The following is a 131,548-nucleotide window of genomic DNA, read 5'->3' as shown; positions in this document are numbered from 1 at the left end:
GAAATTGTGCGCTCTATATATTGCTTTTATTGGTTTTCTACAAATATTTAATGGATTTCAAGTGGACGCTCTGTTGTTGTCGTGGCACTTCATAATTTTTGTATCCCAAAAGGGTTGCCCATGCCCCTTTTTCCGCCTCAGTCTCAGTCACTGTCCCAGTCCCAGGCCCATCTGAGAGTGGTTTTCGACTGTGAGTCATGTGAGCAACTGTGCTACCGCTTCGACTACTTAACTATGATATATGCGGATCAATAGCAGCTGCCGAATTTCGACTGTATCATTTGCAAATCTCTGCAATGTGAACAAAACGTATCTGGAGGGAATTAAAACTACTTTTTAATTATAATTATAAATTATATTTGAGGGTAATTTAAATAAAAAATACGTTGAGATTTAATAACATTGTCTGCATTTTGTTAATATAATAATTAATAATACAAATACGCAGAATACCATTAATAGGATATGTTTTTAAATACAGCTCTTCAAAGATTTGGTAATAATGATTGCACTTCATAAAATTAATAAATAATAATAAAAATGGGCAATTTATAGAATTTCTATTTTTTTAATGAAATAAATTATATTATTTTATGGCCAGAATAAAATTTTACTCTTGCTCAGAAGACAACACATAGTGTTTTAAAATAATTTTTAAAATATGTGTAATCTTATTAAGTTATCTATGTAAGCTATACAAGGGTGGATTATTTATGAATACTATTCGATTTATGCTGTTTTGATCAAAAAATGGTATTATACAACTACTATAGATACTATTTTCTAACTCTGTTAAGTATCGTAGACTTATAAAAGTCACATTTTGAAACATTTTTCTTATACATGATAAACTCAACAATTATAGAGTCATTTACAAAAAAAGGTTTCCTAGTTCAACTCTTCTATTTGTTTATATCGAAGTGATCCTTAATTTGCACAGGAAACAGCGCACGCTGCGAGCACTTCCTAGATGAGTGATTTATAACTGATTAGATGTAGACAATGTGCCGCAAGAGTTTGGCTCTGTGGCACAGGTAGAAAGCAGTAGAGAGGCCATTGGAATTGCTGGCATACCAAAGGCATGACGCATGACGCAACTGACAGCCAAAGGATCGCAAGCAAGCGACAAACAACAGCAACAACAACAACAACAACAAATAAACAAACAAGCGATCTACAGTCAAATGCGCTCATAATGAAATGGGTGCAGCGACTGCGACTGCGACGACGACAACGACTGAGACGCTGACGCCAGAGGCTTATTGCGGTTGACTCGCCAGCAATGTCGAGGCACTGTGGGCGATCATTAGGGCTGCTTTTGGACTGAGTCCAGTCAGCGCTGTTGTCGCGCCGCATTGATTGTGGCCATTAAATACGCAATTGATTTTGGGCTTCTGGTATTGCGTGTCTCGGTCTTCGTCTCTGACTGGCTGCAAACTGCAAACGGACAACGGCGAGTTCGTCTCCGATGTCTTCGATTTCAACACACACACACACAGGTAAAACTGCTGGCGTGGCCCAGCAGCAGTGTTCTTATCAGCTGCAACGCGAATTCCTGACGTGCGGACAACCTTAAGCGTTCCTTAAGCACATTAGTGTAGTCAGCGGTGGTCGCAGCAGCAACTGCGACTGCGACGTCGCGTCGCTTGGACACTTTGCCTTATGATTTATTGGTTCACCTTCAAGGTTTCAGCTTATCGACAGCGTTCTCCACGGCGCTAGGCCTAAGCAGCTTAAAACCCCATCCAACCAACCATGCAAGAACAGCAGCAACTCCCAGCTGCCAGCTCAAAAGTTTTTCCCTACCACACAAAAGTTATTAAGCGCCTCACAGGCGAAACAAAAGGAGGGAGGAATGTCGAAAAAAAGAGCAACCTGATGATAAAGAAAGAACCAGAGAGTAAGAGCGAATGTTTTTATACCCGTTACCCATAGGGTAGAGGGGTATTATAACTTTGTGCCGACAGGAAATGTGTGTAACAGGTAGAAGGAGGCATCTCCGACCCTATAAAGTATATATATTCTTGATCAGCGTCAACAGCCGAGATGATCTAGCCATGTCCGTCTGTGTGTCTGTCCGTCTGTCCGTCCGTCCGTATGAAACTCTGGATCTCAGAGACTATAAGAGATTGAGCTATAATTTTTTTTAGACAGCATTTGTTATGTTTGCACGCAGATCAAGTTTGTTTATTGTATATATATATTTATAATTTTGAGAAAAATACCGCAAATATATTTCTGTTATTCAAAATGGGTAGGGGGTATCTCACAGTCGAGTACACTCGACTGTAGCTTTCTGACTTGTTTTTTATTAATTTCGTAAAACTAAAAGGCAAAAAATTCAGTGCATTTTAGTCCTTATAGAAACTCGTAAAACAAAGTCATAATTGAAGATTTTAATTCACTAAACATAAAAAAAAATATATTTATATAATTTAATAGAGAGAGAAAAACAGGATTTTTTTTTATGTTTATTGCAAAATTTTAAAATTATTAATATATTGATTTTAGTTTTATTTGAGTTTTTATGAGAAAAGAAATAACAGATTTCACTTTGGGCTATTTATATTTATGCGAGCTCTTATTGACTTGTTGATAATACTATAAAGATTCTCAAATTAATTTTACATACATATAATTCAATATATTATTTTATAATTATATAATTTAACTAACTAAATTTATTTGCTTCAAAAATATAGAAAATGAAGTGAAAACATTCTTAACAGGTTGATTATTAAAAATATAAATATTGTGGTTATAGTAATTATTTCAAATATGCTATGCTCTACACAATTTTCTTAAATATTTTTAAATTACTTCGTTTTTTGTTTATTTGTAATTAAGTGTTATCACATTTTGTACAATTTAATGAAGCAATTCCTTAGTATGAATCGTAGAATTATATTTAAGATTGTTTTTCCAGCTCTCTTCATTCAACACTTTAATGGGTCTTTAAGTTAGACGCAGAAAAACTCAAAGAATAATATAAGTGAATAAGAATACGAAACTGAATGCGAATGCGGCGGCTGCGGCCTTTGCCAAAAGCGTGCATAAATTGTCTGTGGTAACAGCAGCAGCAGCAGTAGCAACAACAACATTAGTGACTTGTAAGCGCATATGAATAAATTATTGGCACACATACACGCACAGAGAGAAAGAGAAAAACACACGCACAACACATGGAAAAAGAGTGCGTGGAAAAAGCAAAGCGCCAGTCAGGCAGTCAGGCAGTCAGAGAGGAGTCAAAGCCACAGTTGGCAATGCGTTGGCGAGTTTTGCCTTTGAAGTCACACAACAGGAGCAGAGCAGCAGTCACAGAAGTGTAGAAGAAGAGGAGGCGAAGGGGTGGGAGGGAGTGAGAGTCATAGTCAAAGCTGGGACAACCCTCAACCAGAGCACGGGACACGGACATGGACACGGCATTATTTGTCGTGTGTGATGCCATATGGTGGCTATTTTGGTGATTAAGCAGATGATACTTGCTACTAGTGCAACACACACACACACACATAGAACACACACGCCACTTTAGAGGCAGTCAAAGGGCAGCAAGCCAAGTTAGCTGCTCATCCCCATACCAATTTATTTTGCCATCGAACAGCAACAGCAACAGCAGCAGCAGCAGACAGTGGAAAAAGTTCGTCGTCATTTCGACGACTGCAACTAGGATCATAAATTTTGTAACCCCTGGCATGAGAATTACAAAGTGTAGCTCGACTATAGTCAGAACTATGCTATCCTACTACGATTACGAGCATTTCAACTAGTTTGGCCACTTTCCTGCCCTTCAAGTGGAGTTTTTCGTGTAGTTCGTGCCACAAAAAGCAGCTGATGGTCAGAACGTCTAAGGCTAAGCATGTGAAAGCCTCTGAGTTAAGACACTTTAATGGCAGTTTTGCAGAGCTGCATTGTGTTGCTAACTGAGTGGAAATGATATAGTATTTGAATCGGTATTTGAATGTTATAACCGTAAATTAGACTACAGCAAGTGTTCGGGAAGCTTAGCAGTTAGTTGAGTCATCTGTTAGGCTGTGTTTTAATTTGTAAGAGGTATTTAAGGGAAAGTTAGAGAAGAGTTGTTCTACTCTATTCTGAATTTGATAGTTATTTTTCTGATGAGAATAGAAACCATTCCACAAATTTTACAATGAATATTACTAGTACTTCTTCCACAAATATTTAATTTTAAAATACCTTGAATATTACTTATTTCTTTAATAAAAAGAGGTAAAATTTCAAGTTTAAACATTTAAAGAATAATTATTAGTCAATTTCCCCCTCTTCTACTTAAATAACATAATGTACAATTTTTGAGAGAAAAGTATTTGCCAACACTTTGTATTTTCCAAGATAGCAAATGCGCAAACTGAAATACAACTTCTGAGAATTTTCTTCATTTAAGAATTAATAAAATAAAATTTTTTTTTGATTTTCAATATACCAAAAATGAGCTCATACTTAAAAGCTATTTAAAAATATTTGCTATTAATAATACCTTTATAATATTACTATAGTATTCATAGAAGTTTATAATCAATTACTTGTCCACTTCCCTTATACAGTCCATTCAAATGGATTAGTTCTGAGCTGCGAGACAAAAGGAATAAAAGTAGTTGAGGGGCCGAAAAAACAGTTGAAATCACTTAGTCCAGCAATTATCATTGTTGTGCCAATCATGGCAAAGTCAAAATGTAATGCGCAATCATAATAGAGTCATAATCCACCACCAATTCAATTCCATTCAATTCAGTTCCCGGCTCTTAGTTTCGCAATCAAAAAATGACTCCCCAAAGTCATGATGGTTTCAACTTTTTTTTCCCAAGCAATAAACCTGTGAACTCCCTTGCAATCAGGCACGGGAATAGCAACATCATCAAACGCTGTTGATGTTGCAAGTGCACCGCATGTGTGCCATGTCCTGTGTGTCTTGTGTCCTGTATCCTGTGTCACTGCTGTGCCGACAAGCCGTTAATGAGCAAATTTCGCCATGCCACCGCATGCCGCACACGCCGCACAGACGGAAAATATTAGCCACAAAACACGCCCCGCATAAAAAATGATAAGCATTTTGCGTAGAGGGTTGATGGTGGAGCAGGTGGGAGGGCAGGGGTTGTAAGTGTTGCACGCGCCGGACACGACAGCGTGACAAAAAAAGCATAGAAGAAGAAAGAAATATGGACAAAAAACAATTTCCCAGGAAGCGTACACGAAAGTGTTGAGCATTAAAGTCAAAGGATCAACGCCTGTGAATTAACCAATGAAAATAGCAGAGGACAACAACAGCAAGAAGAACGATTGCATGCGACACAAAAAAGGAGCAGCGCGTAACGGCAGTTGGGGGCACACGTGCAGCCATAATGAAAACAGGAACGAAGCGACTCTGAAGGATGAAGTGCCATAGTATCCTCCTTCCTCCCCAGGGGAAACTTCGATGGGAAGTCGAAGTCAGTCGTCGGCTGGCCACGTGGACGAGGTCACGTGACCAAAACGAAAAACAATAGACCCAAAATGTCTTGAACGTTGGGCAATCAGGAAACGGCAGCCGAAGGATGAGTGAAGAACCCCTACCCCTCCACCTCTTCCTCCCCCTCTCTCTCTTCCCACATAATGTGCAGCTTCCTTAGCGCACAAATTGTTAGTATAAACAACAATTGTGCGCACACGTGGCGGCCATTGCAAAGTTAAGCGGGGCGGGACGGCGCGGTGCGGTGCGGGGTGGGGTGGGGAATGGCAGGACAAGTGCAAGGCGTTGCCAAGGACGACCCACAATGTGAGGATGTGTGTGGTAACACAGTCGAGTGGCCGCTTGCAACAACAATTTATTAGAGCAGTCGATTTGTAGATTTAGATCGATGTCCTCGAGATGCCCGAAAATTGCCGAGTTCCTGCCGCGGCACGCGCCATTCAATTGACGCCCCGCCGCCAAAAGTGATTAACGCGTTTAGGCGTTTGGCATCGCGACGCAAATGCAAATCGAATTGTGCGTGTCTTGGCGCTCTTGGCCAAAACATCTTTTGAGCGCATTTTGGCTGCCGCAGGCACAACACACACGTTTCTCTTCCTCTCTCTCACTCTCTCTCTGCAGTGAACTAGCTGTTGGCTAAGCAGCTTAGGCAACATTTAACGCGTCTTGGGCAAATACAAAGCCGCAGAGCTCAGCTCAGTTCAGCTCGCTGTTGGCAGTAGGCGTGAAAAGCGCAGCGATGGCCACAAAGGCGGCACTTTTCCTTTGGACCCAACTATGCATGAGAATGTGTACGTACGTACCTGTGTGTATGTTTATGTGTGTGTATTTGTATGGATGTATGTATGTGGTTATCCGACTATCTCACAAGCCGCCTATCCGATTAGCCTAATGCCCCTTGAGTCCCTCTTGGCATCAGCCGCAGCAGCAGCAGCAGCAGCAAAGATGTTTGCCGCGATCATCCTCAATGATGATGCTGCATTATGTCATTTGCTTTTTCTACACCTTTTTTTATGGGTCTGTTTATCGCTCGTCCAGATCGAAAGCCGTCGCTTGCAGCTGCCCTGAAGATACGTTTTCAAGATTGTCCACTTTTCGTCTCTCTTTCGCTATGACTCAATTGTAGTCTGAGTCCCGTCTCTCTCTCTCTCTCTGTGTGATCTATCACGGTTTATGGCTAATAACAATGCAATAAGTCGAAAGGTAGCGTCATAAATTAAACTCTTCAATTTCGGTTTCCAATTTCAATCTAATGAAAATAATATTATGTCAGCTAGCGAATTCAGGTTCGTAAGTTGCTTAATTTTATTTAAATATTCAATTCAAAGACATCTTGATTAAAGTCCTTTTGAAATTCGATTCTTTATTATTGTTCTCTTGAATTGTTTTATTTTTATTTTTTAGTTTAATGCAGAATTCTTTAATTTTGTCTCTTAATATATATTTCGCATTAAAAGTGAGATTAAATACTGGATGTATTACTTGATTTCATTTCATTGTTAACTCTATTGTATTTTCAACAAGTTTGTCGAATGAAACTTTTATAACAATTAATGTTGTTTTTACATTTGGTATTAAATCGCTTGAATAATTTCCTTTTGTTATATTTCATAGTAGCAAAACCTTTTAAACTCGTTCTAAAAATAATAAAATGTTTACTTAAATAGATAATTTGTAATTTTCTTTACAAAGTATTCTCTAAGTCTTAATGAATTTAGTAATTCATTAAAATTGATTACAAAAAACAAGTGTTAAATATTTTAATCATAATATTTTCCACATTTTGTACTCCACTATATTTTTAATGTAATAGTATATCAAACATTAGTTTTGGTATATTTGCGTATTTTAGAATTTTATATATGTATTTTATTAACCGTACTGTTTTTCTTTTATTGAAAATATACAGTGGTTATTTTACACAATTAACTGTATTATTTTCACATGTTTATTATAATTATTTTTTATTACATATTAAATTAAACTTGAATGGTACTTCTTTAATTTTTCTTTACTTACTTCATATTTATTTGTGTATATGATTCTAAACTTTCTGTATAATTACCTTTAAATCGCCACATTCAATTTCTATTGAAGATTTCCAAATTGATTTCAACAAACTGGGCGATGGCAACTGTTATCGCTGTTTCTATCGACAAATGTGGTCGGTGACTGTTCATCTTTGAGTGTGGTGCCCACATCAGAGTTATGCTCAGGTTTTTGATGGATCGAAACCAGAGGCGGGGATGGAATTTGTTAAACGCCACATTATGTCAATTTGCCGTTGCCTTTAGCCGTCGCTCACCTTTGAAGACCTTTGATCTTCATCAGAGATCGAACTCAAGCGTCTTCTAATAACTGAGCAGAGAAGAGGAGACGAGAGGAGAGGAGAGAGAAAATAAGAAAAGAAATATAAAAATAATATTGAAATATGAATGCAAACAAATATCTTGTTTCTGCTATGTTGTTGTTGTTGTTGTGTATTTTGCGGCACGATTCAAACGCGTATATTTGAAAGGGTTTCTGCTGGTGTGAGTCGATTGAGCGAGTGTGTGTGTGTGTGTGTGTGTGAGTGTGCAGTTGTAAATTGTGGCTATAGATTGACTACCAAGTAAACATGTCGCCACTTGACTGACAGCTGCCTGCCTCCGCCATCGCCGTCGCCTTCCTCCAAATCCAGATGCGGCTTTTTGATGCGCACCAAAACGCGCCGTCAGCTAATCAATGCAATTAGCCAGACCGTCGAATGTTCGATGCTGTTGCTGCTCTGACCCCCAAAATAATAAAAGACAGGAGTAGAGAGAGAGGGGGTGAGAGGTGGAGCAAAATGTGGAACCTTTTAAAATGCCAAGCATTTTACAGGTCTGTCCTCCCCTCCTCGACGTTTGATTACCTCTCAGAGAGGTCGGCAAAACTTTTACTTACGCGTGTGCTGCATTTCCTTTTTGGGGGCCCCGCGGCAAGCGGCTTGTTGCATGCCCCATGTTCAATTATTGTTTATTTTGGTTAGCGTTGGCGGCAAGCAAATGGACTGCCATATATAAAAATGCACTCAGCTGCAGCCTAGACAATAAATATGAATTTGAAAGTGTGGCCTGCGTTGCCCCGTCTACTGTGTGTGCTGGGCCTGTTGCATCCGCATCCATTAGCTGCCACCACCAGCATCTAAATATAGTGCAACAAGGTCCATGATAAATGCAGCAGCACCACAGCGAAAGGGACAAAGAAACACGCAGAGCAGGACGGAGAGAACTAGTGAACGTTTGACTATTACGTTTTCAGATTTTCTTATGGATTTTTCGTTTGTCGTTTTTTGGCATTTCTCATAACACATCGTCGCTGTCAGTTGCAGTAATTGTGCCACATGTTCTGAAATGTTCGCAGTTCGTTTGTCGCTCAACCCACAGTACTTAGTCTACAGATTTACACAACAACACAAAAAAAAATCGAAAAAAAAGAAAAAAATGAATATAAAGCTGCCAGTCACAATTGCCACGATCTCTGATCCGTTCGATCCGCATCGATATTTAGCTCGATTCCGATCTTAAGTCTGGTGGCGGCGTCTGCGATCGAGCCAATTTTGTTGTTGTTGTGAGAGTGAGTTAATGCTGCATCATGATCCGTTTTGCTGGCGTTACTCCGTGACTGACAACTCGAACCACATGACGTTGTAGTTATTTCTTCATCTCCCTTCGTCTCTTCACTTTATATATTTCGACTGCTTTTAAGATTCGAGATTGAGATATTTCCATAATGCGGACTTGACACTGACATTGACGAACGTATGCGACTGCATTTCCTGCCTTTTGCTGGTGAACAGGTGACTTCTCTCTCTGCCCCTTGGTTGCCTTCACCTCCCGCTCTTAACTGTTTAACCCCCCCCGTCCGCTCTTGGTGCTCTTGGCGGCTTCACTCAGGTGTTGTTGACCGATGCGGGCGTCGCGAATTCATCAAGTTGACTTTGTCAGCTTGTCAAATGGCCGAGCAATTAAAACCGCACAAAACCGTCGTCATTAAAGATTTGTTTGTGTGTTTTTGTTTTTGTTGTTGTTGCTGTTGTTGTTTTTCGGTTTGGTTTTTTACGAGTCTCGGCGAATATTTAACAATTTTATTGTACACTCGCATGCGCATTCTCCATCAAAGGCAATAAAAGCAAATATCACAACAACAACAATTGAAGTAGCCATAAAATTTTCGTGTATAATGTTAATGTTTTCATCAGGCCGAATCACCTGGGCTCAGTTGCTGTTGCTGTCGCTGTTGCTGTTGCTGTTTACTGTCTCTGGGTCTCAAGTCTGGTTTCGGTTTCATGTTTTATTTTCGTTAATTTTTTTTTTTCTTTATTTTGGCGAAAGGTGTTTCTAAAGCAGTTCCTCTATTTGTAGTACAAATGTTAGTTTTTGTATTTTTAGTTTTTGTTTTATATAACGAAATACGTGCCATAGATTTGATTTATGCTAATCGAAACGCATAAACGTGAACGTGGAGCTGGAACATATGCAAAACGTTCGCTTGATTGCGAACACAACAACACTCTCATAAACGATTACACAAAGGGACTGTGACTCGGAGACGTATCGAGTCTCCGACTCGGCGACAACTTGCGGTTTTAAGTGGGGGGAATTTTGGGAAGAGAGGGAGGGAGTTGGGTTTTTGGTTTCCAGCCATGTCAAACGGAAATCTCACACAAATGCAAACTGCAACGCCAAACCTAATGGATTTCCGTTAGCCAAGACGGAAAAGCATTGGCACTTGAGCCGAGTTGAGCCGAGAAAACCCCAACCCAAAACTCAAGTCGCAACTCGCAACCTCAGCTTTCGTCTTTGCCGCAGTGAAGCTCAGTCAAGCTCAACGCAACCCGCATGAAATTGTGCACAGCCTGAAATGATATTTGTAGGCCTCTGGCCACTTGTATCACACTTCTGCTCTCCTCCTTCCCCTCCTTCTCCTCGTGCTCCGTTGCGACGCCTCTCAAGCAAACGCGAGGCTTTTTGTACCACTTGTAAGCGGTTTGTTTCATTTGCTGTGGATAAAAACCACCGCAGGGCAATGCGGGACTGATACCTTGTGGCCAGCTCATTGTTGTGCCAACTGATGGCCAAATGACTGACTGATGGCCAAAACACAGACACAGACACAGACTGAGACTGTGTTTGGTGCGCTGCGGTTCCGTTGTTGTTCACCTTCACGTTCCTTGGACCAGACCGATACCAGCTTGTTTGAGATTTTCTCTCTCTCTAAATATTTTTGCGGAGAAACTTTGTCTTGGCACCTTGGCTGATGAGTTGTTTTACCTGTGGAGCCTGGCAAACAGTTGGCAGCTGTTTCTAGTCAAGTATGGAGCTTAGTCTTTTATAATCGTAATTACACATTGGCACTATATGTTTATGTAGCATTGAGATAAATGCGAGTTGATAAATCAATCACTTTAAAAAGAATTATATTTTTGTTGCAGGTAAATATACGCCTCAAAATGTGAAATGTGGAGTAAATGTTCCGGTAAGTCCTATGAAATTTAATATATTTAATGGGAAAAATAATGAAAAAAGAGTTAAACAAGTAAGCCTTAAAAATAAATCAAATTCCATTTTGTTTTCAATTCAAATAAATGTTTGTCATGTTTAAATTCTCTTTTCATTCGAAAGTCAAAAAGTATTTTATAAAGTAGACTTCTTCTTTAATCAGTCTATTCTCTTTGAAGCTTAACTCTTTTTATGTTGACAAAATTTAAACATTTAAATTCATGCAAAGTGTTAATTATTATTTAATTGGCAATCGACAATGAACGCAGTATTTTGGCTGAATTCCGTCAGCTTTTGGCACTTTGAACACTTACGCCTTTTTTGGTCCTCATTAGCATAACAAACGGCAGGACATTTTATCAGCTACTTGTTGTTATTGTTGTTGTTTTACACTTTGTTGTTCTTGATGTTATTGATGTTGTTGTTGTTGTTGAATTACAAATGATATTTGCACAAAGGCGCAGAAATATTGCATAAATTCACTTTTATTACAGCACGCCATACAAAATGTGCTGTAGAGACACACTATAAGCACACACAATCACACACACACAGAGAGAACAGCATATTTGTATTTTACGCGGAGTAGTAACGGTATTTATTGCGCGTCGACGCCATTTTGTTTGAACCTTTTGCAATATTTATGCGTTGAAATCAACACGCAACACTCGGCGAATGCGAACGAAAGCCCCAACAACAACAGTAACAACAACAACAACGGCAATTGCTGCACAGTTGTAAGCTCCCCACAGCCCCCTCTGCACCCCCTCTTCAACCCCTTCTCGGTGAGCAAAGAGTCCAACCTATCGAGCGGGCGAAACCAACAACAGCGAGGCAACCAACAACAGCCAACATGTTGGTTATCGTTATCCTTTCGCCTTGACTGGCGACAACGAAATGTGTGCGTTCGTTGAATACTTCTGTTCTCCCGCTCTCCAGCCTTTGCCACAGTCCCTACGCTGGCCGACGCTGTAATTACAATGCAGTTTAGGGTGCTGAAAGCTTTTGTGAAAATGTGCTTTATGAAATTATGATTATAGCTCAACAGCTGCATACAGAATGGGTTGGCAGCCAGGACGAAAGCAAAGCGCGAGGATGAGGATGAGAGCGAGTGCGAGTGCGAGGACCTTCCACTGCTGGTTGGTTCGTTGGTTCGTTGGTTCGGCGGTTGGTTGGTTACTGGGGACTGGCATTTAAATGTGTGGTAGCTTGTGCAAATAATGAAAATGAAACAACACTTTGGCGCATTAAAAGCATTAAAAACAGTTTGCCATATAAATGTGTCCTGTGTGTCGCTCATTCCTTTATGTTCTTGTCTCTCTTCCCCCATATTCACTTCTCTTTCTAACTGTTCGTCTGTGCGTATACATAATGTGCCCTCAGCGAGCGCGCTCACAACACGCATACGCCACGTAGGCCGCCCTCTTGTGCTGTCTGTTGTAGCTGGGTCAAAAACTATAATTTACTCTTTCTAAGCAGTTCGTTTTTTGTCTTCCAAGCTTATAAGTACAACTGTAATCAACTAAATATGTGTAAACTTTTTATGTATAATTTAAAGAGAATTAAACATGGTTTTCATTTGTCTTCATTATTTATATTTATAGTTAATGTTCAACATTTTTGTCTTATTGTATTTATCATCTTGAGTATTCAAGTGATGGTCAACTTAATTCATATCCCAAAATATATATGATAAAATCCCAAATATTACTGATTTATCGTAGTTTATTGAATTTTTCATTTCACTTCATTTAGAATACAAAATGACAAGCTTTCTAGAATGACATTAACATCTAAAAGTCTTGACTTTTCTGAGATATCAATTTTAAAGCCATCTCATAGATATTTATAGTAGAGTCCATTTACCAAATAAAGCTTAGCTTGAATCCTCAATTTTGCAGAGTAGCAAAAATAATCGTTAGTTTCAGCATAGTTTTAGTTATTAAGCTGGTAACTTCTGCTTTAGGTTTATATGCCCCATTGTTGGTTTTGACCTCGCACTAAGCGACGCACCATATCTGTGCTCTTCCCTTGCCTCCTCTCCAACCTTTTCCCCGCCTGTTCCTCATTTGGGCAGCCGGCTTGGCAAATTGCATTTTCAACACTTTTGTTTATGCAAAAATATTTATGCATGAGTCTCTTAACAGCCAGCGAGTGTGTGTTAGTGTTTGTGTTTTGGGGGCTAAAGCCATGCCCATATTTTCAGCAGAGCATCTGCCGTTGTTTGTGTCTCATAGGAGGAGGGCGTGGCGAGGGGCGTGTGGAACAGCACTTAACTCGTTGGCAAGAGGGAGAGAGAGAGAGGGAGAGGCAGAAAGGGAAGAAGGCATGTTTCTGTATGCTGTGCTGCATAATGCAATGCAAACATGATTAATGCAAATGTTTTGCGTGGTGGGCGTGGCAACTAAGCGGAGGAGCTGGGGAGCTGAGGAGCTGAGGAGAATAGCTGTAGTGCGGCGTGGATTGGTTTGCTAGGTGTTGCTTGCCTTACATTTACATTTTGGCTTACGACGTGGCAAGGATGCAGCCGCACTTAGTCGCTATCTAAGCAACAACAACAACAACAGCAGCAACAACAACTTGCAAAAATTTCCTTTTGGTCGCCACACACATATTTCATGGGCTTTACGAGGGTTTCGCCTATAACTTGGCGAATTTATGACAAATTGCGCGACACATTCGCGATAAGAAAGTGAAACTAGTGCATTTTCGTTTGCAGCTCTCGCATTCATTCATTCATGCATTCATTCACTCATTTATTCAGGCACTCATTCGCATCGTTTTAGTTTCAATTTTTGCTGGCCTATCGCCACTGCATCAAATTTATGAAATTTGTAGCTTCAGCCATGCGCATAGCTCAAATGATTTTACGAGTTCTCCCCGCACACCCATCGTATGATACATATACCATATATATGTAGCTATATTCACACATACTCATGTGTGCTTGCTTGGACACAATGGCATAAAGCGTCCTTTTGGCTTCGGGGCTCCCAAAGCTCAGACATTCGAATCCGTCTGCTTCTTTTCTTAAGCTCAGCCTCATGCCAAAGTCCTTCATCGACGCCCACACATTGAAATGGCATCGCATTCATGGCACAACACAAAAGTGTAAAATGTTTACGCTTCGCTTGGATTTCCTTTTGCGCCTTTAACTCCATTCCTCCATGGCTCCTTTTGACTTCCATTCGACTTCCTTTGGGCTCCTTCAGCTCAGCCATTCGTGCGGAATGAGACGTTTTATGCTCTTTAAGAACGCAAGAGAGAACTATGTAAAAACCAAACTTATGTAATGTGTCCACTTTTCAAAAAGGTTATCTTCTTATATACTTATTATTAGCATTGGCAGTCGATAGAACAACATGAATTTTATATAAAACTTTTGTGAAAATTATCATTATCAAAAGTATAAATTAGTCTCTATTAGTCTCAACTACCTATAAGCATTCGCATTTGAATATTAACATTATATGTTATATTATTTCAACTATTTTTTATTCTTAAGAACTATATATCTTAGATATACATTATTTATACTTCGCTCAATTATGTTTCCTGTCAGGGAAATCTTTAATACCTCAAGTGTACTCAAATGCCATTTCTAAAATCTTTATCTTCTTAAACACTTATTATTAGCATTGACATTCCAAATATTATCATAAGTTTTATATACAATTTTTAAGGATAGTAACATTATTAAAGCTCTCGATTTACGCGTCCATTAGTATGAGAATTCAGTGGAAAATTCACTATTATATTCTCAACTACTTTTTATTTATTTTTCTTTTATTTTCCTCGATCACTTTTATCAAATATTATTAATATTTTCAATTTAAAAGTTTCCTCTATTTAGACTTCGCTTAATTATGTTTCGCCTTATATATCAAATCTATAGTTCTTCTTTCTTTATTCCTGGTTGAAGCAATTTTTCTCACAGTATTCCATAATATTTCAACTCTTATCAAATATAAGTTTCTTTTATGTTATTCTTCACTTAATTATGTTTCCGCTTATATCTGCAGTATTCCAAACAGCAATCTTCGTTTTTTATTCACTCTCTTATTTCCACACTGATCCATAATATTTAAAGTATTTGCAAACACTAATAATATTCGCTATTTTATGGCTGCGTTCTTTATTTTGCGCTTAACTATTTTTCCTTTCAGTTGCTATAAACTAGATTTGTAACTATTCTTTGTGTTTGTGCAACTCTTTTTGTGTTGCAGTATCTGCTAGATGTCTGTTAAATTCTTTTTGCAGTTGAAGCTGCCATTTTCTGACTGTCTTGCTCTCAAACTCTGAGCTTCTCATTTGTCTGGCTATTGACTTTGTTGCCATTGGCGTGTCTGGCGATGCTTTGGTCTTCTCTTTGTCCAGTCCACGTTTATGTCATGTCATGTACCAGTAGCAATGTGGAATTCTCTTGCTGTTGCTGAAGGTGTCTTTATATGGTGTGTGGCTCTGGGCAATCGAAATTAGAGAAACGGGTAAATGTCGGATTTGTTGCGTGTCTGAAGCGCATCGCTTTTGAGCTCATTCTGCTTTCAGCTTTGATTTTCCAGCCGAGTTTCCCACAGATCCGCATGCAGACCCCAAAATATCTTGGTTTTGATTTCCGCTGATTAAACGGAACTTGCAGACAAAATGCTCATTTCCTTATCGAGCGCAGCTGCGCTTTTTACTTGCAGTTACATTTCAATTTAATTTTTCATTTCACATTTGGTTTTTCAAAATGCCACTTACAAGTGAAAATATTTCTTAAGTGGATGTGGAACACTGTGGAGTACAAAATACAAAATATAAAGTATAAAGTATTCCCCTGCCCTTGGGTTCAAGTGTTTAATTTATGGCGTAAAATATGGAAATCGTCGCAAAACACAAATGCCGACAATGAGGCAACATTTTTCATTTACTGCGCTGTCTTGAACTTGGCCGTATGAAGCAGAAAGAGGGAGATATACATAGAGAGAGAGAGAGAAGAGGGAGTGAGAGCGAGATTAGGTTGAGTAAACTTAAAGATGCTCAAACGATCCGCAGACTGATCTGCCGCACACGCGGATTTTTATTGATTCTCATGTTGAAACAACAAACTCACGTTGAGGAGTGGGAACTATAGTTGTTGTATTTTGTAGTTCTCTCTCTTGCTCGTCAATGTTCTGTTAATGGAAGGGCGCAACGTGACAAGGGGGCGTATTTGATGGGTAATATGGGCAGTCCCATACAGTTGACTGGCGAAGGGAAGGGAGGAAGGGGGGAAGCTGCCACACGACGCTAATGGAATAATGGCTCGACGACGAGTCACAGAATACAACGCGATGTCTTCCAGACAGCGCCTTGCAACTTGCTCTTCATCATCGTCTACAACAACTTTGAATGCTCCTCTCTCTCTCTCTCTCTCTCTCTGTTACACTCTATATTGCCATCTCTGTTGTCATCATCATCTTTGCTCTCGGCTCACCTTGGCACCGAGCGATCAGCCGCCTAATTTATGCCCCGGCTGCGCCCCGTCTCCTTTGAAGTTTCAATTATGCGCCTCATATGTCATTTTGTGCAAGCTGATGACGCTGCTGCTGCTGCTGCTGACGTCGCAATGTCGCTGCTATTCAAGTGGGAGACGACGACCAAGTTGCAACAGCAACAGCAGCAGCAACTACAACAGCAGCCGCGCGGCAGACGCTAAAAGCCGCGACATGTTAATTGTGCCGCTTGGCCCATAAACACGCCAACTTGATGGCGAGCGCCAGGCTCGAAAAACGGACAACCAGTTGCCAGTTGCCAGTTGCTAGTTGCCATTGAAAGGAGATGCAAGACGATGAGAAGAGAGAGACAGCAGAGGAGGACAGACTTGGCTGCACTTGGCATTTGAAATTGAAATGGATAATGGAACTCAAAAGAGAACTATGTATAAAGGGTGAGCGACATTGGCTGCAACTCAACAGCGGGAGAATGAGATTAGTTCAAATATTATTTGTCATTACAAAGTCGTCAAAGAAACTGAATATAACTAAAATGTTGAAATTGCAATTTCAAAAATTGGAATTTGTCAGATTATTGTAGTATCTGCTTATACTTAAAGTACAACTTCTTCTTAAAGCTTATAAAATGAATTAAATTGTATCAGGAACTTTGCAAAATTCTTTTGATACCAATGTTAAATTTACTTCAAGAGACAAATGTTCAAGTTATTAATTTCAACAATGCTTAAAATTGTAAACTTGAATGTAGATTTATTAAAATTGAGTGTAAGTCTGCTTTATTAAAATAGAGTCAGCAATACACACAAATTAATTTTGAGATATATGTATGTGGATTTGGAATTTACCAAATTATTTGAGCTATGAGCTTTTCCATTTGAAATTTGTATTCCTGATTTTCTAAAAATTGATTGAAATTAAAATCTTATATTTGGGTTAATATAAAGGAAGTCATCAATAGATACATTTAAATTAAAACAGAAACTTACGCTTTTCCATTGATGCCAATTTTGAATTTACTTCAAATATGAATTACTATATTTTTTTGCTTTACATTAAAAAGAAAGACTTTTTCTGAATAGATTTTTAATTTCTTATTTAAATTGACTGCATTTTGAGATATATGTACACTTTTTAAATGTTATTATTATTTTTATTAGTGCAATATAATCCTTAGAGTTTCTCATGTATCTTCATTTGAAATACGCAATCCATCAGCAACTGAATTCTTATCCAGTTCCATCTGCAGATTATTTTATTGTCCAGCACAAATCCAGAAGAAGTTCAACTCGAAATAATTACAATTTGGTAATGAACATAAAGTGTTTTTGTGCCATAACATACGCTCTCTCTCAGGGCTCAAGTGGTTGGCCAGTTGAACCATTGTCCAGTTATCCAACTGCTGGCCAACTAAAGCCATTTAAGCCCTGGTCTGCTCTGGACGTGTGTCAGGCATTTTTGACTTTGGACACAGAGCAGCGTAAAGCACCAAAGGTGTGAAAATTAAACAGGCGGCAGCGGCGGGCGTTCAAGGATTACAAATTATGACACGCCACGATGCCATAAAGCAAATGAGATGAGCTGCACTTGCAGCAAAGCGGTGGAGGTTGCAAGTTGGTGGAGAGGGTGGCGGGGCAGTTGACCACCTTCAACTGGTCAAGTGTCAAAAGGGGATTTGCATGCAGTGTTGACGGCTCAGCTCGGTAAATTCCTCTGATGCTCGGTGGGCGACCGTCAGCCGTGTCAACTGCGTCACGCTGTGATCACCACGTTGACAGTTTGCTTGGACATTTCAAATGCACCGCAAAATACGCGAGCAGCAGCGGCAAATCGCTTAAGCTCAAAGTATAACTGATTAAAATGGCCTTAGCTTTGATGCCTCAACCAACAGAGGCTTACAACTTGATGTGCCCCATCCCCATTCACTTTATAAATATTACATGCACCTAAAGGTTGAAGTATATGAAGGCATATTCTTTACTTATGTTCTACAACTTCTATATACCACGAAAGAATGTCTTCATTATTTGAAATCCATAAACGAAAAGTAGTTAATTACATTTGTTTATCTTTAGAAACTTACTAGTAGATGAATGTTCTTAATCTTATATTAATTCATAGAATTAACTTATTATCTTTAGCTGTCTAAAGATTGTAAATAGGTATAGAATATAAAAAAAAATCCTTATATTAATAACATATTTATTATTTCACCGACTTCATCTTCCGAAAATTCGGTATCTCCTCCGTTTACTCAAATGGTTGGCTTATGGGATAAATATCAAAAGCTTTATATTTAGTCAATCTTCTATAACCTTGCAAACAGGGTATCTCTTAGTAGTAAATTTTTCCGCTAGATCATTGCAAACAAGTTGCTTTTTATTTTCTTGCCAAATGGATTTGTATGCAGCATTATTTATGCATTTGCAGCTGCAACTTCGTCAATTTTTGGCTGCCCTGAATTTTGTATGTTGCATGACCCAAACACGCTTTATGCATTTTTAATGTACTTGCCTCACGTTAATGTTGCAAAATCACTTGCAATCATTATGCCATATGCAAAATAGTTGAAAACAGAGAGAGAGAGAGAGAAAGACCAAACAAAAAAAAGACGCAACAAAAACACGACAGATAATAATAATAAATGAATGCCACACAAAGCCCAAAAGAAGTCGCAACAAACAAATGTGCAACCAAAAAAATGTGCACATTTGCACATTCTGGAGAGAATGTACGACAGAGAGAGACTGAGATAGAGAGAGACAACATTTGAACAAGAACGTAAAAAGAGAATGCAACTTGCATTGGATAGCGGCAGCTTTAAATAAACAAAGATGAGGGGCAACAACAACAAAGTACGAGCGCATTTCTCTCTCCAATGCCATTTTCACAGTTTTTTCCTACGAGCTCACTCCCACCACACACTCACACACACACTTAGAGTTACACACACACACTTCAGTTGGCCGCAAAAATGCAAATAGCCAACGGACCGTGCTCGCATTTTACGCCCCCTCCCTGCCTCGCCCATCGACGCAGCTGCCACGCCCACACCAACAGAAACAATCCACAGCGACGGCCAATAACAATGCAAAATGCAAATATGCAATAAAAGCAAATGGCAACAGCATAAAACAAACATGACAAAAAAAAAACACACACACGAGGAAAGAAAACAACACAAGAAATAAAAGTCGCAGGCTCAACTCGATGGTAAAATACTTTGTAGTGCGTCGGGCATTAAAATAAAAGTATCTGATAATTACTTTCATTATGTGATATGAACCAGAAAAACATGGGCAAGCTATAAAAAGTTTTAATATAATATTAAAATGAGTTAATAGAATTCATTATATAACATACATATATGTATTTAACAAATAAAAAAAAGAACAAGAAAAATTGGTAGGAGCACTTTTCATAATAGATAAAGGTATTATATTTATATAGGATATAGGTAGTCAATTTTTATCTTTTATTATTATTATTATTATTATTATTATTATTATTATTATTATTATTATTATTATTATTATTATTATTATTATTATTATTATTATTATTATTATTATTATTATTATTATTATTATTATTATTATTATTATTATTATTATTATTATTATTATTATTATTATTATTATTATTATTATTATTATCCCTTAAAACTAAGTTCCCTCTTTTTCCATTTGGTTAGTGGGTACAAAAAGAACTGTGAAAATGCGAATTCAAATTTCAAATGTGTTCGCTCTGCGCATCGAGCACAAAACAACAATGTGAAAAACAACAATAACAAGAGCAACAACAATAACAACAATGCGGCATCAACAATGCGGCAACATTGTAAAAGCCAAGTTTAATCAAAATATGGCTGGAACTACGTTGACGTTGAATGGAGATGCGAAGGCGTGGTCTTTGCCCGAGCAGAGATTTTTTAATTTTTTATAAACACGCAAATTTGATGCAATTTGTCAGGACATGTAGAGAGAATGACGGCGGATTGTCTGTCAGAAACTACGGTCAGAATTCCATTGACTATGATTATTCAACTGTTTTTCGGTCAGCATATTTGATATGCGTTCACAGTTCCAATCAGATCTAATCGTGCCGCACACACACATTCAACATAACATATCTATCTATCTATCTATGCTATGTAGTAAATGGCAAACTCGACGAGTCGAGTGTCCCCTAAAATTAAATCAAAATCAAAAACGTGCTGACACCGAACATGATAACTAATTGACAGAGTTGTCTGTTGTTTGAGCAGCTGTGCTGCAACTGTTGCCACTCAATCTCTCAATATCATTATTATTATTGATGGCCAGCACACCGCTTGCGATTGCTGCATATATAGTACACATAAAGTATACGACTAGTTGTACTGATAAGCTTCATTATTAGCTGGCATGCAGAAGCTGAAAGCAGTCAACTAGCTTGCCATCTGTTCCACAAAAATATTGAACCAATTTTGCAAGTTTCCAATTGAGACACGTGTTGGTGCAGCAAACTAATATGGATATATTTCTCTTTAGTTCTTGACTGAGTTTTTTATGGGTCATCCGTTCCTATGTGGAAATGTACAACAAGAATTTTGAGATTTTTACCAAAAAATAGTTTTAATGGAAAATGTAGAGCACTGAACCATTTTTATTCGCTGTGAAATTGTATCAAAGCTTCTTATTATATTTTTTTTTTAAATTATACTCAAATTATTTACACTAGTTTGTTGTCAATAATTGGAGAGTTTATGGAACTTTGGGAATGTTTAAGAGATTTATAATTATTCAATATAAATGGTATTAGATTGTAAAAAACATTAAATTATTGTTTAAGGAACTACTAAATGAGTTTGCAAAGTTTCAAATTATTGCTACACTTATATTGTGTATTCTGTTCACAAAGATACATACATTCAGCACATTATAAAACACCTCACTAAGTGTCTTAGTTGAGCAAACTCGACTATAGCTTTCTTACTTGTTTTTACATTGGCCAGGGTATTTTTAGTTCAGTGTATTCCACAGACAACATCTAGGGTATTCGAAATTGAAATGAAATTGCAAAAAAAAAAAATAAAATAAATATGCTGGGAAAAAACAAAAATTTTATGCAAATGCAAATAATGGTCTGACAGCAAAGAGCGGGACAAAAGAAACCAGAGGGGGTGTGGGTGTGGGCGTGTGTTGTGCGTTGCGGTGTGGAGTGGGCGGGGGCGTGGCAGTAGAACGCCTGCAACGTTTTCGATGATTAAATGCAAACACGCAAATATGACTGACTCGTCTGACTGTCTATATCTCTTCATCTCCGCAATCGTGTGTGCAAGTGTGTGTGTGTATGAGTGTGAGTGTGGCTGAGTATGTATGTATGTATGTATGTGAGTGTGTGTTTGCATTTGTCGACTGCCAACTGTCTTCGAAATATGTAAAAAATAAAAGTTGGCATTAATAATTTATGCAATATGTGTACACCGACACACACACACCCACACACACACACCCACACACACACACTCCACACAACACCACAACACACAACCACATACACACACACAGAAGGCAGCAAAATATTTGCAGAGATACGAAAGTTGTGCCATAGTCGAATATGAAAATTGAATGCCTTGAAACGTGGATATAAGTAAGTAGATGATTTGAATACGAATACTCACACATATGCAAGGAAGAGAACAAGGACGAGAACGAGAGCGAGAAGCGAAGACGAAGACGAGTATTCGTACGGGTACTCAAATAAATGCAAACGATTCTTATGGCTTTTGGTCGTTTCTGCAATTGTGAACAAAAAAGCTGTCAACGCTCTTTTTGCCCGCCAGCAACAAATAATAATAATAAAAACATACCAAAAAAAAAAATAAATAACGAAAAACATAAATGAAAATGTTGAATGGAAATTCTTTTTGGTACTCTGAATATTTCATGATGCATTTTGTTGGCCAGTGAATCGAAGTGAATAACAAATGCGACAGCAGACTTCAGTATCTTATCTAAAAGTGGCTGGAGAGAGGAGGGAATGGAATGGAAGGGAAGTGAAGGGTTCTGCGGCGCAAAAACATATGCTATGATTTAGTAGTTTAGTATCTCGTTGGCAACGCGATTAATTAACCACTTACATGCCTTTAATTCAACTGCAATATTCATCGAGTGCATGACGCGGCGATAAATAGTTTTCGTTACAACAATTTTGTGGCTGACACAAACCAAAATTTCCAAATGCTCTTATCAGTGTCCTTATCGCGTCAGCAATTTGTTTTGAGAGATAAAGTTCTGCAGAAAGAAAGTCAAGCGACCACATGGCATTGATTTATGTATATGCTTAGAAAAACCCCAATCGAGCCCCCAGCTCAACAAAAACCAGACAAAATAGACGTAAGCCAAGCCAACTGAATAAAGCATCGTCTGGGTCAGGCAGCCGTTTTGTTAGTTTATTAGTTTGTTCTTTGGCATCGGCAAACTTTGTGTTAAACTATTTGTTGATTTGATTTTCCATACCCTTGTAATGTAGAACATTTTGAAGTGTACAATAATTATTTCTTTGTATCGTTCCAATTTTAGTATATGTTCTGCCGAAGCTAGAACAGAATATTTATTTAAAGTTGCTAAAGTATAGGAAATGAGAAGAAATTTTTCAACCTTTGTTGAGCTAAATATTAACTACAATTTTTATTTATCTATTCGCATACTTTCTACATCAATTATTTTAATAATATCACTGGGTATTTCTGTGTCCATCATACACCATTTGCTCTAGTACATTTTCATTATTTATGCATATTTAATATCTTTCAAATGAACAAATAAACGCTTTAGTGGCCGCATTCTCCGCTCTCCTCGTCTCCGCGTCACTTCTCTTCTGCATTACGCTTGAGCTTACAATTCTGACTAGTTATTATTAAAACAAAGAGCGTGCCCAAATTTATAGCCATATTATTTGTTATTTATTTAAGCTATAAATATGCATATGAAATAAAGAAATAGCATCAGGTTTTTATTTTATGACTAAAATACACTACGCGAATTGGGCATAATTCAATGCAAATGAGGTCACAAATGAATGAACAGTTCATGGTTAATTTAATAAGATACTTTGTGTATAAAGTATACAATTAAATATATTTAAATAAAAGTAGTTCACTTCGTTATGAAGTAAATGTTTAAGAACTTAAGGGGAAAGGGGGAGTCGACGTTGAAATTACAATAATTTACTATATATTATTTAATGAATTTGCTCAAGAAAAGATCAGAATGTTTTTATAATTTTTTTTTTTTTATTTATTGAAGTACAAGTTCAATTATTCTGTTTATTTGGGATATTTGGCATAGAAATATTATTAACAAATTTTTATTTTTCTCTAATTTGGTTTTTAAAATAATAATTTTAATATTCAGATAAATTTAAAATAATGTTAGTAAATTCCTATTTTTATTTAGTTTTCCTATCGAAACCATTAAATAGAATATTCTGTCCTATTCAAAAGAAAGAATTGAAATTTATAATAAATAGCAATTTTCTATTCTTTTTTCAATAAAATACTAATTTTCTCGCAACGTTTATAGGCAGTGTATTGAAATATTCGTATAGTTGTGTTTATATGCATTTTATCAGTTGGCTTTACTGCCGCTTCGGGCTTCGACTGTGGCTACGGCTGCTGCCACTGGTTTTTCACTGTTGTGTTATTTATGTGGCCATAAATTTGCAGCTGAAAGCAAAGCCCCGCGAATGGATTCGGGCACAAATAGTTGCACACACACACACACAGACAGACAGAGTCAGTCCATGGGTCGCGTGGTGCCAACCATGGTAAGCCTTGACGCTTCGTTGCCTCTCTCTCTCTCTCTCTGCCTTTCAGTTCTTCCTTCTCTCTCTTTCACTCTCGCTCTGTCTCTTGCGATTCACGTGCAAATGAGCAGCCGCATTTGGGTAAAGCCGTTTAAAGGACTTGGACATGGGCAGGGACATGAACAGCAGCTTAGCCAACTGCGGTTCGCTGATTTTCAATGGGCTCAACGCAAGGCAGGATCATTTTTAGTTTCTGTGGCAGTTTCAGTCCGTCATGTGTGTGTTAGTTACATAATTTAACGTTTGTTGCAAACATTTCCGCTGAATTTGAGCCGCACACGCAACCCCTAAGCATAGAGATGGAGCCAAAGGATACGAGTATTTCTTTATAATCAGCTGGGTGTCATCGTAAGGTCATCAGCAAAGCAGCGTTGCCCATACACGCAATCATTGTTCGGCTTTTACAGAACGCCAGAAAGTCACTTGCTTGGCAATTCAAGTGGGAATCGGAGTCGCAGTCACAGTCGCAGTCGCAGTCCATGCTTTGATGGCTGAATGCGTGTAGTGTGTTGGTTGTTGGTTGGGCCACCCCCAGGACTTTAGTGTCCAGCTGCTTATCAGAGGCCGTGCATCGCGCATAATGTGCGCCGTGCACGTCAACGGAATGGACCTCCGCCCTCGTCGCTTGTAAACAAATTAGAAGCGTATCCTGGCCGGAAGTCCAGCACAACCGACAGACGGACAGTTTTGTTGGCAGCAAAACTGAACAACAACGACCTCAAATAGACCCAGTCTCTGGGCCATCTTGTATATTTTGGGCCAAGCGCAGCGCAGCAAACAAAACTGAAAAAGCAAAATCGTAAAAAAATAAATGTATACACAGAGCTAAATGAACCGTCAACTTTCACTTTTGAATGTCCTTGCTGCGAGCGTATTCACTTTGTCAGCAAAGCGTTAGAGAAACATTTGCTAGAAATATTAATTTAAGAACTGTGAATTGGCAGTAATATTTTATGCTCTATAAATATGAAAAATCTCTCTTACAATTAATTATTTTTGATTTCATTTTCATTTAATTGCTAGAAATATAATTTTGAGGAACCCTTAGTAATATTTTATAATATACAAATATGAAAAAACTCTTAACAGTTCTAAATTTGATTTTCGCTTTATTTCAGAATGTTTTCCCATAAAAATACCACAGTTTGCGAATTATACCAAAAAGGAAAAAGTATAAATGGTAAGTCTGCTATATTCTCTTGCTTTACCTTTTGCTTTGGTCAACATTTCATTATTTCTGTACGTTCTTTTCCTTGGACATGCGGAAAAGGCGCGAAATTCGAAAATTGTTTGCTTAACTGTTGTTGTTTGTTCGTCGGACACACCTTGAAATCAGTTTGTTGTGCTCCTCTTTAAGTTGCAATTAACTTTGTGGCTTAAAGCTGAACATAAGGAAGGAATTGACTTGAAACTCGGACTGACCAAACCCAAACCCAAACCCTAGCCCAAGCCCAAGCGAACCCCAGTCGTAAAGCTGAAACCTTATGCGTCCATTGCACGCAATGTTCGTCCGGCACTTTTTCATTTTAATTGGCATTCGCCTACGTTTAACTAATCTACACAAAACGCAGCTCCCAGAGGGGTTGTTCTAATTGTTGTTGCTGTTGCTATTGCTGTTGATGATGTTGGTGTTGGTGTTGCTGTTGTCTATTGTTGTATTGTCATAATTTTGATTGAGGAGCCAACGCAGCCCAAATTGGTATTTTGTGATATATTGACTTACTCGCTGAACTGTCGTCTGCTTAGTCACTCTCTCTCTCTATTTTTCTATATATATATTTGTTATTGTTGTTGTTGTTGCTGTTATTGTGCCTAACAATTAGAGGCAAAGCCAGCGACCGCATCTACTATACATAGCAATTATGGTTTTATGGATCCAAAGCTCGAAAGGGTTGTTTGACGCACTGTCATTTGCCTACACTCCCGCTCTACTATAATTTGTATACGTATATTAAGCACTCACATACTCTTTCCCACTCCACCGCTCCCCGATCGAGACTCATTCCCTTGATGGGACCAACAAAAGACCCGTCAAGCACTTGGCTTCTGCTAACACCAATTTGTTCATTGATTTTGCGCTACAAATTAAAAATAATGTGTATCAACAAAAAAGTAATAGATAAATACTCGACACCGACTAGCTAAATTCTCTATATAATCAATAGTAATGAAATTGTGAAGAAATAAGTAGTAAAAGCTTTTCATTTAGCTAAACTATATATGAAATAATTTTAAAAGAATTTCTTATAAATCAGTTTATTTAAAATAATTATGAACTGCTATTTTTACTATACGAAAATATTGTAAAATATATGTTCATCGATAGATATAGAATTAATATCAACTTTTGCAATAGTATTAAAATAAAAAGTAAAACCTTTATATCAATTAAAATATAAATAATCTGTTTTGTTTTACAATTGAAAAATAATTTTGTAATAATAAGTTCCACGAAATACAATTTTTATATGCTTTTATCGCACCACAAAATAATTTCAAAATAATTTACGACCATTTTTCCACGAATTTATTACAATATCTGCACTCCTATTACTCATTATTTAGCTTTCGATAGAATCGAGTTGATTAATTTGTTTGGCCTTGTCGCAAGTCTCTTGGCATAGGAATTATGCCCGACCGTCATCGATTGATGGCATTGCTGTTGATGTTTGATTGTGCAACTGTTCAGCCGCTGTCGCATTTCATTTCAGGTTGAGTGACTTCAATCTGTCGCCAGAGAGTAGAGGTCCGTTTCTTGAGGCTTTTTACTTGTATTATCGCGAGTATATTACTTCGTATTATTCGCAGCCGCCTTTCAATTTCGCTTAGAATTTCGCAGAACCCCCTCTGCAGGGGTTGTGCATATGGCAGCATTAAAAAACCCACACGTACAATGTCCAAAGAAATTAGATGTCGTCTCGGTCGTTGTTGTTCTCGACTTTTCCTTTTCCCTCGGTCGTTGTTGTTCTCGACTTTTCCCTTTTTTGCACTTGCAGCATTCGTTGCTCTCCTCTCCTCTCCTCTCCTCTCCTCGCCTCTCCTCTCGTCGTGTGACATGATTCAGACTAGGTGCAACGACGTGGACAATGAGACAATGGACAGCTCAACGCACACGCCCACCGCCCACGCCAGAGAGAGCAGAAAGTCCAAAAGACAAAAGACGCGACTCGTCACAACTCGTCACCCGTGAGGACTGTCGTCGTCGTCGTCTGATGAGTTTTATTTGTGTTCTCTGTGTTTTTTTTGTTCGCCTGACATCCTTGGGTAGTACACTCACATCCTAGCAACCCCGGACACGCCCACAAATTGCTAAGGCACATTATTATTGTCGTTTTTAATTTGTGTGCCCCAAAAGAAATTGCAAACATTGCTTGGCCATTGTTTGCAACACTTCAAACGTAAAATACAGACCGGCTGGCTGGCACAGGTTGAAATACGAAAATATTACATGATTGTTTATCTACAAGTAAACTGAACGTGCGAGTTGGTTTTTGCTTTTGTAGAGAAGTAGAGAGAAAATTTTGTAACTAACCAGATGTTAAGCAATTACCTATCTTGAGTGGAGTAGAAACTAAATAGAGATTGAAATCGATGTAAGTTTAATATTTTGACATTAAATGTAGACAATCATCAAAATGAAATTCCTTTTTTTTAATAACAAAAATTCAATGAGAATTTTCTAAAAATTATAAAAGAGACACTTCCTGAGTTGTTGTAGATTTTTTTATACTATTCTGTATTCAATAAAAATCTACAATAATAATTTGCAATAGTTAACCTTTTTAATTAGTCTCGTAATCGTTTTCGGATAAGTATGAAACTATTCTTAGAGCAATGATATAAAATCTTAAATAATTTTAATAATTTTTTCTTCACTGGCATCATAACCTTATATAGATTTATGAAGCAGCAAACACAAGTTTAATTCTTATTTTGGGCTATAAACTTTGAAATATAATTAAGTTTGAAAGCTATAAGAAACAATTACCTTATCCAAACCAAAAATATCATATATCACATAGACAGTTTACTAGTTTTGCATACATATTTCAATTTGGATTCTTGCCACTGAATCCAATGCAAATGAAAGCTACATTTCATTTCAGACCTGCAGCTTCTGTTTGTTTCAGCGATTTGACATCTTTCCCAATGAATAATGCACAAATTTGATTAATTTTCTCTCATAATTCTTTATTTTGTATGTTATTAATAGAAATTGATTGGACAGAAGTCTTTAAAAAAAATAAAGAACTACATTAGCTTGCCTTACATAAATTATTAGCTGGTACAAAAAGGAAAATACGATATGAGAAAATACTTCATTACGTGAAATAAGTTAAGCCAAAAATGATAAAGCAAAAGTTTAGAGTATTTTGCGTGATTAAATAGAGATACTTGAATGAATGTGTTAATACTTTGCCACAACAAAACAAATATACATTATGATGATAATTGTGATAAAACTATGCGAGTTGATTTGTTGTTGTTGAATGTGATTTGTGAGCGTGTTGAGATTTGTTGTTTGATATATATGAGGCGTTAATTCTAGCATAAGAAATATATATACTATGACCGAATATATAAGTATCTGGGTTGGTTGTTGATTATAAATTATTTGTAAAAATATTATAAATCATTTTTCATTCAGCATTCCTAAGCAAATTTCACTTGCGAATGTTTCGAGTTTTGTTTGTTTTTTGATTTTCTTTGAAAATAATATCACTTTTGTGTAGGGAGAGCGAGATAGAGTCACACACTGGGAGAAATCAGGCCTTGTTCTGTGGCTGTTGCTGTTGATTATTGCCATTATTGTTCTTATTGCCATTATTCTTGTTGTTGCTGCTGCTGTTGCCACTGTTGTTGTTGTGCATCATTTGAATTAAACGATTGCGTTTCGCAGCATCCGATTTGCTGTATTCATCAAGGAACTGAAAGAGATCAGACAGATTGTGTTTTGAGTAGCTTAAAAGTACTTCAATGTGTACTCACCCCTAGATCAAAGTCGCGTGATATGACCTGCCTGGCTGGGGCATTGTTGTAGCATATGGTGACCAGAAATGGATAAATCACTGGGTGGAATTCGGTTGGAAGCTTGGCCAGACTCTTAAAGATCACCGCAAACTGTTCCGATATGAGCAGATCCTGATGCCGACGATTGTTGATGCTAAAGAATGCGATCGATGCTATCAAATCGATCAACATTGTCGATCGCTCGCCACTCTTTGCATCGTTGGTTTGACCAACGCTATAATTCAATAATATGGTCATCACATCCAACAGTTTGAGCGACAACGGACCCTCAACGGATAGCACCTCCTGTGGGACAAATATGGTAGATATATAGAGAAAGGGTATAGCGTCATTTAATTGGCAACACTTGAAGCGTAGAGAAAACCGAAACAACTAAACAAAACACAGAAACAAACAAAAACAAAAAAAAATAGAGAGAAAATTGTGGAATCACTGTGCAAATGTTTTAATTAAGTCAAAGCAAATATCAAAGAGTGGCACTTGTTTAGAGCAGGAAGTGAAGTGCTCAATTGTTTGTTGTGCGTGTGTACATGGAATGTGTGTGTGTGTGTGGGGTATACATTTATTTGCATAGCGGAACGGCGCAGGACGAACTGCGACGGACAATGAGCTCTCGCTTCTAATTTGTTTGCATTGGCAGCCGTGCGGCAACCGACGAAGGCCAAAACAGAAAAAAACAGAAAGCCCAAAATAAATAAAAGAGTTACAAAGACTGCACGATACCCTAGAAAATAATGATGGGAAGTTAATAAAAATTATTATAAAAGAAAAACAAAATGTATAGACTTTAGTTCGCTTAACAGCGGCAGCTGGGATCTAAGAAATGGAAAGAAATCTAAATTAATCGATGCTATTTGTTGTACATATAGTATAAATTAAATACATTCTCAATCAAAAATGTTCTTGATCGAAATATCTCAAAAATAAATATGCAGGTCGAATGAATGAAGCATCAGCTATGTAATTTTCTATGCTATTTTTTTGGTTTTGGTATCGATATATGATTTTTAAGTGAAAATAGTGATAAAAGAAGTGGTCGCTAAGCGAGATTTGGCAGAATAGAGGAAACTCTCAAATGTCAACATTTCCATAACTGTAAAATCATGAAAATATGAAATTATTATAAAATGAACATGCTGCCAAACGAAACAGCCGTTAAGCGAGATATAACAGTACATACTAAACGTATACTTTAAATAGTACTAACAAATTTCTTAAATTAAAAAAAAAAAAAACAATAAAATATGAATTTAGATTTTTGCTAACATATGCATCAGTATAAAGAAACATAATTTGATAGTGTCGATTATATTACTACTGACAATTATGCTACACAACCATCATTGCTAACACAGACTTTAACTTTATGGTAATCTTACGCACTTTTAAGTTTGACTACAAAGTAATTAAGTTACCCTTTTTTTATTTCGACACGAGTACGAGTTGCATTGCATCTAAAGCTACCCTCGTTGCAGTGCCATAGCAGTTGTAAATCTAAATCCACACGAAAAAATAAAAACAGAAAACGACAAAAAAAAAACCAAAACTGAAACTGGCAACTTGTACGAGCATTGAGTAAATATTTAGCCAAACAATTGACGTGCCTGGCTGGTTGGCAGGCAGGCAGGCAGGCAGGCAGCGGGAGGCGGCATTAGACAGGAGCCAAAAGCAGGAGCAGGAGCAGCAGCAGTAGGCAGAGGCAGGATATGAGAGAGGATTTGTGCATGGCTCAGAGAACAAGCGATGCGATGCGATGCTCGCGATGCCGCGGCATCCTTCAAAAAACAATCAGTCTGCCAACAGAACGCGCTCCGCTGTGCATTTGAGTGTGTGTGCGTGAATGTATGTGTGTGTGTGTTTGGGTGTGCTGCCGAATGATGTGCCTTGTGCTTGGGTTAAACTTGAAAATTTCATTTTACAAAGTCAATATTTGCGAGGCAGCAGCAGCAACAGCAACCAGCATCATCACCACCACTTGAAAATTGAGTTGCTCACTGCGGTGGGTGTGCGTGTGTGTGTGTGTGTGCGTGTGTATCTTTCACTGATTAAAACCAAATCAAATTATTTGCCAGCCATAGTTATACATATTTTTTCGACAGCAGCAGCTGAGGCGTTTTGCTTTGGGCTGGCTTTATCTATTTTTGTGGTAATTTAAAACAAATAAACTGTTTGGCTGGCTGGCAAGTTTTTGCTTAACTTTCGGTCTAATCCATGAAATGGCTCTGTGCCTCGGCAAAGTTTGCGCAACAAATTAGTTTGTCAAGTGCGTTGCGGGGCATGCCAAGAGTAAAAGAGAAGCGAAGGGAGGCGAAAGAGAATGAATTGTGAGTTGAGACAGGGACGAAGCGAAGTTGCGTAGACGACTTGAAGCTGGGGCACAAATATTGACACAACGCAGCAGGAAATGAAATGTAGACAAGGCAATCAGTTAGGCAATCATACAACCAACCAAGCAGTCAGTCTCTCACTCACTCAGTCAGTCAGTCAGTCAATCAAACCATCATTCACTACTTTGCTATGCCGTTTCATCTTGCAACCTGCGCACTGCATATTTCAAATGCCACAGAGGAAGCCAGGGGAATGCGCGTGTGTTCTTGCGACATGCCCCCAAAACTAAAGTGTCAAAATATTTGCGCAACACTCTCCACACCCCCACCCCACCCTTTCGCCACTCTCCTTCCTAAACCACATTGGCAACTGCTCAAGCGATCCGCCAAGTTAACCAAATGTCAGCAACGCCGCCATTGCGGTTCAATGGCGCTGATGTTGTTTGTCATTTGGCGTTGCCTGTTTTGTGCAAATGTCACCCCCACAAATCACCACGCCCCCGCCCCCAGTCCTCTCAACTAGCTTTCACCTGATGACATCTGACAGGCAGTCAGAATATTTGCCAATATGCAAATTTAGCCATCACTTCACTCTCCACACTTCAACTCTGTATTCGATGCCAAATCCGCAAAACGGCGACAACTTTTCGCCTAAACATTTCAAACTGAATTCGAACTTTTTCCTATATAGTCTATATAGTCGAAAGTCGGGTTGGTGGTGGTTGGCTTTTTCTTTCAATTTTCTCATGCGATTTCACGTGCGACAAACTTCACAAGTGCAGAGCAAAGAAAACGCAACAAAAACAACAGAAGAACGCAACAAATAAAACGACAAAAACGAGCGACCTAATGAAATTTTCAACGGCTGACTTTGTGATTTGTTTAAGCGTTTGCCCACTTCACGTGACAGGGGAGTAAAGTTAGCAAGAAAGTAGAAGTGGACGGGGCAGGAGGTAGAATAGCTTAGCTTGACAACTCACCTGAAAAGTGTTCACATCCACCGAAGCCAGCGACACGTAAAGATTAAAAGTCGATGCCGCCAATGCGGTCGTGCGCGACGGAATGCATTCACCTGCAATGAAAGATGAAAGATGAAAGAACAAGATGAGTTAGAAGCTGAGGAAAATGCAGCACGGTAAAGTAGTAGACGAGGTGGCAGCAACCGCTAAACGGATATTGAAGCTGGTATTGAGTATGCACTGTGCACTATGTGCCACAAAAAAGAAAATAGGCGAGTTTACTCGACTACAAAAGCACCCTGTAACTAATAATAAACTGGGCAAATTAATTCTTAATGCAAGAAATTTCAATTATTTTATTGCTTCCGATAATAGAGAGTCAAAACTAACAACTTTTTGAATACATTTTTATTTTTTATTTAAGTATATAAAATATATATATATATATATGTTATATATAAAAGAGAGATATTAGAGATATCGTCTAGGTCTTTAGTTTATAACAAATATATGCACTCTTAAGCATAAGTTCAGAAATAATGTGGTTTGAAAAGGTTGAAACTTCGACAAAATTCTCCACAACATCTCTGACAAAATATACCTAAAGAGATTTCTTTTACCTCAGTCTAATTTGAAATTACGTTCTGATGAGAAATAAATTCTATCTACGTCGAGTTTCTAGTTATGCATTATTTCTAAAATTCCCCTTTCTATTGAGACAAATTCCTCCTCTATCACAAAATGTTTGCCACTACCAGACACTTTCTTTTTTAAATGTTAGCAATACAGGGTATGCATTCAATACTGATAAACAAAGAGTAGCATAAAGTTTACAACAGCAAGAGTAAAAAAAAAGAGCTCAAAGATTAATTTCCGCCCGGGAGTAAAACGCACGTAGCCTGCGCAGAGAAACTGCAATTAGCACCTCGAGAAAAGTCAAAGCAGATGTCCGGCTACTGTTTGGTCGGCAACGATACTGATTTCAAATTGTGATTCGGTTTAGTATCACATTCAATGGATGTAAATGTTAACTTACCAATGGGCACCACACAGCCAGCGAGCATTGAGACGGTGCCAAAGAGCTCTGTCGATTTGGCAGTACTCAGCAAACGTGTGGGATCAGCAGGACCTGTAGGCAAACGAACGAACGAACGAACAAACGAAAAAAAAGAGAGGAAGCATCAATTAGAAGTCCTGTTTACCCAAAGCAAAGGTGCGACTTTTTTTTTATGTATGTGTTTTAGCCGCCTTGTGACTTTGTGACTCACCTGGCGGACAGGCATCAATGAAGCGAGTGAGGAAACCCAACGTGGTCAGCAGACTCAACATGACGCTTTGGTTCTGCTCAATGGACTCGCGCACTTTCGTGCAACGACGCGATAGCATGCCAATCAATCCTGTGATCACCGCATAGCTGCAAAGAGTGAGAAAAGGATGTTAATTAGCAGGATATAAATTATAGGGAGTTATTTTCCAATTCTTAAAGGAAAAGTAGAAAACTACATATGGATAAAGTATTTAAATAGACTTCCAAAAATTGTCCAAGCTGGGATGCAAAATGGGATTGAATGTAGAAACTAGTTTTGTTAAAATACAATTTTATATATTAGACTTTCATAGAAGATATTTCACTTTATACACATAAAGTTTTAGTATTAGATTATAGAGATAAAATAATATTTCTTGTTTATCCAAAAATTATTCTTCAATTTGGTTGCGCTTAAAAATTACACAAATAATAATAGTAGATAATCAATGAATGGCAATCAGAAATTATGAAAAAAGAAACACATTTTTTCTCTAAAATTTGTGAATTTGAATTTGAATTGTGGCACACTTATCGACGAGAAGTGGAAACAATTGCAGAGGGATTTTCAATGCTAATACTAATATTGGTGTTCGTATTCGTAGATCTTTCATATGGTAATCAGAGTCACGCGTTTGGCATTAAACGTGCTCAAAATGCAAAAAGCGATTAGCTGGCATTCGCATAAAATGTTGCTAAATGTTTGTAAGCAAATACCGCACAGAACGACATTGAAAACAGTGAAGAACTGACGTCTGTCTGTGACATGGCATGCATTGAAGAGCTCACACAAAAAAGAGGGATGGATGGAGAGGATAATTCTCACATTATTTTTGCTTTTGATGCTGCTGTTGTTGTTGGTGTTGTTGTGCAAATATTTCACTCGCATGTTGTGCTTACGTTCAATTAGAGCTTTGTTGATTACAAACACTAAAAATATCAAAATCAAACACAGAAACGAGACGACGAATCGAAAGGAGCATTAACACTGAGAGAGTCTGAGTCTAGAGTCTGGTCGAGTGGCTTTTGCAATTCGTGATTTATCATAATAAATGGGTAACACAGAATAAACAAATCATCATCAATTACAACAAACCGAGACACAATTGTGTAAAGAGAGCAATCGTTGATTTGCAATCGCCACTCACTCACTCATCATATCAAATGAATGGCATACAAATTTATACTATTTAAGTGCAGAATTCATCAAGCAATCGACCCAGAGTATCCTGCTGTGGCGTACGCGTCGTATGAGTGATTGATACGCCATGACAATGTTCGAAAAACGAACGAAAATAATAATGAAGCCAAAAACGTTGCCAAAGCAAACAAATATGGCCGACAACAACAACAACAACAACAAAGAGAGCTATAAGTTCAGCAAAGGATATATAGCATTTGACCCCTTTTGACACAGACTTTGGGGCCGCTCTACTTCAAGTTGCTGCAACGTGAGAGTGTGGAGTGTGTGTGCGCATGTGGAGCTCAAATAAAAGCGTCCATTACTCAAACTCACACACACAAACTGTGCGTCGTCCACTTGGACATCGTAGAGGCAAACAAAAGGCGCCCGCTGCCCCCTCTGCTTGTTGCCTGCTATGTGCTTTGGATGCGACTTCCAAAACTCGAATCTGAAGCTGCGATTGCGTTGCGTTGCGTTGCGATTGGGCTCAACTTCGGGGAGGAAGGGGAATGAACTCCTCTAGCGTTGTCAACTGTAAACATACTTGAGCTTCCTGTTTTGCTATTTGTGCTTGCAACGCTGGCCGCACACTTAACCAGACACACACACACACACACACAGACACTCTAGCTTACACTCGCACACACTCGAGAGCATCGTCACCCACATGATGTTTGCTTTGGGGTCCACCCGCCTCCGTCCGCCGCTTGGTCAGTCAACGTTCCATCCGAAAAAGTACTCGGCAAACTCATCAGCACCACAAAAATATCCTTAATAATTTTCTTAAACCAACAAGCACAAAGCTGTGTGAAGGATGCTTTTACCCAGTCAACAGCAGCTTTCCCTCCTATTCCTGTTCCACTCCTCCGTTTACAGCCCTTGGCCTGTCATCGTTTGTCATGTGTCCTCGCCATCGTCCTCGTGGTCGGCGTGGACATCGCTTGTGCAAAGTATTTAGTTCGCATCGCCGGGGCGCATCAATCCAAACACAAAATGGCCAACGACGACGTCGACGACGACGAGTATCGGATGTGGCTGAGGTTTCCTTTAACCCCTGCCGTCGCCCTCCATCTCTAACACATCCTTGCTCTATTCCCTTTTGCCTTGGCCACATATTCCGTACATTGCCCGGCTCCCATACCGGCCAGCCACACATAATCGTCACTGCCCGTAAAATAAACAGCAACAGCAACACTAGTGGCAGCAACAGCAACAGCAGCGGCGACATCAACGATGGCGTCAAAATAAAAATAAAATACGAGTGCAAAACTTAACCAGCAACAGAACGAATATTACATACACTAGCAGTGATAATCATAAAAAAAATAAATAATCAAAGCATGAAGTATCAGTTTTTAAATGAAATAATTAAGGGAAGTATTAGTTTTTTAAGAAGTTATTAAAGAATGAACTACAAAAATCAAAGCACTAGTATTTTGATGGAACTTTATGAGTGATTTATTCAACATTAATAAATACTTATTAATCAAAATATAGTTTATATCAAAGGACATTCCACAAGTTCTCGAAGTTCTAATTCATTTAGAATTGCAGTTACATATTCTTACTTTTAATTACCTATTTTCATTTTTAACACATAATTTTATTTATAAAATATATTCTAATCTTTCATGATCTTTGATATAGATTTATAGAAGAGACACTTCCCATTCAAATCTTTATATCCAATAAAAGTAATTTTGCATTCCAACCAAAGTATTTCCACATTAGAATTACTTTCTTCAACTAAAAGCGAATGGAATCATAATGGCAGCTAGAGTATATAATAAAATACCCAGACCCAGGGCACAGGACATGAGCATTTCGGCCGGGTGTGAAAAGGCATTTGGTGTGCAAAGCTTGAAATAAAATAAAAATAGTGCCGCAAAAGGACGACGTGCAACAGCAACAACAGCAACAACAAAAACAACAACAACAGCAGTGGCAGCTACTGCTGTAACAACAACAACGAAATTAACAACCTTGTTAGTTGTGAAAACACGTTCGCTAAATACGCGACAGTCGACGGGCGTTGCCAACAACCCCGCCAGGACCATCAAGGATCTCAAGTGTTGTGCCAGCACGCGTGTGTGTGTGTGTGAATGTGTGTTGCAGACAGGCGCAAATATTTTAACAAGTGTCAAATGCACACGCTACTTAACTAAGTTGTTGCTCTCTATTTTATTTCACTCCATTTTTTTACAGTATTTATTTTTTTATATTTCAGCTGGATTTCTTCACAACGCTAACAAAAAAAAAATGAGAAGAAAACTCAATTGATTAATAAACAAAACAGCGACACTTGCAATGATTTCACCACCCCGTCTCAATCGAGAGAGAGAGAGAGAGACAACCCCCCGTTGACCATGTAATTTGGCCATTTGTGTGCATTGATTTCGGCACTTAAGGCGCATAATCATCATCAACGGAAGCTGCAGCATCATCTACAAGCGTCGTGGCAGCAACAACGACATCAGCGGATTTGTGTTCAACAACAAGCAACACGGATCGCTGCACAACACACAATGAAAAGCGACAGCAGCAGCGGGGCTGAAGCAGGCGCAGGATGTGTTGTCAGTTGTAGGCCAGTTGCATGCCCCGCAGGTCCAATGGCATGCAACCAATGATGCCGCTGCCGCTGCCGATGTCGAGCCGGCTTCAGAGCGCATAAGCAGGATTAAAATCAAAACAGATTTGCGTTGACAATGACAACGGGCAGCAGCAGCAACACAAAAGCAGTGCGAACGATGAAGAGAATGCGAGAGAAGGAGGCAAAAAGGACATGTTAATGTGCGAGGTTAAACAGGCAGCAAGCAGCAGGCAGCTTGCAGCTTGTAGCATGCAACAAAGGCGTCCAGTGGCAGGCCGAAACAAGTTGTTGATATGTGAAACGAAACACCTTGCCATCCACTGAAAGGATACAGACGTACACACACAAGGACTCGTCGGAAAATGTCATTTCAAGTTGATTACGAACAAACTTACACTGCAATATGGTGAGGAGGAGAATGAGCTTAAATCGTTTTCAAATGAGATGAGGACTCTGTTTGCGAGATTTCCGGCCTTTAGCCCCGGGGCCGCTTAACAAGAACCCGGTGCAAGTGGAAGCCTTGCAACATATGTCACGACATCTAAGCAAAACGATGAAGCAGACGATGAAGGAATGGGCAAAAATCCAATTGACAATTGAAACAGAAAATAATTTTGTAGATACTATACTTAAATCATGAAAATATTGTCAATTTTACAAACATACAATTGCCAATGCTTAAAGATAAGTTACTCAAATTGTATTTGTATGAAATGATCCTTACAACTATCTGCAAGAAAAACGCAAGAGAATCCACACAATTTATAGATTATATTATAATAACACGAATTTCCAAGCAAAAATCCAATTATGAAAGCCACACCTCTATAGTCCTTAAGTATTACCAAATAACTTTAATTTTTGTAATAAAAGCAAAAATCACAAAAAGCCATTCAAAGAGTTACAAAACATTGTGAAATAAAGTTCGAATAAAAAAGTGAATTCTCCTTGAGTTATCCTGCCCCAACCAATAGTGTTAGTACTTGCGGTCATGCCAATAAGTTTCCGTTGAATATGCACCAGGATATGGCCGAGATATATTCTTTTTTCGAATAAGGATATTAGTTTTCTTTAGTCATAACTCGCCTAGGTCCTTATGGATATCGATATGAAATGCATTGTTGTAATCATGGCAACCAGGACTATCGATTGGCGCTCAAAAATTTCCAGTATCATCGCAAAAATAAATCCGAAATTTTTTCAAGGGGGTAGGTATAGAAAAAATGTCAAAATTTCATAAAATCCGCTTTATCTCGGCCATTTGAAGGACGATCGGGATGTCCTTTGGCAGAAGGGCAGGTCTTGTCAATACAAACCGTTTGACATTTTCAAAAGGACGAATATCCTTCAAGGAACCGAGTTACAAGGACTTTTTCGTATACAAAAAATAGCTTATATCTCGGTTATATCCTGTCCGATCCTTGCGAGTCCTGTGTCAAATGAAAGGTATTTTTAAGGCCTATCACCCTGCCAAAGGACATTCCAATCGTCCTTGTAGTAGTCGAGTTATCCTGCAAATTGCAATTTTGGCCAGTTTTCTTCGGCCTCCGAACGAAAAAATTACAAGTGCTGGATTCTTAGATGACACCATGATTTTTTAATGCCGATCGATAGAGTTGGTCCTTGTGACCCTAGCAATACGTGTCCTTTGCACATTCGGTACAATATGGCTGAGATAAGGCATATTTTCGAAAGAGGTCATTCGTTTGTATGACATTACTCCGCCAAATCGGCAAGGATATCGCAAGGACGATATCTATTAGCTAGCTTGCAATGTATTATATTATTACCAACAAGTTTCAAGATAACATATATTTATCAACCAAATATTTGAGGCTACTATTTTATTTTTTAAATGTATTGATATCCTTAAAAAGAGCATCAATATATCACAATACTACATTTATATTATATCTAAACTACTTTTTATTTAATTGAATATTTCATTCATAGCCTTAAAAAATCATTCGATCGGCAAAGTCAACAAGGGCTCAGTGCAAAGGTGGCAGCTGTAAGCTGTAAGCTGCAAAGCAACCCAAATGCCACAAAACTAGAATAGGAAATCAAAATAGAAATAGATTCAGAGCGTGGATGCTTCTGATGCGGTGCGCCTAAAACAACATGCAACAAAATTGTAACAAAAGCAAAAAAGGTGTTAAATGAAAACTAAACCAGGCAACGACAGGCAGCACAAGGAGCAGGAAGGGAGGGAGGGAAGGGTATACGTGGTGGAGTTTATTAAAATGCAATTGTGAAATTGTTGTTGCTGGTTGTCAACACTTGATTAAGAGCAGCCGCACCGAAGCGAGTCGCAGCGACAGTTGACAATCGGCACAGTGGCAAGCGGCAAGAGGCATGCGGCATGTGGCACATTGCCGTGAGGGTTGACAGAAGCAGAGGCAGAGGCAGTCACGTCGGCGCAATGACAGCAGACCCTCTCCTGGTTTAAGGGGAATCTGTAGCTGGCGTTGTCGCGTTCCGCTTGGGTGTCATGTCAAAACAATGCAACTTGAGCCGCATTTTTAGGGTTACGGATGCCCCGAGGAGAGTCGAGTCGAGTCGAGTTGAGTCGAATCTAGTCGGCAGACGGCAGTCGAGTCAGTCTCTCGCTGCTCTGATTGCCCACAAGTGGCTGCAGTCGCTGTGGCAGCAAACAACCCTCTGGGCAAATGCAATTTGAATAAGGCCCATGAAAATATCGTAATTGAAAGTGAAAGGCAAAACCCAATGCCAATGATGATGATGATGATGTGGCTGTACATGATGATTATGATTATGATGATGATGTTGCCTCGCTCGCTGGCTGGCTGTCTGCACACCTGGTGACTCTGGGCACAAATGGTAGCCGAGTCCTGACTGCCAAATGCTGTTTACATGGCAGTAAGCAAAACTTTTGCCCATGTTTATGCATTAGACGTGTCAAATATTTTTTGTTACTGCAGTCGCCTGGTATTTTTGTCTGCCCTTTAGGGCCATTAAGTTTCCATACCCCACAAATGGGGCAGCAGCCACCGCAGCAACGAAAACGACGCTCAGCTACTGCAAAATTTTCAATTACCACATGAAAGTCGACAAAAAAGGGTCAGTTGAGCTAGAAGAGAATTTAAATATTAAATTTGAACAAGAGAAAGAAAGGATATTAACGAGAGATGCAGAAGAAAAGATAAAAATAAAAATAATATTTTAAGAAATAGTTTGAGAAAAGAAAAATTCGCTAAATTACGTATTATTAATATATTTATATGAAACTTTTGAAAGTGATCAACCAATTTCCCACATTAATCTCCCAACGTAAACAGGGTATTACATAGCCGCAATGTTAGCAGCTTTAACTGATTGTTTCTCTGCCAACTCGACCCACTTTTAATGGGTAAACGGCAACGGCAACGGCAATCCAGAATGTTAGCATGTGCAGTTAAGTAACGGTAACATCAAGTATAAACATTATCAGAGCCCCGCGTCATCACAACTCGGAACACAACCCAGCGTCGTCGTTATCATTAACAGCGCGACAACAACGACAACGCGCAACATCATCATTTTATCATCATAATTATTGGGTTTATTAGTGCGTGTAACGAGAGTGAGACAGTGATATAAAATACCAGAGGGAGTCAGGAATAAGGTCACGTATTCGGTAAATCCGTTGGACAGAACCAAAAGCCATCCACACACTCGGACAGAAAAAAAAAAAAGAGAAATGACACCCACAATAAATTTAAGCACAGAGTCACAATGCGACTAAGACAATTCGTCATGTCATAAGGCTCAGTCGAGTTAAGATCTCAATTCTAGCTAATGGAGTTGCCAACGCACAACTGCAAAAACAACAACAACAACAACAACAACGACAAGCAGAAGAATAAACGCCTTCTTATGAATTTCAATTGGCCCACAAAATGTCCTCGGCACGAAAAAGGGGAACTAAGTGAATCTGTGGTCCTCACTGCAATTGGCAACGGGTGTTTGAATTCATTGATACCAAGGAAAATATATAAAGAGAGGGTGTATAGCACATAGCACTTGTGATGAAATAAAGGAGACATACGCTAAAGCTGCTATGAAATAGTAGAAGAAAGAAAAATATAGAGATTGGACAATAAATAATACAAAAATATTGTAAGCAACTAAATAATGTGAGAAACTAAATATTTGTTTAAATGCCCCACACTTTTACCTCTATTGACTTCAATTTTAGTATATTAAAAATACCGTTATCGCAAAGGAGACATACGCTAAAGCTTCTATGAAATAGTAGAAGAAAGAAGTATATAGATTGGACAATAAATTATACAAAAATATTGTAAGCAACTAAATAAAGTGAGAAACTAAATATTTGTTTAAATGCCCCACACTTTTACCTCTATTGACTTCTATTTTAGTATATTAAAAATACCGTTATCGCACATTATTTCTTTATGATACCGAAATTCTCGTATATTTCTGTGAGTATTAAATTTATACTTTATGAAAATACAAAACTCTGTGCATAAATTTGCATCTTTAAATGAAAATTTAGATCAAATCAGTATAAATCACTTTCTCCATATTATACAAATAAGATCCTCAAACAACCTTTACAGGGTATATCTCAGTCGAACACTTCAGTTAGTACTCAACATGCGTAAATCTGGCTTGTTGTGTGTGTGTTTGCATTACTAATATGAAACGCCCACCACAACAACAACAACAGCAACAACAACAAGAGGAGTAAGAAGGACGTACGTGCGTCTCCCTAATTCACAGCAAGACGCTCGTCCTGCAATGGGTGCATTGCAGGCGAGACGGGCGGTCCTTGGGCATCCTGGGGCGCTAATAACCCACTTACTTATAGTTATCCCTTTGTCCGACTGCTCTTGCTGCTACCGAAGCTATGACAGGCCATCAATTACGAGTATTATACGATTATTCCTTATATAAATGCGCCGAGGGAGGGCGATTTATACAGCGAGTGGAGGGTGAAGCAACAATTGCAATCAAATTGACCACAGCGCAAAATTTTGAAAAATAAAAATGCAGCCAAAGGATCAAAGCATTTCAAGACCATAGCAAAAGTTTTTTAATTGATTTGGTTTTTTAAGTAAAACATAAAAATTGGACATGGGTTTCGCCAGCTGTCAGTCAAGAGATTTCCCAATTCGTGTTGTAAAATTCGAATTAAATAAAATAAATGTTGCACAAATCAACGTGAGAAGCGTAACAAGAGCGTTGGGAACGAGGAAAACTGGAAAAAGGGCAAGGAAAAGCGCAATCAAAACCAGAAACAGAAATAAAAATAAATACAAAATACAGCTGGGAGAGCAGACGCACCTTGATAAGAGCCAAAAGTGATGCTGATGCTGAAGCTAGGGAGAAGGGAAGAGAGTAGAGGGGGTTGAGAGGGAACGGTGCCAAAGATAAGAGCAACAATATAATTAATTTCGGGTTTTCGCCGTGTCAATTGATGAATGCAAATGCATTTTTACATGCGAATCAAGCAAATTCGGTTAGCGTTCATAATGATTCACAGAGCGTGTAGAGTTGGTTGGAAAGCGAAGGGAGGGAGGAAGGGGAGAAGAAGTCAGCAGCAGCAGCAGCAGCAGCGCGGTGGAGCAAAAGAGACAGAGACAGGCGCCACACAGCAGCCACAGCGAATGACCGCAAACCGCAGGCAGCGAAAGCGACAGCAGCAGATGGAAGAGAGCGAACGATAGAGAGAGACAGATAGATGGAAGCCACGCTAGCGAAACCGCAACGAAAGGATTGCGTGTGTGTGTGAGTGTGTAGTTGTGTGTGTGCGTGGTTGTGTTGGCCTTTTGGGCGCATCATAAATAATGCGGCCAGGTGACACGAGTCCCCAGCGCTTATCAAGCGAAGCGCCATGAATTTAAGCAAAAAGAATGCGAATAAATAAGCAACAAACAACGGCGATGCTTAAAAAGCCAACAATAATGGAGTTGAGCAATAAATGGATAACGATGCATCCAGAACGTTGGCTATATACCAAATACTCTCCACTCGCTGAGTAAGAATCTGAATAGGTTTCCACTATTTTATGACTTTGGCAGAAGCTACTTAATGCCAGATAACTCTCTTAAGTATATTCTTATACTGCCCCTTCGATTATTTTCTTTTTGCCTTAATTTATTTTGTTCTATACAAATTCATCTTTTATTAACCTTTGCAAAATTTTATGTTTATATATCTTTAGAAAATTCATTTACAACTTAAAATAAATAAAAGAAATAAATGTTTTATTTATTTTTTTCAGATTTTGTCAAGTTTCATTTTGTTAATTGTTTTAATTTAAGAAAATAGCTTTCCTATTTCATTTATACTTCATTTTATATGATATAATATGTTTTCATCTTGGTAAATTGTTTCAGATATTCATTTCAATTGTAATTGCATCTTTAAGCAAATTTCCACTCGAATGAATTTCTTTTGAAAATATTTAGAAACAAAATAAATGAAAATGACTTTAAAATTGTAATACTTGCTATGCATGGTAAGAAGATTATTTACATTTAAATTCAGCAAATTATTTATATCAAAACAATTATTTTGCAGTCCATACACTTATAGGAATTATTATATTAACTGTGAAGATTAACTTTACATTAAGATTACGCGAAAATGGACAACTATATGCATGAATAATAATCCCGTAAAGTGAAAAACTAAAGCTCCCCGTTTCGGTCAATATGACTTAATAACGCATCAAATTCTGATTACTTTATAATTTATTGAAATGTCAACCCCATCCAAGCACACACACACACACAAACACAACCCCTTTGACTTAGCATGGAGATTAGGGGTTAAGCCCCTAAATACGCATATGCTGAAGAGTTGATATATTAATGAAGGGTTATTTATATGACAATTATTTGTTATTGACTTATTGCTGAACGCCACGCCCCCTCCCCTCCCTTGCTCGCCCTGTAACGCTGAAGCGAAATGCAAATAAATTTGCGACAGTTGCCTCTCAATTGCGACCCCTCACTTAATATTTTAAAGCGCTGCGCCTCATTAAACGCTACAGAAATGAACGTAAAAAAAAAGGAAATCTGTAAAAAGACATTGGCAGGAACAGGGGGAGGAGAAGGCCAAGGACATGACTGTGGTGGCCATTACCACGCCCATTAATGCAAATTAAACGCAATGCGGACATATGCCTAAAAACTGCGCAATGAATGAGTGAATGAACGAATGAATGACTGCTTCTCTTCGGCATGCGGATGTCACAGCGCATTATCATTCATAAATCAAAACATGGAAATTGCTGAGGCACATGCACATGACTCTCTTTCGTTCGCTTCAGTTTCGTCTAGAGGGGTTGACTGGTTTTTCAATTTTCCGCCCTTACCCTCAACACACACACAGTCTAATAAACATGTACAACGAATAACAAAAAATTTATGAATAAATTAAGACATTTGCCGTAAATGAGCAATGCTTCGCTTTCTGTTTGTGTTGCCAGCTATTAAATTCGCATTAAAGTGTGGATAACAGGGGAAGAAACGCTAAGGGGATAGGGGATGGAGGGCAAGGGAGAACGAACTTCTAGTCAAGTAGCTGCTAAAAATCGCATTGCTCATTTTCAAGCGAAATCCGTGCGCGAAAAAAATGCAAATGAAATGTGAGCTCAGCATGTTGAGCTGTCACACATGCGATCATCATCATCTCATCATAATACTATATGCGGTAGGCCGAAAAAACTAAAACAAGTAAACAAAATAAAATAAAAATTAAAAGAAAATAAAAAATACGGATGTGGCAATCACACACATACACACACACAACAGACAACACACAACAAATCGCTGTCGAGCGCTTTTCAATGAAAATTCATCAGCATCAGCAGCGTCTCAGACTCGACATCAACATGTCATCGACGACGACGACGACGACGTCAGTCTAGAACCAGCGTAAAAAGAGTTCCAGGGAGATCTTAATATTTTTCTCTTTTTTTTGGGGTTCAACTAAAGTCTGGACGCTTGTTTTCTTAGTAAGAAACGCCACCCAAAGCGTTTTCCATTTGCCTCAAGGAAAAACTGAACGGGGTAAACGTTTTTACCACATATATTTTGACAGACAGTTGGCAGCAGAGATGTCGGGAGAAGTAAAGGGAACAGAAGAGGAGAGGAGAGGAGGAGGAGGGGCTGCAGTGCGTCTTCAATTACCGAGCAGCAGCAGCAAGCAGCGTTGAAAATAAAATTTCAGCAGCGGATTTTGCCATATGGGAAATGTCACTTGGCTAAAGCAAAAGTACGGCCAAGTTGCAGACAAAGGAGGGGAAGAAGCAGCAAGCAGCAAGCAGCAGACGTCGAAAGGAGACACAGCTGTACAGGCGCAGAGAGGAAGAGAGGTGGGAGGGATGCGAGGTGGTGTAGGTGGGGGCGACAAAACGGAGTTCTGCCTACCGCACGACAACAGCGAGAAATCAACGTCACCAAATGGACAACACACGTGGGGCCGCAATAATGCTGATGATAATAATGAAGTTGTTGTTGCCGCTGCCGGTTCTGCTGCTCCTGCTGCTGCTGCTGATGATGACGATGATGATGATGATGATGTTGTTGATGAGGATGACGGCAATGGGGGCCGTTAAAAAGCCAGCGCCAAATAGCTGCGAAAAGTAAAGCCGCTCGTAAAACTCAAACGAGGCGAGGCAGCAAAAACATGGCGCCAAATAACCGCAAACATAACGGCAACCACAACAACAACAACAACAACAGCTCAGGATCACCACATCGTTGGCGACGTTTGCCGCCATTTTGTAAAAGAAAAGTGCATATAATAATATAAAGCAACAACAACTACAACAACAGTAGCAACCAGAACCATAGCTACACATAAGGAATCATGGCGAAAACAGCATTAAAACAGGTCGGAAAAAAAGATAGAGCAAGACGAACAATCAAATATACTACAATTGAGCAACAAAGAACTGTTAATATAATATATATATAAGAACAAGAAAATATATTGTTGCTAAATATTATAGATAAATTACTATTTGAAAATAGTGTTAACTGGAATCTGAGAAAAAGTTTTCCCAGGTGAGTAGAACTCTTATATATTCTGTTTTCTGTTGCGGAATATTTTAATGAGAATTATTATAAATAGCAAAAAAGATTTTTTAGTAAATAAGATAGCTTATAGATTCTATAGAGAATACCATATTTTAATAAAAATTAATATAGTATGTACATTAATAACTTAAATCTAATTATGAATCAAACAATATAATTTTTTTTTTTAAAGAATTACTATTTTAAGATATTTAAGTTAAAATCCTTTTTTAAAACTGAATGTTTTAATATAATTAGTAGCACATTTTAAGTTCTCTACCTTGCTGCCGTAAAGCACACAACTAGGTTGACATACCCTTTCAAAAGAAAGAGCACAAATAGACGTGCTAGCTGGGGAGGGCAGTAAGGGAGCTAGAAATGATGGTTTGAGCTCTGAAATGGGCGCCTGTGATTTGGCTTTTGTGAAAAGTGGAAAGTGGCGAATATGTCGCCGAGCATCGTAAAAAATTATGCCCAACGTAAGGCTGGCTCAATCTGCAAAGCAACTGCTGGGGACAGAAGAGAAAAAGTAGCAGCATGGAGAGGGGAGGAGAGGAACATTTCAGAGTCATACGAGTATGACTCTATAAAAGAGAATGGGGAAATGGTAGCGAACTCAATGCTATGGTCAAATGGCGTTCTTATGGCACTTTAGTGGCAAAATCAAATTAGAATTTATGTTAAGTTGGCAATCATAAATGGCGCCCAACGTGCGGAGGGATAGCATTCGATGGCCATAACCATTGATGGAGGCAAAAGATTATGGACTGGAACTTACGAGACCTCTAAGACGAAATACAATGCAAAGATTTTTAGTTTTTGTCATAAATTTTAACAGCATTTTTTTTTTTGTGGGCGAAGACGAACACCCTACACATCCACATTTTTAGGCGCATTGGATTAGTGGCTTGTAATGTGCGCCATCTGTCGGCCACTTGAGGGCATTACTCACGCCACATTTGGCGCATTCAAGTGCTTAGCGTGTTAATTTGCACCAGCAGAACAGGGGTTGACTGCATAGAGCATAGCAAGGAGTGAAGAGACGGGGTTGCTAAGGCCGCCCTTGGGCGAATACTGAAGATAACCACTGTGCTAAGCCCTCACAATTGCCGTTTGATTGACTGATGCGCTCGCTCGCTGGTCGCGCACTAAAACTCTTCATAGATAATGCGCTTGTTTGGAAATGCTGACAAAGAACAACAGGGCGAAGAATCAATGACTACGAGATACCCTAGACTGCTATCTATTTCATTTTTAATAACTATTTATAATAATGTAACCTTTAATTAGGATTGTATTACAGATCTTAATTTTTATAGTCTAAAAGTTGTGTTCCCTGAAACAAGCGGACAGACGGACGGATAACTAGCTAAGAATTATTAATTAAGATTGCATTATAGATCTTAACCTTAATAGTCGGAATGCTCTGTTCCCTGAAACAAGCGGACCGACGGGCAGACTAGCTAAAACTGATTAAAAGCTTAGAATTATAAATTAGGACTGTGTTATGAATCTTAACTTTAATAATCTGAATGATCTGAGCATTGAAACAAGCGGACAGACGGCTGGACGGAAGGACTTTAGCCTAACCGGTCTCTACATTCAAAGTACAGCACAGACGGGCAGACCGACTGATACAAAACAAGGAATAAAATAGTCTATCAGCGCACGTCTGCTCTATGAATACAGGGTACAATAATAGCACAGCATAGACTGCTGTTGAGGGTGCAACAAGAAGAGCAACGACTCATCCTCATCCTCATCCTCAGCTGAGTGCCTGACGAGCATTAAATTAACTGTAACTGGCACTGAGGCACTGCACTTTACACATTTTACATATGTCACCTAAGATCTGGCTGGCCTACTTGGTGGGTGGTTGGTTTGGTTCGCTGGTTGGTTTGGTTAATATTCCCTCGAGTGGTAAAAATAAAAAGAAGAAAAAAAAAATAAAGATGAGTGAACAACAACAGGCAACAAGCCAAAATCAAAGCGCATGCACTCAAAAGATCTCAAACTCCGCACGGACTCTACGTAATTCAATAGCCCAAAAGCCGACTTCCATTCCTCTCCCTTCCCCGCTACACCTCGGCCCGTTCGTTACCTTTGACATGCGGCGCTGGACAGGCACTCATCAAACTTTTGACATGCAACTGAACATTCCAGGGGAAGGGGAGGAGGAGGAGAAAAGCAGGCGGCACTATCATCACTGATAGACAAGGGCAACCGGAGGAGGAGGAGGAGGAGGGGTTCAAGAGAGCATTCGAGAATGCTGCTGCGCCTTTTTGCATGCAAAATGTCAGCGCATATGTCAGACTTTTGCATATAACCCCTTTTCCTTCCCCTTCCCCATTCAGTTCAACCTTGCACACTTCCATCGAGGGGTGATTGTTGCATTTCCAGCGGGAAATAAACATCACATCATATTTAAATATCCGCACATATTGCGGCCATAAAGCAAACAATTTCAATGATGTTATAATAATCTAATCAAATGTTTCCTAAGGGTGCTTTCAATTTGATATACATCATATCACAATTATTTCAGTTTGATTGCCTATGAACCTATATTATTTTTAAGAACTCGATTTGATTCAACTACCTAATATAAGTAGTAGTAAGTAGTATATGTAGAAATGTTCTTTAGTCATTTAATTTTCTATTCTATACTTCATGATTAGTATTGAAATTTAAAAAATGTTTAAAAAGTAAAATGTATTTATGGCTTCTGCTGTATTCTCTATATTCCTACTATACAAAAGAATAATATAAAATGATAATAATATAAAATTACATGAAATTTATTCTTTTAAATTATATTAAAAGCACTCCTCAGACGATTAAATAAAAATTCTACTTTTGTCCCCCTAACAACTAAATTAGAGAATAATACTTTTGAATAATCGCATCGACAACTTCAACGATCTTTAACAACTCTTCTTCTATTTGATCATTTGATCGTAAAAGTTGCTCAGTAGACTCTCGCATTTTGAGGGCTCCATTTTTTGCTTTTGTATTTTGCCAACTTTTTGGCTGTTTTTGCTGACCTACGTCCATATATGTCCAAATGCATTTTGATGCAAATCTGAAGCTAACTTCTTTGAGCTCTCTCCCTCTCTCTGGCCCTTACTCTCTATCTATTTCTCGTGTAGTGTTCTATCGCATTCTCTGTGTTGGGCTGTGATGTCTCTGTAACTGTAATTGATGCTGACTTTTTGACAGTTTGAATGTCGAAAATGAACAGATGAAGCGTACTCGGGGAGGAATGCACTGCAATTGAGAGTTGAGGGTGTACACAGGAGAAGAGGGAATAGGGAAGGGTGCTGCCCTTACTGCTGTTGTTAACTGTCGGCTACTGTTACAAAGATGACAACTCTGATTAGTTTTGTGACAGTTTCGTGATTTGAATTCAATTATAACATGCAGATTCTGCAGGAGTTGCAATTTAACCAAGGAGATTTCATTACGAATAGACCCACGAAATGAAATACGAACAAAAGCTGAGCGTAACAGACTGCAGTAATATGAGCATTGCATGGACAAAAGCTGACTGCTACAAGAGGGTAACTTAGGCTTGCCTGCTGTGACCGAAGGCAGGATCAATAAACACGCCGTTAAGAGTCAATATTTTGATTTAGAACGACGTCGCGGCATCAGCGGCAGGGAAAACAAAAGGACGAAAAATAAATACACATCGCGCACTAAGCAAATAGAAAACTTTCTCGCTGCCGTCAAGCGCTGCCGAGGACAATAGCGATTGGGGGACGGGGGGCAGTGGATTGAGAGGAAGGGTGGGAGGAGGGGTATCAGCCTAAGAAGTGTTCAATGCCTGCGCCCATTGTCAAAAAGAATCAACAAAAAAATGAAATCGGATATTAAATGCACAACAAACAGCAGCAACAACAATTCTAGCAACAACAGCAAGCAAAAACGAACAAAGGCGAACGCTTGAAATGAATACGACAGGACGAGACACTGCAGCAGGAGCAGCAGTAGCAACAGCAGCAGAAGGGCAATGATTACACTGAACAAAATCTGTAAAGACAACCCCAAAGGTTAATCGAATTTATCGCAGAATTTGCATTAAAAAGATTACACTTAAATATCAAATTTAAAATATTATTAGAAAAATGCACAAGGAAAAAATATCTTAAAAAAAACACATATACGAATGCTATAGGAAATAGAATAAAATGTTTGCCACATTAAAACTAAATACAAAATCAATAAATCATAAGCTTCAAACAAGAAATGAACCGAAGTTTTTTCTTGTACATATTTTATTATGAAATAAAAGTGGGTTTGCAAACTCAAAAATAATCAAATTAAAGCTCAAAATTTGATTTAAAATCAAGAATTGAAACAAATTGTGAAATAACTACAAAATTAAATAGAAATGAATAAAACTTGCCGAGTTTGAAGCAAAAATTCTTTCAATATGATCTTTAGATTCACATTACACATTACAAAATAAATCATTAGCTAAAACACTTCTCTAAAAGCAATATAGATGCAAGTTAACTGATCAACAATGAAAATTAATAACAAAAAACGGAATAAAATTTGCAGAGTTTGGAGCAAACATTCGTTCAATATGATATTTAGATTCACATTACGCATTACAAAATAAAACATCAGCTAAAAAACTTGTAGAAAAACAATATAGATGCAAGTTATGTGATAAACATAGTGAAAAATATTTGTAGTATACACTCAAATTTTTCAGTGTAACAGTTGCGGTAGTGAGGTATCGTTGGTGGCATGGGCAGGAACAGGGACAGCGTCAGGGAGCGGCCGTATGTCTGTGTGTGTGTGTGTGTGTGTGTGTGTGTGTGTGTGTGTGTGTGTGGTGGCAACTAAATAGTTGCACTAATATGTCCATGACGTTGGCAAATGGTAAAATAAAACCCACAGCACGTGTGTGAGCGAGAATGTGTGTGGAGAGAGCGTCGTTTTGGAGTCTGAGTTTCTGGGTTCAAATGGGGTCTGAGCTGCTGCTGCTGTTGCTGTTGATGTTGCTGCTAGGAGCCGCTTGTAATTGAGGCAAAGTTAAGGACAGGACGAAACTGTAAAGTGCATGAGAAGTTGCCAATGAGAACGAGCCGAGGAGAGGGAGATGGGGTCCCAACTGGCAGGCAGAGGCAGGCGCAACTCCAAATGGCCATTCGATATGGTTACTTAAAGGGTAATTAAATTAACTGCACAACAGCAGGAGAGAGACGGTCACAGGAGTCGACTCAGCGTGTTGTCCTCTCGTTGATAAAAGGACACGCGGCGCAAAAGTTGAAGCACAAGCTGTAGCTGAAACTGAATCAGCAACAGAAACAGACACTGAATCACAGAGTTCGCTTCTCACTTCAACTCTTCTGATTACCACTTTTCGCTGTATGCATATTTCATTATGACAGCAAGCAGTGAACAAGAGGAAGGGGGAGGGGGTTGATTGTCCTTCAGGGGGTTGCTATGGGCGGAGGATGTGGCTGCTGCTGCTGCTGCTGTTGCTGCCGTTATGCGGATGCGGATGCGGATGCTACTCGTCTATTTATGAAAGGGGGGAAGAGGAAACTCTGCTGTTTCGTGTGCGCCTTATCGCGTGTCAAATCATCGTTATGATTGCCTTTACCTACTTTCGCTCTCCTCTGCTCTAATTTTTGAGCATTTGTTTAGCTAGACAACGCCTTGAAATTGATGATCAGACGATGATTAAAATGTATTTGCTTTTTTAAGCTAGTTGCGGGAGTTGGGAGCGAAAACTGAACGAGGGGTTGATCTGCCTAATGATTATGTTGATTAATTATGAATCAATTACATTGTAATATTGTAATAAAAAAGGTAGAACACACGCTGCTGGAAAGTGTATTTGAGAAATCAAATTTGATACGGTTCAAGGATAAATAATTGTCAGAATTGGGGGCGGGAAAGCTTTGATGAGGGCACCAAGAAGTTAAGCCAGGTTAAAACAGAGTACGAATGAGAATACTTCGTCATACATTTAAAAGGTTCAAATTGAGTAGAAATACAATGTGTATTTTAAGCAATAAATCAAGAATTCTTCAATGTCAAAGAAGGCACTCAAGGATTCTTGAATTTGTTGATATACGAAATTCCTATAACCAAATATATTTTATATCAACATTTTTAAAAGAAAAATAGATTTTAGTTCTCAACAAAAATATGTATTAATTCGCCCATTTGCAGTTTTTTTATTATGCCAAATGAAAACCTTTTTCATATTTATAAAATATGAATTTCCAAACATCAACTTCAAGCTGTCAACAAATATTTCAGAATATTTCAGTTCAATGCAGTTGAATAAATTTGTCAAAAATATAAAATGTTATAAAAATAAATATTTCTATTTCGTATATTGAATTTAAAACTCGACTGCATTTAGTGAAAAATACATTCATTGAATCCAATTCAATTAAATTTAGAAAATGGATGCTCGTCATATTTTTGCTAAATTCGTTTGACATGAAAATAGAATACGCAAAAACCTGGTTAGAATATGTGAAAAGCTGGAAAAATACCAGAGCAAAGAACACCAACAACAACAACAACAATCTGGCAAAAAGGACGAAGAAATGTGGCCAAAATATCAAAACCAGTAGGTGGAAGATTAGCATGCTGATGACGCAGCTAAATCCCAGAGTGGGCGACTGGGTCACACACACACGCACACACACACCCACACACACACACACATACACATAAAGAGAAACCAAATTATTTTTATGCATTAATTATTAAAGTTTAAGCAAAGTCAAAGTAAATTGAAGCAGCAAAAAATTGAAAAGAAAACTTTGCACAAATTGAAATCAAATTTGAGTTACATTTCTACAACCGAAAAGGGACATTCGCTGCTTGCCCCCCTCCAACTCCTCCTTCACTCCTTTCTTTGGCAATTAAAAGTAAACAAAAATTAAATTATGCAGCTGGAAAAAAAGCAAGTAAAGAAAGAAAAACTGCACGTAGATTGGCTGGCTAGAGGAGCAGTTGTTGGTCTCCCAAATGCTTCAATTGAATTACGAAGCAACCAGAAGAAAATCGTGAAAATAGATAAAGTGGGAGGAGGTACTGAGGGCGGAGGGCGGAGGGTTGGCTTCCCATTCAAGTGCGGCGAATTGAATTTCTCTTTGCTTTTTTGTACACTTTTTTCGCCAAAATGGAGCAACGTATTGTGTTGAGCGCAAAGAGGGGGGGAGAGGAGGAAATTATAGTCAAAGAAATTTGATTTTGCAGTAAATGGTAAGCAGATAGAAGAAGCAGTAGCAGAAGAGAATAGAAAACACAACGCTTTGTAATTGAATTGAGCGCCGAAAAGCGCGCTACACTAAAAAGTGAAAAAAAATAGAAGGCGAGCAACAAGAACAACAACAACGCACAACTACAATAGCAACGCACTCGCCAGAGAGCTGAAGAGGGAGAGAGAGAGAGAGAAAACACAATGGCGGCGGTTGCTAATAAAATAAACGAAAAGCTTTTGTAAGCAAATTGAAAACATAAACAAACGAAAATTGATCAACAAAAAGAACTAGAAAAACGACGAACCAGCAGCAGCAAAGAGGGGAGTAAAAGTAACAGAGTGCGGGCGGACGGACGGTGCACACAAAGGATAAACAAAATGTTTTCAGTAGCGTGCCGCAGCAAAACAAAAGCCAGCTAAAATGACAAGAAAACCAGCAAATGGTCGAAAAAAAAAGGAAAATAACAAAAACGTTAGCTGGGAAAAATGCATAATAACAAAGTTCTTTTTTTAGTTGTAACAATGAAAAGAGAACACACAAAAACTTGCACTCACATACACACACACACAACAGTCGCGCACAAACAAAATATACAAATGTATGTGAAATTCAATTTGTATGAAAATAAACAAAATGGCGACTGCGGAGGCTTCTCTGCCTGTATGCGTATATGTGTGTGTGTGTGTGTGTGTGTGTGTGTTTGTCTGTTTGGGTAATAACAACAAAAATTCGATTAAAACTTTTGCACTGCCCAAAATATCGCTCACACATACATACACACAAAACTTCTACAGCACGAAGCGAGAGCACAAATTAAAGAAAAACATTAAAGTTGTTGCCCCAAAAATTAAAGCAACAACAATGCCTTCAAGTTGCAGCATCAGCAGCAGCGGCAACTGTAAAACGGCGCAGTCATAAAAACGTAGAGGCGAAAAGTTAGCGAGCGAGTGTTGAAAGCGCCCCAGCAAACAACAATAACAATAATAATAATAATAGGAAGAGCAACAACAATGGCGCTGCACTTGCTCAAACAAGAAAGAGTGCACAGTTTGACAGCCACTACCGCATCGTAAACAGCCTTGGCTGCCTGGCAGTTTTACAGCCACTGCTCCATGCAGTCGTCACACACTTGCGCACATACAAAATATACATACGCGAACACAGACTAGTTGTCGCACTCGCACAATATTGACACGCCCCTGCACAGCACTAACGCTGGCTCACTCTTACACACACGCTGCAGTGCAAGTCACGCATATTCGAATTGGGTTTTCGAACTCAAGCACATTTCCCCTCCATGCTGCTTGAGTTTGTGTATGTGTGTGCAGTGTAAACTTGTAGTTGTTGTAGGTAGTAGTAAATTTCTTGTTGTTGTACTCACTTTATCATGTCCGGTAGGCGTTCCGGGACTTTAGGGTGGGTGTTTTTCTTGACATAGCTCGATGATAGCGCCTCGGTGCATGCCAGCATTAGCTCCGTGGATAACTCGACCGGATGTTGTGGTGATTTTTCTTCGGGTAACTGCAAAATAGGGAGACGACAACGGCAACAAATTGTGAACGAAAGCAAACAGCAAAAAGCTTAGAAAACAAAAAACGAATCAAAAGTCAAAACGTGTCAATGGACTTTCGAGTTGTTGGTATTGTTGTTGTTACTGCTGCTGCTTTAGTTGCAGCACAATTGTTGCATGCTTTGCGGCGTTAAGCGACATTTTTCGTGTGTGTTCAAATTAATTATAAAAGTTAACAGCAGTAACAACAATAACAACATAAACAACAAATGCGCTGAGCATTCACATCAATCAAAATGTTAATTGATGTTTTTTACGCGACGCGTTCTTTATCTCTCCTTCTGCTGCCTCTGCTTCTTTCTCCGCTTCTTCTTGATTACATGACAAGCGGCGTGCGCGCTGATCCATCAGCCAAAGTAAGCGATGAGTATTAAGTGTAGAGAGGGGGCAGGGGAGATGTAGACAAAGCACGACAATAAACACGAGCCAAGGTAACAACAACAACGACGAAAGTGCGACCGACGCCGTAGTAAAAATATATTTTATAGAATAAAAAACAACAACAATGATAACGATGAAGAACAATGAAAAAGCTGCTGAGAAGAATATGCTTCCAAAGGATACCCTGCAAAAAGAGAGCTTGTAATATTGCTCACATACTCTCTACATTTAAAACTGCTTGCCAAACAGAGATAACACTAACAGTGCAATTTACAGCGATACCGCTGCGCTGCTTTTATCTGCAGTGCGATAAAAGCTGGCTGCTATAAGTATGCTCCACATACCAATGACTGATCTTTGCTGATTGCTCCGCAAATGTGACATGCTTTAAAACTAAACACTTATTACAGAATTAAACTGCCTGCTACAAAGATAACCTGTTAGTCATTAGCACCCATTTTGCAAATTGGCCTATAGGGTATAAAAATAAGAGTGGCTTTTTACGCATTTTAACGATTGATTTAACAGCAGGCCGCAAACACATATACAATAAACATTTATGTGCATAAATGTAAATAAAAGCATAAAAAAGCACACGCAAAACTTGACAGCCAAATGCTGACAAATTGTGGATACCAAACACATTGAGCAGAGCAGCGGGCAGGGGTGGGGATTGAAAAACGGGCAATCGGAAGAGAGGCAGCGGCTAGTTACAGACGAATTTATAGGCCAAGCGTCAAAGAGGACGCCACGGCCAGTAAATAAAATTCGAATAAAAATGCCACACAAAAGAAAAGCAAAGCAGAACGCAAAAAATAAAAATAAATAAATAAAATGAATACCAACAAAAGCGTCAAAGAAATGGCAAATAAACAAGCGAGCAAAATACGAGAACAATAAACTTTAAAACTTGCCAAGTTGAAGAGAATAGCTGTTTACACAGAAGTGACAGAGTATGCGACTTTTAAATACCCTACATTCGAAATTGAATGATAAGTAAGTTGGGGTAGTAGTAAAATTCAGATATGTATAATATAACTCATTGTTGGCTTTTAAATTGATAACTATCGATTACAGGAAATATTTACGAAATAAAAAATGACTTTTAACGAATTATCTTTAACATCTAATATTTAGCTATTTCTCATTTTCAAAATTTCAGAGCATATCATTTTTTGAATTAATAAAATTATTTGTATTGAATATTGAAATAAATATAAAATCAATCTCGAAACGTTTTCTTTCTTCAACAAATATTTAAAAAAGTTTAAACCTAAGACACTAATATTCCTAATCTCAGAGTTTAAATCAATACCCTACAATCGGCTCGCATACTTTTTATAGGTATATCACATAAAAAGAATGAGCAAAGCAGCGCCGCCAAGTGTTAAGTGGACAAGAGGCAGGACACGCAGGGCAGCAGAAGGAGAGCAGAGGAAGCACAAGGCAATGGCCAAAAGCGCGAGCCAAGTTTAAAATGAGCGACGCAATTGGGGAATTACGATTTGGATGCGTTCCATGGCAACACAAAGAGGCGACAGATTGGCGACATTTTTATGGCAACACTTGCGAAAAAGTTAAGTTCGCGCCACGTCGAGGGAGCAATAACAAATGGGACTCACCTGGAAACTCTTGGAGATGGCATCGAAGAGTGTGGCAATGGAGTTGCCAAGCAGCGCATGACGCGCAATCTGTGGACAAACAGAGCACGCATTGCGATACAATTGCACAGCCAGAGTGAGGGATCTAAAAACGGGAAAGGCATTTTAGTGAAGGTCTTAAAACAAGATCCAAGCTCTCACTTACTTCTTTGAGATCTCAGTGTTCTCTTCTAGTCCCTTGCTAATCACATGAGTGGCCAGCACACCGAGTCCATCCATGTGCAGGAACGTTTGAAAGTCACAGGTCTGAGCCTTTGGTATTAGACGCAGCAGGTTGCCCAAGGTGCGATCCAATCCCTGAGCACCGCCGCCCTTGACAACCAGATTCAGAAGCTTGGGCACGCTGCTGTCGCGCTTCAAATGCGGAGGTAGTGCCTCCAAAGTGGCCAAATACTCGCTGGCACTGTAAAGAGTAAAGAGAGAATTACTATATGTAACATTTAAACCTTTTTTTCAGACCCACCATTGACTCATGCGCTGTTTGAGCTTCTTCATCTTCTTTTTGTAGCTGCGTGAATGCTCGCGGTTGCCATTGACGCCACCCAACTCCGATAAAGTCGACGACAGATCACAATCCTCATTGGTAGTGCTTGTAGCGTTGCCATTGAAGAGCTCCTCCTCGTCGTCCTGTTCACCACGTGCCTCGTCTTGCTGCCTGGTGCTGGGCATGGTCAACTCCAACGCCCGCTGACGAATGTGCTCGATGTTCTCCTCGTGACGACGCGCAGATTCTAACTGCTTCTGTTGAATCTTGCGCTGCAACTCCTCGGCCGTCTGTTGCTGTTGCACTTGCAATGCCAGCAGACGCTCCTCGCGATCGCGCGCCTTCTCCCTGGCCAACGCCTGACGTTGGCGCTCCTTTTGCTCCTGCATCTTGCCTATGCGCTGCTCTTTCTCTAGCCGCGTTTCGTTCATCTTCTCCAGCTTGAGCAGACGCTCCTTTTCTAGCGCCTGACGACGACGCTCCACTGCGGCTTCTTTGGCTGCCTTCTCCTCGACGCGCTTCTGTCGTTCCTGCTCCAGATCTTGGAGACGTCCCTCGGTTTCCTTGGAGGACTCGAGCAAGTCGAGACGTTTGTTTTGCGCCTCAATGTTCTTGATGAAATTAATCTCCTTCAGTTTCTTCTCCTCGTCGTGCGCCTTTTCGATGATCTGTCGCAAGTAGATCTCTCGATTCTCGGCCGCTCGCTGCAGTCGTCCCTCCATCTTCTGGCGCTTGTCCTCGATCAGTTGTTTCTTGGCAGTCTTCACGTCCTCAACGCGCACAAACAACTGCTGCAGCTTGGCCGCCTTCTCCTGCTGGAGCAGCGCACGTTTCTGCTGGGCACGCGCCTGCTTCGCCTGATACTTCTTCAGCGTCTCCTGCAGTGAACGACGGCGCGAGGGCGACGACAGCTTTTGATGGAGCTCCTGTGCCCGCCCCGGGTGACGTGCAACATAGGCTTGGAGCGTAGCCAAGGCCTCGGCACGCTCATTCCACGACATGTCCGAGAGCAGCGCCTGATAACGCAGCTCCAGACTGGCATTCTCATCGTCGCACATCGTAATAAAGACACCCGCATCGTCCAGTCCCAGTTCGGCACTATCCTCGTTCTCCTCCAGCTGCACTTCGCAGTCTGTTTCATCCGTCTCGGTGTCCACATCGATCTCAGTGCTCTCCAGTTCACGTATCTGTCGCTCCAGCGATTCCTGCACCTCGACAAGCATGCGTTCGTTGCGTTCTTCCTCCACATCCTCGGCACTCTGCTCGTCATTCTCATCGCAGGCACTCAGCAGGGAGGCGCCCGACTTGACACAGCCATTGGGCAGCTTGCTGCGCGCAATGCTTTCGTACAATTCGCCAATTGTCTTGGAGAACTCGCAATTGGTCTGGATCTTTATGTCGATCTTATTGTGGTCATCGTTATTAGCTGTGGAGTGAATGAAATGAAAGAGGTTTCATTAGTGTTGGAATTACACAATATATCGGGAATATATAAAGAGAATCATGCTGTATGATTTGATATCATATTTTCATCGTTAATACAAGGATTTAAAGTTTATGCACCGATTGCAGTAAGGAAATTTAAAAATAATATATCATAAACAATAAATAAATAGAGGGTAGACCCTTCTCCTCCTCTTTCTGCTTCAATAAATGGATACACATCCCTCTGCCCTTTATCACTATAACTTATTAATCTAGATTTTTTTTAGCTATTCAACGAGAGCAAACATTCACTATCAATCTTAAGATTCAATCTAATGAATATAACACTACGGGTAATATTTCCTTTAATCCTTTCTTCATACTCACACTCGCAAGTGCTGCCTGAAGATCCACTATTGTCATGGCTGCTCTGCTCCTTTTGCTCCTTCTGCTGCTTGCGCAGCGCATTCTTCTCGCTCCTCATGTATTCCTTGTGCAGTGACGTCATCTTCAGTCCAGTGAGATCCGATTTCTGTCGCTTGATAATTGAGGTGCGTCCATTCAAGGCGCTGCTGACATTGGAGCCACAATTGCTGCTGCTACGTGAGAAGGCAGTTGTTGTCGCTGGTTTCTGTTTTTCCTTCTCCTTGAGCTTCTCCTTCTCTTTGTCTGCATGCTTCTCCTTCTCCTTCTCCTTGTCTTTATCTTTTTCTGCATCCTTGTTTTCCTTGTCTTTTTCTTTGTCTTTCTCACTGGTTTTGTCTTGTTTCTTAACCTGAGCAGCTGCTCGCAGAGCTGGGAATGAATTCACCTTGGCTTTGGCATTCTTAATCTCTGGTCGTGGTGCTGGCGGCGCCACAATCTTGTTGCCCGCCTTATTGGCAGCACCTTTTGCAGCTGGCGCTTTACCTGCCACCGCTGGCTTTGCATTCGCCGCCGTCTTGGCTTTCTCGCGCTGCTGCTTGTCCTTCTCCTCCTTCTGTTCGTTGAGCAGTGCCAGCGTTGGCAGACTGGCATATCCTGTTGGCTGATTGAATCGATTCGCCCAGTGCATGCTGCTCCTGCGTCGATTCTTTACCGTCAGCCAGCCATCGTTGGCATCGTGCAGCTGCAATTGCAACTGCTTTGGCTCGGAATGTCGATCGTCCAGCTTGATGGTGCTGCGTGAGCTGCTCAGCTGTTCGTTGCTCGCCTTCAGCGTGGATGTGGAGCTGGCAATGTCCTCGCGGGAACTCAAACGCACGCTGGGCAAGCTCACACGCTTGCCAACAGTTGTGCCCGCTGTTCCGGCTGTTGTCGTTGTTGTGGTCAGCAAAGTGCTGCGCGTGCGTTTGGCCAGTGGCTTTGGAGCTGCTGCTGCTGCTCCCGCAGCTGGCGCCGAATTGCCATTCATGTCGATCATGGTGCGCGAACGTGCTGACAATCTGCTGGCCACATTGCTGGGCGGTCCATAGCACTCGGTTTTGCTAGAGGGACGCGGCGGCACCGTGGGTGCTGACAACACTGTGCTGCGTGCTGTGCGTGCGCCAAATGGCTTTAAATTCGTATTGGAATTGACATTGGCATTCACATTATTGTTGTTGCTGCGCCGCAAGCCATTAACTGCCGTCTTGGGCAGCGTGGCTGTCTTTGCTGTGGTGCCCAGCTTAGCTGCAGTTGTTGGCGCCGTTGCTGCTGCCACTTGTTGTGTGCTCTGTGTCTTTGGATTGCTGCCACGCGCAGCTGCTGGACGATTGAGTACGCTGGAGTACTTTAGCGGACTATTCTGCATTGCATTCGCTGCACCGCTCAGCGCATTCAGTGGCTGTGCTTTCTTTGCCGGATTCTCAGGCAGCGGCGCCACTGGCTTGAGCAGTGTGCTCGGTGGCGTTGGCTCCTTGTTGGCCTGCGCTTGCAGCAGAAGATTCTCCATGGCATCCATGCGGCAGACAGTCATCTGCAAAGCCGTTGGCTCAACAATAGCTACAGATTCAACTGCTGATTTTGATTGTGGTTGCTCAACTGCTGGGCTGTCTGTTTGTGGTACTTGCTCTGACTCCACTGCCTCTTTAGCTGCCGTCTCTACTTGTTGAGATGCTAAAACGATACATTTATTAGTAGCTATAACAGCGAATTGTAATGTCGGCAGTTTCGTACCCTCAGCGGCTGCTGCTGCCGCCTCTCTTTCAGCTTCCTCTCGCTCAGCTGCCTCTCGCTCAGCTGCTTCTCGCTCAGCTGCCTCTCTTTCAATTGCCTCCCTTTCGGCTGCCTCGCGTCGCATCTTCTCGCGCACATCGGCCAGCGTCAGATGTGGATCCTCGAGATCGGTCTGAGAATATTGTGTGTTTAGCTGCACATACGACTTGTCTGACGCACTCAAGTCTGGCGCCTGCTCCAATGGATTGGCATTCAACGAAGTGTCCGAATTGGAGTTGGCTCCTCCTCCTCCGCCACCCTGTGTCGCTCGCTTACTCGCCGCAAACAATTCGCGTACATTCACTCGCATGGCACCGCGTGGCAACTGATCGTAGGCACGCAAAAGCTTCTTGGGAGACACATGGCCATCACAGCAGGGCGATGTTTTGCCCGAGTTGCAGGCAAACAGCGCTGGGCTCGATTTTCCCGAAGCTGTGGGACTGCACAAGCTTTTGGTGCGCACTCGTGGCGTTGGATTGCTTTTTCGCACTTCCCAGGCGAGACTTTGTGGCCGCTGCTGCAGTGGCCGTGAATCGTAGTCCCAGCTGACTTTGAACCATTCGCTGAGCGCTTTAAAGTCACGCACATAGTTCTCGAGCACGAGTATCGCCTCTTGGCAGCTTGATATGTTCTCATAGCACTCGACAGTCTGATAGATTTCGTTGACAGCACGTTGCAGGTTGCCAAAGAGCAGCGCCCAGTAGCGTGCTTGCAACTCCGACTTCTTGTCGCGTCCCGTTGAAGCGCTGCGCACACGCGGTCCGCTATTCGAAGCGACTCCACCGGCATTGTTGCTACTCTTGGCTGTGGGCGATTGGCAGTGTTTGGGCGTCTGTTGGCCGCCGTTGGGTGACTTTGGTGGCGCCACAGGCGGCTTGCGGCAACTGGGCGTTGGATAACCTAAAAAACGCACAGAGAACATGTGAAGCTTCAATTCGTGTAAAGTGACAAAAACAAATAAAACTTACAGTCGCCATTGACAACAACACTGCCGTCGATGACGACGCCGCCTCCAGTTCCAGCTCCTCTTCCTCCACTCGTGTCGTTGTTGTGTGTTGTTGTCTCATCGCAAAACTGGTAGACGAGCAAATTTTTCGCCTCGCGCCCCTCGCGACTCAGCACCTCTCGCATTTCCATCACTGTATGTTGCTAGGCTTTTTTATTTCAGTTTCAGTTGTTTATTGTTTTTAGCTACCCACTCCAACGCCGACGTCGACGCCTACGTCGACTTCGTTAAGTCGCTTTTTTTTGGACGCAGATGTTCACGCAAGTTGACAATTCGCAGATTTCAAACAGGTTAACAATTGTGATTCGTACAGCAATTGCTACTCCTTGAACAAAACTATCACTATTTTAGATGCTTTAGTTGATTGCTTGGCAATTTACAGCACACTTTATGCTTGATTTCTTATTTTACTGCCTTTGTTTTAACGGCTGTTCAAGTTGGTTTCGTTGTTGTTGCTATTGTTGTTCTTGTTGTTGTTGCTCGCGTTGAAAATTTCGCAATGAGAGACAACAGAAAGTAACATTTTTGGTTTAGCTGTGTCTACTAACACTCACACACGCACACAGGCTACTCAGCTCAATTGGATGAATCTGAATAGCCAAATTGTTACACAGGTGTTTTTTATTACAAACTAAAAATATAAATTTAAACGCACCGAGAATAAGAACTGCATGCCAGCCAATCAGCTGTTTTGCTGGCAGTCTGACTATCGAACAGTGTGTACACACTTGCTTATCGTGGCTTATCGATAGCACACAGATATATATCGGCAACAACCTGATATATGCATATTCGCCAATTGGATATAATGTCATTATAAAATATATTGTTATGTAAATTTAAGCTTCTTTAATCATTAAAATATGAAAAAATAATACAAGCAGTTGAAGTTTACAAGAAGCGACAGCTTGTAACCATGAATACCAAATTTTCGGTGAACTTTGCGACTTTATTTAGCACATTTTTAAATCCTATCTGTGGTCACCTCCTCTATTCGCATTCCGTCACAAACAGTGGGGCGAACCACACACACACACTCAACTCGCACTCGGACCGTGATTGCGGAGTTTTTGTTTTTGCCATTCGCTTTGAAAAATTTTCGATTAAAACTATAATTTTAAATTAGCAAATAGCTAATCTAACAAATTCCGTCTAAACGTGCAACGAAATACGTATAATTGCATCAAGTGGCTCGCTGGCTACCAAACATAAAACAAAAAACTCACAATAACTGGACAGCAACAAATTGAAATTGAAAAATAGAAATGAAAGTGGAAATCGTGTGATGTCATGTCGACAACGACAACGACGACGGCAGCAGCAGCGACGTCGACCACCGTTCTGTTAATTGAAACTTCCTGTCCTCTTCTGTCCACTTGTGTTTAAAGAGTGCCGCCCCCGTCCACGGTGCACAGTGTGTGCAGTAAATGTGCATTTAAAGAGCGAGATCCTCTCGAGGTGTAAGTGAGGAACATAGTGAACATAAAAAAAGTAAAAGAAAAGCATAAAGAAAAAGAAACGCAACGAAAAAGATTCTTCAATTTTCATTCCACGGCCAGCTCCAATGTGCCAGCAGTGAATAGCAGCACAAAAGAGAAAAGGTGAAACGAGCCAAACTCACACAGGCATATACCCCACTCACATACATACGTATACACTCATATTTATTCGCACGCACACAGACGCGCTACACGCACCACGCTTGCGTGTGTATGTGTGAGTGGAGTGAGTGTGTTTTACGGAGCGGGAAACGGAGAAACCGAAACAGCAGCAGCCGCAGCTGAAGAAGAAGCACTCAAGCAACGTCCGACAACATAAACAACAACGACAACAACAACAGTAAAAATAAATAAAGGGAGCATTTTTTCTATATTGATTTCCCTCCAAAACAAAAAAACAAGTAAACGAAGCAAAACAAAAACAGAATTTAAAGATAATTCCGCCCAAGCAACAGGAGCACTTGCTACACACACACATACATATATACAGAGACTGTGAGTGTGTGTGGTACCGTCCTTAAAGCTCTGCATACAGACACACACACACATTCCCTTCCTATACACCTCCCCCCAATCCCCCCCATCATGTCCAGCGCCAGCGACGCCAACGATGGCACTGCCCAACAACAACAGCAAACAGTGCTGGAACTGCGCATGGAAGTGGAGCGTCTGACACGCGAACTCGATCAAGTGTCCAGCGCCAGTGCACAATCCGCTCAATATGGCTTATCTCTGCTCGAGGAGAAGTCAGCGTTGGAGCAGAAATGCGAGGAGCTGGAAACGCTCTACGACAACACACGACATGAGCTGGACATAACTCAGGAGGTGAGCTCAATTCAACTGACCAACTAATCAATCTCTCTTTCTTTCCAAAAACAGTCAAACAGCTGTCTGACTGTATGTGTGAGTGTACATGGCTATGTGTATGTGTGCTTACTGTTTCCAAGCAAATTCCAATTGTCGCTTATCTACCTGCACACACACACACATTCTTGCCAGTCACACCGACACACTCACGGTTAGAGCAAAAGTTTTGCAATCGGCTTTCAATTTGTCTTGTTGGCAACTACAGTGAATGTTGCCTAAAGTGAACAACTTAGAAACCCGACATTTTCACAGCTAACATAGTTAATTTTGTGACTTATTTTCATTTCATAAAAAATTAAATGTTTTAAGAATATTTAATGAAGTTTCTGAGAGAAAAGCAACCAGTTAATGAATTTTTTCAACTGTCTTTAAAATTCAAATTTCTATTTAATTTAATTTAATAATATTTAAGCTGTTTTCATTTAAAAAGATCATATAAAAAATGTGTAGGAAATTAAAAGCAAAAGTAGCTATGGCAATTTAAAAAGTTCATGATTATATTGTGCAGGTCTCAGATATTTTTGCATCTCAAGAAATTTATTTTTGTATTTGCCTTTCTGTATCAACCAATTACATTTTATTTTTAGCTGATACTTTATTGTACTATAGAGATAGTTCACTGTACTCGTCTGATTTAATTAAGTATTTCAACAGATTTTATTTTATGCAACTTATTCTATATATGCCATAAAGACTATTATCCACTGTAGTCGTCTAGTCGCAATGTCCGGCTCTGATAATCACGATTCATTTAACCAGCCAGCTGGTCACATGTTGTTCGCTGTTTGCTGTTCGTTCTATAAACTTGGCTTGCGGTACTTGGCGCCGCCTCAGTGAACGCCCCCGCTCTCACTCTCTTAGTCTCTCTGTACTCGCTCGATCTGCATCTCTTTCTTTCCGCTCTCTCTCTCTCCCTTGGTCTCTTTGTTTGCCTGATCACGGTCAATTTGGTCTGTGCTTTATCATCACCATTCAGCGGAATAGTTGCCTTTGCTGTTTTTATTACAACATGGCCAATAAGCACTCAGTCAGTTAGTCAGTCAGTCAGTCAGCACTTCTGCCATTCCATTTTGCACCTATGTTTAGCTGTATATTTTTTTTCTGCTTTTTGCCAACTGCCTGCCTGCCTGACTGGCTGTCTGGCAATTAGCCATGCCAATTGTTTTGGCATTTCCGCTGGAATTTCAACGTGCAATGCGGAAAAGCCAACTACAAAGTTTGTCCTTCGTCAAATCAGAGCAACAAAAAAAAAGCTAAAGGGAAAGGGAAAAGTGTGGCAGCGGGAAAGCAAGGGCAGCTTTTGCCTGGCGGCTCATTATCATGTTTTTTTTTTTTTTTTTACCTCGTTTTTACGATTACCAGAAGCGTTAATTACTCGTTTGCGAAAGCAAAGAATTACTTTCTATATGTGAAAAATAGAACTAATAGGGGAAATTAAGTTGTCGCACTCAAGCTTGATAGAATAGTTGGCTAAAAATACAAATTATAGCAATTTAAGTTCTTTAACATGACATCATTTAGGTTACCCTTAATTTGAATTTCTAAGAACTCTTTTTTTATAAAATTATAAAAAATGTAATTTTGAATGAGGTAATCTATGTAGCTACGCCTATAAAAGTGTTTTACAAATTACATATATTATATATCATTCAAATATGATAATCAAATTACAATTTAAGTGATTGCTTACAGATGGTTTAATAATCAATATCAAGTAATAAACGCCATAAAACTAGCCTCTAACTATTCAATGTATTCGCTTAATTTGAGAAGTTTGCAAATAGTTTTATTTTTAAATAGAATTCAATCTGCGTCCAGAAGTTGATTAATTAGCCGACAGGTGGCGCCCACCACCTGCCCATTAGTCCCCGCTTTGCTTGATAGTTTCCAGCTTGTTAGCTTTGAACTCAACTGAACTTTAACGAGAGCGCCGTGAGCAAAATACCACACTTATACAAAGCACACACACACGCACACATACAGTCGCACATTCACGCTTACATACTCGCACACACACACACATACAAACACAACACTCTCTCATTCACACTCGCACACAGATTAATGCATGCTTAAAATTTCAAAACGAAAAAAAAGGGGGGAAAAAAAATAATTCGCAACGTCGCCAAACGACGATGACGATGACGATGACGACGACACTGCGGGCATTTTGCGCATGTGGGAGAGAGAGAGAGAGAGAGAGAGTAAGGGAGAAGTGAAGAAGAAGGAAAGTAGTAAAATGGGAGACATATTTCCACTTGCACTTGTAATCAAGATATCAGGCCGTGGGCGACAACCCTGAAATGGCAAAGCCAGGCGCAACGTCATCATCATGAAATGAAATTAGCCAGTCTAGAATTAATAGAATATTTTGCATTTTGGCTGGCGGCAGCTTGAATGGATAATTGTGTCCTCGATGTAGTATGTATAGGCAGCAGGATAATCGTAAATTGGCTCAAAGTGCAATTGCAGTCGATACAAATATTTGCGTAGTTGGTTAGGAGAGAGCACAAGAGGTGGTGGCAAACGAGGAGAAAGAGAGGGGACAGTTGTCGGTGTCAGCCGTTGTTGGCCATTTATTTATTTAGCTTTGTGTGGTTCTTGTGGTACGACAGAGTGGGAGGTAGACACTGAGAGGCGTGGCTGGTCTCTGCTTGCTACACATGTTGTTTTGGACGTGTCTAACTGCGGCAATTAAAAGCACCTCCCCGGCCCCCTACCATCCTCCCTCCTGATCCACAAACAAGAGCCATGAAACGAACGCAATGCGATATGTGTATGTGTGTGTTTGTGTTTGTATTGTACGCGTGTGTGTGTGTTTGTGTGCTAGCCATATTTTATGACTCGACTGAGAACGAAGAGAGGAGGAGAGGAAGCAGCCAAGGACATTTCGCTTAGGGACTTGCAGTCAGTTCTGAGCACTGCGTCCTGTATCCTGTGTGCAGTTGTTTGCGGCTTGCGAGTTGTTAACTTGGTTACTTTACTGTGGCCAGGCCATGACAAAAGCCAAAACTTTTTAATACCAACTTCAATAATTAATGCTCTTATTTGCACTACGCTTCTTCTCCTCCCACACCCACATGATGAATGAGTAAAGCGAACGAATAAAGAGTAGAGAGAGGGAAAAAAAGAAAGAGATTACTAGGCAAATTGTGGAATTTTAAAGTAAGCTGAATGAATATTCCCAAAAAATAGAAATGAATTTAGTGTGGCATGGGGATTACAACGGAAACATAGCAAACAATTTCATTTTATTTAACGAAATTTGCATGAAATAAATAAAATGTGTATAGAGGATGGCAAATGTAAATGCGACCAAATATTAAAAAGAATTAAATGTAGGTATACATAACTTTGTTTGTAAAAATATAAACTGAATTGCAAACAAAAAGTTACGATGTGGAAATCGCATATAATTTTGTGAATCATAAATATTTTGAAATAACAATATAGATATTCTTCTAATACCTTTAACCAAATAACAAAGTTATCAGCTTCCTCATAGATAATTGATATGAATAATGTGATATACGAATGAAATATGAAAGTCATCTAAACCTTTAACCTTTTTATTTATGGAAATGTTTGATTATATTTGGATATCACAGTTTCTAAACAATTGTTCCCAAAAATAAACTCCAATTTGTTAAATCGATTAATCAATTCTATTACTAAGCTACTGAAAACTAAAATGCCATCATGGATAATTCCTTTCACAGAAATAAGAATTTTGGATATAAATAACTTAACTGATATAAATAACTTAAATTCCTTTAATTTCCAACATTATGTCATAATTTAGCCTCACTAATAACGCATAATAATCGCCAGCAGCATTTTAGCAAAGTTGGATTATAATTATTGTTGTATTAAGCACTTAATAGACTTTATTTCGATTGCATACGAATGTGGCAGGAAATAAAGCTCTTGCCATAATCCCTCGATTCGCGAGAGTTGGCAAACAGCGCAGCGAAAAGCCGTTTAACAAATCCTAGCCAGACACTTGCAATTGCAATGACAGCAACAGCAACATCAAAGCGACAACTAAGCAGACTATAAAGGACACAGAGGCAACTAAAGAACTGCAAAGCACAAAAAAATAAAAATGGAAAAAAGCAAAGCAAGGAAAACGTGGAAATCCCGACGAAGAAATTATAATGATTTGACGCTGATGTTCTGTTCTGCTGGCGCAAATTGCAATTCTACGGCAATCAAATCCGGCAGCAGCAGCAACAACAACAACAAGGACAATTGGGGCTGCAAGTTGGGGTTAGATGAGAGCAAGAGGAAGGGGAGGGAGGACGGTGGCAGGAGGCAAAGGGTTAAATGCAGCGCTTGAGCACTGACAAAACATGTTTCCGACTTGGTTGCAGTCGCAGTTGTCATTTGTTGTTGTTGTTGTTGTTTTGGTTGTTGTTGTTGCTGACTGGTCTCTCTGGCTTCGCTTGCTGCAAGGGAAATGAGCAGGAAAAATGTTGCCAGCGAGCCAGCCCCACACACACACACACACACATACAGAGACAGACAGACAGAGATATTGTTGTATCCCCGCCTTCGTCTGCAGCCCGCCTCTGCTTTGCTGTCCCCAGGAGGCGGCTCTGCAATGAAAATGTAAAGCATCAGTTGTGCCACTGATGAGCATTGCCAGCAGCAGCAACAGCAGCAGCAGCTTGGATGGAAGGACAGCAGCAGAGACTTGTGAGTGAACTTTCTGTGGCAATTCCATGGCCATAATGGTCATGCAATTTATTTGCACCAAACTTATTTGGCACGCTGATTGGCTTCCGCGTCGTTTCGGCCCATAGACACATTTTATGAGCCAAGTTGAAAAGCTCTCTTTCTCTCTCTCTCTCTTTGACTCTGTTTGCGGCATCCTTGGAGTGCTGCCAATTGTTGACCCACAAATGCAAATGCAAAAATGTGTGGTTGCATCTCTCAAGTACTACAGCATTTGGTCACAATATTACGACTTACCCCGATTGCCTGTTAACTGCAAATGATTTTTATTACACACACGGATGATGCAACACAGTCTCAGTCTCTGTGGCATGTGTGTGGCATGACAACACAGCAGTAGAAGCAGAAAGAAGCACATTTATCCCTACTGTGTGCATTTGCATACATTGTTTTCGCAGCTGCAAAAAGGATTTACATGTTGTGCGGACGCTTTTCCATTTTCACATTTTTACATTTCCCACACACACAATATTCGCAGTGTGTTAAGAGCATCATTTAAGAAATATATACGAGCATTATTCCCTTTTCCCCGAGGAAGGTATTACGACTATGCGATATCATTAAATGTTCACGAGTGTTTTGTGTTATAAGAGAGAGAGAGAAGCAACAAAAGAGAATGAGAACATTACATATTAACTGAATAATTATTATGTTTGCATAGCTAACGGATTAGTCAATGTTTTACCAGTAAACAGACAAATTTCTTTGTTCACAATTTTCATGAAAAGAATATAAAAAAGAAAAAGAATATGTAAGAAGAACTTTGTATATCTATTGTACACAAAACTGTTCATAAGCAAACTAACTTCTAACAAAAAGTATGTAAAAAGAATTTGAAAGTATTACAAAAATGTAGAGCTCTTTTTAATAGTAGCTTAATAGTAGATTTCAAGAGTAAACTATTGAGGGTATTACCCGATATAATACTAACTCCTAAAATATAAATTGCGTTTATATATTTTTTGTTTTCAAAATAAAATGAATTCTTTCCTAATTGATGAAATGAAAATATCATAGGAATGTTAATTAAAAGAAACATTTCGTTCTATAAAATCTACATCCACAGATAGATAGATAGTTTCTTTTCCTACATTTCTTCCCCATTTTTAGCAAACTTCTTATTCTATGGGTTGACTTTCAGCAAACGTTTCATATCTACTATAATGTGTAATCTTCAAATAGGGTATTTTGCTCACCTGTTTATTGCTGTGCTTAGTTGTAGTTTACAGTTTAGTTGTTTTCCATTTAGTTGAGAGCTTAATTTGCGTTGCTTTGTTGTGTTGCACGCTTTCCATGCTCGAATTATACATTTTCCTTTTAGGCCAGAAGGGGGAAGGCAAGGGAAGCGGGGTGTTGTTGCCTCTCCGAGTCGCAGAATCGCGCGATGTTTTGCTTATTTTCATTTTGGCGACGATTCAAATTTAACAAAGCAAGAGGGAATGAAGGAGTGTGTGAAAGAGAAGGAGAAAGCGGATGAGAATGAGATGTAGAGAGAGAGAGAGAGAGAGAGAGAGAATGGAAGAGTCAAATGCGTGCATTGACATGGAGGCCACAAGTGCGTCCGCATCCCATGTCCATGTTCCGAGTGTGTGAGTTAAGAAATTACATGACAACCTACAACACAAAACCGAGGCAAAGGCAAAGCAGCAGCAGCAGCAGCAACACAGTAGCAGCAACAGCTTTGCATTTGTTAGTGTTGCCTGCCACTGATTGTTATTTCCATGAGGCGTGGCAGAGGAGCTGTAGATGGCGTCGTCGTCGTCGTCATCGTTGTCATTGTCGCTTGGCGTGGCCCAACAATCTGCTCAGTCATTCATGGCATACTTTATCAACATCGTGTTTGTTTCTCCCCTCCCTGCCTCCCTCTCTTCTTGGTTGGCGGGGGGAAATTGTTATGAGTCGCCCATTGCCCATTGCCGCTGCTGTTGTCGTTGTCGTTGTCACCGTTTGCCCACGTTTGCCACCTAAGCGAGTCGCACACAAAATTCCGCTACTCGTTGCCATCATAATGTGGGCAATCTGCTCTATTTTTAGTGGCCGGCAAACACGGAAACATTGCAACAGCTGTTGCCACGGCTAAATTTGATGCTGCGACAGACCATTTTTGTTGACTACTCCACAGCATCAGCATTCCAACCGCAAATACAAAACACACAACAGCAATGTGCGTTGCACATTGAGCGGAGCAGAGCGGAAGAGAAAACACACCTAAACTGTTGAGCTCTCATCTCCTGCTCCTCCGTTTATGCTTCTCCTGGTCGGTCGCATTGCCAGCCACGCCTGGCTGTGTTAATATTTGCTCGACTTAATTAAAAATCTTTTCTAATTTGCATAAAGTTCATGTCATGGTGTCATTTATTGCGGTTGTTGTGGCAAGCCTGTTGTCTGCAGTCAGTCGCTCGCTTGCTGTTGCCCCTGCTGAACCATAGATGGCGCCATTGCCAATACACTGTCAACTTGAACTCAAAAAATATCAGAGTTGTTTGACTGCTCTGTAGTAGGCACAAAATATAGATATATTCTTTTATTTTTATTTGCATTTTTATTTATTATAATGTTTAGTATCTTCCTTATTACCAATAATATATTATTCCTTGAAATATAACTCAAACACAAATTAAATTTCCATTTGCTAAAAGTGGCAACCTGTAAGCTCAACTATTTTTAGTTGACGATTTCATGTGACTTCCGCATAGTTCACACTTCTCTTTGTAATGCGCTTGAACTTCGTGGTAAGTTCAAGACGTCTGCTCTAGAGACTCACGTCTGGTGTCATCATTTGCATATAGATTTACTATGCTACTCTATACCCCTTGTATATATGGATGACGTCACGTGTGCACTAGTTATATCAAAAGTCATTTAAAAGCAAAGAGTTGGCAGTTGGCAGTTGGCATTGTTGCAATGTTGTTGGCACTTTTAACAGCTCGAATTTCATTTGAACTTCTTGCCAAAGTCTGTTTTTCAACTGACTTTTATTTGTATTTTATTTTACACCTCCACGCATATTATTCCTTCAGTCACTTGGCAGATAAAGGGTGTTCTTCTATAATGAAAAGTTGATTTGAAATTAAAGTAAAACCCAAAAATATATCATTTTTGGCTGTCTGATCTATAAATCGAAAATAAATTTCTTATGTATCTCTATAACATAATACTTAACTAAAACGATTTCGAATGTTTTTAAAATTACTTGAATGTGCGGAATTTTAAGAGGACATTAGACCCATTTAAAGTAGTTCTCATTACAATTTGCAGCACTTAGAGAAACACCCTCTTTAATGCATGTGTTTGTTTGCCTATACGTAGCCTAGGTGGCGCCACTGTGCTATGTAGTGGCACACAAAATAAACACTCGCAGCTCTTGCCTGGTGTGTGACGACGACGACGACGACGATAGCGATGACGTTGGCGGCATTAGAGGTCTCAAATTTCCAAGTTAGAGTCTCAGACTCAGTCTCAGTCTCGGCCTTTTGTTTGCCTTCCATTGCCTTTTCATCCACACTAATTAACGAAATGCACTTGCCACAAGCTGGTGAACAGCTCCTCTCACTGAGTGTAGGTGTTGGCATGTATGTGTCTGTGTGTGTGTGTTGTGCGATGCTCAAATTGAGATTACTACAGCAACAAAGGCTCTGACGCCGCCCCAAGGCTTTGACAATAATAATAAGACCGCGAAGAAAGTGAGAGAGAGAGAGGGAGAAAGGATAAAGGGCTGCAGTTTCAGGCTATTTCCGTTATAATTTTGGGGTTGCATTCAGCGCTGTAAAAGATTGCTGCTTGCTAATTACACAGCATTTAAAAATACTTCAAAGACACAGCCAGCAGTCTGTAGCACCCTCTTTCACAGCCCGCATTCCTCCACTCTCTGTGGTCACTTCTTATGTATGCATGTCTGTATGCCTCCCACCCGCTGTTGCTCAAGTGGCAGCAACGATGCCAGGTGGTGGCAGTGGCAGTGGCAACTCTACTCACTGTGAAGCACGTACTCGAAATGGCCATAGAAAAACTAACGACTGCCCGGCGAGATTTCAATTAAAGCCTTGTACACGATTATGGCCCAGCCCAGTTTCAGCATTCCGTTCAGTTCAGTTCAGTTGAGCTCAATTCTCTTCAGTTCCAGTTCAACTCCTGGCCATATGGACACGTCGCATGCCTTCAATCAGCGGCTTTTATGACTGCACAGTTAAAGGCTTGGCCCGCACACTTCATAAATGGCAAAATACACTGGAAAAAAATGATTTTGTTCATTTGCAATTCTCCTAGAAAACAAGTTTTTTCTAATGCCTTCTAAACTTTTATATATTTTAATTAATTGTCTACTTAAATAATTTATATTTTTTTATACTTTATACATGTTCTCATTTATTTTAAATTAGTTTATTAATTTAATTCACTTTCCTTCATTTCCAAACAATTTTTTATTTTGTGTTTTATTTCCTTTTCATTTGTTTCTTTTAATTATTTTATTAAATTTATGTTTGTTTTTTTTTATTAATAATATATTGTGTTATCTATTTATATTATATATATATATTATATTATTTTGTTAAAACTTGCTAAAATTTCTTTTGAACCTGTATACTTTGTTGTTCCCTTAATTGTTCTATAATTTCAGTTGTATTACCTCAACAAACATTAATGTTTATTTGCATATATTTCATGTCTTTATTAATTTCTCGCAGTATGCGTAAACTTTTATTTACCTTTGGCTATGTCCTGGGCGTGTCCTGGGCTCGTTAAGCTTGACGTGTACGTGCGTCTATGGCACATTTTCCAACACTGCCAATCGCAATTAACAGAAATCCAATAAATGCTCGCCTTTGAGTGCGAATATTCCCACTCTTGGTTGCAGTTGCTCCCTGTCCACTTCTTCTTCTTCTTCAGTCAGCTCACTATCCACTGGGAGATCTGTAATAAAAGAAAATTTTACTTCGCCCCCCAAAAAAAAAGCAAAGATATTTGCGTCATTTAATGAAAAATGTAACCAAGTGAAGCGAATGAAAAGAGTGTGGGGGCGTCGACGTCGTCGTCGTCGTAAGCAGCAACAGCAAGCGCCAGCCAAGCTCCCCAGTGACTGACTGACTGACGCCCCCATTGTATCTCTCTCTCTATCTATCTTCTTGCCCTTCTCTCTCCTGCATCTTTTTCCGGCTACACGCCCGGCTTACACATGCAAATGACTGCAATAAAAATGGCAGGCTGGCAACTTTTATGATTGTTATACCCTGGAGAGGTCAGAGTCAGAGATAGGGTATATAATATTTGCATTAAATGTCGGAAACAAAGGGAAAATAGAACTTAAGAACTGTTTTGTTCATAAAGCACAACAAAACTGAATTTTTGTGAATAAAGTCTCCAAAGAAATCCTTTTAAGTAGAGTACAGAATTTAAATAAATTTAATTCTGAATTCATTACTTTTAAAATTCCCGTCTCCCTCAATTTAAAGGGTATGTCACAATTCGCTCCGCTTAATTTGACTTCTAATATTCGTTAATGTGCATTCAACAGTTTCCTCTTTTATTTCTCATTTACTTTACAGGGCATACTTTAGCCATATATAGAGTGAATTATCTGCACTCTTAATTGGACTTTTCATAGTTTTTAACCATCATTCCCGTTTTTGCATTTTGCAGGCTCTTACCAAATTCCAAACCTCACAGAAGGTCACCAACAAGACGGGTATAGAGCAGGAGGAGACGCTGCTTAATGAGTCTGCCGCTCGTGAAACGTCGCTCAATTTGCAGATACTTGATCTGGAGAACGAGATCAAGCAGCTGCGCCATGAGCTGGAACGTGTGCGCAATGAGAGGGATCGCATGTTGCAGGAGAACTCCGATATTGGCCGTGACAAGAGCGACAATGAAGCGGAGCGACTGCGTCTCAAATCCGAGCTGAAAGATTTGAAATTTCGCGAGACGCGCATGCTCAGCGAATACTCGGAACTCGAGGAGGAGAACATATCGCTACAAAAGCAAGTGTCTAGCTTGAGAAGCTCGCAGGTGAGTCCACAAATAATTGTATCCTATTTTAGTTTGCTATAATTCGTTATACTTTTAGGTGGAATTCGAAGGTGCCAAGCACGAGATTCGCCGTCTGACCGAGGAGGTGGAGCTGCTGAATCAACAGGTCGATGAGCTGGCCAACCTCAAGAAGATCGCCGAGAAGCAAATGGAGGAGGCGCTGGAGGCACTGCAAGTAAGTCCCAAACAATCGTGCTTTAAAGAATGCCAATTAATTACTTTTGTTTCCGCAACAGGGCGAACGCGAGGCCAAGTACGCGCTAAAGAAGGAGCTGGACGGTCATCTGAACCGCGAGTCCATGTATCACATTAGCAATCTGGCCTACAGCATACGCAGCAACATGGAGGACAACGCCAGCAACAATTCGGATGGCGAGGAGGAGAATCTGGCACTGAAACGCCTCGAGGCAGACTTGAGCACTGAGCTCAAGTCACCGGATGGCACAAAGTGTGATTTGTTCTCAGAGATCCATCTGAATGAGTTGAAGAAGCTAGAGAAACAGCTGGAGAGCATCGAGAATGAGAAATCCCATCTGACGACCAATTTGCGTGAGGCCCAAACAAGTCTGGACAAGTCACAAAACGAACTGCAGAACTTTATGTCACGTCTGGCGTTGCTGGCCGCGCATGTGGACTCCCTGGTGCAGCTGAAGAAACAGGTTGAGCTCAAGGATCCTAAGGCGAACAGTACCGATCAGGAGAAGGATGAACAATTGCAGCAACAGCTACGCGCAATAATCTCACAATATGCCAATTGGTTTACGCTTTCCGCCAAGGAGATTGATGGCCTCAAGACTGACATTGCCGAGCTGCAGAAGGGTCTCAACTACACGGATGCCACGACCACGCTGCGCAACGAGGTGACCAATCTGAAGAACAAACTGCTAACCACCGAACAAAAGTCCCTAGATCTGCAGAGCGATGTGCAAACGCTAACGCACATCTCACAGAATGCTGGCCAAAGTTTGGGCTCCGCACGCAGCACCTTGGTGGCACTCAGCGATGATCTGGCGCAGCTGTATCATCTCGTTTGCACGGTCAACGGAGAGACGCCCACGCGTGTTCTGCTGGATCACAAGAGCGACGACATGAGGTTGGCTTTTGAAATTACACCACAACTCAATTAACTCCTTCTAACGATGTACACTTTCCATTTGCAGCTTTGAGAACGATTCGCTGACTGCCATTCAGTCGCAGTTCAAGTCTGATGTTTTCATTGCTCGCCCGCAAATTGTGGAGGATCTGCAGGGTCTGGCCGATTCGGTGGAGATCAAGAAGTACGTGGACACGGTCAGTGATCAGATCAAGCATCTCAAGACAGCTGTAGAGCACACCATCGATCTGAACAAGCACAAAGTGCGCGCCGAAGGTGGCGAGAGTAAGTGAAGAATAGCAATCGGTACAAAGAGCATTCATGTTAATGTTATACTCTCATTTCCAGCTGTGGAGAAGGCCAACAGCGAGGAGCTGGAGGAACTGCAGGAACAGATTGTCAAGCTGAAGAGCTTGCTGTCCGTGAAGCGCGAACAAATTGGCACGCTGCGCAATGTGCTCAAGTCAAACAAACAAACCGCCGAGGTGGCACTCACCAATCTCAAGTCCAAGTACGAGAACGAGAAGATCATTGTCAGCGACACCATGTCCAAGCTGCGCAACGAGCTGCGTCTGCTCAAGGAGGATGCCGCCACCTTCTCAAGTGAGTTCTGGTAATACAGCAATTGGTGAATCCATTTTAAATTATATTTTTTTCATAGGCTTGCGCGCAATGTTCGCTGCACGCTGCGAGGAGTATGTGACCCAGGTGGATGATCTGAATCGCCAGCTGGAGGCTGCCGAGGAGGAGAAGAAAACGCTCAATCAGCTGCTGCGTTTGGCAGTGCAGCAGAAGCTGGCGCTTACACAGCGTCTGGAGGAGATGGAAATGGATCGGTGGGTGCATTTGGGTCGTTAATTGCAGCAGCAAACAACCATACACAAATCGAATCAAAATCATACTTATGTCTCACAATATACAAACAATATATCCCCTGTAAAAAAAAAATCCTAAAGAAAAAAGAGCCCTGGTAAGCATTGTTGACTGTGGCAAGAACATGTTTGCATGTGCGCGACCCGCCCCCCGCTAACCTGCTGCTGGCATCCGCCTAACAACGCCAATAAAGGAACTGAGCTTAATTGAATGTGTAGTCGATATATACTTTTATAAGTAATAATAATACATTGTTGATTTGTTGATGAGCTTTCAATTAACACTGCAATCAAGTTGCACATATGTATGTTCGTCGTTGCTTTTGCTAATTGTAGTTTCTATTTTTAATCTTTTGCCACAGCGAGATGCGTCATGTGCGCCGTCCGATGCCACCGCAGCGCGGCACCAGCGGCAAATCCTCGTTCAGCACACGTCCATCGAGCAGAAACCCGGCGAGCAGCAATGCGAATCCCTTCTAACATAAAATCAGCGTGCAGCGTAAGCTTTTGGCTTTAGTTTATACTTTGCTTAAGTTGTAAATTCGTTGAAAACGTTGGACAGTTGGAACGACGGAAGTCACGGAAGGAAGGATCACCTCCTCTCCCTCCCCTAGCAAGCACCTCGTCCCCGAAAACTGGAAATTGAATACTGCAAATGTATTTTTGTATTTTGTGAACGAAGCTATAGCTATCTTTCTATCTAACGTATCTATCTATAATTGATTCCTATCCTATGATGATGATAACTATTTGTATCTGTTTCTATTTGTATTTATTGAGAGTTTAGTTAGACGAAAAGTTTTGTGTTAGGCGAATCACGCAACAAAAGGTTATTAACGGTTAGTTACTTAAACGTCCAATTAATTTAATTAAAATTATACATTTACAACATTATAACAAACATGAATGATTGTATTTTTCTATATACACACACATAAAAAAAACAAACAAACAAACAACAATGAGAAAAATGTATTCGAACGAAAATGTAATGTATTTAATGTCTTATGTTTGATTTAAGTTTTGAGTTTTGTTAAAAAACTTTCGAGTTCTGTTAACAACGCTGTGCGCAAGCGAAACTGATGAAAACATAAAACAAATATTTGATGTTGAGATGAAATGATGCATAAATGCATCAATATTGATATTGGCAATGAAAACCATGTATTAATTGGCCTGATAAACTGATAAAATGAAACTATATAGTACTTTAAACAAGTATTTTCACGATCTGTACGTAAAATGATGAAGAACCAGAAAACTTTGTTAAGGGCAGAACCAAAAGAAAACCCACAACGAATGGAGTTTTTAGTCTGACCCAAAATGTAAATTATACAGAATATATACAATATACAAATATATGTATGTGGAGAGCAACTATTGTGCTAAGTGTAGCAATGGTCTGCGTCTTAAAGACGGCTCGGGCCGCCTTCAGATTGAAATTATAGTAAATTAATTATTGTTTGCAATTGAAAACAGAAGAAAGAAACAGAAAAAACTTAGTTTTTTTTTAATTGTTTTGCCTAAACAGCAGAAATAGCGTTTAATTTGTGCATTATTATTTAATTTAATTAAAACAAAAAAAAAATAAATAAACACTAATACTAAGAGATTATTGTTAGTAACAATTGTTTTTGATTTGATTTAAATCCTGCATTCATAATTTATTTATGACGATGGTTAAACAAGTTGTTCATATGATTTGCCTAGGAATACAGCCTTACAAATAGAATATTCTATTATGACTAACCAGCAGCTTAACCAACATAAAATAGCAATAATGAGAAGCGTTAATGTTTAAACGAATATTATTATCATTATTATGATTACGATTATTATTATAGTAGCTAATTAAACACACTCAAGTAGCGAGCACGTTTTAATCCAAAAAATATCAAAGAAACCCCAGAAAAGAATCGTATGTAGCTGTTTTACACTATCCAACAAAATGTGTTTTTCGATTCAATTTTGCGTTTCGTTTCAAATGGAAAAAGATCAACTTGAATATTGCAAATTGAAATATACAAGTGCGTGTATTGTGTAAATTTACCGAGCCATTAAATTGAATTTATATTTAAGACAACACACACTAACACACTCACAATCTTTACACCCAAACACATACACTCATACATCGTCCACTCACTTTAAAGCAGAGAATAACCTATAGTAATTATTTATGAGAGAAGTTGTAAAGAGGAGAGGTGCAAACATAACATAAAACTCGTACATAGTATTTCACAATGATTTTATTGTAATTTTACCGTCCCTTTTTGCAAAAACGAATTAGAACAAAGTCTATTTATGCAACAGCACGAAACAATAACAACCTTATGTTACATGTCCAAGCATTACATACTTTACAATCCATTCAACATTCATACTACATCCATTTGATGATAAATGCATCGATCGACCCAACAAGCCAAAATATTTGATAGCCAACAAAAAAACAAAAATAAGAAAAACATATGAATAACTCAAGAAAATATTTCAATTAACAAAATAATAGTTTTCTATTCACAACAAACAAATAACATAAAGTAAAAGCAATTGAATTTAAGATTTGAAAGATATTTAATATAAGTTTTATGATGATAATGGAAAGACGTGGCAAACGGCAATTTGCCACTTGGCCACAATGGGAGAACAAAAAAACATACATATGAGAAATGCAAAAAAGCAAAGTGAAACAAATGAAATGAATATAAATTATACATATGTGAAGAATAAACAAATTAGCAAAAAAAAATATTTAATTTGTTTTTAAATACAATTTTTTGGAACTTACAGATTGGTTGGGCTAAAAAACTACGTCACATTCAAACTATTTAAAGGCGTTGCACATTTTACTACGAATAAAATGATTACCTGCTTTGTTTAATCGTGCGTGAGTCGTGTCACGATAGCAGTATGGTCACCCAAAGCGATTGGGCGACGCATTTGGACAAACAAAAACGGATTGGTTATAATATAATATTTATTAAGTGAACATTTCGGGGTCATTGAAACAGTTTTCTATAAGACTTCCCCACAAACAAACTACAGGTATTTCGAACGGGCGATTAAGCTTGTTGCCATTCATATTAAATAAATCAAGAGCATCTTAATTGAACTCTTTACTGAAACAGCGCAAGCGCCAAAAGCAAGTACACACAACAAATAAACAGTGATCTGCCAATCTATATCTCACTCATTGTATAACAAAAATTAAAAATGTATCGCAGAGTGCTTGTAAAGCGGAAGGGGTTGTAATAATTTGACTCACCATTTACATTAAGTGAAATTATCCCAAACTCCAACCGACCAACTTGCGTCACGTTATCGATACCGATTCCAATCAATGGCGATGTCAAGTCACGCGCCATCGTCACGCGGCGAGCAAAACTACCGATATTTTAGACAGGCGAACATAAATGAGCAGCTGCTCGACGATGCTCTATCGAACAGTCGACAACAAAACCGATACACACGACAGAAAGGCAGGCAATTCCCGTATACACAAACAAGCAAACACAAGCAAACCCGCGCGCACAAACACACACTTGCACAAACTTTCATATACCCACAAACACACAGACACACACACACAATGGCACATGCAGAAACGAAATTTAATGCTGAGTCAGTGCCTTCCTTTGCCTTCTGCTGCCGCTGCTTTGGTTGGTGGTTGGTTGCAGCGTTGTTTCTATACGAGAAGCCCAGTGACGTTAGCAAGGGGGTTGCCCTATCCAAGCACGATAGACAAAATATTATTGGTGCACCCGTATTATGGAATTTGTTTAAACTACGCTATTAAATCAGCAATAGAGTCGCAAATGCGGAACACATTGAATTTAATAGCACCATCCGGCAATCGAATTCTTCGTTTTACTTGATTGAATAACATTTTTTTACTGAGCCCACAGCATGTTCAACCCCCGACACAAATTCGTGGGCTACGCGCCTGGGAATATCGCTTTATTGGTTGGTGAGCCGTCGCCCAGTGGAACTTCGAAAATTTTGTGTTGTCGAATTGCACAAACCGAACATCAGGCGCGCAGCATTTGTGACAGGTGCTTGCCATGATATAGTTGGATGGCAACTCTTATTGGCTGCCGTCTCAGCTGCTTGTCGTTTGGCGCGTTCAACGCTGACGTGCGCACACAAACACACGCGCGCGTCTGTGTGAGTGTGTGTGTGGCTGTATTGTTTTGAAATGATAGCGGCCGGGCAGTCAGCTGTTACTGTTACTGTGAATGTGACTGGTGCGACAGGCGCAGACCAACCAGAAATGCTTTAAAGAGGGATAAAGACCAGCCCAATGGCCAGTAATCAGTTCAAAAACTGGCCTGTCGTCATACATTGATTCTTCACCACTCCACTGCGCTCTCCTGCCAGATAGTTGCAGACCGCCCCGGCACTGAAATTCGCGTTACCTTTGCTGTAATTTATGATGCTTTGTGGGGTTCGTCTTCAGTGTGTACACATTAGCATTTTCGATAATTATGTGGGTGGAGTTGAAGTGTCTATCGCTTACTTTACTATTGTTATTATTATTTTTTTGTTGCACAAGTGGAAATATGAATAGATTGCTTAATTAAACTTGCTTGTAATAGCAGTCATGTACTTTAAATTGTCAACATGAGCTGCGCATGACTTCAATTAAAATTAAATTAAAGCTCCATTTGGTGCAACAAAAAAAGTAATTACACATGTTTAGGTTTTTTCCAATGCACATGTTACGTTTATATTAGAGAGGGACGACAACTCACATGCTGCTATCGATTTCAAATTTAATGGGCAATCCATATTGTGGCGGGACGTATAAATGATATAATTAACTGCAATTTCGATAAATAAAAGTATAATTTTGAGGTGACTCAACTTTGTTAATTAGCTTGTGACATCGATTTTATGCATGTCCATTGCTAATCGAGGGGACGGCGCTGCCAATGTGCCCATATAATTCACCTCACACTCACACACACACCTGCAAATTCTCATATTTAAATATGTATGGAGTTGTACGGAATTGACTTTTACTGGCCACTGAATATTATAGGCTGGACACTGTCCGAATGGAATTTAACACACACATACACGTTTGCACACGTACACAGCAGACAGTTGCATTACTGTACAGGATTTCCAATTATGTGGGTGGAGTTGGCAATGATATCGCATTGGCCATTACTATTCCTCCTTCACCTGCTGCTGCCGCTGTTGCTGCTGTTGTTTTATTCGATGATAGGGCCCAGGCCTATTGGCGATGGCTTAAATTGACGGTAGGTACATATTTGTAATTGGCTTTTTGTCTCTTTCTCTCTGCCTCTCTCTCACACTCTTTGCTGTCTTTCACCATTAAAAGGGCTGGCAAGAAGAGGCAGCAGGCCAAGTTCACAGCTCGGATTCAACAAGTGGGCGCCAAGTTTTCTTCACGCTGGGAAAATGGCAACGGCTAGCATAATGCAATACACCGACAGACGCACACTGTCTCATGCGAGAACTGCGAGTGTATTTTGTTTTCATTTTTTTCTTTATTTCAAACAATGACTGTAAATTTGTGTAGTGCGATTTGTTGTATCGCGCGTCATTTAACAGGCGCCCAGCATTTTTAGCCAGCTGCTTTTTGTGCATTTTCAACGCGTTCTAGAGCAGGACAGATATAGTGCACTGCTCTGAGCCTATGTGTGTTAGACTGAGTTGGCAGCTGTGTTGCATGCGCTTTTGTATGGTTTGTGTCCGTGCTAAGCGCAGAACTTTGCGTTGAGCTTTTGCGTTCAAGCTTTTGTTGCTGCTGCAGACATTCCCTAAAATTGGCTTAAATTAATATTTATTTGCTATGTTTATATTTGGACTGACCACAAAAAAGAGAGGTCACCACAGCTGCAAATATTTAACACATTTCCAAATGACATTAAACAAAATTAAATACTTCGCAGATGTGCGATGTGTTGTGATGTGCGATCTGCGACCTCCATTCGAATTTTGACGGAATGTGTCAACTTCTTGTCTGTCCATCATACATATAGTAATGTCGTCAAATTATTCAAAATTAATTACACTATTTAACAGATTTAAAAACTACATATGCTGCTTAGATGAATTGATAGCCACTGGACAATTATGAAAATATGTTGCGCTAATTATACGACAGTTAAAAGAAGAATGACTGAATCCGTAGATATGCATAATGTATGAATGTGATATAAAGAAACTGACTGATTTATTTCGTATACATAATAAACTGGATGTGCAATGAGGAACATTTTAAGACCTTGTTAATAAGGCAAGGAACCCAAACAGCTGAGATAATGCAAATTTCACATGTTTGTTTTGCTCTGTCTTATCCAGCAATCTGGTTGTAAGCTGTTGAAGGGATATTTAATGACTTGTAATAATCGACATAATCACCAAAAATCCATTAAATTCATTTGTAATTTAAAATCATAACATGATTGTTTTCTTCAACTGCTTTGATTGAAGCTCTGTAATCTTTCATTTTTAATCGATATTTATCGGCATCCTTATGCTATTGAAAACTTCCTCTCCCATGCCGAGTGCTGTAGCAATGAGCTTTTGCCACCATGCGATGCAAAAACATGAATGAACTTTGAACAGAGTCAATCGATTGATTATGTTTAATCTATCATTAATGTAGTGCTGTCATCGCTTTTCAGTGAAGCAGCAGCATAATAACATGTTAAGAATCCACTAAGCCACAACAAGATCGCTTTTAAAGTGGCAAAATGAATAATATACAATGACAAGATTCATTGATTGCTTGATGACCATACACCATCAAAGTCATGGCCGGTTGCAACATTGTGATGGGCATTCAACATTCATTCGTAGGCGCAGAGGCGCAGAGGCGAAGCCAAAGGCAAAGCAATCCCCCAAGCAGTATGAAATCGATCCAAATACATCACAGTTGAAGTGCAGAGCGGAACCAGTCACATGCTGTGCTCCCCTAGCTAGTTTATTGTTCTGTCACGCGCTTCGACTACGACCACGACGACGACGACGTCTTTAACTTCGGCTCGCTCTGCTCGGACATACATATAACGAAGATACACAGCAACAGCAACGGCAACAGCAAAGAGCGGACATTGCTGGACAACGTCATCAAGTGGTTTTAGTTTTACATTCACTTTTTTTTTCGCATCCGCGTATCTTGTGCGTCCACAACAAAAGTGCCACTGCTACTGATGAGGCGGACGAAGACGGAAAGACAGACGGACGGACGGACGGAAAGACAGACGGACAGACAGACAGCCAAATGGATGGCTCAAGAAGTGCTCTTCACGGCGGTTGTACTGCCAGTGGTACTGGGTACGAAAAATGTTGTTGTCGCGGCTCAAGGTTGAGGCAAACTGGTACTGGGTATCATCCACAGCAACAGCAACATCAACAGCAACAGCCACAGTCACAGCATCTGCGGAGTCTCTCTTAAGCGTAGTATCACTTGTTGTTATAGTAGTTATCGTAGTATTTGCTGCTGGTTGTCGCTGCTTGGCACGAGTCTCTATGCATTAATTAATAACCATATCCATATCCATATCCATAAGCTTAAGCATTTTAATGAAGTCAACACCATTTGTGTGTGTTTAACTTAGAAGCCTTTCTAGTTAAGCTAGAGTAGAGTTTTGGAGAACAACAGAAACAGAAATAATAATAATAATAATAATCATTGTCAGTCAGTCAGTCAGTTTGGTTGCCCTTGAACTGATGCGCCAACAAATCGGGCAGATCAAAAGCTGTTTTGTACGACAAGTACGCGAGAGTACTGTAAGCCATAAAAAATGATAATATAAAATTAAAAACCAAAAAACGAAAAAACGAAAAAAAAAAATACAAAATAATATTTATGTTCATGATAATGATGAGAAGTATGTGTTTATTTAGCAGGCAATGTCTGCACTTAGCACTTCTTCAGCTACAGCTACAGCTTTGTATCTTTTTATTTTACATACATTTTTCAAAGTTGGTTCGTTGTCAGTTTCAGTTTCAGCTCACATTGTTGTTGTTGTTGTTGCTGCTTTTTTTATGATTTATGAGCAATTTCTAAAGTGCACTTGTTTGACCGCGTACTACAACAAGTCGGACAGGTCGTTGTTGTTGTTGTTGTTGTTGCTGCTGTTGTTGTTGCAGTCACTTAGCCCGGCCTGTGTGTGGTGTGCTTTAAAAATGTAATAACAATAATAATTTGAGTTTTACTTGGGCATCTCACATCTCATCTCCAGGTGAGACCAACTGGCAAACGTACAAAAAAAAAAAAAACAAAAAAACAAAACTGACTGATCTGTGGTTGCTGTTGCCACAATCGTTGTTGCAGTTGCTGCTGTTGTTGTTGTCGCTTCTAATTCTGTTGACAGATGAGGTCGCCAAAACGCCAACATGTGACGCAGTCACACACACTCTCACACAAAACTTGGCAACCCTGAAACTGTTGCCAGCTTAAGCGAACTGCAACGAAACTTACACAACGGCAACGACCCATGAACTTTACACAACGTTGTGATGTGATGGGGCGCTGTGCGTTGCAACAACATCCAAATCCACATCCACATCCACAACCACATCTACGTCAACTTCAACTGCAACTCCAACTTCAACTGCAACTGCAACTTCAACTTGTTGCTGCCACTGCCACTTCTGTTGCACATGCAGCTTGCTTAATTTGCTCAGCATTTGTTTTTTTCGTTTTCTGTTGATATTTTTTGGTTGAGGCAACCAAGGCTGCTGGGTCAAGCGATGGGTCATTGGTCTCCATCTCTATAAACGCGTCTCAAGTGTGGGAAGGCCCACTCGCCTGTGTGTGTGTGTGTGCGTGCGTGTGTGTGCGTGTGTGTGTGTGCGGGGTATTCAGGAATTTGCTCGGTTCATTGGCTATTTGTGATGCCACAAATCAAACCACAAAAACTACACTTCGATGGATCTATATAGAAATGATTGCTGCGTTGTGTTGCTCGAAATTTAATGGCAAAACATTAAAAAGTTGATCTGAAAGTAGAATCTCAAAAGCTGTGGGAAAAACTTGTTTCAAATTAGGCATAAATTTGTTTAGCATCAACTTAAGTGGAACATCAATAAAGCTCAACAAAAAAGGAGACAAAATTTGTGGTTAGACTATATTCTACGCCTTTTAAGAATCACGTGATATGATTAGCATTCAATAATTTCCATAGTCCATTAGATAGATTAAATAATAATTAAAATAAACTGCGCAGCTTGTGCAATAAATTAATATTATTCAAATTTTTCTGTAAATGCTTATCTTGGACAACATCTATAAAATAAACAAGATTATATGAGACTTACTTAAGAGACGATTTTATCAGCAACTTTGTATTTAAATGTATCCATCAGTTGAAGACTCATCTTTGGGGAAAACCCTAGAACCAGTTTATTACTTAATCAAATTTATTTTATCCAAAATAACAATGCACATAATTTGACATTAATTGCTAAAGACTGTTATAAATAATTATAAATATAAATATAAATATAAAAGATTTAATAGCATAAACAAAGACAATTTATGTATTTTTTTCCGATACACAAAATAATTTATTTCGAAACGTTTATTTTATTTATTTTAATACTAATACTAATAAATATTTAAGAAATGTCTGCGAAATTCGTCCAAGTTTTGGAACTGAATGAACTAGTTCGAAATGCACGGAAGGCAGCTGGCCACGCCCACTCAGCTGCCCGCCCAAAGCAATCAAAAGCAATTAGCAGAAAACAGCACAGAGATAGAAAAAAGATGATTGAAAGCAATTGGGATCACAAAGATCGCAGTTCGTTGCCTAAGTCTTTTGTTTTGTTCTCATCAAAATGAACAAATCGAAGTAAGCACAAAATTTGTCTGCGCTGCGCTGCGCTGCTCGGTCTGACTAAGCATTTGTGATTTATGGGCATAGCATGGAGCCAAACATATGTTCAATTGATTTCATAAGCATGACACTGCACACGCCCCATCCTAAGGCAGCAGCCAAACAAGAAAAAAAGAAGAAGAAGAAGTAAAGACAGACAGCAGCAGCAGCAGCAGAAGATGAAGTAGAAGAAAATCAAATACAATATAATAATAATAAAGAAAAAAAAAGCTTATAAATATGCAACTTCCTCCACGACAATGTCTGGTCGACTCTTGTTGTTGTTGTTGCTGCTGATGATGATGTAAAAAATCTGAATGTAAAACACACAAATTATGCAAAGTGAAGTCTATTGCATATTCAGCTGCAACATTCACACTCATTCTATAAACGAGTCGAAATTTATTTATATTTATGGGCAGTCGATGTCGCTTGCCACATCCGCATCTGCCCCCTAGAACAGGCAGCAAGCAGCAAGACGGCATCATAATTCCGTACACTCCTACAATTTGTTAATTGCACTCATACTCGCATATGAATGTTATTCATAAGCATTCATTCTTATATAATTTGTCAGATTTATGAGCGTTGATTAGACAACTGGCGATTCTAAATGATGCAGTTCGCAGTTTGCAGATCTCTTGTTATGCAATTAGCCTGCGGCTTGTTTATGTTGCATTGTTCAAACACGAGGCAGACAAACTCGATAGAGAGCGGGCGATAGAGTTGAACTCTTATACTCTGCAGCTCATTCATAAAAGAGCTAAAAAGATTCTTGTGAGTGTGTGAAATGTATGTCAAATTTTGCAACCATCTCAATCTGAAAAACTCTTGTGTTGTATTTGTATTTGTATTTGTGTTTGTGTTTCGCATATGAAAATTTTTGTCACGTTTTCCGTGACGAATTTAAAATGTGCCTGGGCACTTAATTCTTTTGTGTCACACCACACAACAACAACAGCAACAATAACAATAATGATAACTGCAACAAATGGCTGCCTGTTAATGTTGTTATTGTTGTTGTTGCTTGATGCTGCTGTCGCTTTACACAGATGCGCTAAATTGCAGACATCAATCATTTTTTCATTGCGTAATCATCTGCAGCAACTGCAACTGCAAACTCGATAGATTCTTCTTCTGAGCTCTCGGCTCAGTTATAGCGCCCAATTCAAGTCAATTTATATACACACATTGAGTTGTCTATATATAGATGGCTCTTAGTGTTGGTGTTGCGACTGAATTTTTGGTCTTGGTGCTCGTCTTGGCAAGGTCTTGATTAATTTGTTGCCAATCACTTTTTGTTGTCGCTTGACAAAAGCCGATGCCGATGCCGATGCCAAACTCCAAACAAATAAACGAAACAACGAAACTAAATGTACATAATTACACATACACACACACACACACACACACACACACACACATGGAGTATGCGTGTGCGTTTATAAAAAATAAAATTTAAATTTCAACTAATGTGTAAATGAACATGCGACGACGGCCTCTTGGGGTCACATTTGGCAACATTTCATTTCATTACGTATCATCAGCAGCAGCATCAGCATCAGCATTTAAAAGGCATTTCAAACATGACAGAGCTTCTTAAATACAAATTGCAATTACCAATGTGAGTGCGCATACGCTGCGTATACGCGTTGTCCTTCACGCATTCCCCGTTGAGAGAGACTATACAACAAACATTGAAAAATAAAACTAAAAAAACAAAACTTCACCTCAGAGTCCAAGTTGCCACTAAACTCGACTCATCGCCAGCATCTCAATGTTAATGCTCGAAAATTCTATGCGCCCACTTTTTGTACAACAACAACAACAACAACAACAAAATATACTTATATTATGTGTGTGTTTTTTCTTTTTGAATCTATTCACAATTCACGAGGGTCATTCACAATCTAATGAACGGTTTTATGGCTTTCGCATCGGATACTACACGCATATCGGATTAATGCTAATTATTAATTTATCAATCAAGTCCGCTTATCGACAGTTTACACAGCATTTACTATCCGACTGCACTTAAGTAAGAAAGGACGCCCAGTGTCAAATAAATACGAATTTGTTGATGAATAGAACACGAATTTTAATTTCAACAAATTCAATTTGTAATATTGATAAAATATTGAAGTTTTCCTTAAGATATCCTTTTAAAGAAATGCATTTTTATGAATTAATTTATTTTGTGAAATGATGTTATAAATCATGCAAAGCTTTTTTTAACAATTTAATATAAAATCTTACTTAATTGTACCATCTCTAAATAACCTTTTATATCTTAAATTATATCTATTAAGCTTAAGACCATTTACGAACAATCTATTTTAAAATAGTTCTAAAATAAGTAAGAAAGTGTAATATACTAATAATATCATAATAATACATCTAAAATATATCAATATACCAATTGATATAGTACTACATGCAAAATATACCATAGAGTACTTAACATTCGAGATTGTTGGCCAAAGCAACTAAGATTATATATTATTTGAATTTCTTCTTAAAAACTGTTAATTATTGTAAATGTTTAATCCGTTTTAATTCTATATCTGAAATATTGTTCAAAATTGTGGAATTTTTTGATTCACCCACGCTTATTAAATGCTCTGCTGGTGGTGGAGAAAACCGCAAGTGTGAATTGAACCATTCAATCAAATGAAATCAAATCAAATCATATTTAATCCAAACCAATTGAATTCAATTTCATTCCATTCACATCGTTGCCATTCCATTCCAATTCCAATTCGAATTTGAATTTTAGTTTTTTTCCTTTTTTCGATTTCAATTCAATGCAATGGAGATCATAATTCAAGCTAAGGTCAGTGATGATTCTCTCTTGGGGTTTGTTTGTTTATTTATAGCTCCGAAAATTTTCTGTTGTCTAAGCAGATTGATTATATTTGTAGCTCTTTATTCTGCTGCTTGGTTTAGTTTCTTGGCAATTAGCATGTTCATTGTTGATTAAGTTGGATTTGTAGTTTTTTTTTTGTCTTCTAGTTTTTGCCTTCTTTTTTTCCTTTGGCTCATTATTATTATTATTTTGTTTTTGATTTTTTTTTTCGGACAGCGCATTCGCGGAAGCATCAACAACAGTTTCAGTTTGAATTTGAGTTTCAGTTTATTTGAATTTGTTTTTTATTTTTTTGCTCTTGTTATTATTGTTGCTATTGCCATTTGATGGGGGCTTCCGGCGCTTGAAGCTCGTGATCTTGTTTAAATTTTTGTTCGATTTGATTACGAATGCTTTGTATTTGAATTTGATATGCATCGTTTTATGGAAATGTGAGCAAAAGTATTTAAAGATCAACGCCTATTGACGATGATGCTGATGCTGATGCTGTTGATGTTGATGGAATGGATGCTTACCAACTAACGATGGATGATGGGCTTAGTCACTCGAAGGCCGCATTAAAACTGTCAATCAATCTGAACATGAGCAGTGGCAGTGGCATAAAGAGCCCACGGCGCGTATGCGCAATTTGCATACAAATATTGAACAAGTCTTATCAACTTGATTCTTAATTGCCATGATTAGCAGAACACCCGATGACTGTTATTGAAGCGAACGCGAGCTGAGGATCGCTGACTAAGCAGGCGATCGATCGATTGATCGCTTCGTGGAATCATCAACTGAACTGCCTCAAGGTCAAAGTGCTGCTGCTGTTGACTATCGCAGGAAATGCATGTATGAAAACCCCGCTACTGGGGCAAAAATGATTAAAAAGGCCACAACAACAACTATGCACAGCGGATGTTGATTTATGCAGCAATTGCAATAAACGAAGTGCGAAAAGCACAACAAGTAACACCAAACTGCGGATGTATTCAACGAGCCAAGATCACCAAAAGGGCCATTCAAAATGTTCAAGAAGTCGAACAGCAATAGCAACATCAACAACAACAGTAACAGCAGTAAATTGCATAATGTTAACAAGATTGCGAGTATGTATTCTATTGATTGCATCAATGGCTTGTTTGTTTGTTTGTTCGACTAACCCAGTCCAAGTCAAGCGAACAAACAAACAAGGCTATAAACTGATCGACGGCTTTTGCCACCGCCTTGCTCTTTTCTTGGCCCCAAACATTCGGTGGTCAAGCCAAAGAGCAAAGTGCGCATAAGAACGAGTATACTTGACCGCCAGATACCCTGTGGCCATTAAAAAATTCTAACCACATCTACTTTTCATTCATGTTTATTGTGAATCAAATTACGTTTGATGTTATGCGATCATTATTAAATAAATTATGTGAAAAAATACAATTCAAGATGTGTTTCATTTTCTTTATAGTTTCATATTTTCATTGCTTTAATAGTAAAATGAAAAAAGGACTACAACAAAAAAAAAGTAATTGAAATAAGTAAAGTTAGCAAGACAGAAATTGATTTGCAGCTAGTCGAGAATGCTCGACTATGAGATACCCGATACCCAAAACAGTGTGGTATCATTCTTGAAAATATCAAATTAATATACCACAAATAATATAATACATACCAAAGGCTATTTTTGGTATGTTAATATAAAACTACATTTAAAATGTACAAAAAGTACAAAATATAAAAATAACTTCAACAATTATTCTGCGGGTATTGACAGTAAATTAATTCAACTTTTTGAAACATATATTTTAAGCTCAATAATGATTAATTTGTTAATTTGTATCTTTACAACTATTGCCAAATATATATTTTTTCAATATCCAGCTTAATATACAGTACGTATGTGTCACAGTAATAATACTTCTAAAAGTGTCAAAATCCGGCATCATTAAATAATTTGCACTTGAAGTCTAACAGAAAATCACTTTCCTTTTCAGACGCCAGCTTTGTTTAAAACAATTAGCAAATATGCAATAAAAATAAGTATATGTATGTATGTATGTGTGGTTATAAGTTCTAAGTAGGCAAATGGGGAATTCTTTCGCAATCAGGAGCGAGACTTCCGTGATTGCAAGTGTTATAATCTGCGGAGCTGGCACCGACTGGCAATCTTGCACTTGGAGATTATGCAATAAAAGTTAACAGACAAATTCACACAAATTTTAACACAACTCAGCTAAATGTAATTAATTCGAACTTGGTGTTAATTTTCATTGGCCCACCAAATCAAAAATAAAAGAAATATACTACATTATGTGGCATAATGAAGAGAAGAAAAAGAAATACAAAAATAAAAAAAAAAGATCTTTTGCACATGGCTGGCAATCAATGAGATTAATTAAAATATACAAACAAAATACACAGCTGGAGTTTGGAGGGGAATTCAACTGTCTTGATTTTGTTTCAAGTGGTTTTGGCCCACCAAAAAGTGTGTTGAGAGAGGAGACCACGTGAGAGGCGTCGGCCTGCGAAACGGCTCAATAAATTAGTTTTCTATTAAATGCTACTAAATGGCAAACAAAGGCGCCACCCAAACAAAAAACCACTAATACACCGAAATGTATTTTGGTTGTTTGGTTGAGTGTGTGTGCAGTTTCATGGCCAATTAGCAGACAAAACACAACACAACACAACACAACAGAAATCAAGTCAGCAAGTCGCTGGCCATAAGGTCAACCTGAAGATCGCAGTCGTGTGTCACAAGTTCAGCTGGCCAAAATGTCAATGTTGTGTGTGAGTGTGCGAGAGTATGTGTGTGTGTGTGTGTGTGTTTGTTGTGTGTGTGCTGTGTGTGGTGGGGTTAGGTTAGGCCAAGCTATTAAAAAGGATCTATTTTGCTTTTTTTTTTATCATGATTTTATTTGAAATGAAACTCGAAAGCCAAATGGCAAGTTCCAGTTTCTATCTCGCAACTCTTTCTGTTGCTTTTTTTGTGTTCACACCAAACACAAAATAAATTACATAATCAAGCAAATAAATATTCATTTGCATATTTATGAGCGAAAATAAAACGCTAACATAAATGTCAATTTTAAGAACCTAAAAACTCAATACTCCACTCAGTTCAGTTCAGCTCAGCTGAGCTTTAGCTTTAACTCGACTCGATTCGGCTTAGTTTAACGACTGAGCTTGGCTATATTCTCAGATCTCAGATCCGGCTGGCACTGCCAAGCACCAGCTGTTTGGAGAGGGAGGGGATTTTGGCGCGTTAAATGATATTTATGAGAGCAGCAGCAGATGCCCAATATACGCACAGCTTATCCTTTGCCTTTGCCTTTGCCAGTTCATTCACATGGCAATTAATGATAAATTTGGAAAACGAAAAAAAAGCAGTCAACAAAATTTAAATCGAATTCAAATAATTTGTGTTTGGCTTCTACTTTTGAGCGCGTGCGAAGAGCCGCGCGGAAGCCAAAAAGCACAGAGCCCACGGCGACATTTCGAAAGGCTTTTCAAGATCAAGGCCCAACAAAAGCAGCCTCAGCAGCATCAGCAGCATCAGCAACAACACTTGATAAATTGATATATGAAGCAAGCCCCAAAGCCATCGAAGCCGTCATCGAAATGATGCGTAAAAGGTGCGCCAAGTGTTTGCATAAATTTTGAAATACGCGGTATTTGTTTTGAGTGCCAGGCACTCAACAATCTAGAAAAGCAACAACAGCAAACAGCATACAGCAAAGAGCAAGAACAACTACAACTGAAGATAGAGCTATTAAAATTATAATGATGATCGTAGTACAGTTTTAGCCGAGCAGCAACAATGATTTGCCCTGAGAGACCAGAATAGAACAAACACAAAACAAAAAAAACTTTTTCTGCTTTTTTTTGTTGTTTGCCTCAAATTCCTAAGTAAATAAATAAAATCAAATCGTCGCGGCAGTTATAAATATTCATAAACAAAAAGTTGTCATTGTCTAACCAAGATGTTCTGGCTTTCAGCAATTGCTATTTTTATTATATATATATTTCATGTTTATTGTTAGTGTTTATTATTATGGTTATTGCTATGGTAAGCAGAACTCTTTTAATTGAAAAATTTCCTCTTTGTTCACTGGGATGCGCCATTTTGAAAACTGTATGTTTAGTTTTTTGGTCATAATAATGTTGCACATCATTTCCAACTACTAACTGACTTATGATATGCGAGATGCGAATCAATGCGCGCGAAAGAGAGAGCAACACAGTGAGCAAGATACAGAGAGAGAGACAGAGAGAGAGAGGGAGTCGAAGTCAAGTCGAGCTTAACAAGCGAGCAAAGAGCGCGCGAGAGCTTAAGCTTTGACACAGTGCAAATGCTCAGACTTGGAAATTTGACTCGCGCTCTCTGTCTCTCTCTGTGTGTGTGTCTCTGTCTCCCCCACTCTCTGTGTGAGGGTCTCTCTTTATATTTAATATTGGGGAGTGGCAGCCGCCCATTTGGGCAATTGGAACGTATAAAAGCCGGCACAACAGCAGCGCAGAGCATTCGTTGCTATTCACATTTACGTCTGGTCTCGTCTCGTCTGGTTTTGTCTCCGACGCAACATCGGAGTCTGAGTTGGACCACAGGGGAACGAAACAGTTTGTGAAGTTATCGTTATCGTAATATACACACATATAGCAAAGGTAAGACGCGCTCAAGGATATTCGTACTCTTCCTCTTTCTCTCTCTCTCTCTCTATCACTCTCTGTGTGTGTTTTTGTGTTTTTACTCGTGTTGTTCAACTATCGAAGGACTTACAAAAACAGAACAAAATGTGACTAAATGTGATTCAAAATCAAATATATAAAAAAGTGCTCTGTGTGCTGCTCCTTGCTGCAAGGATATGCTGACAATTTTGGATTTAATGCGGATTTATCCAAAGCAAGAACAATTTCAAACGTATTTCGTGTCAAACAGTTACAGTTTCGTTAAAGTGTGCTCGCTTTGTGCAAGTTCGTTGCCTAAGTCTTTCGTTTATTGTTACAATTTTCCTCAATAGAATTCGTGTGTCGATTTCAAAACTCAACTTTTGTTGTTCAAACATTGTTTTGTGATCAAGACAAGTTCTTTTCGGAATGCTGACTTTACAGTTAAAGTTCGTTGACTGAAGCTATTGAGACGCTTTTCCTAATCTTTAAATCCTCATCTTCAGCATTTTTTGTAAACCACTAAAAACCGAAGCTATAAATACAACTCAAAACATTGTTAAACGGAAAACTTTGCGCAACTTGAAACAGCAACATAAAACTTCCACACACAAAATGTTCATACATAAATTATGGAAACAAAGCGAAGAAATCACGACTAGAAAATACTTCGTAAAAAACAATTTTTATGAAATTACTTCATTTTTTCTGAAATTTCATAAAATTTTTGCTTCAATTAACTATGAAATTTATAATATTGTGGCTTGAATTAATTCAACAAATTATAATTCAAATTTAATGAAATTATTGCTTCAATTAGTTGGAGAATTCCCACGTTTAATTGAAGAATTTGAAATGCGAGTTTAGTAAAGTTGTTGCCTTAATTAATTGGGAAACTACAAATATGAATTTAAAGTACAAAGGCCAATTTTTATATTAATAAATCAAAGATTGAAAGCGTCGAATATAAAAAATTATTTAATAGATTTTAAAACTTTCCGATAGATATTTAAACTTCCACATATCAGAAAAAAAGTAATATCGATACTAGATCTATACATCTCACTCTCTTTCGGTATTAACTCTATTGTTAATGGTGATCCATAAAAACAGCTAGTTTATAGGGCAACAACTGTCTTTGGCTGATCGCTAACAATTACACAAAAGCCATTATGCTCTTTTTGTCAATGTGGCCGCAGGCTATGGAAAACAAAAGACATAACATAAATGTATGTCGTCTTGGGTATGCATAAATATATGAATTGGCCAGCCAAAGTCACAAAAGGGCGCATAAATAAAGGTCCAAATACGGTATGTTTGTACATACTTATGCATATTGTATACATGACTCGTTATAATGAAATGCATCATCAGTTTGGTCGACTGATTGATATTGATTAACATTCATGAGCCGACGAAACAACAAATAACTATAAACGGCAAACAAAAAAAAAAAAAAACCAAAATATAGCGCCGATGGACAAATTACAAAACGCAACTTTAAATAACAACAAAACGCACACGCTTACGAGTTTCCTAAGACAGGCGTGAGCTGATTTGAACTTTTCACTTTAAACACACACACAAGACAAAAATGTCGAGTCGAAAAACGAATTAATAATCGAATCGATAGCGCAACTTTTGAAATCAAATCAAATCAAATTTTCATTATGCACGAAATTGTTTTCAATTTCCAAATACAGCTTGCTGATAAGCTTTAACTTTAGCTACAGTTTCAGCTTTAAACATTTGCCCAGCGGCAAAATTGACGCTGCAACCATTAGGCGATCCATTAATGATTTATGTTGCCAAATCCAATTCCAAAAGCTGAAGACACCGCGTCTGTCTGTTGTTGTTTGGTGGGGGCAACTCAACTCATGAATACGTTGGCGATAAAGATCAACCGCAGCAATGAAATCAAATTAACATGCGAAATTTCAAATTTATATGTTCCCTCTCCATCTCCTTCTGGCTTCTCCTTTTCCCTCTTCTCCGCCATCTCTCAATCTATTCAAACTGAAGCAAGCACCATCAGACATTGAGCTTTGATTGATGGCATTGCATTAGCATCGACTTCGACTTCGAATTTGTATTCGTATTCGAATTTGACTTAATATCTAGTATATTCACAAGGAAGAAGCGTCGCTTTGTTTTTTTTTTTCGTTTGGCGGGGGCATTAATCGATATGCTAAAGACGTAGAAGGTTCTAGCCAGGCGAAACGCAAAGACACTAAAGCGAAAAAGTCAATAAAACCAGTTAAGGTCAGGCTGGCTGGTTGGTTGGCTGGCTGGCTGGCTGGCCAACTCGTTGGCGTGTCTCTTGTGTAATCAACATGTTTGCAGCAGATGCTAAATGAATTTTTATTTATGAATAATGTGGCGATGCCTCTGCCTCTGGCTCTGGCTCTGCCTCTGTCGCTGCCGAAGCCGATGATGCTGATGCTGATCACGTTGCCGACGCTAAGCTACAATAAAAATAAAGTTTCAAGTGTCGACGATGTCGTTGTTATTGTCGTCAGTGAGGCAGTGTGTCAGTGGCCGCTGCTGTGCTGCTTGAAACGCTTCGGGCAACCGGTTGGCTTGCCAGCGAAGCATCCTTGACATAAAAACCACGCGCGCCAAGTTACATCTTCGATAAATACACACAAATACACACACACACACACATTATCAACCTGACACGCATTACGCATACGCACTGTGTTGTCGCGTATATTATAATTACATTTTCTAATTTAACGCTCTTGTTTCCTATTTTCTTTATTGACAGATGAAAGTCACTTTGGCATTAGCGACTTTCTGCCTGGTGGCCGCCTGTGCCGATGCCCAAAAGGGCAGAACCACAACAACCACAGCGACCAAGCCGGGCCGCTTCCTCTCACTGCCCGTGCCCGCCAAGTGCGCCAGCCGTAAGTATACAAACTTATTTATTCTATAAATAAAATACTTTAACCTTAATGGGCCTGAGACCGGTCGCGGTGTGCGACAAAAAGTAAAAGTGTGAAACGTTAGGAGAATAACAAATAGTGCGCATCCAACGATTTGCCAAGTTTGCACTTGAAATCGTTTGGCAATGCTACGTGGTACGTGTGGGTGTTACCCCAATAAAAAGCAAACACACACAATACAAATAGATTTATTCAATTGCGATGATTGTACTTTTGTTTAATGAATGTAGAGGCAGGTCGGGTGACGTGATCACTTGCATTTCTCACCTACACACTTTCTTCGCTTGCTAGAGCAATCAGTTTTTGTCTGTCTTGCTGCACTTGACAGCGCTGCCACTCATCTAGTTCGCACCTATGGACTACCTTTGGTAGCACTGGGTAGCGTTGCCACCTCGTTGCATTCATAAGTAGCCAATTATAAAACAGCCAGCAACTGCACGTCATCGCTGCTGCAGCGCGATTGCGAAATTTAAAAAAACTCAAACAATAGCGTCATCACTGCATATCCGGTACATTAATGAACACATTGCAGCTAATACTAATTAGGCATTCACATACACACATGCATGCTGCACATATACAGAGTACATCCCGTTTGAATAGAAAATGCAAGTTAACTTTTTTCTGTATATTTTTTTTTGGGCAACGTCGCAACGTGACGGCTCATAATAAAGTTGCATAGCCAGTTTGAAGTCGCTATTTTACTGTTGCTATTTGCTGTGGCTTAGATCTTTCATCTTTTAGAAATTTCCAGTTATACAACAAGCACAACTTTTAGTTAAATAAACTAATTATCTATTCAAACTTAATTACCGGCTCTCTATAGACGCGACTCGTCGTCTTGTTGTTAATAACAACTTTCAGGCATGCAAACTGCTATTCGCCTGCTTATTAATTTCCATTTAAACAACACAAAAAAAAAACGATTTTCTAAAGCCCAAGCCTGAGATTCTTGCTGCCTAAGCAGCTTATTAAACGATATTTATCTGCCGGCTAGTTTGGAAATGATGCAATTGCAAGGCAATCTATAGATATTTGTAGTTTTCGCAATTTGCAGCCAGGAAAACTTGACGAAAGAAAGTGAGGTTAATGCGCGCGCTAATGTGACGCCCAGAGATTTTTTTATTGCCTTGACCCGCAAAGTGAGGAAATTGCCGCAGCAGACGACAACAGACAGCATCGGCAAAAAATAATAATAATGTGCAAACAATGGCAAATAAGGTCATTATGTTAGACTTAAGCTGATTTGACGTGAAGTGAGACATGAAGGCGGCAACAGTGAGCCAGAGGAGGGTGGGGAGTGATGAACGAATGAACAGGCAAAGGCAATTGCAAAAGTGACGGCGGCAAAAATACAGCAGCCAACAAGCAGCAACATCGAAACTGACATGGCAGCTTTAAAGCGGCTTAAAGCGCGCCTAATGACGCGTGCCGCCGCCAAAGAGGCGTGGCACAGGCGGGCGTGTTAAGACAAAAAATACAAAATACAAAAATCACTGGCGAAACAGCAGCGCACAGTAATGTGGAAACGAAAACAGAAACGAATAAACATAATGCTTCATAGTCCAAAGTAGCTAATCAAATGGACGCTGCACGGCAGCTGGAGCTGCTGCTGCTGTTGCTGTTGCAGCGAGGCAACGATGTGAAACTAGTTACGTAGTAGGGGGAGGCGGAGAAGGAGGAGGTGATGCTGCTGCTGGGGTGTTAGGAGCTGCAAAGCTGTTGCAGTGCACTACAAAGAGAGGCTGGGGGAATATTCCATTGTTGGCTTTACCGACTTGACATTTTTTGTTGTTTGGCAAACGGAAAACCTTTTGACACACAGACAAAGGAAAGCAGAAGACGGTAGGGCAACGATAAAGACTGCTGCTGACGAAGTGAAGAGAGCTCAGCTCAGCTTAGCACGGCAGTCAAAAAAAAAAATTAAAAAATAAAGCTGCATAAATTGCTGCAGAGATTGCGCAACGCAAAACTGTGGGGGAAGTTGTGTAAGCATCCGTGGCATGTTTTGCCAATCATGAGGCAAGCAAAACATCAGCCATCGCATTGAACTCAATGTTAGCACACCTACAACAACGTTGACTGACCCATCAATCTCTTTCGACTCTTACAGGCCCCAAGGAGTTCTCCTACCGCGGCAAAAACATGTTCCTAAGCACCCATGTGCCCGCTCTGGCCAACAGGAAAGTCGATTGGTTGGATGGCCGTAATCTGTGCCGCGAATACTGCATGGATCTGGTCGCCCTGGAGACCCAAGAGAAGAACAACCTTATCTTCCGTGTGATCCAACAGAACGATGTGCCCTACATCTGGACCGCTGGTCGCATTTGCGATTTCGCTGGCTGCGAGAACCGTCCCGATTTGGAGCCCAAGAACGTTTACGGTTGGTTCTGGTCCGCAACTCGCGAGAAGATCCAGGCCACCAACCGCATTCCACAGGGATGGGGCTACAACCCATGGTCGCAAACCGGTCACAAGAAGCGTCCACAGCCCGACAATGCCGAGTACGACATCAACCAGACCAAGGAACAGTGTCTGTCGGTGTTGAACAACGTGTACAACGATGGCATCGCATGGCACGACGTTGCCTGCTACCACGAGAAGCCTGTCATCTGTGAGGATAACGAGGAGCTGCTCCGCTATGTGGCTGCCACAAATCCCGGCATTCGTCTATAAGTTGTTTCCGGCAGCTAATCAAGCTGAAAGCTTCGTATTGTTTGTGTAATTTTAAATCAAAAAAAAAAAAACTACTTATTATAATACTCCCTGAATGAGTTTTTTGTATAATTTTTTGTTTAAATTGTGTGTGTACGACGAATGCAAGACAAATAGACTTTAGAATTTATATAATTTCACACACCGATCTTACCACCTATATACACATCTTTCCATGCACATCAGGCACACACTCTCCACTTGGGAGAGGAATGTCCTCACTTGCAAAATTTCAAAATTCACACAAAACTATCCTTTCGAAACTGCCAATTTTACACGTCGAATTGTATTTATATTTATGTAAATAATATAAAAACAAATCTTAAAATTGTTAAGTATTTAGTATTCACTGGAATTCTCACTTTACTCTCTAACTCTTTACACGGAAATCTCTTCAGCACCAATTTCTATTGCCGCCCAAAACAAAGAGATTCAATAAAAATGTTGTAAAAATCCATCAAAATGAAAAAAAACAAAAATATTTAAACCGTACCTTGATTTATTTTACGATTATATTTATGACGGCGTGAAGCATGACGATGTCGACCTGGTGAACGGGAGGGACTTCTATCAAGTTTATGGCTTTTTGATTTATGGGAGCTACTTCGATTATTACTTCGCGCTTGATAATCTCGACTGGAATATGATTTTTGACCATTATTCTTGTCATCTTCTCTGGATCTAGAGCGACGTTCGCTACTCCGATGTGATCTATTCATTTTTGATTTAGAATTTGTTAGCTCCAACTCGGGACTCTCTGACCAACGCCAGTTACGAGATTCCTTCTCATCATCATTCCAGCTGTAATAAGAACTTTAAATAAATGTAGATACACTTATGCAAATAAAACTGCTTACCTAGGTGCTCTGGATCTGGGCGTATTACTATGGGATCGCACACTGCTTGGAGTGATATGTGTCTCCAAGTTGACATTGAAGACATTGTTGGGATTGCGAAATAAGTGGAGATACCCACAGCTGTAACCCTTAGGACATTTGCGTGTTAAGGACAAACCTTAAAGAAGCAACAAGTTTGATAGAGCATAATCTAAAGAACTATGATATATAGCATTAAATATAAAGTCTAATTTTTGTGTTTGGCAAAGGATACTGGATACAGCTCTTTAAAAGCGGTTCACGTACCGCAAATAGCGCCACGCCAAGCGTTCAAATTGGAGAATTCAACATTAAGCCGCCTGGAGGCATAGTAACGACTCTGCAGATTGACAAATGCGCGCAATGCAAAGCTAAAAAAAAGGTACATGAAATATTTAATTAGGTTGAATTGCATCTTCGCCTAGGGCAACAAATGTCTTAAGCTGTGCTGATTCAATTTACAGACTCATAGGCCTTATTCATCATAAATAATATGTAGATTGGTTTTCTTACCGCTCCTGAGCGTACTCGACAAAAACATTGCCCCGAAGATGGGGTAGTGTATTGCGCACAGCACGAAAATTGACAATTTTGCCAAACTTTTCCAGTTCCCCAACAACGTCCTTGAAAAACTCATCGTAGTCGACACGCAAGTCATGATCTGTTAACTCCAAGTGCTCATCAGACTTGGCATACTCAGTTTTTGTGTCTGCAACTTGCAGCAATGGATGTATAAAGAAGTGGCGAATCAAAATGATTTTTGATAGCATCGGACGACGGTGATTAAAGGTGCACGCCTGACCAAAGCGACAGCAATTAGTACGCGTAAAGAATTCGCATAAACGCTCCTCGGGATGCGTTTCAACCACACGTCGTAATTCAGAGGGAGGAGTGTGCTGCTCTGCGTTATCCATATATTCCTGCATGCGTTGCATCATTGCTTCGAACTCCGCAGCTGCCTCAGTGGCCAGTCTTTCTCGCTCTTCTCGCCGCCGATGCTGCTCATGCTGCAATGCAGCCAACTCTTCGGATTGACGGGCTCGCAAGCGTTCGGCTTCCATCTCTTGCTGGCGCAGCTGAGCCGAGTCTAAGTGGAACTGACGTTGTGCGAGTGCCTCGCGACGCAACCACGCTATTTCCTCATCCTGCTGTAAGCGTTCGTCTGCTAGTCGTTGGAATTCTTCCAGTTCCATTTGCTGCTTTAGCCATTGCTGATACTCGGGATCTCCTTCTTGTTGTTTTTCATTCTCACGTGCATATTTCTGTCGACGGCGCTTTCTTTGCTCTTTCTTTAACAACTTTCGCCAAGCACTACATTGGATTAATTATTTACAAAAACATATAGAACCCAAATATATTGCAAACTTACCGCTCACCCGGCATTTTAGTATAGTCAGTGGAAACACCCTGTGCGCTGAGTGTGACCAAGCTTCACGTAACAGCTTAATATTCTCATTTGCTATTATATTTTTATATATATTTAATGTAATAGCCTGTTAACACATTAACAATGTATATTTAACACATACACCAACTTACCATTTGATATTTGTAAGCTATATTAAATTTACTTTAAACGTGGTCAAACATGTCCAAAACATTTTTTAACTTGTACTGTAATTAACATTTTAGTTTGCTGTTATATTCAGCTGTTAATCAGCAGTGTCAGCGACCTTCGACTTTACGTCAAGCCTAAGGTATATCTGGTATTTTAAGAAATCTTTGCTTCTCATTTGTGATTATTGCCGTGTTGCCATTAGGTGACGCACTTCAACATCTGGTCTATTTTATAAGTAAATACTAGAAGAATTACCAAATAAAATACACATTAAGCCGTAATCTTGGCGCTAGTTCAAATCAAAAATAAATAATTAACGCCATCACCATAAACAAAATGAACAGCCATCTGTCCCCAACACAAGCTGTGACTACTGTCAAAGTGCGCAGACTGTACCATCAGAAATATCGTGAAGAATGGGAACGATTTCCATCTTTCGCACCTTGGCTTTGTCGAGGCGACGACGGCTATTCGGCCCACTGTAAAATATGCGGTGCGAATGTTCTAGCGCGTCTCGCATCCATTAAGCAACACAACAATGCCGTGAAGCATCAGAAGGCAATGCAATCTTATAATCCGGGCCTAAAGGTAAGCAAAGCTGCCACCTGCAAAGTCTAAACTGACAATCGTACGGTTTTCAAATGTAGATTGTAAACATGAAGACAGAGAATTTGAAGAACGAGTCCTCGAAACCTGTGCCGCAGAAGGCTGTTGTTGTCAAGCCGAAACCAAAAATTAAACGCATCAAAATGGAAAAGATTGATCCTACTTCACCTGTTCCTCCTCCAGAAATGGATGTGGAGCTAGACAATTGTTCTAATGATTCAATACTGGAGGATTTATTGGGCAACGAGGATGACATCGAGCCAGAGTATTTGCATTCGGTGGGCGAGCAGGTGATCAATATAAAACCTGAGACAATTCATGAGTTTAAAATGGACGAAACTAACGAAGAAAGTTTCGAGGACGACAACATCATCAGCGAATTTGATTTGTTTGGGAAGAGTCTTTCTCTACAACTCAATCACATGGAGGTAAGTTGAAGTTGTGTGTTTTTCCCAATTTTGATATTTATTTAAAAACTACCTTTGAATTGCAGCTTGAGGATGCATTACTTTGTCAGGAGCGACTTCAAGTTGTGTTGACAGAATTTCGACTCAAGATTTTAAAGCGTAAAGCAAAACGCAGTTTTTAATTTGTATTTAAGTCCAGCATATATTGTACATACATTAATGTATGTATTTTGTTAAAACGCTAATTATATGAAATCAGTAATAAAATATATTAGAACTTTTGTTTGAAATTAATTAAAGTTGTTTGCGAACTTTTTGTATATAATTAAATTCACATATGTATGTATTTATGTCTCATTTGCTTATGTTCTTCAAGTGTGACCAAATAGGGGAAATATTTCCATATGAAGTTAACAGCTGTTATCACAACAGCTATATATGTATTTTATAACATGGTATTTATTCAATAATTTTGTCAGATGTGCAATAATTGAAATACAAATTAAGAAAACAAAAGTACAAATTATTAGTGATCTTTATAAGAATTTATTGCATTTCCTTAGCTTTCTGTTATCTATTGGCTTTTGTGGACCTAGTGTGACCAATCCAATTACAGTATGTACGTTACAGTCTGCCGTTAACATAACATACATATTATTGTTTTATTCTACAATTTTGCCATACACTAGCAACAATAATATAACCTGATTAGGAAATATACTTTATCTTTTTTGGTATGACGCTTTACCTTATGCATTTCAATGTAACTATTGTTGCTGTGAAAGCAGCTGTAAAGTCAGTGACCTTCGCTTTTACAGCTTGATTTTCTGGTATATTTTAGGAAATTTTATATCTGTTCACTTTCATGTTATTATTGACGCGTTGGCTGTCGAGCAGGGTCGCACTGCAATTTTCGTGGTCTATTTTTTCTCAAACATATGTGTATGTAAATACTAAAAATAATTACCAAATAAAATACGCGAAACACAGTAAATTTGGCGCTCAAAATAATTCAAAGAAAACACCAAATAAATAATTAAAAGTTCAACTTAAAAAAAAAACAATAATGTTGTCAGTCGGTTCACAAGACATAGCACCCAAGCAAACGATGGCTCCCAACAAAGTGCGCAGACTGTACCATCAGAAATATCGTGAAGATTGGGAACGATTTCCATCGTTCGCACCTTGGCTTTGTCGGGGCGACGACGGTTATTCGGCCCACTGTAAAATATGCGATGCGAATGTTTTAGCGCGTCTTGCATCCATTAAACAACACAACAATGCCGTTAAGCATCAGAAGGCAATGAAATCCTACATACCAGGGGTAAAATTCAATGAAACTACAAATGTCCCAAAAACTAAATTTCGAAACTCTTAATTAGGTTCCCACCATGAGACAGCAAATTATGGCCAGAGTCGAGGCCAAACCAATTCCTCCAAAATTTTTTGCAGCAAAGCAGAAACCAAAGGTGAAGCGGATCAAGGTAGAAAAGATTGAGCCCCCGGAGCCGCCAATCGAGCAAGATGCGTGCTCCAACGATTCCATACTAGAAGATTTGTTGGGGAACGAGGAGGGCTTCGAGCAGGAGTACGAGATAACCGAAGAGGTGATTGAGCACGATCACGAACACGAACAAAACATAAAACAAGAGATGTTGATGCCGGAATATAAAATGGACGAGACGAATGATGAAATTATAATGGATGACAACATCATCAGCGAATTTGATCTATTTGGCAACAGTGTTTCATTGCAACTCAATCACATGGATGTAAGTTACATGTTTTCACTTTAAAATCAATCCAGCAAGTTAACATTACTCTTTTTGTAGTTGGAAGATGCGCTGCTCTGCCAGGAACGTTTACAAGTGGTATTAACAGAATTTCGTCTCAAGATTCTGAAGCGTAAAGCAAAACTCAGTTTTTAATTAGAATGCTAATCGGTTATTTCTCTTATTACTAATAATGTTCACAAATATAACTAACTTTTGCGGCTCATTCTGCCTCAATTTCATCAATAAATGCACGACATTTCTTTTTCAACACCTTAACAGCTTCCAGGAATATCACCTCAGGCTTCAGAGCACCTACAGATTCTACATTAAAGATGTAGTGATCCCGCACACGCGCCATAGTGACAGCATCAGACAAATGCGGATAGCGAAAGACATTCCGACTGCAGCTGTCGTAGCGCGCATCTTTCACATATGCACAATCGTTTTCATCTATGCCAATCACTCCGGGCGAGAAACAGTTTTGCAACAAATAGGCGTCCTTGCCAGAGACCTCGCGGTTAAGCGTGATTTGCGGCAATAGTCGATAGTAAGCGGTGGCCACAGGCGAAAACTTGGCATGATCCTTACCGATGCCCTTCACAGCAATTAAACGCAAATCCAGTTCATGTCCAGGTCGCAATTGTGCAATTAAAATGTCATCGTGTATACAGCTCACACTGCTCTCGCTGTAGATTTGACCCTGCTTGCCTTTAGGCAGCCACTTCAGATGACCCGAATACACCTTGTGATTCTTGTAGATATCATCAAAGTTCGACTGATCTTTGGTGGCGTCCTTACGACGCGTGCACTTTACTTTCAGTTCGTATTCCAACGTATCTTGTTCTGTGCCCTGTTCAGTGCTTTCTTCGGTGCGATAGGCAAAGAGTCGTGGATCCGCCTTGAGCGGCAACAATCCCATACGATGTGCCAGCACTTCGTCTTGTATAATCGAGGTGTTGTTATAGATATAGACCTTTTCAATCGCCATGCTGGGCACCTCACTTAGCATCAAGCGCCGAAAAGCATTGGCAATGGCTGGATAAACACCAATTAAATCAAATTCCAAGCCTTGCTCCTCATCATTCCTACAAGAAATACATATATTAATTAATTTGTAATTGACAAAATGCACCAGAAACTCACCTGACAATCACCACTTGCAGTTTGCTCTTGAAAGCGCTCATGTTAAAGACTTCATCGGCCAGACCATAATCTTGTGGATCTTGCTTTAGTCTGTACTCTTCCAAATAGAGCAGTGGCTGTTTTGTGTTACCTGGCATTGTTATACACTTACAATCCAGCAATAATATAAACTAATTAAATATAAATAACGACTCGCTCGGCACGTGGTGGTGTCAAAACAATTCGAGATGCTCGCCGCCAATTAGATGTGGACAAACATCGATAGCAGTATCGAGTGATATATCGCCAATAGAATTATCAAATATACTGTATTTATAGTATTTATATTTATCATGAGCTATTTATTTGGGCGATGACAGCGCTGATTGCTATTCATAATAAATTATTATTATTATTATTATTACATATTACATATTACTTTGACACCTCTAGCTACTAAAAAAATAGCGAAATTATGTTTTTAGCACTATTGCACTATATATCGATAAGGCAGGGCTGCCAACGTTTACAGCTGATAGTGACATCGACATATCTCCACCTCTATTAGACCGGCGAAATTTGTTCTCCAGCTGCGCAGCGTTTACGTAAAAGTTTTATTAAAAACAAAAACATGTCGCGCGCTCTACAACGTTTGGTGGGCGGCTGTAAACGCTGGACGCAATTGAGCTGTCGCACCCAACTCCAAACGCTACAACAACAACGGTACTTATCAGCCGGAGCAAAAGATCCCACGAAAGGTAAAGGTCCCATATCATGGAAAAGTTTGGCTGTGATTGGTGCGATAGGCGCTGGAGGATTGGGCTTTATGCTGTATGTTAAGAGCGAAAAGGATGAGGCACTGCTCAAAGAACGTAAGCGGCAATTGGGCAAAGCAGCAATTGGCGGACGTTGGGAATTAATTGATGCCGATGGTCAGAAGCGCAAATCGGAAGATTTTCTAGGCAAGTGGCTTTTAATCTATTTTGGGTTTACTCACTGCCCTGACATCTGTCCCGACGAACTGGAAAAGATGGCATTGGTTGTCAATGAAATTGGTACGTATGGCAAACAATAAATTCCCAATGTAATTACTATTGAATGACTATTATTTGATTACAGAGCAATCACCACAAACACCACAAGTTCAGCCTATATTCATAACCGTTGATCCGGAGCGCGACTCTAAAGAGGTGGTGGGCAAGTACGTTAAGGAATTTTCGCCTAAACTGCTTGGGTTAACAGGCACCGTGGATCAAATTCGCAATGTCTGCAAAGCTTTTAGAGTTTACTTTAGCGCCGGACCCCGCGATGAGGACAATGATTATATTGTAGACCACACGATCATCATGTACCTGGTAAATCCAGATGGCGAATTTGTAGACTATTATGGACAAAATCGGGACAAGGATCAGTGTGTGGCTTCGATTTTGGTGAACATCGCCAAGTGGAATTCTTTAAACAAGAAGGGCTGGTTTAGTTAAGCGCTGGCGTTGCCAGACTGTTTTTTGTTAAAATATTCTATTTTGTATCGAGTTAGCAGCGCAGCACACAAACACACAATATAACAACCCTGTATTTAGCTTGTAATTCGCTCGCTCTTTTTGACGTTTGTGCTGCGTGGATATTGCAGAAATTGTTTTGTTTTCTTGCAATAAATCTTAAATAAATTACAAAATGGTGTGTGCATAATTTATAAACACGTTGCGTTTGACATTTTAACATATGCTGACATGAATGCAACAATAGTGCGAAATTTTTGTGCTTCAGTCGGCAAACATAACCTTAAAAAAGGCGGTGCTTCGTGCTGAAATTTTATTTGCAAATAAATATTGTGTTAACATACGTTTTTATTTTTGTAGCGTCCGTTGATGCTGCAAGGCCACGAGCGTTCCATAACGCAAATTAAATACAATCGCGAGGGTGATCTGCTATTCTCCAGCTCCAAGGATCAGAAACCAAATGTTTGGTACTCCCTTAACGGCGAACGTCTGGGGACCTATGATGGACATCAGGGCGCTGTCTGGTGCCTGGATGTGGATTGGGAGAGTCGCAAGCTTATCACTGGTGCCGGTGATATGACCACCAAGATCTGGGATGTGGAGTATGGCTCAGTGATTGCTTCGATTGCGGCCAAATCTTCGGTGCGCACAAGCAACTTTAGTTTCTCGGGAAATCAGGCGGCTTATTCCACTGACAAGGCAATGGGACAGAACTGTGAGCTGTTCATAATTGATGTGCGCAATGCCGATTCAACATTGTCGGAACAGGCGCCTACACTGCGCATTCCTATGGTGGAGTCCAAGATCACATCGATGTTGTGGGGACCTTTAGATGAGACCATCATAACAGGCTAGACAAGAGTTAATATCATTTAACATATCAATATTAATCTTAATCTTATTAACTACAGGTCATGACAATGGCAACATTGCCATCTGGGACATACGCAAGGGACAGAAGGTCGTGGATTCGGGCACCGATCATACCGCTGGCATCAATGATATGCAGCTGAGCAAGGATGGCACCATGTTTGTCACCGCTTGCAAGGACACCACAGCCAAACTCTTCGATTCCGAATCGTTGATGTGTCTGAAGACGTACAAAACTGAGCGACCTGTTAATTCGGCTGCCATTAGTCCCATCTTGGATCATGTGGTGTTGGGTGGTGGTCAAGATGCTATGGAGGTGACCACAACGTCCACAAAGGCAGGGAAATTCGATTCACGATTCTTCCATTTGATCTACGAAGAGGAATTCGCCCGTCTTAAGGGTCACTTTGGTCCCATCAACAGTTTGGCTTTCCATCCGGATGGCAAGAGCTATGCATCAGGCGGTGAAGACGGTTTTGTGCGTGTCCAGACATTTGATAGTACATACTTTGAGAACATTTTCGAGTAGTAGTCTAAGTTCCTGAGTGTTCCAAGTAGTTTTTTAGCGTCTAGCAACAACATGTTCTTTCAAATATACGCGAGAACAAGACGAATTATCGTTTATTAATTTAAGAGATTAACATATACATAAAGCTTAATGAGGTATATATTCGATTATCTAGAAGAAAGAACGCTTCTTCTGCTGCACCACAACCTGTTGTCCCTGCATTGCAGCCAACTGAGCTGGAGTTGGCAAGCAACCAGGAGGCGGCGGCGGGACAACAACAGCTCCTGCTGCTGTAGTGCGCAGCTCTGCACGTGAATCCACTTGCAACACTCGTGGTGCACCTGTTGATGTGCTGGGTCCATAACCATAACCGAGACCAGGATGATGCATCATTTGTGGCAATTGTTGATGATGCATCATTCCATAATATTGATTGCTGTGCATTTGTGGTGGATGGTGGTAAAATTGGGGTGCTTGAGCCGGCGGCTGTGCGTAATTCATTGGTTGCTGTTGACTTTGTTCATATGTTGGTGGTGGTGCTCTCTGCGTAAGAAACAAGTTGTAGTAATGTTAGTTGACTTTAATTTCATCATACCAACCATAGAGTTTGTGTCATACTGAAAATCATAATGCGGCGCACTTGGCTGAGACGTTTTTTCTATGGAAAGAAGTCGTTTTGAATTAGTTGTAGTTGGAAATAATCTTATTCTTTACCTCCATTGGGCTGAGACATTTTTCTTTGTTTATTTTTTATCACTTCACAAATTATGGTTTATTTGTTAGAGATCTAGAAATATCGATAAGGTATCGATATTTCTAACGATGATTTCATACAGCTGTTAAATTTGGTATATTCAAAAATCAACAGTCTGGTTTTTGCATTTATGTTGTCCTTTCTGATTATTAAAAATACCTTTTTTTTATTTAGGAAGGGTGAAATCACAATGAATTTTATTTGCATTTGAATGATGCTAAAACAAAGAACCTGAAAAAGGAATTTTTGTAATTTGCGGTATTGTTACACCAAAAAGTTAATTGAAATCGATTACTCGATAGTCTTTTCGATTGAGTTTTGCATTGATTTCGCGCTTGCTTTTTGGTTGGACCGCGTTAAAGAATTTGAAAAAAAATTAATTTAATGTATGTATAATAAAAGTATTAATTTTTTTTTTTTTGTATTCGTGCAATAGTTTTCATACTAAGGCAGTGAATAGCCGGCCTACTACTTCAGTTCTAATCAATGGTTGTATATTTTTCACGCAAATCTTGGTGAGCCCTCTTTCAATTGGGTCCTCATTTTAGGTGAAAGATACAATTATAAATTGTATGTATTTTATTAATTGTTAAAATATTACGGCTCAGCTATTAATGCACCCAATGGACTTGTAATTGAGTTAGTATGTCGGAGTGTGTATGGGAATGCATCTGTTAAGGCAATGGTAGACGGAGTCCAATTAGAACTGCCAGAACTGCCAATTAAAAGAGTCTGTGGATGTGTACACATTGGACGTTCTAGCATTGAATATTTTTGTAAGGACTTGCTTGTTGATCAGGTGAGTAAATGTTTTGAACAAAATACTTATTTATGCAAATTATAGTAAATAAGAAAATCATCAACTGATCTTCTGATTATATTGATTGAAAAATGTGAACATTTTATTTGTATTAAATTATTTATTTCAATTGTTCGCTTTCGAAGTAATAAAAAATTAGAGTTACGTGTAGATTTGTTGGTATATCTAAACCTAAATAAATACATATGTATATACAGATAATAAGAGTGTTTACTTTAAATAGTCTTCATTCATTTCTTGTGCACTTTGTTGGTTCAGAATTTTAAAAACAAAATATCTGAATATATATATTTTGTTTTTGTTTTTTCGTTTTTGGAAATTATCATATTATTTATAGGTATAAGTAATACATAAATGTAAGTTACAATGGTTTTTGGAACAGCCCTAGTTGAAATAATTAATTACTTAAAAATATGTGTGGGTAGAAGCATTAATTTAAGTACTTAATTAATTTAATCTGTCGAAAATATTTATATTTATACCTAAGATGTAAGGTTCACAACATAAAGTTTGGGTATAAAATTAATCGAAATATAAATGCCAAAAGATGGACAAAATTTCATAAATTTTCTTTGGTTATTTTTATATATTTATAGTATTTAGTGTAAATTCTGCTTAGCTATTTACATTTTGAATTTTGTCGCAAATTCCTTTCTGTCAGCTGAGCAGAGAAACAGAATAGAAAGAATTATGATTGGTTTGTTTGTTTGATTATTTTGAATAGGCATTAATTATGTTTATGTATAATTTAAGCATTAATTGTGGGTAAGTCTGAATTCAGTTTATAATCACTTACATATGCAATATGCTTTTATTATTATTTTTAAATTTAGTTGCAGTTAAGAAAGTTCTTAGGTAGCCTCTATAGATAAGGTTCTTAGACTAGATGTTGTAACTGTTCTTTTATATAATATGGGTATAAAAGCAGTAAGACAAATGTATACACATGTTTATGTACATTAGTTAAGTGTAAATTTCTCTATAATCATTCTCATATATATTTTTTGCTTGCTTGGATAATATAGTAAATATATTATTATATGTTCATATGTATTTTGAATAAATGTCAGTTGTCATTTGATTTTTTTTTTTAGTAAATACATTGCAAGTATTATTCATATTTTTGTAATATATAATAATAGTTATAAGTAATTCTCATATTATGTAAAAAAGAGTTAAAAAGATATTTAAAAAAATTTTTATGTTCTTATGTAGATTACATACGTTGTGTTTATGTATGTATATATCTTACAACTATTGGAAATTTGGTATCGATTGTTTAAACTGTAACATCTATTAATGATTTTGAAAAAATAGCATCTTTAAGTATCTAAATGTTGTTTAAAATAGCATCTTTAAGTGTTTAAGAGTAAATTACCTAAAATAAGTATTATATGCGTGTTATGTTGATTGCATCTGTTATTGATTCCCTTCTTAGAAGTTGTTTTGTATCATTCTCAATTTCAATTGGCGATATTCCCGCACTATGCTCATTCAAATATGGTGCGTCCTCCTCCACAATCTTCTCCAACAATATATCACCGGAATTGTTTATGCCTGTCAAATCAAAATGAGGAGATACAAAAAAATATTATTCTTTTTCAGCGTTCTGCAACTCGCGCTTACCATTACGACCTACTATCTGTCCATTCGATATATTATTTTCCGTCGAACCACAATGCACGACAGCCACATCCGTGGGCGATGGCGGACCATTTCTGCCGTTTTTTTGCAATGCAACCGCTTTGCGGGCATGTCGAGTGGTCAACACACCAGTTTCCACATCCCGCTCCAAGCGATGACCTGCAAGAAACCAAAACAATAAGCATTTTACTGATAATCTAAAGAAATATATGAACCTGATCGTGATCTGGTCAGCTGACGTTGCACATAATCCTCAAGATCTTCTTCCTCCTTGCGGCTAATTAAGCAGTTAAGAACTAGTAGAAATAGACCCAAGCCGAATGAAAAGAGTCCAGTACAAGTGACTTCATTCCACCAAGCCGAGCTGGAACCTAATTAAAATGTGCATTACTATGAAAATTCAATCCTTTAATAGGATCATTGGCTTACTGAACACGTTCCAGGACATGGTCTCATCCGGTATAATGCCAGCGCCACAGAGGAAAACGCCAAACACAATGAACACGATACCAATATGCAACATACCAATGCTTGTCACCACCTGGAATTGGATTAAATATTACATGTTACTCCATGCAGGGATTTTCGATACAAACCTGACTATCTATGCCTGGTCCCGGCTTGACGGCATGGTGTGGGTGGTGATATTTACGTCTCACCGATCCGCTGGGCGAATGAAAAGTTTCACCGCTCTCGCTGCTCTGAGTGCTGTAGCGTCTCTCTCTAGCTCTTTTCTGTTCATCACGACGCTTTCGCTGGCGCTTAATCGCCATAGCGGAGTGTATGCCAACCGAATGCATTTTTTATATCTTAAATATATAAATATATATTATTATCATATATTATCATACATCAAGGGATTGTATTTTTGCTTTAATTAATTAATTTAATTGTCATTCCAAAATTGCATCAATTGACATAGAATATTTATGAATACCAAAGTATATGTTACTAGGTATAAAATGAAAAAATATATATGTATGTATATCAATTTGATAAATACGAAGAAATATGTTTTTTTAATATGTTTCCTTTACGTGATAAACAACTCCTATTTGTCATGCCTGTTTCTATTTTATTCTCCAAAATAGCCCCATCCCACCATCTGTTTCACTCTCCACTTAGCAATTCTCGTTACTCATTTTCAGAATTCCAAATCGCTTTCACAACGATCAGTCAGTTACAAAATGGCCAACAATTGTGGGTACTGTTATGTGGAGAGGGGGTAGCCATTTAAAAATGCCGCCTTACGTCATAAGCATGCAACCCATGGGCAAATGATTCACTTTTAGAGTATTGTGAGTTAATTGCCAATCAGTCACTTGGCACAAACAGTTTTATTGCTGCGTTAACCCATCTCACATATGCTTTGTTCCATTTTAGTTGTTGGCCACTGTACACAAACGCACACGCACGCATACAGACGAGCGTACGCACACAACATATATACATACTAACAAGAATACGAATGCCGAGAGATGGGGAGTCGCCGCCTAATGAAGAAAATTGCATTTTTCGGGCAACACCTCTACATACACATGTACACTTGCATGCGAGTTTGTGTGTATGTATACTCATTTGCCGTATGCTCATCATGCCAATATTTCAACAGGTAACTAAATTTGAATCAACAGAATCGTGTTATGGCCATACTTTAGCTTTTATTTGCGTGTGTTTGTGAGTAACTAAATGAGTTACTTACGTACTACGCTATGCATATGCACGAGCACATGTTTACATACCTTAACTGCATATATGCACAAGTGTGTGTGTACGTGAATAAGTATGTAAGTAAAGGTATGATACCTTTTTAAGCAGACCTGTATTGCCTCTATAAGTATGCTACACATGTGTGTGCAAAGCAATGACTTTTTGATGAAGTGGATGACTTCAGCAACCCCCAAATCTTATGTACACACTGGCTGACCTGCAAATGCTGCTGCTTTGATGTACAACAAACAAATGCAAATTGCACACACATACATATGAGAGCGTATGTACAAGAATGTACAATAATACTTTCGTTGCTACTCACCTTTTATGGCGTACTAAGTAGCGGTTTAATTTTGCATATTTACAGGATATTGCGTTCACTAATAATTAATGAAGTTACGCCGCTGTTGTAATTAAAGAACGTCGTTAGTAATCGGCATTAATATGCACACAAACACACGCATACGCAAATATATATACGATGTACACTTATACATGTGTACATACGTGCATACATCAGCATATGCAGGATAATTAACTTATTTAATTTGCTTTGACAATGGTCGCATTATAAATATGATTCAGTATCGATTTTTATAAATATTCCTTTCTTTTTGCTTTTACAGCATTTTCATTTATTTGGGGTTTTTCTTTTTTATTTGCACAAACAAATTTTGCATTCTCCGTTTAAAGCCGAGCAAAATATTGTAAAATCATAAAGAGAGATTTACATTAACGTAAAAGCGGACATTTTATTGTTGGAACACATTGCGGTATTTATACGACATTGTTGCAATTAAATTTAAGATTTTTAATTTCATTATTTACACTGGGAGAGCAAATCAGCCTGTAGGAGAAATGCAGCAATACTTTAATTTTATATTTTCGACAAGCACCACCGTCAGTTGTTGTAAATTTGTGTCATGAACAGAAACTAAAATTCCATTCTTTGCACTCGCGTGAGCAAGGAAGAAAGCTCGCCACAAAGCTTTTGAGCGAGCGCTGAGAGCTTTCGATAGCAGGTTACGAAGGAATCTTAAGAGCTTTTTACCGTTTCATATCAAATCAGTAAATTATCGTGAACTAGAAATATGCACAAAGCGCAGAAAGTTATTTTGACTGTTATTTTAAACAACGATTGCGATTATTAAGGTACGAGAAAATTCCTTATTCCTTTATATTGACGAAGATATATTTATTAATGAATTCATTCAATACTTTGTTTATGTAACTCATTGAAACAAGCAAAAACCAAAAAAAGATTGAATAACTCTTATCTTTTAATACAAATTATAATTATTACAGTCGCTAGGTTTAAAGCAGTAAATTATCGTCTTGTTGAACTAGAAAATATAATACTTTAATGCTTAGCAAAAATTAGTAAATTCATTATAACAAATATATAAGTATTGTCAATTGAAACTAATAATTCATTATAACAAATATATATGTAGGTAAATCTAATTGAAGCTGTTGGCGCATTCGGAAGCACTGCTGAAGCGCAGCACAGCTTTGTGAAAGGCCTTAAGTTTGGTCAAATTTGTTCGGTGTATTTGTGATTTTGGATTCTTATACTTGACGCCATCAATTAGCTTAGCGGCCACATATGATAGCCACATTACATTTGTCTTGGGCGCATATGCTGACCAATCGTTGCTGCAAGAAAATACAGTTATATTTCATCGTGGTTTAGCTATAATTAATAGTAGTCGACTCACTTTAATTCATCCCGCATCATGCGGTAAATGTCGTATTGATAATCTCCTGAAGCTGTGAATAGCTCCTCGTCGGTGGACAGATCATTGTAGTGACAGCAATCGCCGACAGTTACTCGCGACAAAGTGTAATCGATGATAGTTATGCGTATTCCTTTGGTGGGCAGAGATAAATCCTTGCCATTTAGTTTGTAATCAATGTGCTTCTTGTCCGTTTCCTCAATCAACATGTTGCCCCAGTGCAAATCGCGATGCTCGAATTGAAATGCCTCTTCGCCAACAGCAAGTGTGAAGATGACCTATAATACAAAGTATAGATAAACTTAGACATGTTTTTAAGGCTGCAACACATAAAATATTGTATCTGTATTTCAACCTAAGCAATTATTTTACTTATGTCTTAGTATTTACCTGTTGCAGTGCATAGTAAGATTGCTCGGCATTCAAAAATGTAAATTCAGACATATCACTGCCAGCAAAATTCAGTTCCAAAACTATGAACAGCTGATTGTTGCCAAACATTTCGGGATGATCATTCTCCGACTCTTTCTTGGTATCATACTCTTCCCAGAGTTTTAGCAAATGCTCCGGATATTTTCCCTTGACCAAAGCCACCTATAGAATTGACTACGTTAGTAAACATTACAAGCTTAAATTGCCAAACTTACATTGTAAATATTTACGTATCCAGTGGTTGAATTGTTGGCATTAATGCGCAGATTGCTCATTTCCTTTGATATGATAATTTCAGGCAATATTTGTTCGTATGTCTTCTGCACTTCACCGTTGACCAGTTCAGTGCCTTCAATGGGTATCACCTTAAGGACGACAGCAGTTGAGGGATTGCTCTTTGGCATATATTTAAAGACCTCGCCATAGACGCCCTCGCCAATCTTGCAAGTGTCCAGCATCTTGACAGCCGCATAGGCGGCATCAAAACGTATCGGTCTTCGCTGTTCACAGTATCTGAGCACTTCCTTCTCATGGCTGATTACTAGATTGATGCTCTCATTCAAGTAAGTGGATTTTCTGCCAGATATGCGAGTAATTTCTGCAGTAGTACGTTTCCTGGGCGAGGACACTTTTACAGTTGGAGCAACGACATCTGTTTGGAAAGTGCGACGCCAGGTGTGCAAGGACTTGCGCCATTTGCCGGGCTGCAGGACAAGCGAAGAATGGCTGCGTTTGGCAATTGCTTCTTCTTGTGGAGCTATATTCTGGATAGGATCATCGACAATCTGAATGTCACTGTTCTCCAAGGAACTTATTTCGAAGCAAACGTGTTTGATAGCTCGCCCTTCTGCTTTGCCTGTCAAAGACAATTGTGATTAAACTTTTTTAACTTCCATTATCAGCAACTCACCATTATTGGACAATTTTGGAACTAGCTGTGTTTGTAAACTATCGAGTTTCATGCTCGTTATGGGCGAGAGTGCGCAATGGAAAAGATTGGTGCTCACACGCTTAACGCATGGCGTCGATATTGAATTGCCATTTTTCCTCTTTAAATTCAAGAAGCGATCGCTGCCCACATCTAAGAAATTCGGATTGTGCAATGAAGACTCGCTTACGTGTAATAAGTCAGGATTGCTATTCTCCACGCTCGAGTCAATATTGAACGAAGCGCGCACTTGCTTTTTGATTATGTTTAATTCACGCAGCTCCCTGCAAATTGCGAGAATCTTAATTCATTGCGCGCTTTTGATGTTTTTAATTTTTCACTTACGGCCTGCGATCCAGCAGCTTGTCAAAGGAATCCTTCCAGGCGTCATCAGGTAAAGTATCGTCCATTTTAATGTTAATATTTTATTTTGTAATTCACATAAGAAATATATAGGATTATTCGGAGTTATTACGAATGTTTTGCGTCACATTGATATTGTTTTGTTTACAAAACAATTTCAGTTCTATTTGAATTATCGCTCCCAGTGCAACACGGCGTCAGCTTGCAATGTTAACATTCCAACAAGCCGCTGTTAACGCAAAAATGCTCAGTTACGCAATATTGTGCTCTTCTGTTATCAAACTCCTGTTGTGTATAGAATACTCCATTAGCTTCAAAAAGAATGTATAGTGCGAACTGTTAATAACAGAACAGGGTTGCCATTTAATACATTTACGTTTGAGTCGTTGTACAATATTCGCAGCGTTGACTGTAACCCCTTTACATGGTCACACTTTTACTTTTTAAATTTAAAGTGAGTGACTTTCATTATTTTTTTATGTTTAGACTTTCGACTAGAGACAACGAAAACCGGTATTTTATTCACAACTCAAAAAAATATACTATACATAATGCCCATAAATTTAACGTTATTACTATCTGTTGTATTTAGACTACATTATTATACATGTCTTTCAAGGTATCGTGATATAAATGTTCCGAAACAGCTCAATTTTGGTGAGGGTGGGTATACAAAACAGATTTCACGTTATGTTGATCAAAAATTTGAACTCAGTTGTGTATGACTCGTTTGACTTTCCGCATACCTTTCCTAATTATTATTTTTTATTTTTTTTTTTGAATTGCAATTCACGAATTCCAAGTATTCTATTTCAATGGAAAAGAGAGGCTCGAAAATAGTTTCTTAGGAGGTTAAATTTTGTATTTATAAATACGGTTTTAAATTATGTATGCTCATAGTTTATTTTTGTTAAACGTTCAAAGTATTTCTAACAAAGACATATTGTTTTATTATTATAATCATATACATAACAATAAAAGTTTAAAAATGCAATCATTTTTTGCATTTTCTCTCAATTAATGTGCTGAGCATGCAAATAAATTTGAATACATTAATACTCTTTTGAAGTCCATAAAAATTTTAAAGCAAAATGAGACGATATATACAGGTTTTCTGCAGGTTTTTTTTTTATGGAATTTTATGACAGGCAATCGTATTCAACAATTTAAAACAACAATATTTTTTATCAATGAAATAAAGAAACATTATGCAAAAGCGCGATTGTTTATCCGGTAAATAGGTAGAGTATTAAAAATGCGACACTAGTAACATTGTTTTGTTTTGTATTTTGAACTTTTTATTTTACTCTTTGGGTGTTTCATTTTTAAGAGCAGTGTTAGTCTCTTTGACGCCGTTGTAGTCAAATATTGTTTTGAAAAATGAAGAGTGTCCGGTCCCTGAAATTTAAATTTTTACCGCATCGACCGAGTGATCATTATATCGAGTTTTAGTCAATCATTAAGCTTCGTTCGGAACGCATCGAGCCACATGTGCTTTATAAAAAACAATACAAAATAAAAATAAGACAAAAAATTAAACTGTTTTTGTGTGCAGTGTCTAGTATTATTTCGACTACGTTGTTTTTGAATAATAAAAAGTGTAATAAAAACAAAGTTAACTGCCTTACAAAATTAGCATATACATATTGTATATTTGTGAGTTGTGCGAGAAAAAGTTTTCAATCTCTTCGCGGCAAAACAGCTACGCAATTTCTATAAGTAAACAACGAAGACAAGTCAACATATTTAGAAATTAATAAATAAATTATAATACAAAACATAGATATAGTTTTACAAAAACATCCCGTGACACCTTTTTTATTAAGTATATATATCTGATGGAATATAAATATACAAGAAGACAAAACGCTTCATTTTCAGCCAAGCATTATTATTTTAAGAACTCAACTGTGGGCGTTTAGTCGCTATCAACCGAAACGGAGGCAAAAACTATGAAATTTATTTGCGTTTCTTAGTGGTGCATTCATTTCAAAGTCATTTGTAGCATATTAATTTAACAATCGATCTTTCAGAATATTAATTAAATATGATTGATCGAGAGCGGAATTATAGATGTTATGTTTTTATTTTTAAAATTCAAAAGTAATTTAGGCTTTGTTTTCAATGCATCAATGAATTAAAACAAAAGAAAAACGGTTAAATTTACTATTGCTTATTGCACTTGCATTACATAAAAATGAAAGCATGATGTTTTAATAATATAATAAAATCTAATTAGTCAGCTTCATTTAAACTAAATATTATTTGGTAAGCTGGCAACGCTGCTTGGATCCTTCAATTGAGCGTGGCTTTAGTGACTAAGCTGGCAACGTCTTAACGGCTGTTTGGCACTGTTTACATATGTTCTTTCATATACACCTTGTGGTTTCTTGGATACAGGGTATGCCAATATTATAATTTCATGCATATGTAGCTCTCTATAAGTAACTTGAGCAAGAAAGTCATAAAATACTGACTCCGTAATAGAAACAACAACTGTTTTCAGTTCACCATTGGATAGAGCACTATTCGTATAGGTCACACCTAATCAAAAGCTTGAAAAGTGTAAGAAAAACAACAACAATATTTTCTAAACAAACTATAGCAATTAGAAAAACCCATTTTAAATATAAAATACAAATTAAAAAAACTGAACTGAAACTTGGAATGACTTACGTTTCACCAGACACGTGCGACTATTGACGAACCTCCTTGAAAAGTTCATACCACGATCGGAATCGAAGAATAATTTTTATTTGGTGAAGCGTGAAGAATTGCAAACATGCGGCAAAATTCTAGGCATACAAACACGGTATTGTATAATTAAATAAATAAATGCATATATGAACTGGGTAAATAAAAAAAAAGTCGTATAAGTATACATTTATGTTTTTAAAAATAAATAAGATGAATAAACAAATGCATAAAATGTGAACATCCATACATACCTATGGAAATACATATGACTACATACATATGTACATATATAGCAAGTATGAAAACAAGAATGAAAGAATTGCTTTCTAAGCGTCTGTCGGTTCCACGTGCTGTAATTTTTGTTTTTTTTTTAGCCGGTGGACGCTGCGCAATGCTATTTTTGCTTGGCTCTGCACAAAAAGGCATAATTCTAGCTAGATATGTAAACACTGTACGTCAGTCGCATCTGCTCTTACAATTTGAGCTTTGCATGTCGCAATTGCAATGGCTTTTAGGTGTAAGGGCAAAGCGAGACGAAAGATCTGCTTGGGTATTTCCACAGAAGTTGCCAGATCGCTGCAAATTCAAACACAACTTTGATCCTATAGGAATTTGAATTTCTTACCATATTTGTAATTTTAAAATATTTTTTAATGTATTTCAATTGCTAACAATTTTATTGTAATTTTAATTACAGTTCATGGACATTACTTATGAAATGTGAATTTTAATTTGAAGACATCGTAATTTAAAATGTTTAATCCAAAGTCGGCGGTATTGCTGCACTTTTTTCTTATTGGCTTTCATTTGACGGAAAGTGCAGCATCTTTTCAATGTTTAAAAACAAGTGGTAATTTTATTTTATCAAAACATAGTTGAAAAACTTATTATTAATGTCGTTTTTTAGATGCTCCCTACGAAACTCATGAGAGACAATTGGGCATCGGACTGCAGGTTACAAATAGACCGACTCATCAGTTGATGACAAGGATCTTTGATATATTTCTGAGGGAGGTGCTTCACTACAATCCAGTACGAATTGTGCCCATACATTTGGAGAACGCAACGAATCCCGATAATCAGTGGTATATTCTAAATTATGTGAGGTAATTGTTGTAATTTAAGAATGAAATTTATGTAATTTAAGAAATTCAAAGTTCCTTAGTTCCAAATAAATATTTTGCTTTTTTTTAGTACTTTTCATATTAAAGTTTAATTTATTTTTAGGTTCGTCTATGAATTGCGAAATATGACTATGATCAACTTGGAAGCTTGGGTGCCTTATAATTATGAACGTTTGCCAGACATGATTCAAAGCGCAGGTCCTTCTATAACGCCTGGTCGATATGGTTGGTTTGTGCCAAGTGCTCAAGCTCCCGATACTTCATCCAATTATTATACTATGCACCACAAGATCTTTGAATACATGAATAATACTTATTACAATCTCTACACAATGGATGATAATATTACAAATCTTCTCAAGCAAAGAACGTAAGCCTAAACTTGATCTATACTATATTTTTTGTATTGTGTAAAAATTTTTATTTTATATTTATAGCGTCGAGGAATTTAGGAACCCGATTTGTGATCACCAGAAATGTGCTATGCTGATTGCCGAGTTTCGAAATGATTCGTTTTTCATAGAGAGCACTTTAAGTAAAACCTATATAAATGTCGTTTGGTTGGGAAAACAATTTAAGCAGACAATTGAAGAACTTGCCGACATTTATGCGAAGCATTATCCGCATGGAGAAAAGAGATTTATCGTTCTCCATTGGACACCGTCAATGGTAATTGATGCTGACATTAAGTTTACCCAAATTATATTACCACGATGCGAGGAATCCATAGATCTACAAAAGACGCACTGCAAATATGAATTAACGCCAATATTGAAATATTATGGCAAGGACTTGAGCGACGAAAGTCGTCTAATCTATGCACTGCACTCCTTCTATATGACTGATGCACATTTAACGTACTTCCAAAAGGAACTTGGAATGCGACGGCATCGAAGCGAAGATCTTGAGGACATTTATAATGAAATCGCTTGCAATTGGATGCGTGCAAATGAGCAGACTTACAATAATTGGATTAAGCCAGAAGAGAAGCAAATTCTTGCGATTGGTGGCATATTCCCCATTAATGTTACAGATCGAGGCCATTCGAATATCGAGGATGCCGCCCATCGAGCCATCGAGGCAGTCAATAGAAATGCCACAATTTTGCCAGGCTATAAATTGGTGCTAAAGACCAATGATGGTCACTGCAAATCCGATTTGGTTATGCGAGCACTAATCCATTACTATAAAAACGATAATGTTCTGGGCGTGTTGGGACCAGCATGCAGTGAAACTGTCGAGCCCATTGCTGGCATATCCAAGCACATGAATATGATGGTCATGTCTTATTCGGCTGACGGGGCATCATTTGTGGATCGCAAAGCGTATCCGTATTTCTTTCGAACAATTGGTTCAAACACAGAGTATGTGGATGCGCATATGGAAATAATGCAGCGATTGGGCTGGAATCGTGTTTCAACATTGACCGAAGATGGCCTGCAGTATGCGGATTACATGTCTCACATGGAAAGCAAACTCAAACAGAACAACTTCACCTTGGCCTTCAATCGCAAGTTTCAACCGAATGTTTCAGCCGAAGATATGAATGAGGTGCGTTATCAAACTTTATACATTTATGTATATTATAATAATGTTATATTTCAGCATTTAAGTCGCCTCAAGGAAGCACATTCTCGGATTATCATAGCGGAGCTGCACAATGGTAATGCTGCCATGGCCATCTGTGAAGCCATTCACTTGGATGTAAGTTATGCTTATTCATCTATCATATAGATATACCAATTTGTATAATGATTGATCTCCAACTTAACTCACAGATGACGCAAGCCATGGAGTACATTTGGTTTCTGCCTGCCTGGATATCAAAGGACTTTCGAGTGTGGCAATCCAAAGTGCATCATCGCTGCACAGCCGAGCAACTAAGCAATGTGAGTAGTTTTGTGTTATCTTTTTAGTGTTTATCCATTAACTTTTGTTGCCACTTCGCAGGCGATGGAGGGACATTTTAGCATTAGACATACGCCATATGGAGAACCCGATGCATTGATGCAGGAGAATATTACCATCAAGAGTTGGCAAGAAACTTATGCGCGCAATTTCGATAAGAATGCCAATTATGTGGGATTTGCCTATGATGCTGTCTGGGCTTATGCCATTGCTGCCCATAAATTAATAGAGCAGGACGCATTTGCGATCAATGATTTAAGATCTCTCAAGACAATCAATCAACTGACTAAATTCATGTGGCAAACGGACTTCAATGGATTGTCCGGCAGGGTGACATTCGGTCACGGCGAATTTGGAGGATCACGAATCAGCGATCTGGAGATTTTACAATGGCGTAATGGCAGCTATACGAAAATAGGCAGCTTCACGCCCAAGTTGGATGGCATTGGAGACGAACTGCACAGCGATGGTGGGTGTTTGTATTTCAATGCAAACAAAGCATTCAATGGCAAAATCCCCGAGGATGGCAGATACGATTGCCGCTTCTCGGGTGTGGCGAGAGCGTTGCGCATCGATTGCGATCTTGCCAATATGATTGTTAGCATTACCATCTGTTTGTTGGTCATTTTTGTGATGTCCATGATCTCATTTTACTTTTGGAAGCAACGTTACGATCGCAAGGTCCGACACTCGGCTCAGATTATGAAAATGTTTGGCATCGATCTGATAACGCCATCGCGCAATAAACTAAATACACTGGACAAGTGGGAAATTCCCAAGGAGAATGTGGTGATCAATCGACGATTGGGCGAAGGTGCTTTTGGCACAGTTTATGGCGGTGAGGCGCAATTGGGCTCCGGCAATTGGACTGCAGTGGCCGTGAAGACGCTGAAGTGCGGTGCGTCGACCGAAGATCGCTTGGACTTTTTGGCCGAGGCGGAGGCAATGAAGAAATTCAATAACAGGAATATTATAAAACTGCTTGGGGTCTGTCTGCAAAATGAGCCGATTTATACCATCATGCAGTTTATGTTGTACGGCGATTTAAAGACCTATTTGCTGGCCAGACGCAGCATGGTCAATGAAAAGATAACGGATGAATCGGACATTTCCCCCAAGCGGCTGACAATGTATGCGATGGATGTGGCTCGAGGACTCGCCTATTTGGCGGAACAAAAATACGTGCATCGAGATATTGCCTGCAGGAATTGTTTGGTCAACTCGCAGCGTGTCATAAAGATTGGTGACTTTGGTATGGCGCGACCTACTTTTGAGAGTGATTACTATTGCTACAATCGCAAGGGGGTAAGGAAACTCTTTCCGGTTCGTTGGATGCCACCAGAGACGCTATCGCTGGGTATTTTTACATCTGCCTCCGATATCTGGTCCTTTGGTGTGGTGCTCTATGAGGTGATAACTTTCGGGGCGGTTCCGTATGCGGACCTCACTAACAATCAAGTGCTCGACCATGTGAGGAACGGCAATTCGTTGCGAATTCCCAGTGGCGCAAAGCCGCCTTTGGAGGGTCTGTTGAAGGCGTGCTGGAGTCAGGAGGCGAGCAAACGTCCCACGGCTTTGGATATCATTGATTACATAGTCAACTATCCGAGAATGTTGACGCCCTGCCTCGATTGCCCGGGAACGGCATTGCAAATGCTCGAAACGGATAGCGATGAAATGGACCTGCTGCCGCCAGGACGTCAATCGTCGCCTCTCACTCAGGAATCCATGCTGGACAGTCTGCCAGAGATCAATAGTTCGCACAATTTACGCCAATTCAATTTTCCCAGCTGCGAGAAGCTCAACGCTGTCAAAGTCAAAGAGGAGGCGGTGAAGGCGACCCCCGACACGCCTCTTGATAGCGCCGATTCCTTTTCGCCCATCACACCCGATGGCTATAGCATTATGTCACCGCTGCTAACGTATAAGCAACCAAATCCATGAGCCTAGCTATCACTTTGCTTTGATACTTAGTGTTTACTCTATTTTTTTTATCCTATGCCTTGGTATGCTTTTTGGAATACAGGCTAAACGTTTATCCATACTTTAAGTTTTACGCCACTTATATGCAATCTACACTACAATAGACTAGACATATGTATGTATATATTTTAGATTATAACTTTTTTTTTTATAAATATTCTAGTTTTATTAATTAAGAATTGTTAAAGATTACGATCGAAGTACTTCTAAAAGGTAAGTGACTATTAACTTTTAAGCTTTATTTCTTATTCCTTGATATCAATCTTTAATTATATATATAAACCAAATATTCTGCTGCTCATTGAAACGTAAGAAAAACAACTAAATATGCAATATCTGGCTTTAAGGTGCATCAAGTCAGGAAATCGTTTCTTTTTCTTTTCCGATCGAATGCTTCAATTTTAGTAGAAAAGGAAAAGCGAAACAAAGAATATATCTTATATATCTTCTTATATTCAAGAACGGATTACATTACAATATATTTAATATTTTTATTATTAAATATATATTAATAATATTAATTTTATTGATTTACACCTTCTCTTTTCTTTATAATTTTCATGTTATCTATTCATAATTATGTTTTTGTTTCGTTATTTATTTAAAGGCATTAAGATTCACTGTTTGAACTTTGAAGTTAGGCAGGGGATTTTTCGATGAGTTTATTTTTGTTAATTGTGAGTTTATTGTCCTTTACACAATGTTTTATTTAAGAAAAAAGTAAACTTTTGATAGTTTTAGCTGCCTGCTCTGGGCTATTGGCAGAGTGTTTAAAATATCCCCAAAAGTATGCAACAGAATTAAGTTGAGCTCTTAAAGCGTTTGCTACCCGGGCAACAACAATACGACGCGAATGGAAAAAGCAGATTTCGTTTTGTCAGATTTAATTCGCAGATGAACCATTATGCGGAGCGTGCAGTAAACAAAATATTAACAAACATAAAAGCTAAGTATATGTGTGAGTGTGTATGTTGGTTTGTATGTATGTGTTGCGTTATAAATATTTTTATTTCGAGTCAACGCTCAGCTCCCGCATTTATTTACTTATCCATTGTTTTGGTTTCATATAGAATTTTTATTGTGTAACATGAAACAATTTCATCCGTTTGGTTTCGAATTGCAACTGACAGACAATTTTACTGCAGCTGCTGCTGCTGCTGCCGCGATAACACCCCCATCTTTTGCCACCCCCGTTTCCCGCTCTTCCCCACCGAGTGCCGGTGCATTAGCACAAACTAATGATGACTGTGGAATTGCAGCCAACGCGGTTGTCGCTTTTCAGCAAGGCCCATTGCTTTATATGTACAGTCCCCCTGTCCCCCTCGCACTCATTCGACTCGCGCGTCCCTCACTCTCTTATAGTCACACTCCACTACACTACCCCCTCTCTCGCTCTGTCTCCTTGGGCTTTATCTGGTTGCTCTGGACGCTGGCGCGCACGCTGTTAAGGCTGCTGATAGACCATTGCATTAGCGCGGCAGAGCGCAACATAATGTCGTTGTGCACTTTCCACAGCAATTGTTGCGGCAGGCATGGTGCTAACAGTAGTAGCAGCAGCAGGAGCGGCGCAAGGAGAGGCGAATCTGCTGATGTGGTAGCACATTTGGTGTGGGCGTGTGTGTGAGCGAGAGGGGAAGAGAAGCGCCATGGCAATGCAGCTTACGGCTGAAGCTGTTGCTGTAGTTGTGTGTAGCCGTAGCTGTAGCTGTAGCTGCAGCAGCAAGGCCCCAGCATTCCTCTTCCGTGATGTGGATTTCATAATTACGTGCGCTGAGTGCGATTATTATGATTGTTTCTTAATTCACAGATTTACAATGTGAGTGTGTGTGTGTGTATTACAATATATGTACATGCATATACTCGCATTTAAGTATATCCCTGTGTGTGTATGGTTTTATATGTCACATGCACACATTGCAACACACACACCCATTCTCTTGTGCAAGCCAAAAAGAGTTGGTTTGTGTGCTTTCTACTCTATTCCATTCATATTTTATGACTTTGCCTCGCTCTTTGCATTAGAATGCTCCAAAAGCTGCCAACACTGTGTGACTAATCAATTCATTAAGCTTATTTACCATAATGTTTAAAATGAAATTAAATGATCAACTTATTTGTGCAGTCATGGCGCCATCTAGCGGTTGTGGTTTCTTAGAGTGCTTCTGAGTAATGTGACCATGATCTGCTTTCGTATGATAATTGTCCGCCTGTCTCTGTCCTTCTTTCTTTTGGCACACAAAACATATTTTTTGGTGAGTACAAATGTGCGAATTTATAAGTACACAAGATGTGCTTGGCTTCGCAACGAGTGTCATATCAATTACTTTGACTACTGTGGTCTATTGGCCTTTCCCCTCCCTTCTTGGCTCTTATATTAATGTTGGGTTCGTGAGTCTAGTCGACAGTCGTCTAGCTGCATCCTTCTCTCTGCTGCAACAAAACTGAACGATTACGATTTGTGACCCAGCTGCTGTTATCATGCTTCGCAAAAACCGAAAAAAAAGACTTTGGTTGTTAAAGGGACAATACGCACTTGGCAGTCTCTCACAATGGGTCATTTGCATACATTTTTTTGTTAATAAAAAGCCACTTCGATCAATGTGTTTACATTTGTATGAATGTATATGTGTGCAACTATGAAGTGGGAATTACACGTGTTGATCTGGCCATTGTCGATCAAGAGTCTGGTTACACCATGAATTTTTGGCATAAAATCCAATGTGGACACACTGGCAGATCAATGGCGGCAAAAAGTTGCGAAAAAAACGGTTGCAGCCATAAAACGATTATTGGTCACCGCGTTTAACTTGATACATATTAGTTTTGGCAAAAAATGCGAACAAGTTGAACCATAGTGCGGACATACAAACATATTTACATACATGCATAAAAGGCGAGTTTTTGCATGTTTTTATGCTGACGCTGCAAATATTCCGGACACAACTGGTCAACGCCAGTAAATAGTGTACTACGTAGCACAGTGGCCGAAACGAAACGATATCGAAGGGTGACGCATGCCAGCCGAATGTCGTGCGAGAAAATTGTGAAAATGGCATTCATAAAAAAGCACATGTGCATGGTGTCGCATATTCGCGTATAAGAATACGTATTGCACGAGTCTGTGAGTGTGTGAATGTGTATAAATCAAATATATACTTCTACATATGTATGTATGTATGTACATACCACATATGCATGTGAATACGTATTTATGATTTGTCGCTTGTGTAAATGTGTGCTTATTTCGCCAAAAAAGACAAAATGTATTGTGATTAAATGAGTTGATTTGTAAATATGTGGGTAAACAAATGCAGATAACATACATATATTCTGATTTCACTTATCCACTTTTCGCTGTAAAATATAAATAATGTGATTTATGTGCGTGCAAATGTTGTTATCAAAACAAAAGTCTACAAATATAAATAAAAGTAACATATAATGGCGGCTGTGGGTGGCAAATTTACCAGCTGGTGAGTAGTACATACTTTTCTTCTTTTGATCTACATATTTTAGAAAAATACTAAAAATTAAGTACCAATTATGGCCACTGTATAAATGAGCCTATTTGCAGTATATTTTCGGGCAAACTTCATTTTGAGCAAAGAGGAGAGGCTTTAAGGAATCTCGAAAATCTCTTATGAAAAAGCCATTTGCAAAATCCATTAGAGTGTAACATTTGGCGACAATTTGAAGTTAAAAGTGTTTTTCATTTTTGTTGTTGTTCTTTTTTTTTTATCGTATTAACTGCGGGAAATGACTTGCAAAATAGTTAACAAAATGCAATTAAAATGCTGCAATTATAATTATAATTGGGCGCGCAAAAAGGAGCTGCAGAGCCATCAGAAAACAGTCAAAAAGACCGGCCCGGATGGCCAACAACTCTGCCGACGATGATTGGGGGGCGGTGTCGGGTGGCAGGGGAAGGGAAAGGGTAAGGGAGTCGGAAAGGTTGCATAAAAAAAAAGAACACCGTGGGCTAAGTAAATCTGAAAAGCGTTAATTGCTGCACAAGCCTAAATGAGCAGCAGCAGACAACAATACAATTATTCCAAGCGAGCGCTGCATTTTCAGTCGTCCAGAGGAAGCGCAGTCATTTTGCAGCCTTTTGAAATTATGATACACTGGCAGCTTTAACATTTGCGACTCTTTTTCTATTCTACGATTTGTTTTAACTTTAAGCCAATTTGCAATTGCAATAATTTAGGAAATATGCGCCAACAAAAAAGTTGTAGAGATTTGATTTCTTTTTTAGTAAAGTTCTCATGTGTAAAAAGTATGGCTTCATTTTGAAATTCTCATTGTTATAAGAGAACCCTTAGAAGGCCAGATGTTGGAAATTTTGTCAATTTGAAAACACACATTCTAATTACATGGTTTATAAATGAAAAAATTACATAAAGACTGGAAACTATTAAACTGTGGAGACCTTTGCAAAACTAATTTGTCCATATTAAACAATTGATTCCTTTTCTTTTTGCAAAATTAATTGTAGGAAATTATAAAAAGAGAAAGAAATAGCTTTAAGCAAGTATCATCGCAGATGAGACTAAAAACTAAAATTAGAGTTTTCAAAATTACGGAGACTTTTTCAGTTTTAATATAATAATAATTAATTTGTTTATTATAATTTAATAATACCGATTTTTATCAAAAAGGTTCTAGTTGTAGTTCAAACGGAGACTTAGAGGGAAATCGATAAGTACATAAGATCTGGAGACTTTTAAACTGTGGAGACCTCTTGTCGCTAATGTTTTCATTTTAATAATATTATCATTTTATGAATTGTCAATAAAGCATTTCATATGATTAGTTGAATAGAATAGGTAGAAATGATTCCATATTGTAGTCTTATAAAGCACTTCTTTGACTTTGGAGACTTTTAAATAGTGGAGCTTAAAAGCTTTATGATTTTCTTTTTATTTATAATACTATAATAATAATATGATTATTTAGCTTGATGATATAGGAATTGGCGTATAAATAGTTGAGAAACACAATGCAGATGTAGATGCGCCTGCAATCTGCATTCTCTTGAAGATTGCTAACTGGATTTCCATCTACCAGATATATCAGAATAACAGAGACTGACACTCACACACAGACACTCACACACACAAGCAGAAGCAGTGCATACACGTGCAGCAACGCCGAGTGCCACATTTCATAATCCTATTGAGCTCAGATTGTTTTTGCTCGGCCACGAGAGGAGGCCACCGACATTCTAATCGCTTAACAGTGCACACAGCATGTAGCCGTCAGTTCCCTTGGCCTCGTCTCTTCTCTTCTCATCTCCTCTCCACTCACTTTTGGTTTTGGTAGTTTTTTGTTTCTGTTGTTGTTGGTCGTTCTTTTTTTTTTTTTGCATGCTGTCCGGATTGATTTTTCCTTTTCC

General features: G+C 39.0%; 13 protein-coding genes and 1 long non-coding RNA gene across 20 annotated transcripts; 8 read left to right on the top strand and 6 right to left on the bottom strand.

Moving 5' to 3' along the window:
- Positions 1-28,968: 28,968 nt before the first annotated feature.
- On the bottom strand, positions 28,969-63,404 carry LOC133850768 (S phase cyclin A-associated protein in the endoplasmic reticulum). Of its 2 annotated transcripts, none has more exons than XM_062286952.1 (12): positions 62,675-63,404; positions 61,668-62,606; positions 59,919-61,607; positions 58,086-59,532; positions 57,768-58,025; positions 57,584-57,707; positions 55,392-55,531; positions 33,900-34,045; positions 33,668-33,760; positions 32,653-32,744; positions 29,304-29,630; positions 28,969-29,242 (listed from the first exon to the last, which is right to left on the bottom strand). In XM_062286952.1, exons 1-12 carry the CDS (start codon positions 62,841-62,843, stop codon positions 29,081-29,083), a joined length of 5,586 nt encoding a protein of 1,861 aa, XP_062142936.1. In that variant the 5' UTR covers positions 62,844-63,404; the 3' UTR covers positions 28,969-29,080. The 2 variants fall into 2 exon arrangements, with proteins under 2 accessions (XP_062142936.1, XP_062142937.1); XM_062286953.1 differs by having other exon boundaries at positions 59,919-61,604.
- A 295-nt stretch (positions 63,405-63,699) lies between these two features.
- LOC133850769 (protein bicaudal D) lies at positions 63,700-80,272 on the top strand. The gene is made up of 8 exons (XM_062286955.1): positions 63,700-65,036; positions 75,453-75,818; positions 75,877-76,014; positions 76,076-76,932; positions 77,000-77,217; positions 77,281-77,535; positions 77,594-77,768; positions 78,167-80,272. Exons 1-8 carry the CDS (start codon positions 64,797-64,799, stop codon positions 78,282-78,284), a joined length of 2,367 nt encoding a protein of 788 aa, XP_062142939.1. The 5' UTR covers positions 63,700-64,796; the 3' UTR covers positions 78,285-80,272.
- Positions 80,273-95,011: 14,739 nt separating this feature from the next.
- LOC133841457 (uncharacterized) lies at positions 95,012-101,310 on the top strand. The gene is made up of 3 exons (XM_062273967.1): positions 95,012-95,165; positions 97,939-98,077; positions 100,230-101,310. Exons 2-3 carry the CDS (start codon positions 97,939-97,941, stop codon positions 100,790-100,792), a joined length of 702 nt encoding a protein of 233 aa, XP_062129951.1. The 5' UTR covers positions 95,012-95,165; the 3' UTR covers positions 100,793-101,310.
- On the bottom strand, positions 100,772-103,189 carry LOC133841444 (U2 small nuclear ribonucleoprotein auxiliary factor 35 kDa subunit-related protein 2). Of its 3 annotated transcripts, XM_062273936.1 has the most exons (5): positions 103,076-103,189; positions 102,220-103,017; positions 101,974-102,077; positions 101,689-101,845; positions 100,772-101,632 (listed from the first exon to the last, which is right to left on the bottom strand). In XM_062273936.1, exons 1-5 carry the CDS (start codon positions 103,087-103,089, stop codon positions 101,314-101,316), a joined length of 1,392 nt encoding a protein of 463 aa, XP_062129920.1. In that variant the 5' UTR covers positions 103,090-103,189; the 3' UTR covers positions 100,772-101,313. The 3 variants fall into 3 exon arrangements, with proteins under 3 accessions (XP_062129920.1, XP_062129930.1, XP_062129938.1); XM_062273946.1 differs by lacking the exon at positions 100,772-101,632 and having other exon boundaries at positions 101,689-101,816; positions 101,942-102,077; XM_062273954.1 differs by lacking the exon at positions 100,772-101,632 and having other exon boundaries at positions 101,689-101,808; positions 101,942-102,077.
- Positions 103,190-103,436: 247 nt separating this feature from the next.
- On the top strand, positions 103,437-104,578 carry LOC133850401 (uncharacterized). Its single transcript, XM_062286490.1, has 3 exons — positions 103,437-103,852; positions 103,912-104,298; positions 104,364-104,578. Exons 1-3 carry the CDS (start codon positions 103,601-103,603, stop codon positions 104,457-104,459), a joined length of 735 nt encoding a protein of 244 aa, XP_062142474.1. The 5' UTR covers positions 103,437-103,600; the 3' UTR covers positions 104,460-104,578.
- Positions 104,579-105,144: 566 nt separating this feature from the next.
- Positions 105,145-106,299, top strand: LOC133836709 (uncharacterized). The gene is made up of 3 exons (XM_062267304.1): positions 105,145-105,601; positions 105,660-106,049; positions 106,110-106,299. The coding sequence occupies exons 1-3, from the start codon at positions 105,344-105,346 to the stop codon at positions 106,203-106,205; spliced, it is 744 nt and encodes a 247-aa protein (XP_062123288.1). The 5' UTR covers positions 105,145-105,343; the 3' UTR covers positions 106,206-106,299.
- On the bottom strand, positions 106,199-107,455 carry LOC133836691 (DNA-directed RNA polymerases I and III subunit RPAC1). The gene is made up of 2 exons (XM_062267283.1): positions 107,196-107,455; positions 106,199-107,137 (listed from the first exon to the last, which is right to left on the bottom strand). Exons 1-2 carry the CDS (start codon positions 107,330-107,332, stop codon positions 106,273-106,275), a joined length of 1,002 nt encoding a protein of 333 aa, XP_062123267.1. The 5' UTR covers positions 107,333-107,455; the 3' UTR covers positions 106,199-106,272.
- A 242-nt stretch (positions 107,456-107,697) lies between these two features.
- LOC133836699 (protein SCO1 homolog, mitochondrial) lies at positions 107,698-108,849 on the top strand. The gene is made up of 2 exons (XM_062267291.1): positions 107,698-108,229; positions 108,294-108,849. The coding sequence occupies exons 1-2, from the start codon at positions 107,806-107,808 to the stop codon at positions 108,653-108,655; spliced, it is 786 nt and encodes a 261-aa protein (XP_062123275.1). The 5' UTR covers positions 107,698-107,805; the 3' UTR covers positions 108,656-108,849.
- LOC133836731 (eukaryotic translation initiation factor 3 subunit I) lies at positions 108,712-110,157 on the top strand. Its single transcript, XM_062267325.1, has 3 exons — positions 108,712-108,851; positions 109,034-109,523; positions 109,585-110,157. The coding sequence occupies exons 1-3, from the start codon at positions 108,849-108,851 to the stop codon at positions 110,070-110,072; spliced, it is 981 nt and encodes a 326-aa protein (XP_062123309.1). The 5' UTR covers positions 108,712-108,848; the 3' UTR covers positions 110,073-110,157.
- Positions 109,966-110,910, bottom strand: LOC133836720 (DAZ-associated protein 2). Its single transcript, XM_062267315.1, has 3 exons — positions 110,766-110,910; positions 110,651-110,709; positions 109,966-110,594 (listed from the first exon to the last, which is right to left on the bottom strand). The coding sequence occupies exons 1-3, from the start codon at positions 110,782-110,784 to the stop codon at positions 110,223-110,225; spliced, it is 450 nt and encodes a 149-aa protein (XP_062123299.1). The 5' UTR covers positions 110,785-110,910; the 3' UTR covers positions 109,966-110,222.
- A 575-nt stretch (positions 110,911-111,485) lies between these two features.
- LOC133850392 (uncharacterized) lies at positions 111,486-113,934 on the top strand. The gene is made up of 2 exons (XR_009895625.1): positions 111,486-111,604; positions 113,231-113,934. It is a non-coding gene; the product is annotated as an uncharacterized LOC133850392 (long non-coding RNA).
- Positions 112,890-115,921, bottom strand: LOC133850391 (uncharacterized). 3 transcript variants are annotated; one of them, XM_062286475.1, is made up of 7 exons: positions 115,811-115,921; positions 115,305-115,386; positions 113,866-114,078; positions 113,699-113,810; positions 113,485-113,640; positions 113,261-113,428; positions 112,890-113,182 (listed from the first exon to the last, which is right to left on the bottom strand). In XM_062286475.1, the coding sequence occupies exons 3-7, from the start codon at positions 114,067-114,069 to the stop codon at positions 113,016-113,018; spliced, it is 807 nt and encodes a 268-aa protein (XP_062142459.1). In that variant the 5' UTR covers positions 114,070-114,078; positions 115,305-115,386; positions 115,811-115,921; the 3' UTR covers positions 112,890-113,015. The 3 variants fall into 3 exon arrangements, with proteins under 3 accessions (XP_062142459.1, XP_062142458.1, XP_062142461.1); XM_062286474.1 differs by having other exon boundaries at positions 113,252-113,428; positions 115,811-115,920; XM_062286477.1 differs by having other exon boundaries at positions 113,042-113,182; positions 113,265-113,428; positions 115,811-115,920.
- A 353-nt stretch (positions 115,922-116,274) lies between these two features.
- Positions 116,275-118,637, bottom strand: LOC133848797 (serine/threonine-protein kinase haspin homolog). The gene is made up of 6 exons (XM_062284494.1): positions 118,424-118,637; positions 118,061-118,362; positions 117,366-118,006; positions 117,109-117,312; positions 116,701-116,996; positions 116,275-116,638 (listed from the first exon to the last, which is right to left on the bottom strand). Exons 1-6 carry the CDS (start codon positions 118,486-118,488, stop codon positions 116,443-116,445), a joined length of 1,704 nt encoding a protein of 567 aa, XP_062140478.1. The 5' UTR covers positions 118,489-118,637; the 3' UTR covers positions 116,275-116,442.
- Positions 118,638-119,901: 1,264 nt separating this feature from the next.
- LOC133841324 (uncharacterized) lies at positions 119,902-126,289 on the top strand. 2 transcript variants are annotated; one of them, XM_062273724.1, is made up of 8 exons: positions 119,902-120,160; positions 121,836-121,988; positions 122,046-122,244; positions 122,366-122,632; positions 122,700-123,813; positions 123,868-123,966; positions 124,041-124,151; positions 124,213-126,289. In XM_062273724.1, exons 2-8 carry the CDS (start codon positions 121,892-121,894, stop codon positions 126,112-126,114), a joined length of 3,789 nt encoding a protein of 1,262 aa, XP_062129708.1. In that variant the 5' UTR covers positions 119,902-120,160; positions 121,836-121,891; the 3' UTR covers positions 126,115-126,289. The 2 variants fall into 2 exon arrangements, with proteins under 2 accessions (XP_062129708.1, XP_062129717.1); XM_062273733.1 differs by lacking the exon at positions 119,902-120,160 and adding an exon at positions 121,054-121,253.
- The last annotated feature ends 5,259 nt before the right edge of the window (positions 126,290-131,548 follow it).

This window comes from Drosophila sulfurigaster, chromosome 2L (assembly GCF_023558435.1).
Source record: "Drosophila sulfurigaster albostrigata strain 15112-1811.04 chromosome 2L, ASM2355843v2, whole genome shotgun sequence".
NCBI lineage: Eukaryota > Metazoa > Arthropoda > Insecta > Diptera > Drosophilidae > Drosophila > Drosophila sulfurigaster.
Note: the sequence above shows the minus strand (reverse complement) of the source record. Positions and strands in the feature narration are given on the sequence as shown.

Bases quoted from the DNA above. Each gene is read 5' to 3' on its own strand.
- LOC133836699 (XM_062267291.1), top strand. From the start codon at position 107,806: ATGTCGCGCGCTCTACAACGTTTGGTGGGCGGCTGTAAACGCTGGACG. The intron at 108,230-108,293 runs GTACGTATGGCA...ATTTGATTACAG, and splicing joins ATTGGTTGTCAATGAAATTG to AGCAATCACCACAAACACCA.
- LOC133841324 (XM_062273724.1), top strand. From the start codon at position 121,892: ATGTTTAATCCAAAGTCGGCGGTATTGCTGCACTTTTTTCTTATTGGC. The intron at 121,989-122,045 runs GTAATTTTATTT...GTCGTTTTTTAG, and splicing joins TCAATGTTTAAAAACAAGTG to ATGCTCCCTACGAAACTCAT. The intron at 122,245-122,365 runs GTAATTGTTGTA...ATTTATTTTTAG, and splicing joins TATATTCTAAATTATGTGAG to GTTCGTCTATGAATTGCGAA.
- LOC133836731 (XM_062267325.1), top strand. The intron at 109,524-109,584 runs GCTAGACAAGAG...TATTAACTACAG, and splicing joins AGATGAGACCATCATAACAG to GTCATGACAATGGCAACATT.
- LOC133850769 (XM_062286955.1), top strand. From the start codon at position 64,797: ATGTCCAGCGCCAGCGACGCCAACGATGGCACTGCCCAACAACAACAG. The intron at 65,037-75,452 runs GTGAGCTCAATT...TGCATTTTGCAG, and splicing joins AGCTGGACATAACTCAGGAG to GCTCTTACCAAATTCCAAAC. The intron at 76,933-76,999 runs GTTGGCTTTTGA...TTCCATTTGCAG, and splicing joins CACAAGAGCGACGACATGAG to CTTTGAGAACGATTCGCTGA.
- LOC133850401 (XM_062286490.1), top strand. From the start codon at position 103,601: ATGAACAGCCATCTGTCCCCAACACAAGCTGTGACTACTGTCAAAGTG. The intron at 103,853-103,911 runs GTAAGCAAAGCT...TTTCAAATGTAG, and splicing joins CTTATAATCCGGGCCTAAAG to ATTGTAAACATGAAGACAGA. The intron at 104,299-104,363 runs GTAAGTTGAAGT...TTTGAATTGCAG, and splicing joins TACAACTCAATCACATGGAG to CTTGAGGATGCATTACTTTG.
- LOC133850391 (XM_062286474.1), bottom strand. From the start codon at position 114,069: ATGCATTCGGTTGGCATACACTCCGCTATGGCGATTAAGCGCCAGCGA. The intron at 113,429-113,484 runs GTTCATATATTT...GGTTTCTTGCAG, and splicing joins GCTGACCAGATCACGATCAG to GTCATCGCTTGGAGCGGGAT. The intron at 113,183-113,251 runs GTAAGCGCGAGT...TTGATTTGACAG, and splicing joins ACAGATAGTAGGTCGTAATG to GCATAAACAATTCCGGTGAT.
- LOC133841444 (XM_062273936.1), bottom strand. The intron at 102,078-102,219 runs GTAAGAAAACCA...CCTTTTTTTTAG, and splicing joins GTCGAGTACGCTCAGGAGCG to CTTTGCATTGCGCGCATTTG. The intron at 101,846-101,973 runs GTACGTGAACCG...TGCTTCTTTAAG, and splicing joins TTGGCGTGGCGCTATTTGCG to GTTTGTCCTTAACACGCAAA.
- LOC133841457 (XM_062273967.1), top strand. From the start codon at position 97,939: ATGAAAGTCACTTTGGCATTAGCGACTTTCTGCCTGGTGGCCGCCTGT. The intron at 98,078-100,229 runs GTAAGTATACAA...CGACTCTTACAG, and splicing joins GCCCGCCAAGTGCGCCAGCC to GCCCCAAGGAGTTCTCCTAC.
- LOC133836720 (XM_062267315.1), bottom strand. The intron at 110,595-110,650 runs GTTGGTATGATG...TTTCTTACGCAG, and splicing joins AGTATGACACAAACTCTATG to AGAGCACCACCACCAACATA.
- LOC133836691 (XM_062267283.1), bottom strand. From the start codon at position 107,332: ATGCCAGGTAACACAAAACAGCCACTGCTCTATTTGGAAGAGTACAGA. The intron at 107,138-107,195 runs GTGAGTTTCTGG...TATTTCTTGTAG, and splicing joins CTGCAAGTGGTGATTGTCAG to GAATGATGAGGAGCAAGGCT.
- LOC133836709 (XM_062267304.1), top strand. From the start codon at position 105,344: ATGTTGTCAGTCGGTTCACAAGACATAGCACCCAAGCAAACGATGGCT. The intron at 105,602-105,659 runs GTAAAATTCAAT...ACTCTTAATTAG, and splicing joins TGAAATCCTACATACCAGGG to GTTCCCACCATGAGACAGCA. The intron at 106,050-106,109 runs GTAAGTTACATG...CTCTTTTTGTAG, and splicing joins TGCAACTCAATCACATGGAT to TTGGAAGATGCGCTGCTCTG.
- LOC133848797 (XM_062284494.1), bottom strand. From the start codon at position 118,488: ATGGACGATACTTTACCTGATGACGCCTGGAAGGATTCCTTTGACAAG. The intron at 118,007-118,060 runs GTGAGTTGCTGA...TGTCTTTGACAG, and splicing joins TCCAAAATTGTCCAATAATG to GCAAAGCAGAAGGGCGAGCT. The intron at 117,313-117,365 runs GTAAGTTTGGCA...TCAATTCTATAG, and splicing joins GATACGTAAATATTTACAAT to GTGGCTTTGGTCAAGGGAAA.
- LOC133850768 (XM_062286952.1), bottom strand. From the start codon at position 62,843: ATGGAAATGCGAGAGGTGCTGAGTCGCGAGGGGCGCGAGGCGAAAAAT. The intron at 61,608-61,667 runs GTACGAAACTGC...GTATCGTTTTAG, and splicing joins GGCAGCAGCAGCCGCTGAGG to CATCTCAACAAGTAGAGACG. The intron at 29,631-32,652 runs GTGAGTTGTCAA...TTTGTCCCACAG, and splicing joins TGGATGTGAACACTTTTCAG to GAGGTGCTATCCGTTGAGGG.